The 117304-nt window shown below is 40.4% G+C and overlaps 1 protein-coding gene across 3 annotated transcripts; it reads right to left on the bottom strand.

The window, feature by feature from the left end:
- Positions 1–4886: 4886 nt before the first annotated feature.
- Positions 4887–72703, bottom strand: LOC120566104 (pre-B-cell leukemia transcription factor 1-like). Of its 3 annotated transcripts, none has more exons than XM_039812366.1 (9): positions 72047–72701; positions 70949–71022; positions 24123–24367; positions 16979–17169; positions 14980–15115; positions 13538–13586; positions 11295–11407; positions 10272–10361; positions 4887–7978 (listed from the first exon to the last, which is right to left on the bottom strand). In XM_039812366.1, the coding sequence occupies exons 1-9, from the start codon at positions 72232–72234 to the stop codon at positions 7886–7888; spliced, it is 1179 nt and encodes a 392-aa protein (XP_039668300.1). In that variant the 5' UTR covers positions 72235–72701; the 3' UTR covers positions 4887–7885. The 3 variants fall into 3 exon arrangements, with proteins under 3 accessions (XP_039668300.1, XP_039668299.1, XP_039668301.1); XM_039812365.1 differs by having other exon boundaries at positions 13427–13586; positions 72047–72700; XM_039812367.1 differs by lacking the exon at positions 11295–11407 and having other exon boundaries at positions 13427–13586; positions 72047–72703.
- Positions 72704–117304: the final 44601 nt, after the last annotated feature.

The raw sequence follows: 117304 nt of genomic DNA, 5'->3' as shown, positions 1-117304 counted from the left end.
TGAAATAACTTGAAAGGCTACGATGACGCACACTGATCTGTGAAATCTTTTCCAAATGTCTTCTTTATGAAAGTTGGGATCAGAGGAATTCATTAAGATCTGTGGGTGGCATAAGCAATGCAAGACTTAGGCTTTCCAGTAGCAAGTCTTTGCCAAACTGAACTGTTTCCAAATCTGAAATCTGCAACACTGACTGAAACATCCACAGTCACTAATTACTGGACCAGAACCTGATCAGTAGAGAAGAAGACTTATTTTATCACATTAATGCAGAGGGGTTTCTTGAGACAAAGCCTCTGTATTATATCGTGACCTCAGACCTTGCATTGTCTGCTTCAGTAGTCCTTCCCTCAGGCACGTGTGTAGCCTTGGTTTGTGTGTGTGTGTGTGTGTGTGTGTATATGTGTGTATCATGCTGGCAGGCGTTGACATAATTGACGCACATTAAGCATTGTGTATAAGGCCTTATGAGCCATGTTATTGTCATTGATATAATGTTAGCCCTGAGCCCCACTCCATGTCCCACATGCATTGTGGTCTGGTAGAGTATGACTGATAATAAACTCCAATAATGAGAAGGCTGATATGTACGAAACTAATGAGGATGAGGTCAAAGAAGACAGAAGTGCTTTTTACTTAAACAGTGTTACTACCCACTGCCTTGATTTCTTCCCTCACATCAGAGTGAGAGGTCTGTCTTTTGCTAAAACTGAATATGTATCTCTTTGCCACAATAAAGCATTTTGCACATAGCCTATTTCAGGCATTTTTAAGTTTTGAAATAGAAACTATGACAATGTTCTCTCTCATGATTTCATAAGTCAAACTTTTTCATGTACTGCCATTTTTACATGTACCAATACAGCCTGTTCTGTGTGCTCCGAGTGACAACCAAGGCTGGATTAATCCACTAGGAGGCCCTGTGGCAAAAATTAGCTGTGGTTCTCCATCGCCCACCACCCCGCAATATTGGATTTTTTTTGGAAACAAGTTGAAAACACAACACTGACATATTATCACCTTATGAAGTTGATATGGCAAACAGTTGCAACATTAGCATTAGTTTGGAGTCATGTTTCTGGTTACTTGACCAATGGAAATATTCACTCTCCGTTCATCTCAGATTTGGTTTCCATTAACTCCTGGTGCCAGCTGTAAATCCAGACCAATGAGTTTAAATATATTAAAATGCTCTGTAGCTGTAATAATCTCTGTGGATTCATCACTACGAGCAACCCTTTACACGTTACAGTTAGTCATTTCACCCATTGTTAATATAAAAACATTGATTATAGCAGCTTTAAACTGATATATTTGGAGAGCCAGAGTCATGACCTCATGTCCGGGTTAGCCTCTGTTTCACTACCTTCTGTAACTCAATGCAATCTCTCATTTATTTTATTTTTTATTTAACCAGTCAAACCATTAGGAACAAATTGTTATTTACACTAGTGGCCTGGCAAAAAGAAATTCCTCTTGCTTGGTTTGTATGGGGGTTAAAAGAGAAATGTCAGAAATTAAAAAGACAGCAGCACACACCCAAACATTTCTAACACATCCACCACTTACATACAATCATAACACCATAACATGTGACAACAAACATTACATACAGTAAATTATATACAGTCTTGCACACAAGCATCAGGCACTACAACAACAGAACAAGAATAGCATACACAAGCAGTAACAGGTAAAGCAAAACAAAAATATAATGGGATAACAGTGTGCAGCCAACAGATAAAAGTTAGTGAATATTAGTGGGTCGTTAAACAGCTGCATGTGTCCATAATAGCGTTTTTAAAAGCTGACCTGGAGATACAATTTTCCAACTTCATTGATTTTGCAGGTCTTTGGCTGCAGCAGATTGGAATGACAACAGATCAAATATGGTATTTGTTTTGGGAACTCAACAGGCTGCAGATGCAGTTTACAACAAGTTTGGGGGGGGGGGGTTGAAAGGGGCATTTGCAGCAAACCGAAAAGCAGACTAATAGAAAACATTGAGCTTCTGGAGTGCACTCCATAGTCTAACATTACAAAAAAAACTGAGTTAGTTTAGCAGAGCGAGTGAAAGTGGAGTGCGTTCTATACAAGAAGCCAATTTTAGCTTAGACTTTAGACTGTAACCTACTAATATGATGTGAGAAAGACGTGCTGGCTAGCCAGATACCAAAATATTTGTATTCAGTGACCTGGTCTAGGATAGCCCCGTCAAGGGTGGAGATATCTCAGACTGAAAGGGTCACACAAAGGCAGCTTTGTTTTATTTCAAGATCCCTCACCGTTTTCCAGAACCTTTTTGGGTCCGAGCCACAGGGAGGGAGAATTGTTTTTCTTTTCTTTTATCAGTCTTTCTGAAAAAGTGAAATTAGTTCCAGGGCTTTACTTTCCACCACTGCCTTTGCCATAAGCAATTTAAACCTTCTTGATTTTAACAAATTATTACTTTGTGAGCACAGAAACAAATACATCTTTTGTCGAGCGGTGATGTTAAGCCCACGATCATTTAAGGCTTATGGGAAATGGTGTTTGTTAAAAGCTGCTAAAACATTAATATTACATAAACAATCATTAGTTCTTATAAAGACATATGATGTGAGCCACACGACCTACTGTAGAGAAAGGCTCTATTCCAAAGCTGAAGTTTGAATTATTGACGTAGTTAATCAGCTTTAAAAAGCAGCATGTGAACTATAATAACAGGAACCCGAAAAACTGAAGCAGCTAAATAGAATTCAGTCAACATATATCTGGTAACAAAGGTGCATTTTCACTTTGGTGAAATGAATGAAAGTATGTTATATTTTCTTTAGTGATCAGAAGAGCTAGCACAATTTTTGCAGATTTTTCTTTGACAAATCAGTCTCAAATCTATTTTAAATATTTGAACTACATGTTATCTAACCTATTGCTTTGTTTTAGACATCTAGGATACTGTTGTTCAACTGCATTAACATATTAGTATTTCAACCAAATGTACCCAGTTTAAACCAAGACATCAAGCCCATGATCATTTAAGGCTTATGGGAAATGGTGTTTGTTAAAAGCTGCTAAAACATTAATATTACATAAACAATCATTAGTTCTTATAAAGACATATGATGTGAGCCACACGACCTACTGTAGAGAAAGGCTCTATTCCAAAGCTGAAGTTTGAATTATTGACGTAGTTAATCAGCTTTAAAAAGCAGCATGTGAACTATAATAACAGGAACCCGAAAAAACTGAAGCAGCTAAATAGAATTCAGCCAACATATATCTGGTAACAAAGGTGCATTTTCACTTTGGTGAAATGAATGAAAGTATGTTATATTTTCTTTAGCGATCAAAAGAGCTGGCACAAATTTTTGGCAGATTTTTCATTTAGACAAATCAGTCTCAAATCTATTTTTAAATATTTGAACTACATGTTATCTAACCTATTGCTTTTATTTTTTAGACATCTAGGTTACTGTTGTTTCAACTGCATTAACATATTAGTATTTCAACCAAATGTACCCAGTTTAAATCAAGACATCAAGGCATCTTTTGACTTGCAAATCAACAGATCAGTGATTTCTGGGAATGACTTGCACTTCTTGTATTAGGCTAGATCAAAAATAATAACACTTGCCATCTGATTTTAATTCCTTTTTAAATGGGTTTATACCCATTTGATAACACTTGCCATCTGATTTTAATTCCTTTTAAAATGGGTTTATACCCATTTGATATTGCCTCAACCCCACTCTAGCGCCTCTAACTGTGGCCTGTGGCAAATATTTTCTTAAAAACTTTACCCCACATTTATTGCCAGAGAGGGCAAATTGTACTAATTTCCATGGGCAGTGATATATTAAATGTACGTTAACACTGAATGGGTATTCTTGTGTTTATTGTTATATGTGTACTGTTAGTCCTTTCTAAAACCAAACCTATGGGGGTGGTTTAGTGTTTAATATATTTGGCCTCAGCCTGGCACTCCCCATTTTAATGATCTAGAACCACCACAGTGTAGTTTTCTTAAAAACCTACATTGCATTTGTCACGGTGTATCATGTTATCCAGCCTTTTTGTTAAAGGAATCAGAAATTCAAAAAAACATACACTGATTTTACTCAGAATGGGATTTACACCTTTCCACCATGTAATGACTGAATCAGCCTCACAATGCCTTTTGGTTTTAAGGAACATACGAATAATATAAACACGTCCAGCACTTCTTGCCTTTCATGCCTCAAACAGTGTCCCTTTGATAGAAACAAGGAGGCTTCTCCATGTAATTACACTTGATCATGTTTGCATACAGTATGTCACTCCCACAGTCTCTGTCACGCTCTTTGATTTTGGATGCTCCTGCGAACCTCTTCCTAATCCACAAGTTAATATTTCAACCCCTTTCTTCTTTTTTTTCCCAGGGACGGATGTATTTGAGGAGCAGAAGCAGAAATCCTGTCTGGTTTATCTGGAGGAGAGAGATAAGTGTTTTCAGCCTCTTTCAGGGAACGCACATTAACCATTCCTCGGAGGGAGCTGGATGTGAGGAGGGGGGTGGGTGGTCTGTCTGTCTGGAGCGCACAGCTTTCACTCACTTCGAAAACTGTGAAAATGTCCCCTTCACACCTTTGGCAGCTCCGTCGAGCTCTGGCGCTATGTTAATGGTGATAAAATGCCTGCATGCAGTAGCATAGTTGGAAGTGAGACGTGCAATGTTATCCAGAGGTGTTGGACTGACAAGTCTACAACGTGTAAACTTGTATCCTACAGTGACTCCTGACCCTGACCCTGTTACAAAAGCCTGGAGGAGAAACCATATGCATGTTTGAGATGAAATTCAGCGGTGCATTTGTGGAAAACTTGACAAAAGCACATGGAACATGACATGAAAAATGACAAAACTGCAATTTATGCAACAAAAGAAACTATTTATTTGGGATCCGCATTGCCAGTACAAATTAAGAGACCATAAAACCTACACCTTTCAGCTATTTTTCTCCACAGAAAATGGGTTTTGAATTGGAATTAAAAAGACAATAGTTTTTCATTCGATACCTTTTTACATAGGCAGAGATCTTAAAAGTTAAAACCGGTCAAGAAAAAGGCTCTACGATTTCACTCTGAAATCCTTATAAAAAAGAAGTTAACATTCAAAACACTGCAGTACGTTATTTTATTGAGAAAAAAAGACATGCAACAAATAAAACATTTTATGTTTTACAAATTGTCCATTTTTCTTTTCATGTCTCTTTTTATATTCAAAAACTAAAAAGCATCATTACATGAAGCTTTGATAATATTTGACAGGCAATGTGAAAAGTACAGTTAAGCTGTTTTTTCAAGGGGTGCAAAATCAATCCTTGTGTTTGCCTTGCATGGCCGGTGCTGTCAATTCACTCCAATGACTTCAGAAGACACGACTGAAGTCGAGGTTCTATGTATCACAATGGTTCTCGGCCCCTAGACTGTAATACTGAACAGGTAAGTCGAGGAGGAGCCGCTCTGAATGATCCAAATTAGTTTGTTTGGTGTAATCATGCCGTGGTTGACCTCGAGACAGTAGTTCTGAAACAACCACGATTTCATACATGTGTAATAAATACAAACACACTGACAACTGTTGAAAAATCCTGTGGTTTTCAGGCTGTATTGTGGCTGATTGGTATTTCAGGACTGAATTTTGTTTTCCTAAGGGTTCAGTTAAGCTAAAAACAATGCCAGAAGGCAATGTTCACAACCTTTCACGTCACCTTCATTCAGACAGTAGCCATCTTGGAAACAGGCTTCTTTCGGTGGTCTGAGCACAAAATATAATAAGGACTTCACCTTAAATCCAACAGGAACTCCATCAGGCTGTGTTAAAATGGCTACTGTGTAAATTTCAAAGATGCAAAAAAAGAGTAAAGGTGCATATCTACATACTGTATATAGAGCATTCTTGAGCTAATTCACATATAAGTAGCATAGCATACAAAAGAAACAGCCCTGTAGCAAGGCAAAATAATATCCAGTGAAAACAAAAAAAAAGAGTTATTCACAAAATGGAGACAAAAATATATCCAGATATTATCTGGATTTGTGTGCCATCAGGGTATTCATTTCTGTTTAAATTTAAATTTATATAAACACTACTGTATTCCAACTGCATTTTTTAATACAGAATACAGAGTACTAGAGCATTATTGGATGCTCACTAATACCGTAGATAATAAAATCCTACAAGAAGAGGAAAAAGAAAACGTTAATAAAGCTGATCCCAATGTAGAGGATACAAATTCTGCCTTTTTTTGGTATCAAAATATGTAAATGCTGATATCTCATGAGGACTATTGTAATCATGTATACACGTTGGACCACATACTATACTGTACATACGACAAAGGTCACAAATTTAATTTCCCATTTTGGATTGGTTTGTGTTGATCGATGTGGTGTTTTTATTCATTTTAAAACAAAACGTGATGGGACTCTTGAATACTGAGAATACAAACACTAGTTCTCTTTCAAAGATTATGCCTAATGTTATCAGAGAACAGGGGTTAAGGGATAAGTAACCTCAAGTTTCTTTCAGCACGGACTGTATATAGAATTATATTTATGCCACAATTCCAAGCATTCAATGGGACATTTTGAGCACAGAAAATTATTGTTTTGCCTGCACACCTTTTTTAAAAGAAAAAAAAGAAAAAGTAAAGAAATTCTATCATGTAACGAATTATTTAATTTGAGCATCTAATATAATTTTCTGTAATCTGTGCACAAAATGTCACATCCTGCTTTCAGGATTATCACACACATATAATTTCACGAAAGAAATGGGAATTCAGAGAAAATACATGCAATGTGTTCAATCCCAACAACATGGTACCTTAAAATCTGAATTACAATTTTTGTTTTGGATTTGGTTATCAGCAGTATTTGGCTATATTTATCTCACTGATACACACTGACTATGTCTGATCATGTACACTCTCTTTCTTATATGACTCCTATAGTTAAATCCTAAAATTGTTTTCTCTTCGACATTTACAAATGTTACCTTTTGAGTTCAATCATTAGGTGTTATTGTGCTTTAATACATATTGACGTGCCGTAATTGCTGCTAATGTCGTCATCGAATTAGTGTTTCAGGTCAATTGTTCTGAAGATTAACTCTTGCTTGCGTAGAAATTGTGAATTCTTTGCATTACTGTACTGCATAATAAAATATATAATGCCTTGTATGTCGTTGTAGAAGTTCTGAATTGAAACTTTATATATCAAGGCTGAATAGTCTGGACTGACTGGACTAACATAATAATACTTCACAATGTATGGCATTAAAAATAGAAGGACATTACATAAAAAAAATGTATCAAAATTCACCTCCAGGGTTGAACTTTGGCACAATAGATAAACATAATGTGTGAGCACAGATGTGTTATGACAGGGCATGATGTGTTGTACAATAAAATTCCAATAATTATAAAAATTTGTAAAACCGAAGCATTTGAAATTATGTTTTCTCTGTTGTTATTTTGAATAGAGGTAGTGTGGAAGCATTTCAATTTACAAGACGTGGGGCATTATGCTGCTAACTGTGTGCCTACTGTGTGAATATATAATGTAAGAGAAATACAAAGAGGCAACATGGACATCAAGTGGAAACTGTACAAACTGTGGAAGTGTGAATATGAGTCCCCTATGCAGGCTGCTAACGGTGCTGCAGTAGTCCAGATAGGAAAAGTTAAATATTTGTCCGTAAATGTCATCCCCCATCCCAACTGTGTCCTGCCGTGTGACTACATACAGTACATCACGTGTAGTCCCGACATGGTTTGACCTAAGGTTTTGGGAGATGTGGTTGGGGGTGTAGTAGTGGAAGAAGTTGGAAGCAGAGGATGGCGGAGTGACGGGGGGTCGAGGATCAGTTGGAGGTGTCAGAGTGAACGCTTCCGGGTCCTTCTGTGGGTGAAGTCACTGATGAGGGGGTCGGAGCATCCTGCCAGCCACCGTTTGCCTGAGAGAAAAAAGGAAAGCAACAGTAGGGGGGAGGGGGTGTCTGTTACTTTCATATTCATTACTCAATGCAGCTAGGTCAAACACAGTGAGGTACAACGAATGAAAGTCCTGAGGGCAAGGTAGTGTATGAGCACAGCATGGAATTCTGGGATACTTTCAGCTATTCACCACACAGCCGCACATAGCCTTAAGTCAAATTGTCTCCTGGATTGAAGAAAAAAACTAACCTAGCTTAAATTACAGCTAATATTTCTGAATAAGACTGACATAAACAAATAGAAAATCATGTTTTCACCGAAGCAGAAATAGAGTGAATTACAGTCTCTCTCCCATCATACACTGCACACTCAAATCTATATAATGAAGAAAATACACAGAAATGTATTTGAAGAAAAACTCCTGTACAGTTTTTCTTCTGTCAGAAAACAAGTATAATCAACATCATATTCACTAATTATGCATGACAGGAGAAAGTAACATACAATAAGAGCTATGGAGGGCCTATCTACTACCAGAGACAGGACTGTGAAAGAGCATTTTGGATATTAATAGTAAGTTTAAAGCCATCAGAAAAACTGGAAATGGTCCTCGACAGCCTTTCATTTCAAAGCCTGTTATTTCAGACGGCAGACAGTAGTATGTAATTGTAGAATGTGACTTGGGTGGCTCTCTGCCTGTATCAAAATGGTAGGTTAATTACAGTTGTAATCATCCACAGCATTCAGTCATTATCCAGTCTTTTTTATTTCAGATAAGATATTTCATTTAACTCTCTCATCATTTGTTCCACTCTTCATTCATCTTGAAAAACAGTTTTCCTGGAGGGTATATGTATTTAATAAACAACATATATAACACAGAATTGTGTGAAAAGTGTTGAGACCCAACATGGGGGTTGTAGGAGACTTCTAAGGCGATGTATTGGCGTTTTTTTAGATATATATTTTATGTTGTAAAAACAAAGTAAGAAGAAGTAAGAAATAAACCCGTTTTTTCTTTAGTATAATCTATTTGGATCTCTTCTGTGCTCTAAATTTTGGGACCTAAAACAGGCCAGAAAAGCTTGAGAACACTGATGACATATAGCGTTCACCGTACAACATTAACAACTTTGACAGAAAATACCAATTACAAAAATTATTTTTATCAAACAAAACCGAGGAGCACATATTTTAGTAAACAGGCGAGTGAAGAGCCAAAATTCGTTAACCTGCCTTAGCTACATAAATCACAGGCAAACAGCCTGGCAGACAGATATCCCGCTCTTACATTATGCATTGCAGGGCTTTTTTACAGGGTATAAAAGTGAATAACACAGCATATTGTGGCAGTGTAAGATGTGGTAGAGCAAGCAGGCGTCCAAGGAGAACCATATCTGTGAGGTCAAAGGACTGAGAAAGAACAGGGCCTGAATACATTCGCAGCCTCGCAGGGTTAGCACAGCTGGCTGTGGGATGCACTCAAAGCAGCCAGGAAGCCTATTTGAATAAACATACATATTTTTATACGGGAGACATTTTATCTGATTATCATATGGCCACTGAGGCACGACGACGACAGTGGAGGAACCCAGCCGCGGCTGTGACCGTCCTCGTCCTCTCAGCGCGGCTCGCTGTCAGGGCCATTAGTGTGGCAGGAACATGATCTGAGCAATGCGCTTGGATTGCTGTCCCAAGTCCACACTCTGCTCTCCTTGTGTCTGTCTTATCGATTTTCCCCTTTACAACACAGCTTGTCGCTGTGAATTTCCCTACTCTTTGCAGCCGCCAGCGAGCAAACCCCCAACCCCCCCTTCACAACCCCCACTTCTACCCCGAACTCTGCTGCAAAATAAGACAAACATGAGGGGAACACACCCCTATGGCACATGAGGAGTTGTTTCCAGTGGCGTAGGGTTTTATTTTTAGCAAGACAGCGCCGTTGTCTTGGGAAGATTTTATGGGAGCTTCTGGCCCCGGGGCTGCTTATCACGGGTCAAGTGGTCTAAGGGATTTGAAGTTCAGTGCAGGAGGTGTCACCTGTTTGTGCAGTTCGCTTACGGCTGACTGTACGTGGCTGCAGGTGCTACACCAGACCTGATCCAACATGACAGGCTCAGACGGCGGCTCTGCATGTGTGTGGCTGACCACACGCCTGCGTACGCTGGGCAGTGTGCTGCCCATGGCGTGAGCGATACAAAAGCAATCAACTAGGTGACCATGGAACAGAGACAAGTCCTACTAAGTGGCATTCTGAGCCCTATGGCTTTGAAATAATTGGTAGGGAGAGAAAAAAAAGAAAAAAATCCTTACATTGATGCCCTGCGGACTGTACATCTGGTTGGCTGTGAGTCCTTCACTGTATCCTCCTGTCTGACTGATAACATGGCGAAGGGTATCCACCTGAAACATTCCGAAACAACAAACAAAGCAAGGTCAGAGTCAACTCAAGATAAGCACAATAGAAAAGAGAGAGGGATGACAAGATGATGAAAGAGACAACAGGAGTACACTGCTGCAAGTATATCCTTGGAGATAATAAGGTCCAATCAAACAGAAAGGAAATTGAGGTTAAAAAATGTTTGCTTTTTGTTTGTTTAAATAAAACCTATTCACAATATTCTGTCTTGAGACTGTGAAGAAGCTCTATATTGGAGCCAGTACAAGCCTAGTCCTTTTTCACAACAGAAATTTTAACTTGCCATAGCATGAAAACCAGGTATGAATCACATCATTAATTATGGCTTTGTTCCATTTAGGTCCAAGTAAACTGCTGGGTTAGTTCCCCTTTGGAGATACAATGGGGTATGAATGACCAGGGTAAAACATATATGGAAATAAAGTTGAATCTATCTGTTTCATGTGGGAGCAATACAGAAACAAGAGTGCTTCCATGCATGCAAGGCATACAATATTTAGGTTAGCAAAATATTTTCAGACAGCAAAATGAAATATTAAGTAAAATTCTGCATTCACGCAATGTTGTAATGGGAAAAAACAAGAAAACCTGCCATTATTCCGAATTGGGATTGCTCACGCACTGTTCCAAGATGGTTATCACCATTGCTAGCCTTGCAGTCACACCATATTCAGTAAATAGGCTACATTTGATCAATGTGTTACATTTGTAGCAGTTTGTTAACAAGTAAAACCAAATGCTAAAGAAACGTGTATAGCACCTTTATAACCAGCTATTTCGAGTTAAGTCATGACAATACTTGGATATGACATTAGTCTTATTAATGATAATAGTTACAGCTGTGCCTGACAAGTCAAAATGTCTTTTGGGAAGTGAGGTGGGTCTATCCCTGTCTGCTGCGCAGCTTGTGGCCCTACCTGTGACTGCACGTTGGCTCCCACCTGAGCCCCCTGGTACGAGTCCCCATTGAGAGACTGCACACTCATGAACAAGTCCCCGGAGTTTGACATGTTAAAAGAGCCAGCAGAACCTGAAAGGAGAGAGGGAGCAGTCGCATCACAGAGAGACAGAGTGCAAGCAGGGAAGTTAGCAAGTTAGCCAGTCTAGGCAGCAGCCTGGATGAGCAGCATGCAGAGGTTAGCTAGCAGCCAGTCAGGCTCCGTTAAATGCAAGGAATGGAGCCATAGAGGAAAACTAATGGACACATGAGGACATAAGAGATACAGCTGTAACCCAGAAGTGTTCGTCCAAGTTAGTATAAGCCTTTACCTCCAAACATAGAAATAAGCAAGTCATGTTTATATTAGTGTTCATAAGAGGTTATTCATGGCAAAGTTACAACTAGTACAAAGAATTTAAAAAGCAGTCCACATGACCTTCTTACTGTCTACCCAAGGTCAAATTATCAATATAATTTTATTTCAGAGTACAGAAGTAGGCTCAGGATGCGTTTAGCTTAGCTTAGTGTAAATACTTGAGGTTGCTAGCCTAGCTCTGTCCAATGTGCCAAAATGCACCTTCCAACAAACTTGTGGGACTTTTGAATTTATTTGGTGACTACTTGGTTAAACAGGATACGACAGATTTGGAGTGGTTTAAGAGTATATTTGTTTACTTTTTAAAGACCTAATTTAGTTGTTTGCATCAGCTTCCCATACTTCTATGCTAGGCTAAACATGTTTCCTGATCTGACTCCTGGTAACATGACGAGTTTCTCAAAATGAACTGTAGTTTTAATAGATAAGGCTAGCAATATTCTTTTTTTTATTGTCAACAAGTCTCATAAAAAGACCAACATTTATTTAATAATTAAATTAAGTACATTCCAACTTTGCTGCCCTATCAGTTGTACACAGCACCAATCCCATTTGTTTCTATTGAAGATGAAAATCGTAGGTCATAAATGTTTTTCATAAATATGTTTCAGTTCTTAAAAGATGTAGTAATTTCCTAAAACAGTGGGGCGCTGTAGTTTTTTGCACCCAAACAAAAGAAAACTGTGCATATTTGGGGGACTATTACGGATAATTAGTACTTACAAGTGATTCATGCAAGATTGACTCAATAAAGAATACCGTGGCCATGCTCATGGTAATGCACCCTTGTCTCCTAAAAATTAAGTTCCCAAAGAAATACAACTAAACTGCATTCTTTACGTTTTAAGGGAAACATATTTTTTCTTTCAACAACATGGTTAACGTTGTGAATAGGGCTGGGCAATTTGGCCTATAAATAATATTGCAATATTTTTAGTGAACAAAGATGGGGAAAGAGAGTCGGGCTAAGGGCTAGGCTAAAGCTAACTCTTTATCGGCTATCACACCCAGCATGTTCCTTGTCAATGTACGGTCTCTGAAGAACTAAATGGATTTCAGATCACCACTCATAAATGGCTTATGGACTGCAGCATCATGATTTTCATGGAAACATGGCTCATATACCGTATACCATATCGTAGTAATTTACTTCATCCTACGTAGAAAAAGCTGCGATACATCAAGTATATTTTATATATCACTCACCCCTAGTTGTGAATTTAAACAAAACTACTTGGTCAGGTTCATTATTTAGTTTAATTGTTGGTTTTCTCTTTTTATGTGATTTGTTGACAATAAGAAAGAAGTATAGAATATCACCAGACTAATCCTTTGTATGTCAGTACAGCAGAACATAATAAATGCAAATAAATAGCATGAAGCATATGATTAATTGAGATGAAGACAAAAGGACAGTAAGCATAAGTAGAGGCATGGGGCTCAGGTTGGCTTATCTCTGACACAGCTTTGCTCTAGAGGGGTAGTTGCTCTTGTTAAGGTGAAACATTTAACCTGTTCAATATAATAATGGTGCATTACCATGTGATAGGCACGTCCCTTGTACAAGAACTGCCTTTTTGTTAGTCCTAATTCTTTCATTTCTTACAAATCACCAGCACCAGCATTTAAATAGCCTCAGTCTAATATACTGCAATAGTTGTTTAGTTGTAGTAATGCACAGAGAGGAGGTACATGTCTACTAGCTGAGCAGAGCCAGGGACTTCCTGTCTCACCTGCAGAGTTTGGAGTTGAGGGTGAATTTGCTTGGCTTCCATGTGAGGATGCATTAGCCGCATTCACGGCAGTTCTCGCAGCGTACATGTTGGCTTCTTCTTGGAACTTACCAATGTTTTTCTTGTATCTGATTCTTTTATTCCCAAACCAGTTGGAAACCTGAGCAGACAAACAAGAGAATGTAGTTTAATGCTCATGACATCTTAACATCTAGAGCCTCTCCACATTTGAGGGCAAGCATTCAGAGATATTTGGGTAGTCTTTAGCTTGCATTGCCTTAATGGCATGTGTTACACTGCAGAGAGCCTTTGTCAAAGGTAGGGACTACATAGACTGGTGCTGTGAATCCACATTAGTGCCAGAATGGAATGATTGCCAATAACAGTCTCATTATGTCACCATGACTGCAGTTATCATCAGAACTCACGCAAGCACCAATCAGTCAACATCCACTAACACCCATTACTGCTAATGGACTCCCAGATGAAGCGAGGGGGGTAATCCCAGTGCTAATGATAAACAACATTAAAGTGAAAACCAAATCAATCCTGCAAAGTTTCCAATACACAGAGTAGGTAAACATTCTCCTTTATTATGGCCAAGAAACGGAAACTCTACAAATCATTCAGCTGCTGAGCAGCTTCCACAATCAGGCCCGGATGCATCTTCAAATCATTTGCTAGAAATTAATGAAACCAATTGAGAAAACAATCCATTCCCAAATGATGGATCCAAAACACAAACTGCTGTTTACCTTGGCGTTGCTTTCCTTATTATCAATTCTCACAGGTTGAAACAACTTGAGTGCTAGAATGCAAAGATGAAAAAAACAAGGTGCCTAAATATTTTACTCTTTTTGCTTGTCAGCAGCATTGGCACAAACATTACAAGTGTCTTTAGATGTTTGGCCATTTACTGTAAGATGTATAGTAAATCATCATTGTACTTAACATGCCTCAAATGACTGCAGTGCTAATTTTCAGAGGATAAGGTCTTAAATTAATGAATAAATAGTTTTGTCAAATGTTTTGACTTGGTTTGATGAGTAGCAAAACACATTAATTTTATAATCATATCAAAGAAAGGAAAATAACGTTTTAATATAAATTATTAAAATAAGTTATTAAAATGTCACATCATTGTGTCACAGATCACAGAAGTACTTTTACCCACTCTGGTATATTTTGTCTATTATAAGAAAAATATATGATTATATAATAACTACGACAGCAGTGTTGTCTTTAGCTTGCGATACTTCAATAGCAACAAAGAGTCATTAGTCAAAAATAGCTTTGTCTGGTTTGAATTACAAGACAACAAACTTATGACATGGCATATTTATACTTTAAGTCCTTTGTTGTCTCAATGAAAGGTACTGCTAAAAGATTAGAGGAGCTGTCTGTACTCATGACAGTCAGAAAACGTATTATTAGGTTACTTGGCAAGATGCTCACAGATGCTTCATATTGTAAATCGTGTTTGTCTCACTCTTCTATGTACAGTAGTTTTCCTACAGGTGGTGTGGTTTAGAATGCTCTGATCTGTGGTGTACCTGGGCAACTGTGATGGCACACTTCTTTGCCAGCTCTTCTTTAGCCTCCTCGCTGGGGTAGGGGTTACTGAGGTGTGAGTAAAAATACTCATTCAGGATCTCTGTTGCCTGCTTGTTGAAGTTTCGTCTTTTCCGTCTGCAGAAAGAACATTGGAAGTTAAAACAGAAATATAAACCAGTTTATGTTAATCACAACAGCATATAATCAATCACTGCTTTCAAACACCATTTCTGTCTTTTTTGATACTCCTGCTAGGAGTCCCTAAAGTCTCTAAACTTAACCAGAAATGATAAAAATGCCTTTGCAGAATAGAGTATCATCTACACTCTATTTTTTACTAACTTGAACCTAGCGTTCAAGATGTTAGCTTGATAGGAGTCTGGATCAACGGAAGTACATTGCCAGGATAAGCCTGACTGACAAGCAAAGCTTGTCCTGGCTTGCCTCTCCCCTATGGGAGACAACAAGGACAACCTACGAGCTTGCAAACTAACTTAACACGCCAAAAAAGAGATAGGTCTGGCAATGCGAGACTAGGCAATTCGTGACTAGTTTGATAGTATACTGGTCTTCTAATAATGTGGTCTCTTTAGGTCTCCCAGGTCTTGCGTTGGATAAATATTACTTTTTGAAAACCTTTAGAAACTTTCAATTTAGTTGCAGTTTTGCTCTGACACACTTTGTCAGGACCCAGAAGAACAATTTGGCCCAGAACTGCTTTCCTACAGCTCTGTTTATGAGCAATAATACTCCATAGAGAGCCAGTATAATCTATTCAAAATCTATTAGTTGTTCAAAAAACAATTAATAGTCTTTAGGTCAAATTGAAAAAAAATACTTTAATAGCAATACGTGCCAATTAGATAATCAAATATCATTGCAAAGAATGTACTGAGTAAACATTTAATAAATGATGAAAACAACAAGCTTTTGGTGGTGCTGGGTATACTGAACGAAATGCATCCGGATCACAAAGTACTAAAAAGTGAAGTTCATCAGGTTGGCATCAAATGTCTGGTCAGATTTGTAGTCTTTTTTTCTTATTCTTTCATCAGATAGTTCCAAATTTAATAATACCTAACAATTTAGCTAATTTTAGATTGAGAGATATGTTTTAGGCATTTTGAGTTCTTTTATTGTTCATCAAACATGAAATACAAAAAAAAAATTCAAAGCTTCTATATGAAAATAAAACCCTGTAAAATCTCACCCCCACACACAAAAGCACAGGCTGATGCCCATCAGTTCACTGACCCTCTATCTCCTGCACTTATCAGGTCATGTCTCTATGTGCCACATCTAAAGAGGGCTTTACATAAGCTGCAGGGGAACCCTGTAAAATCTCTATGCATGTATCCACCGGTGAGGAGATTTGTGCTAAAATCTCTGTCCTGTACTCCGAAGCCTGCTTGAGAATATGTAAATGTGCACAGCGTGAGCTCCAGCAGCCAGTAGATTAATCAGCGGCGCCAAGCATGGCAGCGCCTCTCAACCAGTGAAAGCTTTCCTCTTCCTTCCCCTTCCCCTCTGCACCACCACAATCATTTGCAAGAGAATAGATAGGGAGCTTTGTAAGGGAGCACATGCCTCATTTAAATGTTATGCCTCCAACTCAGACTTTGAGTGACATTTATCCTTGGAAAAATGTATGCAAATCCAAAGCACGCATCCAAGGGAACAAGCGATTACATTAAAAAAGGGAAATAGCGTCATGGAGCATGCAGGAAACTCTTATTGGCCGGTGTTGCTGGGTATGCTGGTCCAAATGGCATCCATAGATGCAAACCAGTCCAGTGTGTGTTGTAAGCATCAAAATAGCATGTCTTACAGCATGTTTATTGCATGATAGGCCTCCTACATCAGCTATTCATATGGATATCAGGCTGAGCAAGAAGCACACAATGATTTGCATTGTTGTTAAGTTGGGAGGTTATTTGCAGCATGGAGCGTGGTGTGTATGGAAATGTGCGCACACATATTGTATACAAAGATACACACCTGGCATCGAGGAAGCGGGAGCGCAGGATCATGACAGCCTCGCAGGTGCTCTGCTTAAGCTGCATCTGGATGGAGCTGAACTTGCGGTGGATGATGTTCACCATACGCTCGATCTCTTTGGGCGAAATTGGCCGCGTGCGTGACTGCTCACGCAACAGGTTCATCACGTGGGTGGTGAACTCGTTACATGCCTGTGAGGACACACACACACACACACACACACACACACACACACACACACACACACACACACACACACACACACACACACACACACACACACACACACACAAACTCTGAATAAGACTTTAATTTGTCAGTGGGGCTATATTAAATTCACCACTACAGAAACACACACTTGCACACACACAATGCCATACAGTATTTAAAAGTCACAGATGAAATAAAAAAAATCTACCTCTTTGCTTAATTTAGTTCTGGGGCAAGCTTTTCACAGAGCCAAGGAGGAATATAGGCACTGATATATTTCATATTTAACATAAGTGGTGATGGCAGTGTGTTAAGAGGAACCAATGACAGCTGCTCCCCTCTCAGACACACACTTTCACAGCATAGCCACCCTGAGAGACGAACATGGCACAATGTTTCATTCATCCCCGAGTGACGTGTGAATCTGCCACGATATTACACTCCGACTGTGCGTCTCTTACTGTCTCCTCTTCTTTATTTCTTCTTCTACTGTCGATCTCTCTGGATTTAGCTGTGTCAGGCTTTGTCTGTGTCTCACATTCATTTCAAAGGTATGCTATTGTAATGAATCCATCGGTTATCAAGGCAATGAGAGGAAATCATCCCCCTTCCAGAACAGCTGTTCAAGACTTTACTTGGGATACACACAGAGACCCACAACATACTACATATGTTGGACTATTCTGGGCTGTAAACACAATCTAAAGGGAATTCTTACTGAGAGTGATATTTACTGAGGAACCATTTGACACTACACTACAATGGTTGCCACCCGATATAAGAGTAAAGAGTAAAAGTCTGTATTAAAAAGAGCAAATGAAAAGTGGGAAGATGGACCAGCTCAGAAATGTATGTTTACACAGCCATTAACAGACTTTGTATTTTATGTGTTATGACTGCATCTTTTGGTTGTTTACCAGAGGGTGTACAGATCAAAAAGTATTGGTAAACATTTGCCAAAATGTCAGTGAAAGTTGTGAAAAATGACCATCCCAAAGTGCCAAAGGGACATCATCAAATGTCTTGTTTTGTCCTATTAGTAGACACTTTAAAATACTCACTTTACTATCAAATAAGACAAAGAATAGCTGCAAATCCTCACAAATTAGTAGCTGAAACTAGGGAACTTTCTGAGGTTCAACACTTATTTAATTTTAGATCTCCTGTCCCACATTTTCCCTCTGTAGAAGCTCCCCTATGTCTCCTTTTTAAAAATATAAATTGGTCAAGTGGTTTCCAAATTTTCTCATACACCCCCAATTAGTTTTTTAGTATATACGTTAATCTCTCCATGGACATTGTACATTGTGCCCTATTCTTGCAACTGATGCAATTGGTGAAGAGCACCCCATGGTTTATCTATCAGTGGCGCACTGTTGTTTTACAAGTTTCTTACTTTCTATGTCTTAATGTTGTATTGTTTGTATTGTACTCAGTTAAAGGCTAGTACCTCTTATACCTCTTTCACACCACTGACCAGGGTTGGGCCAGAGTTGTCTGATCAGTGTTCAACCCTTCTTTTGGAAATTCAAACCAAGCCAGTCAACATGGGTATATCCCTGTTCATGACAATTCACTAATCACCTAGGTCACAACCCAGGAGCAATGCATAACAATTACCTTAAGTGCTAGAAATGGGTGGGGCTTTACACGTCATATTCAGTGAACAGCTATCTTGTCACATATTCCAGTCCATCTGTGTGTGTGGTTCTGGAAGTAAAAATCTCATTGATTTTCTCCATAAGGATTTAGATTATCAGCCATAATGTCTAAACCATCCGAGGTAGACTGACCACGAGCTAACCTAAGTTTCTGCTCCTGTAGAAGCTAGAAGTCTGTATGAAATCAACGATTTCTGCGATCTTATGGAGAAAAACTATCCTAGCGTAACAGCAACATGTCTGATTGGTCCAACTCGCTGTTACCATAGAAACGTTTACCGTACCCGCGAAACTGCGAACGGCTAGAGCAAGCTTCTGCCATTAAAGTCTATGATAGTTTCTGTACACGGTCTTGTACCTTTGCCTTTTTGCCGTTTAAAATTTTTTTTTTGCGCAGAATCAAATGTTTTATGCTCACTATTCATCTTGTAGCTGGTTGGCTTGGTTCCAGACTTAAAACTCTCTATATAAGCAATTTTTGAAACGTCCATGAAACAATTGAATGTGGAAAAACACTTCCAGAACCAGAGCTGTTAAAAAGTGGGCTGTTGAGCTCTATACCACAAGAACAAATATGTTTTGTAGCTACTTGAATTTGTCATACAGTAGGAAGAGAGAAATAAAGCTTGTTTTGTGGTTGTTTCGCAGTGAGTAAGTAAATAAATAACCATCAAAACACTTTTCAGATGATTTTGTGCACTGATTTCGCCTTCTTTGCATATTTATTGGAGCAGCTGGACAAGGAAGTAGGTTACTCTAGTATCGATTTAAGACGAGGGGAGGACATTTCTCTTTGTTTGATTTCATTAAAAGTAAAGTTGGGCTTTGCTGTTGGCTTCACGACTCATTTTAAAAAAGACAAAGAGAAAAAAGAGAGAGATTCATGCTACCCAGCAGCAGAACTGAACTGCAGTCTGCAGACGGCTGTCTCGTGCGCAGGACTAAAGGCCTTTTTACAGCCCCCGCAGCCGACCTGTTGTGCGCCAATGTGACGTCAAAATGATGTAGATCTCGCTGGCACGTCAGGATTTTGAGTGCGCGACCAGGGGTCATTTTTTTCAGCGGCGCACCACAAAGCTGGAACCGGATGCCAGGACTCTCAGAGTGACTGCAAGTCTCTCTTGTAAACTTACTGGGTTAAGAGGAGTTATTTTATGGTGAATGAAAGGCTTGATCCAACGAAGTAGGTCATCGAATCAAATCGAAACATTGACGTCAATGCTGCTGCCAGTTCTGCTGTTGTTTACCTTTTTCTTCTTCTTTTAGTCCATAGAAATAGCAAAGTCGGTAGCCTTACTTCATTAGCGCCACCTCTGTTCAGGAGAAGACTGCAACTAGTGTCGCGACCACCACGCACAAGTATAAACACGGTGCTCCCATGACGTCACATTTGCGGCGAGAGAATTTAACTTAACCTTTCATATGTTTATATTTTAACGCGGGGTTTTAAAACGCCTACCTCTCTGCAATAATTGACTTGCAGGCAGACTAGTAAACACCCGGGTACTCACTGTCAGCAGTCTGTTTGGAAATTAATTGAACCGCTCTGCTCTGCTGTTGTTGAAGCTGCCATTGAAAATCGTAGTTTTATACAGTCTATGGTGATAACCCAGCGTTAAGCACAGTGAGACAAAATGTATGTTGTTGTTTTTTCAAAGTGTTCGGCGACCATAGGTGGCGACCCTTTTCAACCAATCACATAATTCGTCCCGTCCCGGCTGGTAGTGACCCAGGTCGTGCGCAATTCACATGGATGTCGACCCTATAGTCTACCCTGATCCAACCCACCTCGCGACCTGGGTCGCGAAGCCGAGTAGATCGAGGAGGGTCAACCATTCAAACACATAGTCGACCTGGGTATAACCCTGATGAGCCATTGGAGCGAAAGGGGTATTAGCCTGTGTTGTAGTTCATCTTTTGAGGCTCCGGAGAAGCTTTGCCAATAATAAGAACGTAACAATAGTAGTGCTCAATTAGTCAGTGGACAGAAAATGAGTCACCAACAATTAAAGCAAAAATGTCAAAACATTTGCTGTTTTTGAGGATTTGCTGCTTTTCTTAATTTTCTTTGTCAATTGCACACTGAATATTTCTGGGTTTTGGACGGACAGACACAACTAGCAGTTTTAGGATGTCACCTTGGGTTCTGGGAAATTGTGATGCGCATTTTATGTTACAACGTCACAAGGGTTAAGGTCTCTTTACAGTCGCCGTTCCCGACGTCAAAATGACGTAGAGCTTGCTGGCGCCGCCAGGATTTAAAGTGCACCAGAGGTCACGCACCACTCTATAATTTTCAGCGACGCATGACAAAGCGGAAACAGGAAGCATGGACAAGTTTGAGGGTAAGCTTTCTGAGCAAGCGTGCCAATAGCAACTGCATTCTGACTGGTACCGGATGCCAGGACTCTGAGTGACTGCAAGTCTCTCTTGTAAACTTACTGGGTTAGGATGAGTTCTTTTATGGTGAATGAAAGGCTTGATCCGATGAAGTAGGTATTCAAAGTGCTTCTCTTCGTCTATCATCCTCATTTGTTTCATGAGGATATTGAACTCACCATATTTATTTCTGGCGTCATTCAAAAGAACGAACCTTCTTTTTCTTTGTTTCTTTGCAAGCAGGCTCAAAAGCAGCTGTTCTTCCTCATCCATTGACTCCAATATCATTTTAGCCACTGTTGACATTAATGTCAATGCTGCTGCCAGTTCTGCAATTGTTTACCTTTTTCTTCTTCTAGTCCGTGGAAATAGCAAAGTCGGTAGCTGAGTTGCAACACCTCTGTTCAGGAGAAGACTGCAACTAGTGTTGCAACCACTACGCGCGAGTATAAATAGTTACGGCGCTCCCATGACGTCACATGTCGCGTGACAGGTCGGGAATTGCAAGTATAATGAACACTTTAGTTGGCTTGAGCTTGGAGAGAAGAAAGACATTTACTTGGCAAGGAGGGTCTAACAAAAAGATGCAGATGGAGAAAAAAAGTCTTAAAGTGCTCATATTATGCTTTTTGGCTTTTTCCCTTTACTTTATTGTGTTATGTATCTTTTTTTGTGTGCACATTATAGGTTTACAAAGTGACAAAGCCCAAAGTCCACCCCAAAGGGACTTACCATCTGCAACAGAAAACACTGTTCACAAACTGCTCCAAACAGCTCTATTGTAGTCCAGCCTTTACTTCTGTGACGAACGCTCGTCACTTTGTAACACACGTTATAATACTTGCCTAGCTGCTAGCATGGCATGCCCTCATACTCTGCAACTGACTAGCAAGCAGTGCTTACCTAGGTACTGCGCATGTGCGACTCTGAACAAAGATGGAACAGAAGTGAGATGCCTCACTCGGTAGCTAAAACAAGAGCTCAACACACAGGGTGAAAAGAGGAGCTGCAGCAATGTGCAGTACAACAAAATATATGGTGTTTTTTGAAAATGAAACCACATAAACCTTCTGGTGCAACATGTACAGTGCCTTGCGAAAGTATTCGGCCCCCTTGAACGTTTCGACCTTTTGCCACATTTCAGGCCTCAAACATAAAGATATAAAACTGTAATTTTTTGTGAAGAATCAACAACAAGTGGGTTCCAATTATGAAGTGGAACGAAATTCATTGGCTATTTCAAACTTTTTTAACAAATAAAAAACTGAAAAAGTGTGCGTGCAAAATTATTCAGCCCCTTTACTTTCAGTGCAGCAAACTCTCTCCAGAAGTTCAGTGAGGATCTCTGAATGATCCAATGTTGACCTAAATGACTAATGATGATAAATAGAATCCAGCTGTGTGTAATCAAGTCTCCGTATAAATGCACCTGCTCTGTGATAGTCTCAGAGGTCCGTGTAAAGCGCAGAGAGCATCATGAAGAACAAGGAACACACCAGGCAGGTCCGAGATACTGTTGTGGAGAAGTTTAAAGCCGGATTTGGATACAAAAAGAATTTCCCAAGCTTTAAACATCCCCCAAGGAGCACTGTGCAAGCGATAATATTGAAATGGAAGGAGTATCAGACCACTACAAATCTACGAAGACCCGGCCGTCCCTCTAAACTTTCAGCTCATACAATGAGAAGACTGATCAGAGATGCAGCCAAGAGGCCCATGATCACTCTGGATGAACGGCAGAGATCTACAGCTGAGGTGGGAGACTCTGTCCATAGGACAACAATCAGTCGTATACTGCACAAATCTGGCCTTTATGGAAGAGTGGCAAGAAGAAAGCCATTTCTTAAAGATATCCATAAAAAGTGTCGTTTAAAGTTTGCCAAAAGCCACCTGGGAGACACACCAAACATGTGGAAGAAGGTGCTGTGGTCAGATGAAACCAAAATCGAACTTTTTGGCAACAATGCAAAACGTTATGTTTGGCGTAAAAGCAACACAGCTCATCACCCTGAACACACCATCCCCACTGTCAAACATGGTGGTGGCAGCATCATGGTTTGGGCCTGCTTTTCTTCAGCAGGGACAGGGAAGATGGTTAAAATTGATGGGAAGATGGATGGAGCCAAATACAGGACCATTCTGGAAGAAAACCTGATGGAGTCTGCAAAAGACCTGAGACTGGGACGGATATTTGTCTTCCAACAAGACAATGATCCAAAACATAAAGCAAAATCTACAATGGAATGGTTCACAAATAAACCTATCCAGGTGTTAGAATGGCCAAGTAAAAGTCCAGACCTGAATCCAATCGAGAATCTGTGGAAAGAACTGAAAACTGCTGTTCACAAACGCTCTCTATCCAACCTCACTGAGCTCGAGCTGTTTTGCAAGGAGGAATGGGCAAAAATGTCAGTCTATCGATGTGCAAAACTGATAGAGACATACCCTAGCGACTTACAGCTGTAATCGCGAGCAAAAGGTGGCGCTACAAAGTATTAACTTAAGGGGGCTGAATAATTTTGCACGCCAATATTTCAGTTTTTTATTTGTTTAAAAGGTTTGAAATATCCAATAAATTTCGTTCCACTTCATGATTGTGTCCGACTTGTTGTTGATTCTTCACAAAAAATTACAGTTTTATATCTTTATGTTTGAGGCCTGAAATGTGGCAAAAGGTCGAAAAGTTCAAGGGGGCCGAATACTTTCGCAAGGCACTGTAAATACAATTATGAACCTGGAAATGAGTATACTATGAACACTTTAAATGGTGAGATAAAATAGGCTGAGACAAACATCAGTAAACAGTGTTACAGATTTCTCTTGCACTTTTAAGTATGGATCTGATGAAACGTCTGGTGTTGATCGATCCAGTCGGTCGGCTCTGCTTTTCTCACCTGTTCGTACTTTTCCAGCTCTGTATGGTAGATCTGTCTGATCTGGGTCAGTTTGGCCCTGTAGTCAGAGTGCTCTGCAGAGTTGTCCGCCCCCACTCCTCCTGAGGCTGCTGCTGCAGCTGCTGCTGCCGCCGAACCTCCGCCTTTTTCCGGACCGGATACGCCCTCTGCCAGCAGCATGTTGTCCAGGCGCATGAGCTGGGGATCCGGAGGCTCCTCCTCCTGTGCGCCGCGGATACTGAGCACTACAATGACAAGGAAAGGTCAGAGGTCAGTCATAAAGGTCACACCTACAGTGGTGTGATGCACCGTAACAAGCTGTCAGCTGGAGAGCCTGACTGCACGGCTGACACCGCTGAGCTGCACCCACACATCCACCAGCTCAGTGTGAGTGATGCAGTATGTTGTAGCAAAGAAAGACACACAAGCAGAGAGTGTTAGTGTTAAGTGTGCAGACAGTGAAGGAGGGGGGTAAATACTTAAGCAACACTGTAGATACTAAAACTGGTAGATTGGTTTATCCTTTGTTAAATTACAATACCTGACATTAAACAGGAATTGAAAAAAAAAAAATCTGTTTCCACAATTTCCTCCAGAGATGAAGCTCGACAAAATTTTTAGAAATGAATGTTAACAACGAAGGAGCTCTCTGTGTGTTAAATAATTAAATAAAAAAGCTTTCTGGTCTCCATGAGGATGCTCCGGCCTCCTCCACTTTATAAGCCAGATGGTTGATTCTCTAAAATTGGAAATCCAGTCATCTACCCCCCATATTAACGGATGGCTGATTTAATTAGAGCTGCAACGATTAGTTAATTCAATCCATTATTTGATTCACAGAAAAATTATCTGCAACTATTTTGACAATCAATTAATCATTTAAGTCATTTTTACACCTATTTCCAGTTTCACGGATTTACTCTGGTTTATATAATTGTAAATTTAATATCTTTGGGTTTTGGACAAAACCAGACCTGAAAATCTGAAGATGTCACCTTGGGCTTTAGAAAGTTTTAGACACCAATCGATTAATTGATTAATCACGAATACAATCGGGAGACTAATTTATAATGAAAATAATAGTTACAGCCCTAGATGTAATGAGTTACAGTATTTAGGGTTGGCAAGTCAGATCATTTTTTATTTGTTCAGGAACTGACTCACTGTGCTGCTGGGATCACTCCCATAATCCATTTTTTGTCTCTTCTTTGTCCTTATTTACATGTCCTTTAGAACTATTACTATTATTATTAAGTTATTACTTTTATTATCTATTCTTTATTGTACTCCTCTAGCTGCCAGAGTTGTCATTTTTGTTTGGATGTAGTCTATGTGATTCTTGTGCATCTTTTGTAGTCAATTTGAAAAGTAAATTTCTCTAAAACCTTCTTTAATTTTATTAGTGGTAAAGTGGACACAATGTACACTATACTTGTTACTTTATGTATATAAAATAATTTTATTGGTTGCACAAAGTGGGAAGAGACAAAACAGACACCTAAAACACGCAGTATACAGTGAGATTAATATGAAGTAAACTGATGTGATCTGATGAAACAAAACGTTCCTCATCCTCATCACACAGCACAATCAATGGTAATCTTGACATTCATCAACAATAACTGGATGGGTACCTCTGCCTTCCACTAGAGGGCTCCCTTGCCATTCTTTAAAAGATTCATGTCCCGTCTTTCATTTTCTGAGTTGTAAAACATACCCAGGCTCTGAGTCTTCCTCCACCATCTGAGAACCATTCATTTCAATATAAAACACCTTCTCTTGTGTGGAGTGTGGTGCTGCATGGTTCCAAATGGATCCCAGAGTGGATATCGAAAGTGCATGGCAGTAGCATTACAATACAGTGCTTTGGCCACCGTGCCAACAGGAGCTGTGACTCTGTGACTTTGCGCCTGCATGTGTCGATAGCCATTTAAAACGTTACCATTTGTCTTGTCACTGAATGAGATGGGATGGGCAGGGATCACTTCATTAGTTCAGAGACAATTGGAGTGCTTGGTGCATTAACCTCTGACTGCTGTCTGGGTTGGTAGGCCTGGTTAAAGGGTCACTGAGATGAGAATGAGGCCTGCTTTACTAGCAGAGGAAGAGGAGGGGGGTCCCTCAGTCCCCCCTATCTTTAAGTGGACTGGAAATGCAAATATGGCAACTGTTGGCCAGTGGAAGAGGTCAGGGATTCAGGCCACAGTCTCAGCGGGAGGTAGATTAAGTGTGGGAGGAGTGTTGGAAGAGGAGGAGGGTAGATGGGGGGGATGGCAGGATGGCAGGACTGTACAAACATCTTGTCTCATTACACAGACTCCTTCGTCACTACTGTAATGTATGGATGGGCTAGAAAGGGAAAATCTTGGATGGCTTCGCACCGCCACGACTGCAGCCACGTTATGACCCTTTCAAACCTGCTCCATCAGAAACTCTAAACCCGCCTGTCCGCTTTAGTTAATGTACATCAGCCTAGGCCCCTGTAGCTCCCCGGCTCCTGAACACTCACCGGTCAGGAGAGGCAGTTTTTCTCTAAAGTTACCGCCTCATAAATACCAGACTAAAGTGGGTGTTAAAATGAGAGCACAACACAATACCCCATGGAGGAAAATGAGCTGCACTTTCGGGAAGTAATTTTTTGTAGTAAAGAAGACGAAAGAATAATGTCAATTTTGACAAAGGCGCACAATGAGAAGCTACATTTAGTATTCCAAATTAGACTGAACATGAATGACGAGATTTAGAACATCCCCAGAATGTTTCTTTTAAAATTTTGACTTTTAAATTTCGCCAATTGCTTTGGACAACTCACCTGACCCTGCAACTTGAATACATAGGTAGATAAAAAAAAATGTCAGGCAGCTCTTGTCAGATGTTTTCACCAAAAACCCAAGACCAGATTTCCTCCCTAACTCATAAAAAGTCTAGACTATCAAATGTAAATGGAAAACAAAAATTCCCTGTGTCCAAAAAAAACAACTTTCGAATCCCGCCAAATTCCAACTTAACATTCATGAAGTGTTTATTTTACTTGGCTGGAAGCACCTCCAACATCAGTCTTATAAGAGCGGCTGTTGCAGAATAAGGTCATTCCTTAGGAGATCTCTTGGAAGGCAAAGAGAAAAGACACTAGTAGGCCAAGTTTTTTTTTAGAAAGATGGACTAAGAAAGGTCATGGAAAACAATTGATTACATTTAACAGCTGAGCATTATGCTTAAAATAAGTAGGTAAACGTGTTTTAAACTGACAATTAACAGAAACTCCGACATGATCCCCAGGCCTTGCTTGTTGACACATGTGTACCGTTGCTAATCAGCCGCATATCAAATCCTCTCCTCATACACAGCCCAGATCCCAGCTTCATTTTTGCTGCTGATCCAGCTGTCTGGGAAAGCATCTGTCAGGAGGGACCCAGGAAGGAACAATGCATTACGCCATGTTGGCTGTGTACTGTCATCCCTCATTGACAGCACGTTGTCACACTTACACAGTGTCCTCTGAGCTGGGAACAAGCTAAGTAGCTGCTGCCTATAATATTAGCTCTTCCTGCCGCCTCTTATGATATAATCTGATGAGAACCTGATCAAAGTGGGGTTAATGTGGATCTCACAAAAAGGCTGCAACAGTGTTCATTTTTAATTTAAGCGACTAATCAGTTCTTATCCTTATAATGATGACAGACATAATGGTAACAATCTCTTGTCTTGCGATGGGTAGTTTCCCTATGTTGAAAACCTGCAGACCTGCAGTGATGGAAGCAAATTATGATTTATTTATTCCACCTTAAACCTAAATGCATGATCAAAACCATGGAGGGATAATCTCAAACAAATAAAATTAATAAAGAAAAGAGAGGGATAATGGGTTTCCATAAAATTGGCTTTGCTGTGGGTCATAATTACATGACTCAGTAAGGGCCACTTTATTGGCTAATGGCAGGCTAATTGATTCATCCTAATGTTTTTCGAGCCTTGGGTCTGCTGGGCACTCCCTGTCCAATTGTACTGGTGAACTTACTTAGCCACCCGCAGACAAACATTGAAGGTTCTCCCAGGGATAAACAATTATCTATGTGTATGTGTGTCTGTGTGATTTGAACCCCCCTCCCCCTCAGTGAACACACATTTTCTGTATGTCTCTAATGGATGCCATTTCCCTTTTGGAGGCATTTCAAAGATGGCTTGTTGTCAGACAATGCCTTATTCATCCCTCCTGTTTTTGACAAGCAATTCTCACGAGGCATGCACCAGGCTTTATTGCTTCACTTTATTATTTGCGTTAATAATTGTGTTAATAATAAAAACGTGTAATTTTTACATTGGCTCTGGTTGCTGATGAATTTACTAAAAGCAGGACTGTTAGTGTAATGTTGGAGGGAAACCTTTACATGTGTTTACAGCAAAAAAGCATCTCTGCAAGGATGGATTAGATCAGGATGGGTGTGCACTGGTCGGTAGTTTACAGCTCTGTTTACACACAGAAAGACAAAATGTCACTGACTGAGAAGACAAGAAAACATAGATAGAACATGACATTTATTTAACCCCACAACATCTGGCCTTTTACAAATCAAATTGATATTAATAAAAATCCAGGGCAATTGGCTTTTGGAGAGGTGGATGTTTTAACTGTCTGGTTGTGTATCTGAGAATATATAATATAAGGGAAAAAGCTTATGATCATCATGCTCAAAAATTATTTGGGAGAAAGCAGCTTGCCTAAGCCCCCTTCTTCTCCCCCCCTCGTTGCTTGTTTTCAGCAAGAACGTTCCCCATATATTAGTCCTTTGAGAAGATTGGCTTACGGCCTCAGATGAAGATGGGTGTGGGTATTAAAATATTAATTGAACTACTAGCAACAGAGATAAATCATTTCAGAGCATCTCTGAGTTTGGGGTGAGTATTAGTTGAAAGAAGAACAGAGAATTAACTCTGTCTTCTCTCTGAAGGGGAATGAACCGTGGCAAAATAAAAGTGGGTTAGCAGCCTGGGGCTAGCATCATAACTAGCCTCTTTGGAGAAATGTTATCACTTGGTAAGGACACCGGTTCGTAATGGATTGTCACATCATCTCGCCATACATGACAGAAGTTCATAAATGTGAGAAATATTAAAATTGACAGCAAATACAAGCAAGATCCAGTTCTAAAAATATGTTTTTAAATCACTGACAATATTTGGTATCGTATGAAAAGCTTGTCAGGGGATTAAGATGTCTTCCAGGACACTGCTTGAATCTTCAAAATGATTCAGTTTTTTATGGCATAACAATATCAGACTGAAAGAGTTACAGCACACCATGCTCTGCAGTCCAGATATCTTATCCTATCAGATTAACGGAGGCAAATGGCAGGCTGTCAAAATCCATTACCATATGTAATCCCCTTCTAGATTTCGAAGGCATGTCGACAGGGACTGTTGGCATGGCAGCCTGTCGTTGCGACCGGGTGATTGGGGGGAAAGCCTGATGTTTAATTAATGATGTTGGGCTGTTCTGTCACAGTTAGCGAGATGGACGGTCAAATATAAAGGCCTCTGACTATTGGGTGCCTTAGTTCAAACTGGCAGACACCTTTGGAGGCCCACCGTTCTGCACCCAGATGCTGAAATGTGATCTGCAGTGTTACATCACAGGTAGCAGCACAGGGAGAGTTGGCCAAAAGTGACACGTGATGCCTGTAAGGTGACAGCATGTCCAGGCAGATCAACAACGTCTGGCTTGACATTTCTAAAAGCACTTTGTGTAGAAAGGCAAAGGGCACGAGACTTTAAAGTGAGAACCTGTGAAGTTTTTCTGTTCTATTGCTGAGCAATATCAGCCAATAGTAACTCTTATTAAAACTTTTGCTGTCAGGTTTGTTTTTCCTGAGAAAAAAATCTGGTGCACAGGAAGTGATGCTTCCTGTGTTTATAGGAGCAGGGAAAGGAGAAGAAGCTGGTTGTTAGCATTAGCAGCAACCACCATAATGCTAAAAACTACTTTTTATTAGACTTTTTTTAAAAAATTTTATTCAAACTACTGTTTAAACATAGGGATTTTGTTTAAATGTAAGGCCCTTTTACCCCAGAGTTAATCTTTATCAAAGGAAAAGACTAGAAAAAGGTGGCACATACACAAACGGTCTGGAAAGTGCACTGTTTAAAGACATTAGCATTAATCAGGCAATAGCCATGTTCGCTAATAATATATTATATTCATCATATCAAAGATATTTACAAAATTGAAACAGTATATGGTACAATACCATCTTCACATTATTGTCAAATATCATTCAATAATAATACCATTACTGAAGCCATTCTGTAGTCAACTTTGTTGGTCCCCCCATAATATTAAGTTGTCGTAATTTCATTGCTACCATCAGCTGGTACTGATCAATGTTGACGCTTACTGATACTACTTATCAGACTTGAATATTATTGCTTTTATGGCTTCTTGTGTATTAAAAAATGCACCAGATATTTAAATGGATACTTTGCCAATTTTAAACCAGCTCTGTGTCATCTTTGTGTGGGCATTGTGTTTAGGTGAACTGTGTTTGGCTTCCCTCAATGATACCTCTGCACTGCGCAGCAGAGGTCTGTTGGAATCCACAGGGATCTCTTTTAAATCATCGCTGAATAATATGTTGTGGAGTTATTAAATAAAATCGGGATACGATTAAATTAATGTGTCTGATCTCAAATGTTTAGAGTGATATTCAGCATGTAGTCATACCTTTTAATAAAGAGAGTGATGTAATCTTGTCTTGAATAATCAGTCTATCCTTAAAAACAGTCCAGTAGGTCTGATGAAAGCCAAATGCTTTTGCATTATTAACCCTTTCTGGTCAGGCCTGTCTGCTTGAATTTACAGTGACAGCCCTGGCCCTATTTGTTTGCATTGGTGCTTCAGTGGGCACACTTCATTGTGGCTTCAGCAGTTAATAAATCACAGTAGAAGCCCCCTCTCTCGACACCAGCCTGTGCTACGGTGGTCCTGTCACAAGGCAGGCACCAGCGCCGAAGCGACAGCTACATGCTAATTCAACATCGGCATAATTCATTATACAGTCGCAAGTGTACTGGAATGGAAAGAGAACCAACATATACCAGGAGGAAGACGACAGGCATCAAACTGTTAAATCCTGCTCCCCTTAAGTCCCCTCTGTTTGCCTTTGTAAAGACTCAAGTCTTCGCACTCCTGCCATCAATAAAACAAAATCCAATTATACATTACTTATTAGATATGCACAAAAAGAGCTATGGGATGTGTAAAGAATAACATTATTTTACCCCATTTACTTTCAAAGTGTAGACACAAAGTCATGTAATTTATTTTAAAGGAAAAAGGGTTAACAGACAATGAAGACCATTACGAAGCAGCTGAGCTCCTTAACAGTGTTGTTAAGAAGAAATCTGCCTTTTTTGTGAAATATGCTAATATATGGAGCCACTTACTTTAAGTCATACAAAAGCCAATGTAAAATGACATATCAAAAGGTAGAACAGGAGCTATTGCACTAAAGGGAAAATTAACAAAAAGATAAAGTCAATTAAACCGATAAGGCCTTGTGCTCTTCAGAGGGTGAAAACCAAGGGGAGTAGAGCTAACAGCCTTCACATTTAATGCTGTGCTGCCTTCTCATCCTCTATGTGGCCCCTCCGCTTTGTAACCACCAGTTCAGATGAGAAAGAAGCAGCATAGTCTTTGTTAAGAAATACTAATCACACACACCAACACACACACACACACACACACACACACACACACACACACACACACACACACGGTCATCTGCAGAAAACACTAATAAAGGTAATTAGAATTAGGTCCACCAAGGCCTTATGGCTAATAATGTACATAAAGTCTTTGGTACAGTGGACATGCACCTCTTATTGAAATGTACATCTGTCACTTGGTTAAATAAAACTGTTTTTCTTTAGAAGGATGGTATGCGCTTGACCTAATCTAACTGTGTTCAGGATGTAACAGTAACAGATGTAACAGTAACACCATCAGCCTTTCATCCAACTCATCTTTTGTCAATGTGTACAAAGCCATAAAGAGTGCAAACAATTTTTCAACAATAACGTTTCACTATTTTTGATTGCACTAAACTTAACCAACAAAAAAGTTACCCTTTAAAATCAATACATTGCCTTCTTGCAACCCCTCATCACAGGTTGCATATGCCTATGAGCTGTGAGAAGTTTGATCATAGAGTGTTTTTCCTTTCTCAGATAAAATGTTTCAATTTCTTGTAAAATAAAGTGCTTATGATTTATGATGTATAAAGGATATAAACAGTGTAACCCTTAAAAAAACTCAAAATTGAATACATGTCATGCAGTCAGACTGAGAGTTGGAATCCAACTAAAATATGGATGAATCTGCCATGTTGTGGACATGTCTGTTGCTGGACCAAGATCATCTGTCAATGTAAAATTGTCTTTCCGATTTTATTGGTTATCATGATATGATGCACTACCAGCAGCCAAACTTTTTCTGACACACTGCTTTGCTATATGACAGGCTCTCTGCTCTGGCTTACGGACAAGGATAACTGGAATACAAAGGAGAAGGTCGGTTGTCTTATGCATAGCTAGTGTCCATGCCATTGACCTACAGTCTGTTTTACAGTATTCTATATATTCTACCATGAATATATTATATTGTACCACTAAGGGTTATGGGGATGCTCTTCAACACAACCAACCCTCTATGTATGGAATCATAAATAATTTGGTGGTTTATTTTCCATTTATGTCAGAAATTAGCTCTTTTGGTTTCTGATTGGCTTTTTGAAAGATACAATTAGGGTAATTTCATACTTGTTGTCAGTATCCACTCTTTGACTCTGAATTCATGAACGCAATGTTGTGAACTTGTAGATGTAGATGACCAAATTTGCAATTTTGTTTATCCTAAATCAGGCGAGATTTTTGTTGTTCTACTTGTGATAAAATGCAGTTTAATGAAGTAAAACCAGTTCATCTCTCAGTGAAACCTGGTTGGGTTTATTCCACTGTTCAAATCCCAGCCCACATAAAGGATGGGTAGCAGTTAAAGAGCATCCAGATGAGTGTCCTGTGTGTCCTACATGAGATAGTGAGCGTCCAGCAGCGTGCACCAGACTGGGGCCATCCATGGCCTCGGGCAGTGTGTTGACTGGGCCTGCCATGTCATTAACAGTTGCCTTGATATGCTCTACCTTATTAAAGCCATTCCTTCAGGAGAGCAGACGAACATGTCACAGTGTAAAACCAGGCCAAGGAGGGAAGGTGACCACACTGCCACCCTCAGCTTCTGCAGGGGGCAGGGGGTGGGTGGGGATACGAGAACAGTGCAGAGGCTTTGTTGTCAGCCTCATCCCGGACCCCCTGATGTCCCTGTGATTCCCTTGTCAGTCTATGTTAATGGAACTCACAGTGGTTATGCTCCTTCACATTCTTATCTCCTGTAGCAGGACAGTCACAGAGCCCAGCAGTGTCTGTTTAGCCTCGGCTGACCAGGAGACAACTGCTGTGTTGAATATTGACAATGTCTTTCCTGTCAGTAAGAAATATGTCCAGGATGAATTACTTAGCAATGCCGAAACTCAACAAATCTACTCATACCTTCAGTGCACATTGGCCTTATATAATTTGACCAGTATTAACTGATGCAGATAATTATTAGAGGTTAATTTAATTTGACTGGTTTGCTCAGTAAAAAAGCCCTGTAAACCCAGAGAAACATCTGATTGTGAAGCCTGGCAGCTTCCACCTCTGTCCCATTCCATCTATTTGACTACACACACTTGTGTGCATTTTTCACAGAGCACAGCTCTCCTACTGCCAACCAGTTTATGTAAAAGTGATTAACAGTAATTAATCCTTAATCACCATGATTAGCCAAGTCGCAGTAAATTAAGCCACATCTGGAGCAGCTGAGGGTTTGAGAGTGGCAGCAGGCATGCTGGGTGTGAATGCTGTTGACTAAGGTCTACCTGAAACATCTGAAGGCAAACAGCACAAGGCTCATCTCAACTGCTTGTTTGGACTTTGTGCTGTTAAGTGGCATGTAAATTCATATAGTAACCCTCTGAAGAGCAAATTTATTTTATGGTGGTTGTGTAACAAATGTCCAAAAACATAAAAACAAATGAAATCATCATAAATGTTTGTGTAGTTGTTCTTGATAATTCTTTATGCAACTAATCATACTGTGCAAAGTTTGGGTGTGCAATTAAACCTACTGGCAACAAACAGAGAATACTCTCAACACAATGTTATAGCTAATGGATTAAAGTTTGAAAAATCTGTCAATCGATATTCATTTAATTACATAAACACTTGCTGTCAAACGATTAAAATATTTAATCGCGATTAATCACATTAATGTCATAGTTAACTTGCAATTAATCGCAATTAATCGCGCATTTTTATCTATTCTAAATGTCCCTTGGTTTCTTTTTGTCCCATTATTTTTTCTCATTCTAATGCTCCTATCAACATGGAAAAGTGGATCGGCTTGCTTTGTGCTTTTGTCGCCTGGCTTTGACGAGGGGGCGGAGAATTCGCATCAGCTGTGTGCTTGGACATCAAGTGGTATTTCAGACTGGACGTGCTGCTCAGTTCACAACGACAAAACACACAGATCACTTTGGTCTTGTCAATGGAACCATTTGGCAACTTTTTAAAAGTAAACTTTCCATTCAGAATCTTACTGGCATCCATTTCGGCGTCTCGCACTCGCCATCCACTCAAAACGTAACGTTAGCCTACTACTCTTTGGCCGGCTCGCAAGCCCAAACAAGTGTGTGTGGCGTGCCTGTTGTTGTTGTTTCTGGTCTAGCTAGATCTGGTGTGGTGTTGCAGTTTTTCTAACGTTACTAGTTGTTGCAACAGCATGTGAAAAAAACTACAAAGTACGATGCCGTGAAAATGGGTTTGCGTTAATGCCGTTAATAACGCGTTTAACTGACAGCACTAATAAAAACATAACATTAACAAACATTTTTGATTAGGATCTTTTTTTAATTAGGTTTTTAAAGAATTGACCAAGAAATGTTAAGAGCAGGATATTTTACAGTTAAAGAATGTTTCAAATATGGAGACACTGTTTCTTAATTCCCTCAAACTTCAGCATTTCTGTACAGCAATTTCTTGTCACTATACTACGATACCAATATATCTGTAAGAAGATAATATTGGCAATATATCGTCCTCGCCAATTTATCAGTCGGGTCTAATCTGTGTGTCATAAGACATCCAAATGTGACCCCAAATATGAGCAAAGGTGGCATTCTACAACATGAAAATATTATTGCATAAGTGTATATAAAGAGTGACAGCGTTATACGATGAACGCTGTTGCATAAATATGGTTATTCTGAATGATGCATGTGAATGACCCAAGAAATATGGGAAATATAAATAAGAGACAGTATATACATATACATACACACACACATATATATATATATATATATATATATATATATATATATATATATATATATATATACACACACACACACACACACACACACACACACACACACACACACACACACACACATATATATATACATACACATATATATATATATATATATATATATACACACATATACACACACATATATATATATATATATATAAGCAGAAAGCATCTTGTAGTAACTGATAGTAAGAATTCATAATTTTTTATTCTTATTATTTAACATGTTCAGAGCAAATTAAGGATATAATATTGAGTGCTGATTTACACTGTATGTCTATTTCCTATATGTTTATGTATAACAATTGTTGATGTGTAATGATTTCACAACAGAAAATTACTATAAAAATGTAGTACCTTGACTATGGCTGACAATATAATACAATAACGACAAGATGAGGTCTATGAATAAATGAGTGATTTCTGAACAATTACATTTCCATAAATACATTTGAACGAAATCTGTGGTGACTAAAACTGCCTTCCAAGAAACCAAGAAACTGACCTTCAATATCTACAGTAAACAGACACCAGAGCAGAATCCCCATATTCACTAGGACACACACACACACACAGCCCCAGTATTGTTGATTGGCTGAGTTGCCTGAAGATGTCTCGTGTGTAGCAGCAGTGGCGGCGACGCCTCTCTGTAGCTTTTTCCTGCCAGATAAATGATGCAGGAGGACTGGTTGTGTGCTGGGGAACTGGTTCCATCACAGCGGGTGTGCTGTTTCTCTTAGCCCAATGTTTCTCTTGTGCCCCCTGGAGAGTTTTCTCTCTACGCCCCAGTCTCTCCCTGTTACACAGCTCCCGATTAATTACACACTTTAATGAGCTGAATTATTAATGGGGCTCTTACTTGGCAGTTTAAGGAAATGCAGAGGAGAAGACAGCGTTGAGCATGGGGGAATCGGGGCTCTCATTAAAACATCACACAACGCCTTTGGGGCCAGTGTTATTTAGCCAAAGAAATAATAGGATTTGGTATTTTATATATCAGGAACAGTGAAGCTGCTTGAGTATGAATCCACAGCGAGAGATAGAGAGAAGAGCCCTACAGAGACTCATGTACATTATGTCATTATGATTTCAGGCCCAAGAAAAATGAAAGGCCATCTAATGCAGCCACGAGAAAAGCTTTCCTTTCTGATTGTTCAGCACAGATGGGAGCAATATTATCTGAAATGAGGTATACTAAAGCAGTAGTGAAATGAATGAGAAGAAAGGCCATTTCTAGGTAAATATGTCTGATTCCCTTCTCCGTCAAAAAGGGACAGTTTTTTACGATGATGTTCAAAATCAAAATTAGGAGTATGGGAAATTGTCATTATAAAAGCTGCCAAAAGCGGCATGAATATGAGATTATTCACATCATATCACAGTTGCTGATAAGAGAACATCCCACAGTGAAGAGACAGGACATGAAACCATGAAACAAGTTCCAGAGTTGTTCCTGCAGGTCTAAATTTATATTTCTGCTGAAGCAAAATTCAATCTTCTCACTCTGACTATGTATGATGTGTGTATTTGCATGTGTGTAATGTATTCAATAAGAATGTTACAATGTTGGGAACATTTCCAAAGCATTGTTAAAGATTACATATATGATCTGACAGTGTTGTAAAAGAACAGAAAAAGGCAATTTGTTCTCTTAATGCACTTTAATGTCTCAGAGAACAGAACTATCTCTTTTCAATTTTTTGACAAAGCATCTTCATCAAGAAGCTCTTTATATTTCCGGTGTGATGATTGTGTTTATCAGACAGGATTCGCTGTGATGGCTGCTGCACTATCACAAGCTACATGTCTTGAGAGCACCAAACGGTTTTCACGCTCGCTTGTGGAATCCACAGTGGGATCCCAGGGGATCTCTCTCTCTCTATTTGTGTACAAGCTGCTGCCAGTGCTGACTGTTCCTGGTGTTTGGTAAGAAACAATATCAGCCTCATTGCACAGTCAGATTACATTACAGCCTGACACTCTGCACGGCTACGACTCTGAATGGATTTTGGCTTTATTGCCATATTTGGGAAGACACTTCAGGAGAACTGATGACATAGTGCCTGACAAATAAGATTGAAATCTGACTGATGAGTTTGCATCTGTGCCTCAGTGATATAGCACATTAATGCACATCGCTGATTAGTAATCACTGTGAAGAGTAATCAGATGACCTAGAATGGCCTGGGTGTCCGTGCAGGCTGGCGTGTGGATGGGACAGTGTCTTTGTGCAGCCCTACAGCTCCAGACACAAAGCCCCGGGGACACTGCTACCACAGCACTGCTAAACAACAAGTTTCTGCTCAAAAAGATGGCCAAGCAGCTCATTATGTGGGTCCTATTTGGGTCAAAGAGCAGATGCAAATATAGGTCAAAAGGAATCCTTATTGTCAATCAAGAAAGAAGAGAGAAAAGGGTTGAATAATGGAGGAGGATGGAGAGAGTGTCTCCCCCGGTGAAAAATCGTGCCTACTGCTCTCAACAGCCCATCCCCTAGACAGAGGGTATAAAATCATAAGCAAAGGAGAGGAGTGGTGCTAAGCTTCAATGAGGAAACTTAATTAGACTCACTCCTTGTGAGGTTAATTTGAGCTAACTGACGCAAGTGAAAAAGCATTCAAATGTTTCTGTAGCAGGACGGATCCAACATCAAGCTCTGTTTTCAGTCTCGTGTCACCTGATATATCACCACCAGACCAATAAAGCCATTTCCCATCTAGCCTATCCTGCATTTTTTGCAGTGGGATGATGAGGTCGGTCTGACCTACATGCTGCAGACCTCCAGAGAGACCAGGATCTAACTCCTCCACCAGCCTAAAAGGGAGTAAACTGTACATTGTCACCATAAAGCAAGATGCGCTGTCACATTTCCTGACTTGTAGTTTCCTTATTTTAAGTACAAGATTGTTAAAGTACATCATCTTTTCTTACTCTTGCACTTTTGGCCAATTCCAGCTCCTCTCTGAAAATCTCAGCAGCAGCAGAAGCTCCTCGAACTCTGTAGCACTTCATTTCACCTCATACTGAGCTTAGATGCAGCACTAACTGCCTAGAGGTTGACACTTGTCTGAATAATGTTATGCTAATGCTCTAGTCTACCTGTATTTACCCCTAAGTGCAGCAAGCAATCTGTTGATTGCGAGAAAGCAATTTTCCTGAAAGAGGGGGAGAGCGGGTCACGAGAAAGACTGAATGAGAGGATAACAAGAGATCTTCTTTAAGCTGCAGCAAAAGCAATTTACAGAGGACGACAATTTTCTCTGGTTGTGAAAAGAGGCGCTCTCTCTAATTGTGCCTACGTAGAACCATCAAGATGGGGATAGAGAAAATAGCAAAGCAGGCTCTCACGTATCCCAGAGCAACTTAGAGGTATAAGCAGGAAAACAGCTATAAAACCTTCCTTTTATTTAGTCAGGGATATTTTTTTGTCAATAAATTCAAATGCCCTTTCATTCTGTAGATAGAATACTTCTGTAGAAGAATAGCTTACACAAACACAGTAATAGCTTGGGTGCATTGTGTTTTCCAGCTGAGACTAATTACCTTTAGGTTCTACATTGTAACAAACAGTACAACCAAACAAAATTACAAAGCTAGATAGATAGATAGATAGATAGATAGATAGATAGATAGATAGATAGATAGATAGATACTTTATTCATCCCGAGGTAAATTTTAGGCATCCAGTAGTTTAGACAACCATAACACAACAAACACACATACTGTATTTCTCACATACATAAAAATCACTCACAGAAATGTAAAGAGTTAAAAGGTGCTATAGGTAGGATTGTGAAGATCCAGGATTTAGCCAAAAACTAATAATAATAATAATAATAATAATAATAATAATAATAATACTTAGCCAAAAAATATGAACATCGACAACTTCTCAGTCCCTCCCCCCTTTCCGCTTAAGCCCAAAACGGTCTCCTAAGCCCCTCCCCCCACAAGGGAGAATGAATGCATGTGCATGAGCAGTGAATAACACGCAGTTAGACACTCCCCTTGGCCCTGATTGGAGCATCTGAACAGGAAGCAGTGGATTTTTACAAATCGCACTATAGGTTGTAGGTGGTGCCAGAGGAGCTGGTTTCTTTTTTTATTACCTGCTTCATGTAGTTCTTCTGGAACATAGTTTTATAAGTCTTACTTACTGCACCTTTAAAGGTGCTATGGTAGACTGTGTGCAATTGTGGTAGTGCAAAAGAGAACAGTGCAGGGATTGAACAGTGCAATAGCTTATTATTAACTATTAACTATGACTTTGAAAAGACAAGAATGTAAACATAATAGAGTTAGAACTGCTTGACAAAAAAAGAAATAATATACGTTAAGAACAATATATAACAGGGAATAAGTTATAAGATGTAGATGTTATGACCAGAGTGCAGATGGTGTATACATACTGTATAATAAAGAATGGCCTCCATCTCCCTGCTCTTGTTTCTTTTCTCATGCACATGCATAAAGCAACTCCAAATCCTATAATTGAATGACAACATTGTCCTTTTAATTTGTTTGTTGGTCCTTGTGTTGCCCGAGAAGGCAGATGTAGAAATTAATTGCTCTTTCTGACAAGGAGTGGGGCTGGTGCTTGTGTAAATGTGTTGTGTGTGTGTGTGTGTTGATGGGGTGACAAGGCTTCTAAAAATAAAGCAGCAGAACCGTGTGTGGTGCCAGATTGGGCTCAGTGCTGTGCTCGTCTCGCTCTGGCTCGACTTCTATCTGCCCGTGTGATAAAGCTGCTAACAGGCCTTTATCAGGGAGCAAGGGGAAATATGCTCCTGCCAGATTAGGCCCCAGACTCTGCCAAGGTTATAAACAGCCTGTTATCTGTGTCCCAAACAGAGTAATCCACGCTCTATCAGCACCCAAACATATGGGCCACACAGAGCAGAGATAGCCTCTGATGGACACTTGGTTTTAATTGCAATGAGAGCCAGCGGAGCATCTCTGGGAGAGAAAAAGGACATAAAAAACTCTGTTATTGTGGACATGTCCCAGCCCCGGTGTAGCTGGCCAACATTCACAAAGACCAACCTCGACCTTTCTGCATTGCTGCACCTGCTCCTTCCTGTGCGCTCAGGCAATAGCATGAATGAGCAGGGCAGCATCAATGTTACATTTCCAGGAATCTATTAAAGCCCTGCTGGATATTTGTTTCCCGCTCAAATTAATATTTTCCCTTTTCATTCGTTGTCATTTGGTGTCTTTGTGCATTCCGCCAGCATGCTTAATTACATCTTGGCAGCAGTATGCATTAATTTGATTAGGCGCTGATGGGCTATTTTCAGTTCTCAACACAACATGGCTATTCTTCTGCTGATGCTTCACAAAACATCAGTCCTCAGATGCACTCTGTCTCCCTAATCAATAACAAACTTAAACTTCCCCAGACATTTTTCTTAGTTAACAAGATCCACTCCAGACGCTAACACACTCAGTAAAATTCTGAGTGAAGTGAGGACAGCAGACAGAGATGTTGGAGGGTGAACTAAGTCTTTCAGCCCTGCAGGAACTGTGTAGTGCCTGTGTTGAAATGACAGCCGTGATTGGGAACAATTATATCTATATTTCAGAGTTACAGCTTAGGCCAAAGAATACCTCTTTGTTCAAACTAGTTTTAATGGATGTTGACTGCAAAATCTGTATGCCTGCATTGATTCATTCTTTGGCCACTTGGGGGCCATGAAACAAATTGTGAACAGTACATAGACATATTGCCATCTTAAAAGTTTGAATTCAGTTGCCAAGTTACACATCTTCAGACAAAAAGCAACATTAACGTTCATTTAGAGTCATATTCGTGTCCACCTGATTAGTATAAGTTCCATATTTACTCTCCTTTTAGCTGTGGTTTGGTCTGCACCACCTCCAGCTTAAGCGGCTAAATACTCCACTTTGTCTGGAAACAGGGTTGATGAGAGAGGTGAGACTGAACCAAAACAATAAAGTTGCAAGCTGTAAAACCAAACCAAAAAGCTGAAAGATGCGAAAACATGCTTTACACAGTACATGTAGTCATTTTATCCAGTGTTAACATAAAATCAAGAAGCAATTGTGCCTTTTTTCAAATTAATATGCAAGGATGTTAAGTGCTTAATTCTACTATTCTTAAATTAGAATTTAAACTGCTAAAAAGGAGTCGAACTGGAACAAGAAGTCAGACATCAGACCATAGACTGTATATTACAGTCTATGCATCAGACTCAGGTTAGCCAAACTTATTTTGAAAATATAAATGACATACTGTTTTAATTTTGACCTACTGTTTGTGCAATGAAGGATTACTGCCGATATTTCGGGTGTGCTAACTTCCAGTTTTACCTCAAAGTTAAGTGGTATAGATAATCTGGCTTGTTTATAATGTGTCTGATTGTCTGACCGCTTAAGTTTTCAGCCCCATCTCACTTAGTTTTAATGATGTCGCCGTGTTCCCATTTGTTAGTACAGTGTTATCTGGATCGATTAGTTGTTTAATCAATTACTCGTCCTGAAAAAAAATTAACAGCAAGTATAATGGATATCAATTTTGTTATATATACATTTTTATAATTTTTTTTTGTCTTGATAGTAAACTGAATGTCTTTTTGGTTTTGGACTGTTGGTTGGAGAAAACAAGCAATTTGAACATGTCACGTATTTCATTGTATTTTTTAAGAACTTTCGTTGTATGTTACAGATCACACGATTAATTGATTAATCAAGAAAGTTAGTTGCAGCCCAAGTGTTATTATAACAATAGAAATGATAGGCAAGTTGTAATTAGGGTTGGGTACCGAAACTCGGTGCCAATAGGGAACCGGTGCCAACGTAAACGGTAGTAACGAGACCGAATAAGAACGAAAGTTTCGGTGCCTCATTTCGGTGCTTGACTTTACACTACACCTGACAGCATGTAACGTTAGCCTACCTTTAGCTAGCAGCTGGATTAAACACCGGTAAAATGCTGACAGCTAACAGTGTAAAGTGTGACTGTATTTCACTGTGGAGGACTTCAACAGCGGGATGTAACAGTCTGCAATGCAGCGCAGCAGCTGCTGCCGTTGTCGCAATTCATAGATATACAGTATGTTTATATGGTCGGAATTAAACAACACAGACGGTGCGCTCACTCGCAGCTGCCGTTGTCGGAATTAAACAACACAGACGGTGCGTTCACTTGCAGCTGCCATTGTCGGAATTAAACAACACAGACGGTGCATTCACTTAAAACAGGTAGCCTCGTGGTGCATTCACAGTAATTGTAAAATACCCTTTTCCCATCTGGGGTTCAACAGCAATATACTGGTGAAATAAGTTATTGTTATTGTTATAGTTATTACATTATTATTACATCTTTAATTTTGACCATGGCCTTAGCAATAAACAAGTCACTGACTGTTGTTTACTACCCTTATTTTTTTTCTTCTTCTTTTTTTTTTTTTTAACTTTATTCAAAAGTACCGGTTCAGGCACCGTTTAGGCACCGGCACCGTTTTAAAAGTATCGATTTAGCACCGGAATCGAAAAAAAACCAAATGATACCCAACCCTAGTTGTAATAAACCAGAATCATTCTTTAAATTGTGTCTGTTCATGACATGTAACTAACCAAAATACAGGAAAATACATTCAGTGCTTAATACTAGGACACTATTTATTGTATTGCATCACCATTTAAGACTGTATATTCACCTCTTTCTCTGTGAGGCATGATCTGTAACGAGCAGCAGTTCCTGCATTAATGAGGATTGAGGTAAATCAGGGCAAGATTGAGACCCTCTACTACTCTCTGTCTCCTCATATAAGCAGCAGGATACTCTTTCTGTCGAAAGAGCTGTGATCTGAATACCTCTGCCTTCATAAAAGATTCAGGCCTTATTGACTTCCTACTTTGGTTTCCCCGCAGAGCCTACTTTCCCAGGCCTTTTAAATTCAGCTTTCGTGGCTGAGGATGCACACCTGCCTTGGAAAAAAAGTCTCCGGCTTAACACAGGGCTTTTATAGCACTCCCTGAACCGCATCTAAAACATATCATTGTCTGTGCAGGAAATGTACACCTTATTTTAGTGCATTATCAGAAGATGACCCTGGAAATAAAAATAAAACCCTGTGTATCTGATAAACTGAAATAATAAACATAAAAGAGCCAGTTTTTAACCATTGTACTGGCAAATTTACTAATCACTCAACTGTTACTGATTTACAGGGTCAGTTGGGGATTATTGGCATTATAAAATACCACATCCCATCTGTTATGCTAAATATTGATATATCGTGTTCCTTTTAGTTCAGCATCTGTTACCTGCTCTTTACTACACATCATTACTAACCGACTGCAGCATTTAAACCACACAGGCTGAGCTCATCTGTGTCTCTATATAATATTTCAAACACAACCTACACAAAAGGCCACAAAGTCTAATAAATTCCTCATTTTATATACTGCCCCCAGATTTCTAAGTCCTGTCCAATAAAGTTTTAAATGTCATGAAGGACCTATAATAAAGAGAGTATAAACCAGAGCCAAGAAAACCATACAGTGCTCTGTCCCTTATCGTTTTATCTGATAAAGTTTTATATATTTTATATCAACTATAAAATGGTTTGGAAACCAAAAAGGGAATAATTGACCAACTTTATTGTTATGGTGATATGTCCCAACAGACTTATTTGTCTTTTCTGACAGTAAATGAGAAAGTCTTTCAGTAAGCCTGTGCAGTCTGAATGAATCATGAATGAATCATATTAACATATATGTATATATGTTTTATATTTTAGGATTTATCTAAAAAGAGAACTTGTGATACATATATAACAAAAATACTCTCAGGTTGACGCTCAAGTAAAATAAGTAAAAAATACCCGTAAAGAAATCAAGCAGCGCAGCGTGTTATTGACCTCTAAAAGCAGCACTGACCTTCTGCCCAGGATTTCCAGGTTGCGACAAACTGAACAAACTAAAGCAGACCAGCATCTCCAAGGCGCAGCATTTCACACTTGGGTAGAGGCAGAGGATCGGCCTTTAATGACACACAGTTTCCCCAGTCACCTAGAATGAACATGCAGCACTGGAAATAGACCGGAAACTCAACCTCCGCACGGGCCAAAAACCTGGTGATGCTTGCTTGCCTGCCAAACAAATCCTACCACTGCAGAGAGAGACTAACCCCCAACCATGTCTCAATCATACAAACCAAACATGATCGAAGTATGTTATTCACTGAGTTATAATGCTGACACTATCACTGAGTGAAGTGTGCAGATACTGCAGCACACTTCAGTCAGCTGATGTGCTGTCCAGTGATGTGTGATAACACTGTAGATGGCACAAAAAGCACAAAGCCCATCCTTGGATTTTCTGTCCGTGTTGTGTGCAGCTACCAACAAAACACTACATTTGCTGTACAACTAAATCCTCATATTTCTGTTGTGAGTGAATGGGATGTGAGGTTTACAGTTCCAGTGAATCAAAGGACCCAGTAAACAATAGGGTTTTGGAACCAAATGACATGCAAACCTAAAAAATATATCATATTATCACAGTAATATCACAGATTGGATATTACTAATCAGCTGATAACCACACAGCTGTGAACAAACCAGTGATTGTGAGGCATGAATGAAACAGATGCCAATCAGCTAATACAAATGTTTAACTTCTAAATACAAGCATTTGTGCAAGAACTCTACCTTAAGTAAAATGGTATAGAATTGAATAAAAAAGAAATATATATAAATAAAAAATAAATAAAAAAACTATTTGATCAAAGAAAGTACAGACATTCAAGGCCAGCTGTTGGTGCTATGGACACATTTTGGTCAGTACCAAAAAAAGTAGCAAGGTTCAATACCAAGCCCTCATAAGCACTTGTTTTTAGGATTTAGTTTTAAATGACTACTGCCTTCAACTTTTCTACACATTTAACATGACTTACAGGTCACTTACATAGTATTAATACTGACTGCTTTCCTATTGATTGTGCTTCCCTGTCAGTGGAAGTGACATGGCTGGTTTGCTGCTTGGAGACAGGCCATTTCATACATAAAGTAACTCACCTGTGCCATGTGCAGTATTGAAGTCCACCTCCCAAAAGGGATTCCCCCCTCCAGCACTAAATTCCCTGGCTTCCACCAGTCTGCTATGACAAAGGGCGTAAAGGCAAGCAGCACTGAGGTTAAGGCTCCAGTCCCCTAACAAGCTTCTCAGTTCTAGTATGTTGCATAAACCCATTACCTCCTACCACATTACCTCATTCATTTCTTATATGTTTATAGCTTCCCCCTCCCAAGAGCATGGCATTTCAGACACGGCTCGTGGTATACTGTATGCACTTATACAGTCTCACAGTAAGAATCTATAATGTTTGTATTTCACATAGCCATTGAGTTGACCCTGAGATATCAGGCTAACTGAGGGAAAGAAAAAAATCTGCTGGCAGGAGATCTATTCACAGAAAAGACAAAGAGACAAAAACAAAAAGAGAGAAGGAAAGAAAATGTCCCCCTCGCAGTAGCATTATCTCAGTATGTGGCAACTATTGCAGCGTAGGATGAAAGACGCAGGTGGTAGTGAGCTCCGCTGTGCCTCAAGCTAATTTGCAGATGCAATCCAGAATGATCGTGTCTCCAGATTCTCTCTCAATTTGCCTGATGGTTGACTACAGTAAATTCTCAAATACATGCAGGGATTCAAATAATGACCAAGTCAGATGTATCGCAATAAAAGCTACCAGCAAAAGAAAATAATTGTGCTCCTTGAGCTGCTGAAAGTCTTTTAATACAAAGTGTTGTTTCATTGACATTATCTTAACTGTAATCAATAAAACAGCAAGGTAGAAGTGCCTGGATTTTCTCTTTTGAACCATAGACTGTTAGACTGTGTGACCATTGGTTTGTGGACCGCTGTCTTGAAGCCTTCAGTTTGGCAATTTGGTCCTCACCATCTTGGTTTTTTTGTAACCGGACTTGACAATTTTTGGACGAGAGGGTGGAGCTGGTTAGGCTGACGCAGCCAAGCCAGTGTTCTTTATGGTTGCAATGGCGCTGCGCTAAGTTAAAGAGGTAAAGTTGCTGATTTTTAACCCTTCGGAAGCGAATCATCCAGTGGAGATTTACCGGCGGGTAAATGCTGACCTCGGGGTATTGCCGCCATTCATCATTGAAAATTTACAAACTTTTCCTTAAGTTCCAAGCTAAGGCTAGCTTGGTTAGCAGATTGCTGAACAAGACAGTTTTAGACGACCAAAATGTTTCAATGTTTCAAAAAACACACAGTGAGTTGAAGTTCTTCGGTTCTTCGTTAATTTTAAAGTTTAAGATGAAACACCCCAAAACAAGTTCACAGCTATTTTAATGTACACAGTGCCATGGATACGCATTGCTAAGCCTCTGTCCTGATTAACAGCTTGGTGTGTAGCCACGCCCTAAACAAATCATCTGCTTTATTGTCAATTTTAAAATAAATGGGACCATAATTTCCAAAATGAATATCATGTTGTATAAAAGAAGACTTGAAACTACAATTGAGACAATAAACCCATTATAGAAATGTTTATTAAGGTAATAAATCAAGTGAGAACTATATACTTCTATAGTAACAGACTTCTTTTTGCAACCAGTGGAGTCCCCCGATGCTGGAAATTAGATAGAATGCAGGTTTAAGGCACTTTTGCATTGGCTTTACTTTTCAGGCCTGAAAAATTTGTGTTTTGAACACAAAAACTCATACTAATAATTGTGGGAGAGCGACAGCATCACGGCTCACAAGCGTTTTTATTTTTCAGGTTGCGACGTCTGTGCCCTGAGATAAACAAAGCTCAAGTTTGGGAACACGCACCGCAAGTCATGCTTGTTCTTGACAGAAGCAGATATTGCCCTCTGTAGTAAAATATATATAATATATAAACACATATTTACCTTTGAACTGCCTGGAACACAAATGAATGTGAACATCATTCAATATCTCTATTCACAAGCATGAGGAGCACACTTTGGCCCACATTTGTGGAAGTCAAAAAATCAAAGATACGACTGGCTTTCATGTAACAAACCACTTCATACAGCGTTGTGTTGATTGATTGTGGATGCTGAATAAATCTTGTCAATTATCAATTAGGCTGTACTAATCCTCTGCCTGAGAACATTTATGCCTGTGGAAGACAGTATTAAATTACTGCAACAGCCGACGCTTCATGTGTGTCGCAAACCGCGGACATGCGTGTTTTCAAATTCATGACACCTTAGTTGGAAAGCGTTTGGGTCTTTATTTCAGCACGGTGTCAGAACATTTTATTTTGTCACCATAAATCAACAGTGAGCCCAGAAACAATAGGCTTATTTCTCAAGCGAGCAGCTCATTCCAAACTGCGGAGGGAGACTGTGACTCTGAATAAAGTACTCAATATGGCACAAGTGTTTACATGGGTATCAATATTTAATCAAAGTTAAAGGCAGCTGCAATTCACAGAGACAATGGATCGAATTTATATGGAGCGCCGTTGCCATCAGCCAAACAATTTGTGGAGTTTGCATGACTTCCTTGGCACTTAAAGGAAAAAATAAACAATGACATCAAATCAAGGCCAATTGGGATTCTGTACCCTGAGCTTGTACGCAATAACTAAATCTTCCATTACAAGTGATGATGAGAATCATAAGATTCTGTATTGTGTTTAGTTGATTCATCACTCAGTTCTCCCACTTCTATGGCAACTAGGGCCGAGGACACTGATGTCTACTGTCAATGTTATTGTTTGTCAGGCTGAGTCAATAAGTGACGTTTCAATCCAAGCCATTTGGACTTTGTTAAAGCTCTGACCACAGCCCTCACACATCAATCAAAGTAAACATTATGAGCAAATGTGTCCCCTGTTATAATTGGATGCAGCCCTTTTTTCAATCACACAGTGACAGTGTATGATGTACTGGAAAACTGTTATGCAACCTGCAGCGAATCATTCTGTTTGAAGAGGGAATGTCTGCACTATGAAATCCATATGAATGTTTGAAAACCTCTTCCAAGTTACCATAAAAAAAGAAAGAATCTTCAAATAAATTGCTATAGAAAATTGTCACCATCTTTCTCTTCCTTCGGGGGAGGGATGTGAGGCTTGGCTAGGCTACTGTCTTCTGCATGGGGCTCCCTTCTCTCCTCTTCTCTTCCAAGACTAAGTTAAAACAGAGCATCAAAATCCCAGCTTTAATAATTGAGCAAGAGACTGCAGGGTACTCTGCTCAGGCCTTCTTGATGTGAAGAGTCCTTAAAAGATGCATGGATGCCTCCCCAGAGGGAGATGGAAGGGTTTCATGGAGCTGAGGCTCTGTACACTTAAAGATTATGTATGCATCTGCTAAAGCAAGATGACCAGAAAAATGCTCAGAGGACCATTATTCTCCACAGAGTGGTTTGAGGGATGGGAACCAAGCTGATAAGATACTATCAATATTCATGCCTCTAAATCAATTATATCCCCATGTACTTCAAATGCAAATCATTTGGCAAGCAAATTCAGAGTGACTCTGCAGACTACAATAATTGAATGCAGGATATACAAAGCTAGGTAAACAAGCACTTAGACACAGACTTAGCTTTAGAGGAAGAGCGATAAGAATTCCAGTAAACATAAATGTGTCAGCTTTTTACAGCAAACACATTCAGGGGTTTCTAGTTAACTCCAGCAACCCGGCTGGAGCTTGGGCTGTGCCTTTAAAATGTTATCTCTGACTCAGATGTATCGCTTTCTCCTCACTCCACCATTAAGGCTAGAGCCTAAATTATTGATCCCATGCCTTCATCAGCATAGCAGTCACGTCTGAGCGCAAGGGATCTAACTCTGGCTGTGTCCCCACGCTCCAGCCACTGAACTAATTAGGAGGAGTTCTCATTAAGGGAGAATGAAAGGTTGAGAAACAGAGGAGGGGAGAGCAGCCTGAGGGGCATTCTGGGTGTTTAATGTCTTCCCGTGGGCCTCAAGATCATTCTGATCAAATCCTGAGGCTGTGTCTAAAGACGACAGGTTGTGCTGCAGAAAAATATACACGTTGTGTGGACACAAAAAATACATCAAGACAGAAGAGCGATGCATAAATAAAGATGCTGCACTGGGCAAACAAATTAATAATAAATTGTTGGGATTGGGATCAATAGCATCAGTGCATAACCTCAGCTATATAAATAAGGCAAAAAAGACTACCATGCAGTATGTTTAGCAAATGTAGTAGTGCGAATGAAGTGGAGCAATCCCTGCTCAGCTTGTTTTATTTTAGCTCCTGAGGGAATCCATGGGGCTTTGGGGCCCCAAGGTAGTTTCCTTCTTAACGCTTAGTGAATCATACAGCCAAAAACTACACTGTGTCAGTATGTGTGCATGTATGTGTGTTTGTTTGTGATTATGCTGTAAATGGAATGCAGAATGTTGACTTTGAACAGAAAGGTTGAAAGTTAAATGAATAAATTGTACATTGGCAACATGATGAATATTTGATTTGTAACTATTTATGGAAGCCGAAGACATTTTAGAATGTATCTGCTAGAAATAACAATGTGCTATATGTGCCAACACTACACAGGAGCAACAAAACACCTTTGATTTGACTCAGCCCAAGATACATGACTAAATTAGACCTAAGAGGCAGCAATATGGAGATTTCCTCATTCATTTTTCAACATAAGAGCGCTCTGCAAAGAAATTGCATTGTCATGTTTCATGTGGAAGGAAACACTGAGCAAAGCCTGTAAACTGAGTTTGCAAATACACCAACTGAGGAATTTGCATGCTACAGTTAAATTCATGCCAAAATGGCTTTTGCAACGGCTAGTGAAGTCCATGAATCTTTTTGTCACTTTGTGCTTTCACTGTCGGCTTGCCTCACGCTGCGACTCTTGAGCTTTCTAAGTAGCTCAGTGTCGAGGCCACACCCCTCGTTAGTGGGGAGGGTTCATTATGCAAATGATCCTGCTGGAGCGGTATCAACGAGGCGCACGCTCCGTTATCATTTTCTGCCGCCGGGGTTCTTCTTCTCCCCGATCGCTCATACGGAATCATGGCCTAATAGCATCCCATTAACATAATTGCCAACACAACTAGTGTTCCGTGTCTCAGAGCCACTCTGCTGCTCTGCCAGCCGAAAAAGAGAGAAGAGGATGGCTGAGGATGAAGATGGGGGTGGAGGAATTTTTTTTAATTAAGCCAACGCATTGGCCACTCCCTCCCAAAGTAAATGTCTGTATTCTTTTCTTTTTTTCTAAAGAGGAGAGGGCAGATCTTTTGTTTTCAAGAGACCTTGAGAGTCTCCCTGTGCTCCTGAGAAGCAGGCGAGGTGCTCGATATTCCACTGATGAGCTCACAGCAGACACCAGAATCATGTCCAAATCCAGTCTGCCAGGCAAAATAAAATCCCCATTATTTTTTAATTAATCCTTTAATTTTTTCCTTAATTAAAATATATTACAGAGATGATTCCGCAAATCTTTCCTAATGTGAAGATGCGGTCAATTCAAGCATTACACATCTTTAATTAACACAGCACATTCTTTCAGTCAAACAAGCCGTGGACTTTGAGTGCCATGTGGTCCAAAACACAGCAGAGACTGTGGAGCATATAGAGATGCTGGGGAGGAGGCCCTTCAGGCACTCCAACAAAACAACAGATTGCCATTGTGGTCACTAAGGACGCTCCACAGGAATCTTTTGTAGCTGTGGACTGATGGGTGTACAGTCAGTCAGTCCATTAAGGCACTGCAGCATCAGCTACAGTGGTGAGGGGAAATAGTTGCAGCAGGAAGCCATAATCATGTGCAGCGCTCCTCCTGCATGCTGCCATTACCACGCCCCCAGCTCTCCTCTCTGCACAGCCACCCGTGTTGCTCTGATGAATTGATTGACACCATTTTCCATCTTCCGGTGCTGTCAGAGAAAGAGAGAAAGCCTCACAGGGATGCCTGCTCCTCTGACACTCAGGCAGCAGTAGCACTGTGGTCACTTCTGAAGGGTCTCCAATGGTAAATGGAAATATACTGTATAACACAGCACTGACCTCAATATGCATCCTGTATAATCATAGTAGCTGATATTTTAACAAAAGCATGCTTGCTATACAGATGCTAATGTAAAAATGATTCAGATTCAGATCAATAAAAATGTTGTTCACATTCCACGTTTCCCAGAAACATAAATGCTCATCACAAAGGCTCCATCAAAGTGGGGTAAATGTAAGAAATCTGCTTCCCTATTGCAGACTCACAGCTCAATAACACGTCTGGCCTCGTTACGCTTATCACAATGACAACTAAATAAGCACAATTAGCAGTCACCCAGGCATCCTCACCGCTGCTGATTTCATTTCCCAAATTATCGCGGAGGTCCCACATCTTAAATGCAACAATTCTTCATCAAGTAATGAATAATAATCACACCAAACATAAACCAAAAGGAGGGTTAAAGCAGCATGTCGACATCAGAGACAGCTCTAGATCAAACTCATTTTTACAGCAGAGAGGTGCATTTGTCTGTTGTTGTTGACTCATTATCTAATTATAAGATTAAAAGTTAATTATGCTCATTTGATCTTGATGGTCTGGGGCAAAAGCAACACTCTCTCAATCCTAACTGCTTAAAACAAATTGCTGCCCTAAACAAACTAAATAATCCAACAGAGGGACATGCATGCAATAAAAAACCTACAAACAAGAGCAAGTTCCTCTCTTTTCCCAGGCTGTTTTAATTTGACACCTTGAGCTGGGGTAAGTAGGTGGGGAGTGAGGAGCCGCAGAGGAATTCATTAGGCGCACCACTGCAGGGTCCTGGCTCCGAGCGTTAATGACATTGGAGGATAGGGAAACGAGACAGCCCAGACGCAAAATGAAATAAACATGAGGACTGTCAGTTCTGACAGCACCAGTAAAGGGGACAGAGTCATTTGGGCCAGAGACCTTCAGCCTGTAAGATCAGACCAAACGGCTTATGGACCAAAACAATATTAGAGTGGGAGCACAATCATCCTCACTAGGCCTTTTCACATTGACAGACACTATGTGTGTGTGTGTGTGTGTGTGTGTGTGTGTGTGTGTGCGTGCGTGTGTGTGTGTGTGTGTGTGTGTGTGTGTGTGTGTGTGCCAGCATTGATCTTTTTGTGCTTCATTCTTCATATCATTAAAAATATCCATCACTTGGCACTCCTGCAGCATTCAGATACACGACTGCAATTTAATTATTAATGTCACAGCACCCCCCCACCCTTCCCCCCAACAACTCATCCCATTCAAACTGCACTCTTAATGTGGCTGCTGAAAAATATTAAATTTACAGCAATCTTAGTCTGGCTTCACCGTAGATCAATTTAGATGACTACAAAAATAACACCCAGAGAGAAAAAAGGGATGCTAGCCACAGAGTATAAAGACACAGGGATGAGAGAGAGAAAAGAGTACATTAGTCATTTGGCTCTCACTATTTTTTGTGTTATTTCTTTAAATAAAAATGTCATGCACTGGCAGGTAGAGCAGCAGCTAAATATGGACAAATTTGCTTAGAAAATGACATACCTTTAGCATCTGTCTCTGTGTCCTCTCTTTTTGTCTCTCCATATACAAGCCAGTTATAAAGTGGAGTTGCAAAAAAAATGTAACACGTAATGTGAAAATTAGTGACTTGAATTTGAAATATCCAAAAGCCATTTTTTAGTTTTGAAGCATTTACATGGTGTTACATTGGCTCAACACGTGTACTAGCTACAAGAGACAAGGCATAATTTTTAAATGCTTTCTCATGGTGCTGTCAGTACTTTTGTAATTTGTAACCAGATCTCAACCAGATTTTTCCACTACATGTATGTTTCTGTACAGTATACGTATATCTAACAGACATTGGCCTTACTGATTCTTTCCTGCAGTCATATCTGAGCTGTATTTGCTGTGTTACATTACGACTAATGCAAACTTTACGCTACTTGCTGCTTTACATTTAAAGACTTAAAGACTAAAGTAAAGTAAAGAAAAGAAGAAATAACACATTCTTCCTCTTAGATATGAAAAGTAAATTATTCAGCAATAAAACAGAGCTGTGCTTATATTAATACACTCTGGGGTTTTTCCTACTACAGCGTTACTTAGTCTGGTATGACCAGTAGCTTACGGTTGCTAATGTTGGCTAATGTGAACATTGCTTTGTAACTGGCATTAATGCTCAGGTCACTTAACTTAAGGATTCTTCTCTACTTGTGTTAATGTTACACTACCTGTATGTTGATCCTGTAGTTGTTCAGCAAAGGCTACAAAGGCTCTTTTAAAGCTTTCCATGAAATGCAATTTATTTGTATCTGAGATTAGCAGTGCTTTGTTAGCAGTGCAATTGCTCAACAAAATAGGTCTACAAAACAAGATATTTTTGGTGCGATTTTCTCAGTGGATCCGTTTTACAAATGGTTGCTACAACCATAGCTTGGCTCAGCGCTTGTGTCTGCAAACTCCAACTGTACTGCCATTACACTGCTTTTATTTTGAATTAGATAAGCAAATAAGAATTCCTCATGAAATTCCTGATTCCTGAGTCCTTGGGGCTGAAGCTTTGCAGTCAGAATATAACATGTTAGATTCCACCATGGTTGCTTTTGTACAGTTAGAAAAAGAGTGTTGTCAGCTAAAAGACATGGAGTCTATACAAAGAAACAACAATGCATATAAAGGAACAAGTAATTCTCCTCAAACACGGCTGAGTATGGTCTGTGTTTGTGAGGCCTCTTCATGAGAGCCTTTCATCCCTATTCCTCAAAGGACACAATAAAGCTGTCAGTCAGTGTGTCAGTCAGTCAGGACGCAGCCCCTGTCTGTAATGCTCTTGGACTGGGACAGTCTCCTCTGGTGGAAGCTCCATATCTGACATGAGCGCTCTCACACGCTGATGAAGCTGGGGTCTCTTGCGATATGGCAACTGTGAATGGGTGGCAGAGATGACCCTTCTTTCTAAGTTGCTGAGCTTCAAATATGTGGCTCCATCACAGCAGGCATCTGCCTGGATGAGCTTGAGGAGGGGGGTGGTGGGTTGCTGACACCTGTCTCTCCTAGGACGAGCCCGCCTTTGTGACGTGGGAGTCCGGGTTGGCTGTCGGGACAGGCCCGAGACAGATATGACAGGGCCGCTGACAAGGGCCAGGCTGCACGCTGGGAGCAACACTGCAGTCCAACACAAACAAGACTTCTGCTCTCTTCACTTGGCCTGCAGTGAGACCCACAGCTGGCAGCTGAGAAGCCTCAGGCAGTGTGTACTGAAAGCAACACTGTGAGACACTGGCTTCTCAACAATGCTAATCACTGTTGCATGGTTGGGCCTCCAAAACACAAACACAGAAAATCAAATGCAGCTATAACTGTATGTTAGTGGAAAAAGGCTCCGTGCTTCTCTAAGTCTTTAAACTCAGCAGACACAAGAAGCGCTATCCTCAGATGCCACCTAATTGTTATCAGGTCTGTGTTGAGACATTCTGAACAGAAGGACGCCCCCGGAGCTGATGAGATGTCTCATAAATAGCTGCAGAACCCAAAATGTTATGGATGTCTAGGTACAGTGAAGGGTGTGGAGGCATTGGCAGCACAACTAGCCTTGCTCACTGACCACAGTTAGAACAATATGAGTAATTGGCCTAGTTTCCCTTTTAATTAATCAAGCCTCGCTGACAGCTACCTGTGCCACACATCATCATTAGTCAAGATGAGAGCAAGTCCCAGCTACATATGATAAGAGAAGAAGACAAAACAAAAAAAAATATTTTCCCCTTTTTTTTTTTAAAAAAAAAAAAAAAAAAAAAAAAAAAAAAAAAAAACCCCGCGAAAAAAAAATTTTAAAAAAAAAAATATTTGCCTTTGTTTTAAAACAGAACTCTCTCAGGACAATATCATTTTGTCAACCGTTAGAGATTTTGTTATATACCCTTCATGCCATTGTAGAAATACCTTATTATCTTTGTATTTGACCATTGCTCAACCTATTTTGGCTTGTGGCCCTTACAGCCTAGCCAGTCGACTGGTTGAAGTTGTCAAAGATTGATGTTCTTTGCTAACATGATTGTCTGACTGGTTGTGTTTCTTGTCTTGTCAGGCTTTGTGGTAGCGATGCAGTTACTTTAGTAAGTATAATATTACCATAACAGACATAAATGAAGGGCAAAACCATTAAAATAAGACCCTAGTTGTAATAAACTGAAATTATCCTTTACAAAAAGCATTCAACCCAAATCACAGGATCTTAATGACCTCTTTCAGCATCACTATATTCAATCCTTTCAATTATTTGGACAACCATCTGTGCGCCTCCCTTAAGCTTCATTCAGAACAAAAGGATGAATTTAATTAAAAGGTAACACACTGTCCACGGAATGCTCAACAGAAACGCACATGGGTGACAACAAAAGTCATTGTTCTAGTCCTTTTCGGAGAACTGATTCTCAGGATTTAAGCCTGCAGATGATTGACAGCTTCATCGTTATAGGGGCCACCCAACAAAAAGGCAGAAAGAGAGAGGCCATTGAGCTGAATGCATTTGGAGACCAGCAGTGAAAAAAAATTAAAGACAAATGAGAAGAAAAAAAATAATTTTCCTCAAACGCACAGATATATGTTGAGAATAACTGCTCCTAGGTAACTTCTAATTGGACTCATTATTTATCACAGTCAGTTCAGGTTTTTACCTTCCATGCAGGCATTTTAACAACTATCCATATGTTGTTTAATGCAATGTATTTGGTCTTATCTTACTCATAAAAGGATAATTACTACTTTTTATAAGGCAATAAATTCAGGATATTCTATACAGAGATCATGTATATGAGGTAAGCACAATTAAACATACTGTAATATTGTCTCGCTTCCATTTGCAGAGGCAGGATATTTGAAGTGAGACAGACTACATGCATGTTGAAAGAGGGCTGATGGATATCAAACATGAAAAAGGTGAAAAAAGGTAGCCTGAACTCACACAAATAAATGTTCCACAGCCTGTGCCAACATAGTTAAAAAAAGAAGAGAAATTTAGCAATGTAAAATTCTCTACAAGCTGTTAATATTTCACAAGCCATTCTGACACTGTCTATATATAAGTAATTTGTATGGCATGCACAGAGGAAGGAAAAGGGGAATAAATGGAGAAGTAGAATAAATGTAAGAAGATATAGGTTACAGGTGGAAAAGTGTCTCCAAAAAAAACTCTGAGCTGGCAGACAGTGACTTTTTTGGAAGTCAGCATAGTACAAAGAACATTTGAAATGGCCCATTTAACAGCACTGTACTCCACTCCCAGCCGATGCCACCATTTGAATACTTCATATCAGATGAAGATGGATGGTGAAAATCAATGTCACTGAGATGAGCATTTTATCAAGGTTATGCTATCCTCCAAACTTCTAAAACCTCTTTATCTCATCTCTTTTGTCGGCATATTAACTTATCAACACAATCTCTTTACACCAGAGGTAGTAGCAACGTGCATTTATCGGCAGGGATAGCAATGACAGGGTGGCCAGCTGGCTTTTAGAACGGCAACTAATGATTACTTTAACGATCAATTAATCTCCCAATTATTTAGTTTTGATTGATTCATAATCGTTTAGTGCATACAATGTGCCCATCACAATGGTGATGCTTTTAAATTGCTTATTTTGTGCGACCAAAAACACAAACATTTGCATTGCTTAAATGTTCCAGCACTGCTGGTATTTAAGGATTTGACCATTGCAACAATGATCCCTCAAAACATAAAGTTTCCCATTACTACAACCTACCTCTGCCCATGTCCTCCATACAATCAATGCTGTTATGCTGCATTCACGCATTTACAGCAGAATGAGAAGAACAGGAAAAACTCTATTCTGACTTGAGAGTGTTGACACATTATTCCAACCCCACTGCTAACCTTGTAGCCACACCATATAAATAGCTTAATTTGTTGTGTTACATATTTGTAGTGTTTCATTACCATGTTAAACCAGTTAAAAACAAACACTGTATAGCTCCTTTCAATTAACCGCATCTAATGTATTAGTGTTAATATTGGATTTCATTTTAATGTTGTTGGGGATTTCCTCCTCTGTGTCCCCCCTTTTGGGACAATGTGTCTGACTCCAAATAAAAGACCTATATGTCCCCGCGCATTCGTTAAATTGGAATTACACTGATCCTAAGCAAGATCCAAATAAGATGATGAGATAAAGTCAAATACATTTGTTTAATCCTTCTCTAGGAACCATCACCTTATCGTAGTGGAGTGGTTTGTGTGTCCCTATGAACCTGAGGGCTGTGTTGTCTGGAACTTGATGCTCCTGGTAGGGTCTCCCATGGCAAAGTGGTCTCAGGTGAGGGGCCAGACAAAGAATGCTTCAACTACCCCTATGAGTCATCGAGGAAGAGGTGAAGTTACTTTGCCCGGTGGAATTCCAGATGGGCACAACCCGAAAAAGCAACGTGGTACCTCCCTCTCCATCCCATGGGCCCAACACCTGTGAGAGGAACTACTGGGAGCGGGTGCGCTGCCACACGGGTGGCAGTGAAGGTCAGGGGCCTTGACGGACCAGACCCGTGCGGCAGAGGCTGGCTCTGGGGACGTGGAATGTCACCTCTCTGTGGGGGAAAGAGCCGGAACTTGTGCGGGAGTTGGAGCGCTACCAATTAGATCTGGTGATCTGGTCTCGGTTCTGGAACCATACCGCTGGATAGGGGTTGGACTCTTTTCTTCTCCGGAGTTGCCCAGGGAGTGAGGTGCTGGGCAGGTGTGGGGATACTCACAAGCTCCCGGCTGAGCGCCGCTCCATTGGAGTTTACCCTGGCGGACGACTACAGGTTGTGGGGGGGGGGGGAAACTCTGACTGTTGTTTGTGCATATTCACCAAACAAGGGCTCGGAGTATTCAACCTTCTTGGAGACCTTGAATGGAGTCCTGCATGGGGATCCAGTGGGGGACTCCATAGTTCTGCTGGCTGACTTCAACGCGCACTTGGGCAATGATGGAGACACATGGAGAGACGTGACTGGGAGGAACGGCCTCCCTGATCTGAACCCGAGTGGTTGTTTGTTGTTGGACTTCTGTGCTAGTCATGGATTGTCTATAACGAACACCATGTTCGAACATAGGGATACTCATGAGTGTACTTGGTACCAGAGCACCCTAAGCCAAAGGTCAATGATCAATTTTATAATCGTTTCATCTGATCGGAGGCCTTTTGTTTTGGACACTCGGGTGAAGAGAGGGGCTGTCTTTTATACTCCGCCACAGGAAGTGGAAGGAACCAACTCTTGGCAGTGGGCAGGGGGATTCTGAACTACAAAATACTTAACAACACAGCAGCATGTGGATAATTTGTTTGGATTAGATTAATATTGCATTTTGGTAGTGTTTGTTTCTTTAGTAATTTATTATGGTTGGTTGTGGGGTTTAATTTGGGTCTTGGTAATTGTAGAAGTTACATTTTCTTCCCTGTGTTTGGGGTAGGCTAGCCTTGGTGTGTATATATAGCCCTCTCTCCAGTCTCTCTGGAGAGAAAGACCCACTTTTAAGTACTTTTGTTTGAAACTTTAATGGATATTGGTGAGTTGGGTCAGGGGGTGGGGGAAGACTCTGGACAGACCTGGTAAGCCCAAACGGGTAGTGCGGGTAAATTGGGAACTTCTGGAGGAGGCCCCTGTCCGACGGACTTTCAACTCACACCTCCGGAGGAGCTTTTTGTGCATCCCTGTGGAGGCTGTGGGCATTGAACCCACGTGGACAATGTTCAAAGTTTCCATTGCTGAAGCTGCAGCAGGGAGCTGTGGTCTTAGGTGCCTCAAGGGGCGGTAACCCACGAACACCGTAGTGGACACTAGGGCTGTTGGAACAAATACCGAAATTCGAATATAATTCGAATAGTAAAAAAATCAATACTATTCAAATGCTGAAATTACTATTCGAATGTGACTTTTTTTATAAATATGTTGGCAAACGTTAGCTAATCTCCCACTTCTCGCATTGGCCTACCCGCATGTGTCACTCATGTCACGTCTTATGAACAATAACTTAGCGGGAGTGAGAAACACAAGGCACTGTGAGGTCCAAGCTAACGTTATGTACCATATGTTAGTACAACATTACGGAGCTAACATTATGTACCGAGTTAACTTAGTACAAGGGGCAGTGACAGGCTGTGGCTGGAAATCGTAACGAAGGATGGGAAATAGTTTGACTGACTTTAAATCGACATCAAAGTGCTTATGTTTACATTAGTTAGCTCGTTACATTGCGAGGTATAGTAACGTTAGAGTAATTGGGAGCTTCATGGAAACAGCTAAAGGTAATGTTAGCTGCCCTCACAGCGTCAGAGTTAGCTTCAACTTCATATATTACCTTCTAATAGCTGTATTCTCAGTAACGTGGCAATCTGCAACAAACAGGTTGCTTTTAAATCACTAAAATAGTAGTGACAGCACGGTTTGGCTTGGTTATTACTGCAGTTAGCATCGTTTGTTACTTACATAGCTGATGACAAATAGTTTCAGCTGTACTTTCTAACATGATGTAATTGTGACCGAGCACCGTAAGCCTTTACAACAATGCCGCTTCACTACACTTGTTAGATAATGTTTCATTACAGAGTTCTCTGTTGATTTGTGTTTGTCGCTGTGTGCTTGTTGTGGAAAATGAATGTAAACAAAGTTGCGTGCAGGTCCCCTCAAGGCCAGGGTGATCTTAGAAGTCACTCTAGTGGACAGAACATGTAACAACAACCACATGCTTATAGTACATAGTGGCATTTACACTGCATAAGCCTAGTAGTGTAGTACATATTATTTAACAGGCTGCAATTGAGCATTAAATATTCGAATATTATTTGAATATAAAAAAACAAATGAATGGTATTATTGAGGAAGATTGACAGGGGAGCCGTCCAACTGAAGAAGGAGTCTTTTATAAGTTATCCCAGAGGACTCCGGAGGCAGTTGCAGGGTACCGAAGGGCTGCAGCCTCTGCCGTGAAAGAGGCAAAGCTGCGGGTGTGAGAGGATTTCTGAGAAGACATGGAGAAGGACTTTGGGTCGGCACCAAGGTGCTTTTGGAAAACCGTTCGCCACCTCAGGAGGGGGAAGCGGGGAACCATCCAAGCTGTGTACAGTAAGGATGGGACGCAGTTGACCTCAACTGAAGAGGTAATAGGGCGGTAGAAGGAACACTTTGAGGAATTCCTAAATCCAACTAACTATGTTAGAGGCAGAGCTGGAGGATGATGGGGGATTGTCCTCAATTTCCCGGTTGGAAGTCACTGAGATCCGTCCAGAAATGCTGAAAGCTCTGGGTGTGGAGGGGCTGTCTTGGATGACACGCCTCTTCAACATTGCGTGGAGGTCTGGGACAGTGCCAAAGGAGGGGCGGACCGGGGTGGTGGTTCCCCTGTTCAAAAAGGGGGACCAGAGGGTGTGTGCCAATTATAGGGGTATCACACTTCTCAGCCTCCCTGCTAAAGTCTACTCCAAGGTGCCGATAGTTGAACCTCGGGTTGAAGAAGAACAATGCGGATTCCGTCCTGGTCGTGGAACAACGGACCAGATCTTCACTCTCGCAAGGATCCTGGAGGGAGCCTGGGAGTATGCCCATCCGGTCTACATGTGTTTTGTGGATCTGGAGAAGGCGTATGACCGGGTGCCCCGGGAGATACTGTGGGAGGTGCTGCGGGAGTATGGGGTGAGGGGTCCCTTCTCAGGGCCATCCAATCTCTATATGACCAAAGCGAGAGCTGTGTCTGGGTTCTCGGCAGTAAGTCAGACTCGTTTCAGGTGAGGGTTGGCCTCCGCCAGGGCTGCGCTTTGTCACCAATCCTGTTTGTAATATTTATGGACAGCATATCAAGGCGTAGTCAGGGTGGGAAGGGGTTGCAGTTCGGTGGGCTGGGGATCTCATCGCTGCTCTTTGCAGATGATGTGGCCTGTGACCTCTCACTGGATCAGTTCGCAGCCAAGTGTGAAGCGGCTGGGATGAGGATCAGCACCTCTAAATCTGAGGCCATGGTTCTCAGCAGGAAACCGATGGAGTGCCTACTCCGGGTAGGGAATTAATCCTTACCCCAAGTGAAGGAGTTAAAATACCATGGGTTCTTGTTCGCAAGTGAGGGGACAATAGAGCAGGAGATTGGTCGGAGAATCGGCGGAGCGGGGGCAGTATTACATTCAATTTATTTCACCGTCAATTTATTGACCTATGGTTATGAAGGCTGGGTCACCAAAAGAACGAGATCCAGGGTACAAGCGGCCAGAATGGGTTTTTCTCAGGAGGGTGGCTGGCATCTCCCTTAGAGATAGGGTAAGAAGCTCAGTCATCCGTGAGGAGCTCGGAGTAGCTGCTCCTTTGCGTCAAAAGGAGCCAGTTGAGGTGGTTCGGGCATCTGGTAAGGATGTCCCCTGGGTGCCTCCCTAGGGAGGTGTTCCAGGCACGTCCAGCTGGGAGGAGGCCTCGGGGAAGACCCAGAACTAGGTGGAGGGATTATATCTCCAACCTGGCCTGGGAACGCCTGGGGATCCCCCAGTAGGAGCTGGTTAATGTGGCTCGGGGGCAAAGTTTGGGGTCCCCTGCTGGAGCTGCTGCCCCTGCGACCCGACTTTACAAGCTGTAATTGTGGTTTAAACGATAAGACGTGAACACAGCATTAGCCAAACTACAAAATATACCATTAAAATGTTAGTAAAAAATTATGTCTGTTTGCTTTCCTTAATTGTTGAATTAAAGAAAATAAACTAGTTATATATCTCTAATATATTAGCTAATGTCAGTTCTTATATAATTTTAGCTATGATTTTGTAACACTTAGTGGGTTTAAACGGCATTGCTTATTTTCCCGCTTGGATGGAGCAGTAACCCCCGAGAAGCTAGTAGCAATGGGCCCATTTCAACCCCACCTACTGTAGGTCCTGCCTCAAACACTGTTCAAATCACAATCTATCCAGCTTGGCAGTCCATGTTTAGTCATTATCATCATTATACCTCTCTCACTATCAGGCTACAGAATCCTTCCTTTTGTCTGCATGATTAGCTACTGGTTCCTCATTATGTAGGTGAGGACTGAACTTCCATTTCAAGCCTTTGTGACTCCCACCTTTACTCCAGTCCACTAGTCATAAAAATGTAATGGCAGCTTTAGAGTACATAGGCCACACTGTGATCTAACGGGAATCACACGCTCAGGGCCTAATCCAACAGGGCAGAAACGGCCAGTGGTTACAGTTTGGAGGTCGCTAAGGAATCTCTGCATGTGACTTTCCACATGCTTACCCTTTCCAACCTCCTCACATCAGCCTGAAAGTGACTTCAACCAAGTGCGCATCCTGTCTTGGTGTAATGTTGCACCGCACAGAGAAAATGTCAGACCATTTATAAAACAGGAAGAGGAGCTAACTACAGTAAGCATTAGCTATTTCTAGAGGAAGATGTTTGCAAATAACAAAGAGCTGTCAAACTAACAGGTTCACAATAAAAGGCTTCCTTAATGCAGAGAAACACCAAGTTTTGTGTCTGTGATCCCTGCTGATGCTGCAGACGATCACACGCAACGCTTTAAGTTCCCCACCATGTAGCTGGTGTCGGCACTGGAAAGGCGTCCAAAACCACAATACATTTCTGCAATGGAACATTTGTTTGCTTTCAGGGGGGGCGCAGGGCCCCAACATGCTCCTACATTTTTCTGTCCTGCCACATTGCATGACAGTTTATTTTGGGAAGTGCAGGTTGGCACCTGAGACAAAGCTGACAAAGCACTCTGTGTCACTTCAATGAGGCCAGTTGGTGCCATGACAATGCCTCTGGCCATGCAATGCTACAAGATGGACAACACTGCACTGAATATCTTGGCAAAGTAGAAAAAGACGCATCAGCTGTTTGCACAATTTCATCTTCAGAGGGGTATAAAGCAACATGCAATCTCTAAATTTTAGACTACTACAGGAGGTATTTCACCTTAGATTACTGGTCATTAATAACAACTGAACTGTTCAGGGTGTTTCCCTGGCTCACACCCAAACATGCTGGGAATAGATCCAGCGCATCTAGCTCCCATATTAAGAACAAGTGGGTAAGACAAAAAGTTGGATAAATGAAAACCTGAAAGTAAAACTGAATTGTAGAATTCATGATCTATTTTCTTACTCAGAAATTAAGGGATGAATATCAAATCATGCTTTTAAAAAATAATTGATTTCAAACGAATATAAATTTATTTTTAAACAATGTAGAATTTACTTTATTCGCGGTCACTATGTCACTTCAGTGACAAGCCAATGTTACTGTAGGAAGTTGCATTTTACACAGCCTCACGTTTATACACAATTTTTCCTCTATAAATCAAAAATGTGTCCTCAAGTTATTTGTCAGATGGTTTAGTGTTATATTTATCTGTTCCACACGGCTTGTGCTCCATTTTTGCGTCAGCATTTTACACCCCCCACTGGAGTGCAAGGCTCCACCTGTTGAATTCATGCACTGTGAATTTTGAACAAATTATTACAGATTGAATATTTAATGTACATCCATATTTGGACAGTAGTTAAAATTAAAACTTAACTGCATTCTCAATTATGTTTAGAAACGTAATTGAGAATGCAGTTTAGTTGTATGGGAACGACATTTTTAGAAGACAGGGCTGGAATAGTGTAAACTACATTTACATTTAGTAAAATAGACATTGCTAAATTTTAGGCATGTTTCTAATCGTCCCTCTGAGTGTTGTTTCACAGCCTGTGGAATGACAAAGAGATGAGAAGCAGCAGTTGAATTGCGGCCTGCATTAGCTCGGTCAATAATGAGCCTTTGCGGGATGCTTAATGTTGGTCTGTGAGGAGGGCTGCTGGTGAGAGTCAGCAGATCTGTGGATGCCACTAATGCCAGTCATAGAAATCAAAAGAATATGTATGATACACTGATTTGGACAGGGATTGAACATTGCATACTTTCAGGATAAAATAAATAGATAAAACCCATGTGATAACAGTTTCCTAGTAGTGGGTATTTAAAATGCTACTTTCCAGAAAAGAAAGTGTTGTATAAATACACTACCTTACACACACACACACACACACACACCCACATACACACAAATGAACACACACGCATGCATGCACGCACACACACACACACACACACACACACACACACACACACACACACACACACACACACACACACACACACACACACACACACTTGTACTGTAAAGTGACAGAGCAACTGCTTTGCTGTGTTAAGTATCAGATGCAAATGAAAAGAGAAAATCTATCATGACTCTAATGTGGCCTGATAGGAGGGGGCGCACTCTCCTCTGAGGAGCTGAGCGGTGTGAGGAGGGTGATGTATGGAGGAGCTGGATGAGAGGTGAAAAGCGTAGCGAGACGGACGAAGGGAGGGGTGGATTGCTGGGAGGGAAGAGGGGGGGGGGGCGCAGTCCCATCAGACTCCTGAGAGCCCAGGGCAAAAGTGGAATAAATGTTGATTAGTGTTGATTTTGTCCAACGAGCACCCGGCAACTGACAGTGGGACTAAGCAGCAGCGAAAGGGAACCATTAATCTTGGTCTGGTTTAAGTAGTGTATATTAATTTGTGTCATTTCCACTACGTGGAGAGAGGCCTCTCTCTTCCTCTCTTTTCTTTCTTCCTCCCTCCAGTGTTTGAAAGCTGTGGCAGCCGAGTCACTTTCATAGTGAACATACAGTGCGAGCCTGGAGGTGGCGTCTGCAAGTAGCAGCGGGGGAAAGTGGAGGAAATGAGATTCCAAACACTACATTATGGAAAATGAACTCCTGGGGGGTTGGTATGGCAACCACATCCAAATGTGCCATTGCATGTTCAATTTAACGTGCATAACAAATTCACAGACTTGATTAAATTCGTAACATATTAAGAAGGCCTGTATAAAAAAAGGTAGGCCAAACCTGCAGGGACTGAGATTGCAAAAGGAGCCTTTAACAAGGTAAATGGCAGAACAGTGATATTTAAGCAATGCGTTGAGCACTGGAGTCGACACTCAGGTAAAAGATTGAGGCCCGTGCTCTTTTACGAGTCTACTTGGATCTTGCCTTCATTCTGTAATCTCCACACTGGCAGGGCTGCTCAGAGCTAAATGTAATTTTTCTACAAACTGCATTCCAGTGGCCTTCAGCCAAGAGGGAAAAAATCATTCATCAGTACAGGAAATTCTGAAAATATACCAGTTAAAAATATAAAAACAATATTGTGCTGGAAGATGAGAGGAGGCTTTCACAGTAGAGAAAAAAAATACATCACATTCCTTGTACATGTGATGTCAGTGTTAATTAACAAATGGCAGCACAGTAAGATTCCTATAATTAAGCTCCTTAATATGATTAACATGTATCAATTAGGCGAATGACAATTTGCATAATGTATAATGTAACCACATTGTTCTATACTGTAATGGTATTAACACACCATTTACAATGCTGTCACTCACTGATGATTCTGTGATTATGATTCTGCATCAAATACAGTAAAACGTCAGAACATGCCTTATCCTGGTTAATCAAAACACATTTCTCCCTAGTTGTCTATATCTTCGGAGCAGAATTAGCCTTCAGATCTTCTCTCTCTCAGTGGATAATTTAGCAAAGAGATTGGAGAAGCAGCTATGGCAGCGAGCTTGCCATTTCCCTCCCCCTGAATGCTGCTGTATCAGCATCGAGGAGGAAGGATAAGAGGGAGACAAAAGCTGTATGTATCAGAGTCGTCTCTCTGTCCATCGAGAGACGGGCACGAGAGGGGAGGCACAGCCCTGTGACAGAACGCTTGCTATCAGAGCCGACATATACATTGCCTTGTAATACAGACAAGCTAACATACACTTTTGCTACCTGCTGGTTTACATTTACAAGGAGTCCCAACAAGCCATAAAACCTTAATACAGATACTCCTTAAGATAGATTTTTGATAGGAATGTCAGCTAGAGATGCACACGTTAGCCCAAAATGAATTCCTTTTGTCGTCACATTACACAATAATTGACAAATTAATGGGTAATGAAAATAATAGTTAGTTGCTGCCCTTTTTAATGCTTATTTTTAATAATATTAATTAAGTTTATGATAATTTTTCGATTAGTTGATCAATCACTTGGTCTATAAAATGTGAATGTCAGTCACAAATTTCCAGAGCCCAAGTCTTCAAATGTCTTGTTTTGCATAGAGCTGATAAGTCAATTAACTGAATTAAGAAAATTAATTGGCAACTATTTAAAAAATTGACTAATCTTTTATGTCATTTTAAAAGCAAAAATGCCAAAAATGTGATGGTTCCAGGTTGTTAAATGTAAGAATTTGCTGTTTTTCTTGGTCTTACCCAGTACATTGAATAATATTGGCTTTTTGGACTGTTGGTCAGACAAACAAAACAAAGTTACCGTGGGCTCTAGGATAATGTGCTAGCCATTTTTCACAGTTTTGTAATGCTTTATAGACCGAACTGAATTGATTAATCGAGAAAATATTTGGCAGATTATTCGATAATAAAAATATTTTTCGGTTGCAGCCCTAGTTTTGCCCTGTTAACATTCTAAATCCCAAAGATATCCAGTTTACAATGATATAAAACAAAGAACAGCAGAAAATCCTCACATTGGAGAAGCCAGAACCACAGAATGTTTGCCATGTTCATTTAATCATGACTTAAATGATGAATTACTTATCAAAACTGTTGGAGATTCATTTTCTATCAATAGACTTATCAGTTAATAGACTAATTGTTTCAGCACAACACCAGATTGTACTACTTTTGAAATCCTACCTGATCACCATGAAGGCTGAAGTGTTTACGCAGTGACATGCAGGGCTGAGCTGCGTTCAGCCTCTGTAATACAAATTGACATATGCCAAGCATCTGAATGGACTGACAAGTCAATATAGTGTAGGCTTCCATGCACCTTCCATAATCAGACCTCTGGCTCATTTCATCCTGTCAAACATTACTCCACTGCTCTCTGTAAAACACCCTATTTTCACCCTTCAAAAAATAACATTACATCACTTGGCTAGTCATTTTTATAAATGGAGGATCCCCTAGGCTTGAAACCTTACACTACACAAACATGGGCCACAAGAAAGCTTGCCTTTTGTCGAGGTTGAGAGGAAAAAAATTAAATAGCAAGTCAGAGCAGCACATTTACTGAGCAGCTCAGTCAAGGAGTGGTTTTGTTTGACACTGCCAGAGATTTATGATGTTGGTGAAGTGTTTACAGAGGTCAAGGCGGCTCATTTTCCAAATCAGTTTGTCAAGCATTTGCTTATCTAAAGAGGCCTTTTCATCAATTATAAAAACTGATGGTGAAGACCAAGAGAAAACAGTCCACCTTAAAAATATCTTTTTTCATAGATAGAAAGATTACATATAGAAAGTGAAAACTTAAGTTGTGTCATATTGTTTGATATCCCTCTCTTCACCAGCCTGTTTACTTACATTCAGTTAGTGGAAGGATAAGGTTTCATGGGCCAATAGCAGTGGAGTCAAATTGTTTGGAAATATTTTTGGAAAGTCTCTGTGATAAACTCTCCTAACACAGACAATGTTATTTATTATTTTTTTAAATCTTTGTTCAACATTTTAAAACACATGAAGTACTATAATATGCTTTATATATTTTATGCTTGGTCTCTTCTTAAGAATGTACTATGCCACACACACGCACAATCATGCACAGTGTCTGAAAAATAGTTTTCCTTTGAAGTAAAAAAGACAACCCAAATATGCCTGGAATGAAAGTGAGTAAAGACGAAGCGGATGTCTGTCAAAAAAAGAAAAAAAAGAGGCACTGGTTTAAATAAAGTGTTCCTTCCTTGTCCTTTCCTCTCTGGTGTTGCTGCACCATTGTGCTTGTTTATACTGCACAATATTTCTGTGGGCCATCCCTTACTTCAGCCCAGTAAAAATACACAGAATAGGTCAGAAGTTCAGGCCCTAGATCAACACTGGCATTGTGTCCTGCAGGTGCTGTCAGCCGCTCCAGGGACAGCCAGGGATGGAAAATACACACAAGCAAACAGCAGCTCTGTGGATACACACTGTCTCTGCACTCACATGGTACATGGGACAAAGAAGTTGCAGCGGCTCAACTGCAGCTCTGAGGAGTAGCCAAAGCTGTTGGACTCGGCTGGTCTACATTCACACTAAAATATTTAAAAGGTGGAACTGGGAAAGTTCCGCTGCTGGTACAAAAGGAGGAGACAGAAAGTTTGTTTCCTTGCATCAGTTTTATCACTAGAATACTGAAATAATGACAATAACATAAAAACAACAAAGTTGCATGATTAAGCCTCACGCCTTAATGTAATGTTGGTATTGAGAAAGAAAACCTGTAAGCTCAATAATGTCTTTCACTTATACAGTGCCAACTTCAAAACTACAAATTCCCAACATTAGAAAAGTAAAATAGCCCATGACCATCAAGCTATAATTTAATTTCTATAAATTAAGAAAACTCAAACCTAAACTGAAGTGAAAAGTACAATAAGAAATGTAAAAGGTCAAAAACATTTTTAAACCTTGTCAGTCACTTTAATAGATGTTTAAATAAAATGTCCAAAGGAATCCAAATCACTAGAGGGAGCAACAAACTGCGACTTATTATTTATCAAGCCCATCATTAATGGACTAAACGTAGCAAGAGTAAAGCAAAACATTTATATCATTACTTTTTTTCCCCAATGTGAGTAAAAGGACATTTTTTGACAGAGTTGGAGTGTGAAAATGGATCTTTATAACACTGTGTTTTATTTACACTAAAACTGACAGCACTGCCGAGATGTTGAGACCGACGGAAGTTAAAAAGTTTTAGAAGCACAATTACTCCTAACTCACAATGATTTTTATATACCGTGGAATCAAGCCACAATAGCAAACAAACCTAGGATTAACGGAAGGCTTATTCAGAATATACGTTTTGTGTAGTGTAATTATCAAGTGATATAATAAAATAAAAACAATCAATCTTAAAATCAAACCAGAATTAGAGAAACAGTTTGAACTGTAGTAAATGGGAAATGTTTCTCACTTTCTACACAAACTAGACAAGCACCACATCTCCTGTGTAAAGCTCCGTAAGCTGCACCTTGAATGTATAGGTTGCCAGCTGAAAGAGAAAAGAATGGGTGTGCAAGCAGGAAGAGGTCCAAGTTACTTTGTACTCTCAGCAGAGCCGAACTTTGGATGAACTCAGAAGCGCCAGGGAGTAAAACACTATGCATAACTGTGTCACTCCCCCTCCAAAAAACCTACCGAGACAACAAAAAAGAGGAGCGAGCCAGCAGGCTTCAAAAGGCCCCCTGCTCTCTCCTGAGGCAGTGGCCGATTTAAGATAAATTGCCGGGCTTGGGGGTAGGCAGTGAGGTGAACTTCAATAAAATCCTCAATGAAAACATCCATGATAGCACCAGGCGAGGGTGGGATCACACATGAGGAACAATATAAACAGCACCAGTCAACACCGCTACAAAGGTCAAGTATGAGCAAGTGCAACTTTGGAGACAATAAAAACAATATCTGCTTCATCCTCCATCCATTCCACTGGATTTCATGCACTAATGAGTGTGAAACAAAAAGCACTGCCTCTCGTAGAAAACCGGCATGCTGGCAACTCAATATCTCAGCAGTGTAAGTTTTGAAGAGTCCTATAGCACATCAATCTAAAGACAGGAAAGTAAAAGATGAGATGCACGCTATCAGTCTGAAGTGCACTGAATTCTGTGCCAATTTCAAAAATGTCACAAGGAAAATGATTTGGAAACATGACTTACGCCTATGTTACGTTATTTGTCTCCTAGCAATTATTCTGCTGACATGCTCTTTCACAACTGCTTTAATAGAGAGACACAATACAAAATAGAAAGAGACATATTCACCAGACTTGACAGTTAACTCACAAGGGGAGACATCAACATGCTTGTGAAACCTCATTCATATTTTGACACAATAATTGATAAGGACCGCTTAAAGTAATTGTCCACAATTCCTATTGTGAAATAGTTAAAACATGCAGACTTTATAGCTACATATGTCAATGAAATTTATATGGTGAATTGTGTTGTGACTATCCAACATCAGGTTCTCATGTATGAATTTGAGTCTGAATAGCAAAGAGAGAAAGAGCTGCATCTGGATTTTTGCGATGCTCCATTAGAATATTCTGTGCAGCATTTAATTAATTTAACCTGGTTAAGAGAGTTTATAGAGTGTGGTCTAGACCTACTCTATCTGTAAAGTGTCTCGAGATAACTTATGTTATGATTTGATACTATAAATAAAATTGAATTGAAATTGAATTGAATTAAGAAGAGTGGTACAGTGGTTCTCTTATAATAGTGCAGAATTAATGTGAACATACCTGTTTTTTCTTTGATTTCACACAAGACATTGAAAAGAGCTGGCTTCATTCTATGGCAGTTCAGTGCATGTTTCCTGAAACAGAAAAGTGGCTTCATAATTAAACTACAGAAACATTATATCTAAAACTTATTCAATCTCGACATTGCTGGATAACAAGGCTGCCTACCACCATTTCTATTTTTTTTAGATAAGTGCTACAGTACAATTACAGGCACAGATAATACAACTTTTTCGAATAGATGAATAACAATTATATATGTAGCCAATACATGTGCTCCAGCAATATTACATTTACCTACATACAAAGTAAAACATTGTATTTAGCTTTATATTTTGTCCTGTCAAATTATACAATTCATATATATATATACACATAAAATTCAGTAAAGCTCATTGACAAAAGTTATACATTTCAAATGTTTTGTTTCATTGATTACGTTGGTAAAAAAGTTATATATATAAATACATTTACATATAAATGTATATATATATGTAATCAATGAAAAAAAACATTTGAAATGTATAACTTTTGTCAACGAGCTTTACTGAATTTGAAGTGGATTACACAAGATGGATGCAATCTTGAATTGTGTATCACAAGTAATAAAGTTGCATTGTATTTGCTCACCGCGCTGTTAACAAGCTGTGAGCCACTTTAAACTGTTACTCACCATTACATTTCCTTATTTAGAAAATAAAATATCAGCTATAATTTTTTGGATCTCGTGTATGCATCTTGACTGTTAAGGTGTAGGCTAAGTGCGTTTAAAATATCCTCCGTGGGCGACATGTCACAGTAACATTCACACACTTTTATTTTCTCTTTCAGCGGCGACTTATTTAAATGTGAAGCAAAGTAGTAATTTGTATGCCATCGTTGTTTTCCACTGTTTTATCGGCTTTTGCACAAGCCTGCCCCTGCCATCTACACGGCATAGTATTGTAAATTTAGAAATTTCCAATATATATATATATATATATATATATATATTTTTTTTTATTTTTATTTTTTTTTCTTTCCCCTTCTTTTTTAAATGAGTATTTAGTTTGCCGCCGCCTCCTCCTGACAGTGGACTGAATCGGAGCAAATCGTTACCTGGCTTGGGCTTCGTCCAGACTTTGATCCGTGATGGTCATAATTTGCTGTAAAATGTCTCCAATGTCCTGTTTTCTTCCGTCGCCGTCCGTTCCTCCGGTGCCTTCCTGCATATGCTGCGGCAGGCCGGGGTGCCCTGCCATGCCTACCCCCGTGTGAGAGTGCATCAGCCTCGTCTGCTCGTCCATCTCTTCTGCTTCTCTATCTACTTCTCTGTGGTGGTCTCGCTGCTGAAATCCTGCAAAAATACATAAAATAAAAAAGAGGGGAAAATTCCCGGATGTGTAATATTTTCGTCGCGCAAACGGTTGTTCCTCGCAGCGGCTTTTTGTAGCGGGGGTATCAGAGGGGAAAGCGGAGATACAAGCCCTCCTGCTCTCTGGCTGTCTCTCTCAGCTGGTCGGCGCTGAATGTGAAATCTGATCTGAACTGCCGTTGCCTTCACTGGAGTAGGGTGTGCGTAAAAAGAGATAGGCAGCTGGTTTCTAATAGCACTAACATTAACCAGGACACGTTTTCTTGTAATGTTGCGCAGTGATCCAAAACCCCCTCGTTCTACCAAATTACAAAAAAGTGTCTGTGAGAAATAATAAGTGTGGATTTATTTTATTCACTCCATCCCCTTGCTTTTTTCATACAGGCTACAGTAGAGGCTGGGTAAGCAACAGCATAGCAAAGAGCATGAGAGTCAGACTCCGCCTACGCCACATGATTGGGAATATAAGACTATTTAGCCCCACCTTGAGGTGCCTCTCATGAAACGTCGATCATTGGACTGTAAAGGTGGGATGCAGTGGAAATGCTTGGAAAGATGACTGCTGCCTTCCAAGCAGGGAGACCGTATGGAGTGGCAACAGGGTGATGAATAGAGCCTGAACTCCAAATAAATAACAGTGGCTGACACAGAAGGTCTGCTTTAGTCTCCCCTTCTGACCTCAGCAAGAGAACCCACGGGCTACCCAGGAGACCATTTCATTCCCACACTGTGCCAAGATATAAGGTACACTAATCAAAACTACTGGCCAGCCCTTTCATTTGTTATTATTAGAAATATAACATGACTGAAGATTTATGGCTACAAAAAAGCCATCTACTAATTAGAATCCGTATGAAAAGCACCTTTGTTAAATTAATATTCATTTTGATGTCACATGATATTCTAAACAGTCTTACAATCAAACATGCTAGTTTTGTTGCAATAGGCAGTGGAACATGGACTTTGTTCATTTATTTTCAGGTATGTTGCTGGGCTCCGCTTGGCTGACTTTGGCAGGGTCCTCCTAATGTAAGGCGGTGACCCATGTTGCGCAGCCAAGCAGCAAGGCCTGAGTGTGTCTGGCCAGGCTGAAAAGTGCCCTTCAGGCCCAGTGCTGCCTCACTGCTGCTGTTCCCCTCCACCACTGAGAGTCATTCAGAGGGACGAGAAGAGGAGGTGGAAGAAGAGGAGGGGCATAAAAAAATGCTTCAGTGTGGAACTAAAGTATTAATTCAGTTCAATTCAATTCAATTTTATTTATAGTATCAAATCATAACAAGAGTTATCTTGAGACACTTTACAGAAAGAGTAGGTAAAGACCACACTCTATAATTTACAAAGCCCCAACAATTCTAATAATTCCCCCAAGAGCAAGCAGTGCGACAGTGGCGAGGAAAAACTCCCTATTAGGAAGAAACCTCGGACAGAACCAGGCTCTTGGTAGGCGGTGTCTGACAGTGCCGGTTGGGGATGTGATGAACATTAGCAATAATAGTCACATTAAAGATAATAAAACAGTGACTTCAAATCGTAGTCGTAGTAGTTCATGTCATATCAGGGCGCTGCAGGGCGTTACAGGATGTAGCGTGGCACAGCAGAGTATGGATGGACGTAGCAGGGAGCAGCAGGGTTCAGCAGGACGCAGCAGACATTGCAGGGCACCGCGGAGCTTAGCAGGGAGTGCAGCAGGACCATGGCGACAGCTGCAACCAAGATCTTGGTGCCAACGTACTCCAAGGAAATATGCTGGGTGAAAAAACTCCTCAGAGCTAGGTTAGTAACAAGCATTTCTGGGACGGGATGCACACAAAGGACGGGATGCACACAAAACTGAGAGAGATGATGTAAATGTGACGTGAGCAACCTGTCTGAAAGTTGGAAGTCTTCTGGTAGCTGTGCCAAGAGAAATTTCAATAATTCCCAATCTTGCAGAGACGGAGGGCATAGGTATATGTAAGGAGATAACATAGGCACAGGTTAATTATTGCTAACTAAAATTATAGTTAACATTAGTAATTAAACCTAAACAGCTAACGTAAGTCGAAACTGCCTGCGAGCTTCTCCTATACTATACGGTAATTGCTCTACTATGCGACAGTAAGTCGCTTGGTGACGTCAAAATGAATGGCAGTCAATTGAATGCTAACGGGAGGTGATCGCTTTGTAGCATCAAAATGGCGCCATAAGAGGTTCGAGTTCTGAAGCGAAGCTTACCCCCTTGATTGACCATTGGGAGTACTGGACGAGTTCCCGTTGGGCTGGTCTATTTGTGTGGGCTGCATGTGCTGCACACCGGTCGATAGCTTCTTTTTTCTTTTCTTTTTATCGGCCCATAGAAAAGAGAGATCATATGATTGGTCCAGTTGTGTGTCTTTCATCTGAACACTGGCTAATCACATCCTACTATGATCCACCTCCATCCTACCATAGAGACAAAGTGCGTTTAAGTCCCGCCCCCACCATTAAAAAAAACAACTCAAGTGCCTGTTAGCTAAAAACACGAGATTTAAGCATGTCAAATGATTATTTTAGCACCCTTTGTTCACCAAAGAGGACATCTTAGCTGTTAGTAAGCTAATGTTAGCTATGTGTTAGCAAGCTAAGGCACTTGCAAATATAATACTTTTCTGATTTATCCACATTCCACTATAACACAAGTTGCAAAGATAGTCAAACTTTGACTAATAATAATAATAATAATAATAATAATAATAATAATAATAATAATAATAATAATAGTATTAGCAGCAGTGGCCATCGAGCAGGACCATGTCAGCAGCCACAGCCACAATCCAGGTGCCACCACAAACCAAGGAAATCTGCGAGGCAAGAAAGCACAAGGATTCCGGGGAAGAAGCTAAGTTAGTAACATGCATTTATGGGACATGAATGCATACAGATGGAGAATGAGAGGAGGAGAGAGGAGTCATAGGAAGTACGGTAATGTTATAAGGTTAGAACGTTCAACATGCTCAAAAAGTAATTTTTGGTATGACTGCGTTAACCACGTTTAACAGCCCTGGGCTAGCCCACGATTACATTTTGCCACGTTAGCTAATGCTAAGTTAGCCAGCAACCCAGTCTGTTTGCCTCACTCTAAGTAAGAGTCTATGTTGGGATGAGAGCGGACAACAGCCCTAGGGACACAGCCGCAGCTATCCCCCAGCCAGCGAATACAGCAACATGAAGCCAGCCAGCACAAACCCCAGGACCGGAAACAGACCATATCAGACCCCATGCGCTGACACCCGCGTCTGGCCAAAATTGAGTAGTAAGCTAATGTTAGCTATGTGTTAGCAAGCTAAGGCACTTGCAGATATAATACTTTTCTGATTTATCTACATTCCACTATAACACAAGTTGCATAACATTACTGTGTACAAAATGTAGCTTTAGTTTAATTTACAGACTTGTCTCTTGTTTACTATACATTCCTTATGACACTACGCTCCACCCTCAACCTTTAGCCATCATGCCATCAAGAGCCAGGCAGCCTTTTTGACTCAGAGAGTACACTATCATACTCTCTTATCTTACTTACGATTTAGCTAAGTGGCAGTATTAGGGGCTGGTATGCAGGGTTCAAAATTAACTTTTTCTCTACCAACAAAATGGCTAGTGAATGTTCAAATTTTACCAGCCACTCAATAGATTACTTTTTTGGCTGGTGAGTGAAGCAAATCTTCCAGCATTTGGCAGGTAAATGGTGCTACTTTTGAACCCTGCTGGTATAAATCTGTTGAAGGGGAGTGCAAGGACGGGTGGTGTCCGGCTAATTGTGGTGGTCTGGTCTGGTTCTCAGGGCTGATTTTTTACCCCAGTCCAGCCCTGCACTCACCCTGCAACATGTTGGAAGTAAATACTTCTTCTTACTGGCTTACAGTAAAATGATACCTTTTCATACGAAAAGATGAATAAATAACCGCTCAGTTGTGGATTTATCGTTCTGGAATTATTGTGCAAAGGATCCAAAAAGAAACTGCAGGTCCAGGCTGGATAACAGTGCTTCTTCAGATTACAGCATTGAAAAACTGCATAGAAATATAGGAAATATTGGATAGAATAGTACAACACAATGTAATTCTGCTAAATAAAACACATAGCATTTATTATTAATTTCATTTTGAAAAAATTGTATATCTGAATACAATACACATTTGATATAGGCTCAGTCTCCTCCACTCACGCTTATCTTTATAATGGAGTAAACTGGAGCAAACCGGAGCTAACAGCTAACCGGAGCTACTCACTGCTAACCGAGCCTTTAGTTTGTCTCCCTGCCCGTATCCACGAACTGTATTCGTGGACCTCGAGCCCAAATAAAACTCAAGATTTTAGTACTTTGGCTGTAAAGGTTTTAAACTACAATTCAGAGTTGTTTGAATGGCAGAAATCTGTTCAGATGAGATTTTAATGCATGCAACTGTAGGATACCCGTAGGGTACAGATTTGATCATTGGCAAATTATCAAAAGATGTTTTATCAATATTAATGAAGTTATGAATATGGTTATTAATAACTTTATCAAATCGACAAACAATCAAAACGGGGCACCACCCTGCTTGTCAGGGACCAATAATCAAACTGTGGAACAGTCTCATTTCTGTAGTAATCCTTTAAAAGGAAACAAAGGAAGGTGTGAATTTGAGTGCGGACCTGTTCGACCAGCAATTATCACATTGTCTCATCCTAGACTCTGAAGAGAATAACCGTGATGGTTATGAAACTACCTGCGATGAAATACTCCAGGAACTATTGGCTTACAGGGCACAGCCGTCTTGGATGCTAAAAGCTAGCATACAAGGCTTGCTTGGCCAATTGGTGCTCATCTATCAGAGCCGAACCCATCGGCAACGCGCTGTCCTCCAAGCACCGCTCGCGCTGCTGCAAGACAGCTATGAAGCTGAGCAGCGCAAAACAGCCTGGCTTAGACAGAGAGTCCAAGCCAGGCGTGATGAGGTCTCCCGGTTAGAGGAGAGCCGTGAGGACCTCTCGGCACAGCTCCGGCGTGCCAAGCAAAGAACAGCGTTCTATTCTCCTCCTCCTTGGTCTCCTCACAATCAGAGACACCATTTCTCTCTGCCACCTCGGCGAAAAACCCACTTGTCTTCTTCCCAGAGAAGAGACCGTTCTTCATCTTCTTCTCGTCCTCCTCCTCGGAGAGACCGATCTTGTTCATCTCCGCCACCTCGGCGGAGAAAACCCTCTTCCTCACCTTCCCGGAGGAGGGACCCTTCTTCCTCATCTCCTCCCCCTCGGAGGAGAGATCACCACTCCCCTGCCAAAAGGGGAAGGAAGGTCTTGCAACATCAGAGGAACACAGGTAGAAAAATGGTGCGAGCCACAAAGCTCGCCATCGCGCTTTGATCAGACTCCATCCCCACTGCCAAAGGGGAGGAGCCGTCCTCAACTGAGTGACTATGATTCTCCTGTTCTGAACGACCCCCCCCAGCTCCAGAGACATTATCTGATTGAGCCTTGGCTGCATGATACTCTCCAACTACGACAGAGTGACCGGTGTGACCCAACGGAACGGGTAAGTATGCTGACACCTTCACACGTCCAAGAATCACGTGATGCTGTTGACCCTGAGCCTGACCCTCCTACCACATCCAACGGTCCAGCCGACCTGGATGAACCTACTTGAAAACCTCCAAACCCTGTGCGGTAAAAGTGGATCAAAACTTTCACCCACTGCAATGGATACTTTGTGTAGCTCAAAGCCACACTCTGCCTGGACTCCACCCCCACGAAAGGGGGAGGGAGCTCCCGATGACTCGGACAACACGTGTCCATCCCCAAAACAAGGTCTGTATCCAGCAGAACTGTCAGACTCCTCAAAGGGGTCTGACACTGGTTCCTCATCAGCAGAAGCAGACCAGGGAGGGGTCCTAAAAGAGCCCAGAGTGCTCCCCGAAACCACGACGCCTAGCGCCTCACAAACTCCTCCCCTGACGTCCTGGGGAGACCCTGCCCACAAGGGCAACGCCGACGGTACAGATACCGCAGCAGGGGAAAAAGGGGGTGTGAGCACCCTAGCTGTGCTGGACTGCGTCTCCAGAATAAGTCAGACACATTCTAACGCTTCTGCAGAAGTCGTTAAAACAATGCTTCCCCTCAGTACACCAGTATTAGGCATAGCATGCAGTGGTAGCATTCCCAGCTACCTGCCTGATAAACCGCCCATCACAAAACCTGTTTTGGTCGATATCACACCCCAGAGGATGACTCTGGTGCATCCTAGTCTCATCTGTGTGAGTGACACAGAAGACTTGGGCAGCGGTCACAACCAACTGAGGCCGGGCCCACTCGCTGACAGCCACCGGGGACACATTCAGGCTCAGGTCGACACCCTGAGGCCACTTGATCCTGCAGGCAATATGCCAGCCCCAGACGGACAAGTCACCGTCATTCATGAGCAAATGGCCATGATTCTTCCAGAGCCTGATCCTGGCTCTGATTTTTCCTTGCCGCTGGCGAGCACACAGCCGCCGCAGTCTGGCAGCCTCGACTTTTCCAACCCTCACAGGTCTTTCCTTTGCTCGCTGAACAACAGCGGTGCACCGTGCCACACCTGTATGGTTAAAGGTGCACCCTTTTATGGCGCCACGCCCACAGACGTGCCCATATCACTTTGGCCAAAGAATCCTGCCGTCAGGCCAGACTTGCACCATCACTTGCGCCCACCTGACCCGCCTCCAGCTTTTGCACAGCAAAACCACTGCCTTTCTTCAGAGTCCCCGCAGACTCTCCTCAAGGTGGCTGGAGCAGGCGCCTTCTCTGTACTCCAGGGAAAGGGGGTCATACAGTTATGGCCCCACCTCCAGGTAAACTTGATTGGCCCAGTTACCAGAACTGGGCGAGGTACCCAGTACCTCCTCATCATCACGGCCAGCCTCACCATGTGGGTTGAATGCCTTTCAGCACCCAACTGCACAGCCATGACAACCACGGTCCTGCTCCTGAACCACACGTTCAGTCAGACCAACTCCACATGCGATCCTCACTCCCAGGAGAAGAGCAGCTTCTGCACCTGGAAAGGGGGAGGGAGACTTTCCCCCCCCAAGAGGATAAGACTCAAACCAGTTGAGTCATAGGGATAGCTGCATGCCTCACCTCACTCTGTTGACATGCACTTCCATCCTAAAACTTTTCAAACAGTAGTCAACCTACCTCAAAGCTTCGGTAGTAAAATTCTTTTCAGGATACCATTTACTGTTAGTTCCATTCTGTTCCTCAAGAACCCAGTGCATGCTTTAGATTGTCAGGTGTCACAGAAAACACAACCAGGTGTTAGTAGCGAGAGATTTAATGCAAAGCATCGGTAGAGAAGGAATCTCTTCGGTCAACAAACTCGAGCCTTGTTGTAGACCCATAAATCTGCTACTAACCGTACTGTGCGATCTTCACAGGTACATCTGACGTATAGTCTTGGCAGTGCAATTCCAAATTTATGCAGCTCATAAGAATGAGAGATAGGACTCAATTTTATTTACCTACGCATCAGAAGACAGAATGTATACAGACTAGAGTCTGCATTGAATATTTGTTTTGACTTTAAAACATAACTTGCACCAGTCCACAGGTACATGCACACAGTCACATGTACATACACTGGTGAACCCCAATTCTTTTCGGGAGTGAACCCTAACTACTTCACTTTCCTTTCCTATCTTCCTTCATTTTTCTTTTGTTTTTGTTTCGCTATATTTTGGGTTGATGTCATATTGAAACAGCTACAATGATTGTACAAAATTCTAATTCATAAGCTTACCTATTATGTTAAGGATTGTTTTTTGTTTAAACATTTGGTGTTTAGCTATAGTTAGAATTTTGTCTGCCCAGACACTGCCTCATTTGTCTGCCCAGACACTGTAGCCTCAGTCAACATATGAACTATGTTGATATCAGTTTAACCTTTTCTCCCATGAACTGTATGGTCCTTGGTTTGCTCCAAAGACCGGGGACCAACCACTCTTCAGAGCAAAAAGGGGGACTGTTGGGGACCAAGAAGCTGGTTAAACAGTGATTTGGCTCAGACTGAGCTGAAGGCAAGACAAAGGATCTTGGCCTACATGTGAATCCCAAAGCCAGTTTCACCAAACTCCTACAGGCAGAGTCGCCAAGATGGAGATTCTACCTTCACCACATGCTAGGCAAGGCAGACTGGTGGTGAGACAAAGAACTGCTTCACTCCTGTGACAAAGTTGCAGCTTTCCCATTGGCCGTCGGGCCTTTGAATGCACCACCCCGCCACTAGGAGGTGGAGATAGGATAAAAGCTGTCGGTACCGTGTGTTTCTTCGCTTTCACGGTAACCCCCGGTTGCTGACAGGAAGCACTTGTCCTGACTAGCTAGCCAGCATCACCTCGCTGGTCGAGTTGAGCTGGGACAATTTTATATCGGTCTGATATACAAAGGGGATCCGAGGAAATACTGGCAGAGTATTCCCTCTATCTGCAGCGGGTTTAATCAGCCTGGATTCAAGAAAAGGACAGCGTTCTGTTTCTTGTTTTGTCGACCTGGATCATGTATCGCCCCCTGCTCTGGACGAAACGGATCATTAACCTCTGGCGAGAGAGTTAACTGACAAACAACGCACAGTAAGGAGGCTTTTACACAGTTCTGGGCAGATGTTAGAACTAGTGCGTTTTGGTTTGTTATTAATGAGCAAAGGGTTCGCTACCGCTTGTGCCATTAATGTGATCTGATTGTAATCATGTATTGGCCATATCTGGTTATTAATCTGTTTCTGTGAATGTATAAATTGATCACTATACGGTTTGATTTTGTTGTGTTAAGTAGCTGGGTTAAAACCGTAAGCGCTACCTGCTAAACCACTCCTTTGACGGAGTTTTAGTTACTGTCTGCGAGACAATCGCGGAAATCAGCTGTTAGCCACTGAGCTGGCCGTTATCGATAACTAAGATCAGAGTGTTTCTTTTCTTTTCCTCCTTTATTCTGTTCCTTTTACTAACCCACACACGGACATATAAGCTAGCCACGTAGCTCCCGAGCTAACGCTGCTAACTTAACCACGTGGGGTTTGTATAGAGCTAATAGGTGATTTAGCATATGGTATAAACGTGCGCGTTGCCTAGCAACCCCCACCTCGGCTTCTTCAGCCCCCTCTCCGTGCAGCCAGCACCACTACCACCCTCTTGAGGCTAAATGGTTTTGTGCAGCTCACAGGAGTAGCCATTTTTGGAGTTGTTTTTGTATTAGAACTACATTTCGACACTGCTCCTCCTCTTTCACTCACTCTCTCTCACACACACTCACACACACGCACACACACACACACACACACACACACACACACACACACACACACACACACACAGACACAGACGTGTCCACAAGACATGCTGCTTTTGTTTGGTTGTGATATTGTAAAATGTATATACGTTTTATTATTGAAGGATTATTGATTGGCTACTGATAATTGTGACGTTAATAAATTTGATTATACTTAATTAGCAGTTGCTGGTGATTATTTGTGTATTTGTTGTGATAATTGCTGGTCGAACGGGTCGTGCTCGAAATCACCCCTTCCTTTAATTCCTTTTAAAGGATTTTTACAGAAATGAGACTGTTCCACAGTTTGATTATTGGTCCCTGACAAGCAGGGTGGTGCCCCGTTTTGATTGTTTGTCGATTTGATAAAGTTATTAATAACCATATTCATAACTTCATTAATATTGATAAAACATCTTTTGATAATTTGCCAATGATCAAATCTGTACCCTACGGGTATCCTACAGTTGCATGCATTAATATCTCATCTGAACAGATTTCTGCCATTCAAACAACTCTGAATTGTAGTTTAAAACCTTTACAGCTAAAGTACTAAAATCTTGAGTTTTATTTGGGCTCGAGGTCCACGAATACAGTTCGTGGATACGGGCAGGGAGACAAACTAAAGGCTCGGTTAGCAGTGAGTAGCTCCGGTTAGCTGTTAGCTCCGGTTTGCTCCAGTTTACTCCATTATAAAGATAAGCGTGAGTGGAGGAGACTGAGCCTATATCAAATGTGTATTGTATTCAGATATACAATTTTTTCAAAATGAAATTAATAATAAATGCTATGTGTTTTATTTAGCAGAATTACATTGTGTTGTACTATTCTATCCAATATTTCCTATATTTCTATGCAGTTTTTCAATGCTGTAATCTGATAAAATGCTCGTACCCCCTAACATCTGGGCCTTTCCAAAGATGAGACTGTTCCACAGTTTGATTATTGGTCCCTGACAAGCAGGGTGGTGCCCCGTTTTGATTGTTTGTCGATTTGATAAAGTTATTAATAACCATATTCATAACTTTATTAATATTGATAAAACATATTTGATAATTTGCCAATGATCAAATCTGTACCCTACGTGAATCCTACAATCAGAAAGATATACAAATGTCCCAGCTCAATCTCGACCAGCGAGGTGATGCTGGCTAGTTAGTCCAAACTAGTGCACCTCCTGTCAGTAAACTGGGTTACCGTGGAAAGCAAAGAGACACAAACGCAGACAGCTTTTATCCTTCCTCCACCTCCTAGTGGCGGGGTGGTGCATTCAAAGGCCCGACAGCCAATGGGAAAAGCGCAACCTTGTCACAGGTGTGAAGCAGTTCTTTGTCTCACCACCAGTCTGCCTTGCCCTCCATGTGTTGGAGGTAGAATCTCCATTTTGGCGACTCTGCTTCCAAGTGGTAGCCTGTAGGAGTTTGGTGAAACTGGCTTTGGGATTCACATGTAGGCCAAGATCCTTTGTCTTGCCTTCCCTGTGTCCCTTGTCTCTGCAGTCAGCTCAATCTGAGCCATTTTTGGTTAAAATCAATGTTTAACCCCTTGCTTGGTCCCAACACAACATAGACTTGTATAGTACAAAACAGCCTGTTTAATGTTATTAGGATCCCCCAAAACACGGATTAAAACACTTTAAAAAACAAACAATGATCCATAACAAACAAAATTAACAAAAAATAACTTTAAATAGTATTAGTCTAATGTGATTTAACAGGAGTTAGAAGGAGACAGTGTTGAGTAACTTTCTGTATGGATCATAATTTTAAGATTAAGTTGTTAGTACATATAACATTTTGGCTTTGGGTAATCTGGTATTTTATCTGCTGAGCCATAAGAGTTATTGGAAAAAACATCCAGATTTAATTGACAAAGCACACCAAAGGCTACACTTCATCTGTATCTGTATCATCTAGTCTGGTTTGTTTAATATGTACATAATTATTTCTTTCTAAATGATCTGTAAATGTTATGTAGTCATTGTTTTCAATGACTACATAACATATCAGATATCAGATATCAGATTGTTGTCCTTTGTGTGCCATCACACACCGCACTGTCACATCCTGCGCACCCACCACCACAAGTAAATTCTCAACCTGCATGTGGGAAACACTGCTATAATAAATATAGAAATGTGACTCAAAATAATTATAGCAGTGTGTATAATTGAATGACATGGTGAACAGTGGCAATTATATTAACAGTAAAGATTGTAATAATAGTATTAGCAGTGGCCATCGAGCAGGACCATGCCAGCAGCCACAGCCACAATCCAGGTGCCACCACAAACCAAGGAAATCTGCGAGGCAAGAAAGCACAAGGATTCCGGGGAAGAAGCTAAGTTAGTAACATGCATTTATGGGACATGAATGCCCTAGGCTAGCCCACGATTACATTTTGCCACGTTAGCTAATGCTAAGTTAGCCAGCAACCCAGTCTGTTTGCCTCACTCTAAGTAAGAGTCTACGTCGGGATGAGAGCGGACAACAGCCCTAGGGACACAGCCGCAGTTAGCCCCCAGCCAGCGAATACAGCAACATGAAGCCAGCCAGCACAAACCCCAGGACCGGAAACAGACCATATCAGACCCCACGCGCTGACACCCGCGTCTGGCCAAAATCGAGCCACAACAGCGTCCAACTGAAGCCCTGGAGCTGCTGCCCCCCCTCCCCCAGCCTGCTTGCTCGCCAGTCGGTCAGCTACCACCACAATAATTACGTGGAAAACACTGTGGCTATTTCATTAGAATGACAAGACATAACATGAAATAATGTTACTCAACGTAACGTGAATAAAACTTTAATACAACATTGATACAAATAACTTGTCCGTGAACACATACATTTTAATCAACAATGGTGTTTGTTGCAACTACACAATGTCATCAAAAAGTCTGTGTTTCAAATAAAAGACAACTATGGAGAAAATTACAACTTGTACATTTAAATCTATTCAATGTGAAATATGTTAGAAATTTCACTTTGTAAACAATGCCCATCTGAAAGAAATACAATGAAATGAAATTGTCAAAATGAATTCATAGCAGGGAAAATGAGGTCACTGGTAGCAGTCATTAACATCTCATTTAACTCTGGTTTGATTTTAAGCTGCTCACAATAAAACACTGTGCCACTCTTAAGCATTTAAATATGTTTCTTATTATCTGTGACACTCATACATTCAGGCTGATGCTTGGCATAGCACTGTTGTCGCTTTGGAGGATGTGACGAGTGCTGACGTTTACGGTAATCGCGTTGTGTCACTTCCGGCGTTCCCGTGTTACAGACGCTATTTTGCTGCTCCAGCAAAAACTTACTCAACTCTGCTTTATTGTTTAATTAGCGGCTATTTGCCTGGATTGCATTTGAATTACACTTGAATTACACTTGTTCTACTCAAGGACTTATACTTCGCTTCTCTTACAGCGACTGCCTCGCTGATCTCACAATTGTTAAAACGCTGTTAGCTACTTTAGCTTATCCATTAGCATAGCCAACATTGGAATTTCCCCTTGCGGGATTAATAAAGTATAAATTATTATTATTATTATTATTATTATTATTATTATTATTATTATTAACAATGGCTAATTCCTCTCCCTCTCCTGCTCTCTCTTGGTCTGTGTGTCAAATGTTTAGCTATTCCTCTGCTTCTGCCTCCTCTGATAAATGTAGTATATTCGCTGCTCTGGAGGCAAGGCTTAGTGAGTTTGAGGCAAGGCTCCACACCATGGAATCAGAATCGTATGCTTCCGTAGCTAGCCAGCGCCACGTAGCTGGTGCGGGCCAACATACTGTAGCTTCTGCTAGCAGTCCCCCAGCAGAGTGGGTTACTGTCCGAGGGAAGCCTAGCGTTAGATCTAAACAAGCGAGTGCACATGACGGCGGTTGCTCTAAACCGGAGCATCTTCGCCTCTCTAACAGTTTCTCCCTACTCAGTGATACACCCGCTGAGAAGCCAATTCTGGTTATTGGGAGCTCTATACTGCGATATGTGAAGCCGGCGGCCCCAGCGGCTGCGGTCAGATGTGTCCCCGGGGCCAGAGCGGGCGATATAGAATCCCATCTAAAGCTGCTGGCTAAAAAGAACCGTAAATACAGTAAGATTATATTTCACGTAGGTGGTAATGATACCCGATTATGTAAATTGGAGATCACTAAAATTAATGTTGAGTCACTTTGTGCATATCCAAAGACAATGTCGGACTCAGTAGTTTTCTCTGGACCCCTGCCAAATCTGATCAGTGATTAAATGTACAGCCGCATGTCATCCTTCAACCGCTGGTTGTCGGAATGGTGCCCAGCTAATGATGTGGGCTATGTGAATAACTGGGGGGCGTTCTGGGGAAAGCCTGGTCTGATTGAGAGAGACGGTATTCATCCCACCTGGGACGGAGCCGCTCTCATATAAAAAAATCTGACCGAGTCTATTATCGGCCATAAACCATGACATCCCAAGTTTGATATTAGTAATCAGAGGTGCAGTGCTACGCGCCCCTCTGTGCTTCCGTTGGAGCAGTCGATCACTCATAGTCTAATAACCACGGTGTCTTTCCCCCGACTCAGATCGGTTAAATCAAAGGTAAACAAAAGAGGGGCTATACTTAACAACCTAATTGGAATTAAAACAACCACTGCAATGATAGAACAAAATAGGAAAATTAGATGTGGACTATTAAATATTAGATCTCTGTCTTCTAAAGCAGTATTGGTAAACAAATTGATATCAGATAATCAAATTGATTTATTCTGTCTTACTGAAACCTGGCTGGGCCATGAAGAATATGTTAGTCTAAATGAAGCCACTCCTCCCAGTCATATTAATACTCAAATTCCTCGAGGCTCAGGACAAGGAGGGGGAGTTGCAGCCATCTTTGATTCAAGCCTGTTAATTAATCCTAAACCTAAACTAAATTATAACTCGTTTGAAAGTCTTGTTCTTAATCTTCAACATCCAAAATGGAAAACATTACAGCCAATTATATTCGTTGTTATTTACCGAGCTCCAGGTCCGTATTCTGAATTTTTATCGGAATTCTCAGAGTTTTTATCAGTGTAGTCCTAAAAGGCAAAGTACTTATTGTAGGTGATTTTAATATCCATGTTGATGTTGACAATGATAGCATTAGTACTGCTTTCAACTCACAATTAGATTCAATCGGTTTCAGTCAGTGTGCATAAGGCGACACACTGTTTTAACCACACCCTCGACCTTGTGCTGGCATATGGTATTGAAATTGAGGATTTAATAATATTTCCGCAGAATCCGGTTTTATCAGACCATTCTTTAATTACTTTCGAATTCTTACTACCTGACTATACTAAATTAGATAAAAGCTTCTACACTAGATGCCTATCTGACAGTGCTATAGCTAAATTTAAGGAAGATATTCCAACAGCATTTAACTCAATGTCATTCTTTAATATAACAGAGGACCTTTATGTTAAAGGCCTAGGTCCCTAGTCCCTCCCAAATTGATACATTTGTAGACGGTGCTACGACCTGCTTATGGACGACTTTAGACTCTGTTGCTCCCCTCAAAAAGAAGATGATGAAGAAAAGAAAACTAGCACCTTGGTATAACTCCCAAACTCCCAAATTAAAACAAATCTCGCGAAAACTTGAAAGTAAATGGCGTTCCACCAAACTGGAAGAATCTCATTTGGATTTGCAAGACAGTCTCAAAACCGATAGGAAGGCCCTCAGAAATGCCAGATCAGACTTTTACTCATCATTAATAGAAGAAAATAAGAACAACCCAAGGTTTCTTTTCAGCACTGTAGCCAGGCTGACAGAGAGTCACAGCTCTAATGAGCCATCTAGTCCTAAAGCTCTGAGTAGTGACGACTTCATGAGCTTCTTTAATGATAAAATTATAACAATTAGAGATAAAATCCATCACCTTTTGCCCTCAACTTCTAACGGTTCACCTTTAAACACAGGACTGCTAGAAAGAACGACTAGACCTGACTTAGACTGCTTTTATCCTATAGACCTTCAACAATTAATGTTAAAGGTATCTTCAGCTAAGCCATCTACCTGTCTCTTAGACCCCATCCCAACGAGGTTACTCAAAGAAGCGTTACCCGTGGTTAACACTTCATTACTAGATATGATCAATATGTCTTTATTAACAGGTTATGTACTGCAGTCATTTAAAGTAGCTGTGATAAAACCTCTTCTGAAAAAACCCACCCTCGATCCTGAGGTCTTAGCAAACTATATACCTATATCTAACCTTCCCTTTCGCTCCAAGATCCTTGAGACGGTAGTTGCTAATCAGTTATGTGATTTTCTACATAGCAATAGTTTATTTCATGACTTTCAATCAGGATTTAGAAAGCATCATAGCACAGAGATGGCACTGGTGAAAATTACTAACGACCTTCTAATCGTTGCATACGAGGGACTTGTCTCCATAATTGTTTTACTAGATCTTAGTGCTGCATTTGACACTATTGACCATACAATCCCGTTACAGAGATTGGAAGACTTAGTTGGCATTAAAGGAATCGCACTAAGCTGGCTTAAGTCCTGTTTCTCTAATCAATCTCAATTTGTTAATGTTAATGATAAATCCTCCAAGTAAGCTAAAGTTAGCCATGGTGTTCCACAAGGCTCAGTGCTTGGACCAATTCTATTCTCCATATATATTAGGGGTGGTACGGTTCACAAAACCCACGGTTCGGTTCGTATCACGGTTTTAGGGTCACGGTTTTCGGTTCAGTACGGTTCTTATTTTTTCTTTATCACTCCAGAATATACTTCAGTATATAGCTAAAATTAGCATATTGAATGCATGTTGCACAAAACGTGCACACAGTGGCAGTTCTATATTGTTATATTTCATCATAGGTAACATGAAATCCAAAATGTTCCCACACACCAGACTATAAACGACGCTGGCGCATCCTCCAGCTCTGGCCAGCCTCTCTCCCACTTGACATTTCTGCAGGTGACGTGACGTGACCTGCAGCGGCACCCCACTCCACTTGAGGAGCGGTCGGCTCGGTGTCTCTCAAAATCTGATGAAAATCTTTTAAACTGACCTTTGTCGATCTGAAATGAAGACAGATTCAGCAACTGCATGGCCTATTTCTCGCTTAAAATGTTTTCAGAAACACGTTTCGGTAAACTATTTTAGTACAATATGAGATCGTATTCTGAACGAGCCGCCATGACAGTCTGGCTTTGAAATTTGGGACCAGCCAGACCCATGTGACGCAATCGTCCAATCAGCTGCCATGGGTTGCGTTTGTCACGCCCATCCCGCTCGTCATTTCCCGTAAGTGTTTTAACATAGGTGTCGAAAGTGGGCACTACGGCAGTAAGAGGTTAGTGCACATTAACAGTGTACTGACGAACCGTGCGGTACACACATGCTCCGAACCGAGACTAGCGAACCGAGCGGTTCGGGTGTTTTTTCATGAACCGTACCACCCCTAATATATATATGCTTCCTCTTGGTAGTATTATTAGGAAACACTCAATTAACTTTCACTGTTATGCGGATGACACCCAATTATATTTATCAATCAAACCAGACGAAACCAGTCAGTTAGCTAAACTTCAAGCATGCATTAAAGATATAAAATCCTGGATGACCTACAATTTTCTGATGTTAAACTCTAACAAAACTGAAGTTATTGTGCTGGGCCCTAAACACCTCCGAACCTCATTATCTAAAGATATAGCTACTCTGGATTGTATTGCCCTGGCCTCCAGCACTACTGTCAGAAATCTAGGAGTTATTTTTGATCAGGACATATCCTTTATTGCCCTTCTAAAACAAACCTCAAGAACAGCCTTTTTTATCTTTGTAACATTGCCAAAATTAGGAATATCCTGTCTCAAAATGATGCTGAAAAACTAGTCCATGCATTTCTTACTTCCAGGCTGGACTATTGTAATTCCCTACTGCCAGGTTGCTCAAATAAGTCCCTTAAGACTGTCCAGCTGATCCAGAATGCTGCAGCGCGTGTTCTGACAAGAACTAAGAAAAGAGATCATATTTCACTTGTATTAGCTTCTCTGCATTGGCTTCCTGTAAAATTCAGGATTGAATTTAAAATCCTTCTCCTGACCTACAAAGCTCTAAATGGTCAAGCACCATCATATCTAGAAGAGCTCTTAGTACCTTATTGTCCCACTAGAGCACTGTGCTCCCAGAATGCAGAGTTACTTGTGGTACCTAGAGTCTCTAAAAGTAGAATGGGAGCCAGAGCCTTAAGCTACCAGGCTCCTCTCCTGAAAAAGGCAGATCGCTCAGCCAATAGATAACCCTAACTTGTTACAAGCAGAAGGGCCTTGTATGTAGCTTGTGAGCGTATGTAGCAGAGCTGCAGATCATTCAGGCAGCCCTGGATGTGTGAATGAGTGTGATTTGGTCTCCTGAAGTCTTTTAGTACACAGGAACTAACTCTTTGGATAAAAGCGTATCGAAAAAATCTAAGTAGTTTTTTGTTTGTGTTTGTTACAGTATTTATTTCTGTTTCCGCTGCTTGCCAAGACTTGGGAGAAAAATTTGAGTTCAATTTCTGTTTAGTATTTTGTCTTTATAGTCATATAACAATTTATACATTCATGTGACATCCTTGCAGCATAAATATCTCAATAGCCCAGGTTGTCCTGAAAAGAAATTATGTCTATAACTTGATTGTGCATTATTGGGTTGAGGTTATACAAGCATTATTACAAAAGGAAACCAGTCGACCCAAATATTGGAAAAATGGCTTAGACCCCAGAGGGTTAAATGACAAAATTAGTTTACTAATTTGAGGTTGAATGGCTCGTTCATTTTGCAGCAATTTTGAAATGCTAGCAATTCTGAAACTTGAGGTACTGATGAGTGACAGGCTATATATGCAACCACTCCAAGTAAAATAAAAGCCACTATTTTACCATCTTATTAAGGCTGTTTTCATAGCAAAACATTTTTGGATTGATATTAAACTATTTAAAAATCATCAAGCTGCAGGTTTTCTTCCTTAATTCAAAATATACAACTGGGATGCACCCATTGGAATTCCTCTGTACAACTATTAGCATATTTGAGTTTGAGGTGTAGTGGCAGTGACATCTCAGACTGTCTTCCTAAACCTCAAGTAGAGCTGCAGTGCAATCCTGCATCTAGCTACTCTCCCTGTAGAAACTCCTGTGATGCACCGGCTATGTAAATTGGGAGCAGAATATGTATGATGGATAATGGTGTGGTGTGGTAAGTTTCCCTGCCATCTGCCTGGTAGTAGAATAATGAGAATACCTAAGGGGGTCTCTGTTACACCAACATCCATATGACTCCCCAACATCTGTTAAGTCACATAGCAGGGCATTTAGAAATCTAAATATATGCTGATACGTTCAGGCAACATGGCAAGGCAAACTAATCCCAGAGCTGGCAGTGATCTTCATCCATTCATTACCAGGCTGATGCATGATCAGTGCACTCACTAGTGATAAAACAGCAAATGCTCATAGAGGTCCTGTGAAATGCTTAATTTTCAGTGAAGACGTAAGCAATATATTATGGAGCATGGTGCTGAATACATGAATTTCTCATGCCAGAGTAGAGTAGACATTGGTTGGATTATGTGATACAGTCACAGTTATTAAAAGTAACAAAGGCAGACTCGAACAGCAGTGGCAAATATAACGTCCAGGTGTAGGACAGAACAGCAGCTTTGGCCCTCACACCTCTGCACTGTAGATCCTCCAGGACACTGGTACTGGGCAGTGGACAAAACCTGACTGGAAATTAGCTGACTAAAGAAAATCTACAAAGAAATGAATGAATTGTGTAATTAGTTAATTCAAAATTATATTATTTGTTACATCTATTTAGGATTTATTTGTTTACTTTAGGGGCCTAATCTGTTTTACCTTAAATATGCAGCCATACCTTTTTATAGGTTATCCCAACTTTATTATTGTCTGATCTTAGTCACAGCAGGAAAAATAATGTTTCTGAAGGAGAGTAAAGCCTGGGTTGTGGTAAAGAGGGGTTCATTTATTTCTAGATTTACAGATTTCTTACTTTTTTGTGGTTGTTTTTGTTTCATTAAAAAAAGATTTCACATATTTTTATTAATATATTTATTTATTTGTGTATGTCTATTCTATTTTCTGAACAACATATCATTTGCAGGTTTTGCAGGGTTAGGCCTGGGGCCCTGTGGACTTGTTGCCAGTCTATCACAGGACAGTTAGGCCCCATTTGTACTTGTCATTTTAAGTGTCTTATATCTGGCTAAAATCCAGATGTGATTTAATAAACTTTTGTTCACACTTAGACACATAAATGGTCTCTGTTAGCCACATCATAACATCATAAATCTGATTGCATCTGTCTTTGTTTTCCAACACTGCATGCAAATCAAGTTCAGCCCTACTCCAGTCTTATAGTAATGTACTTGAAGCCGTCTGCTAACAGCTGAAGGACTTTTGCATTTCAGCGACAGTTTAGCTAGGTAGCCTAGCTAGTAACTTATATAATATGTAATAATATATTTTTTAATTGCTATGAATTACATGTTTTCTTGTTTGTAATCTTCAGAATGACAAAAAATTATAAAGTGAAGGTTAGCTCAAATTACATTATAACATTCATAATTATCTCATATTCAAATTGTCATATTATTCATCAAACTGTCAGTTATTTTACTATCTCACTCCAAACTTAATTGAAAAGTTGGCAGCCGTGTTGCTGGTTAACTGAAATATCATATAAAATATATTAACTCCAGTAATATAATAAACAATTTATGAGAAGAGTATGCTGCTGAATGCAGTGCATTCTTACAATTTAATTAAATGGGCTTTTAACTACTTTTAACCAAAACATGCCATAAGACTTAGCTTGTTTTTTTATTTGTATTTCACCCCGAAATAAGTTCACTATTAAATGGTCCAATTTCTTTATTGAAATTGTGCAAACAATTTCCAAGCTTAACTTCCCTTGGACATTTTAGGGAGATTTTCCCACCCTTTGCAAACCTTTCCATGGCCCACCGGTTAAGAATAACTAAGAGTGCTAAGATACATGTGGAGACATGGAAGAGACAATAATTTCTGTACTTTCATTCATTCTTCCATACAAACCATTTAAGAAAGGGTTGGTAACTATTTTCAATATACACTTTTTTATACATTTCTTGAAATGGTCTTTACACCCCAACAGCAAATAACTTATTAAATAACTATGGGCGCTGAAAAAGGAGCGAAAAAGATCCGTCATCTGTAGCTTCTGTAATCCTTTAAAAATGGCCACCAATCACTGCCTCGCGGTACGGCTGGGAGAGAGCCAATGAAATGCCTCTTTGCCCCACTGTGCGTACTCTACCCCTCCTGTGCGCGTCGTCGCTGTATTGCTAACAATAGTAGTAGTTCAGTAGTGAAACAGCTACGCAGCAGGGCTTGTCTATGTCTGTGTGTGGGTCGGAGCCCCGAGGGCAGGGGGAGTGGTTAGACAGAGATGATACTTTCAAATCTTGCTAGCTTTTCAACATTACCAACCCTGACATTAAGTCTTTCAAGAATGCAGATGACATAACAGACAGTAAAAATTACTTTAAAGTGGACAGTACTATAACATGTACAGGATTTAACGTGTACAGAATGGCTCATTAAGTCATTACAGCTGAGTAGAAAATAAAGTCTTTAAAGGCTGGGTTTGTGGCAGCTCTGTTTCTTGCTGCTGTGTGTGACCGATCCATGGTACAAGCTGGTTTGAGCAGAGCAAGCACCAATGGAGTACATTCGGGAGGAGGTCTGAATGGATCAATACATCACAGAACAAAGAGGAAGTGTGCTTCACCAGGGGCCCCAGAACAAGACAGGCCCATTGCTCAACCACTGTCACAGCAGTGTATCCCAGGCCTCTCACATGCATCTCACAGAACGAGGATGAAGACAAATGTAAGGATGGGTGGATAAATTGAGGAAACTTGGGACACAACCAGCAGATAAACAGATACACTACTCCTGCGACAAAGGCCAAGGGTTTTTTCACTTTATATATGCATTAAACAAATGAAATATGTTTTAGAAGTGCTGGTAGTCAGATTTTGTAACCCTTGGACAGAGCCAGGCTAGCTGTTTCCCCCTGCTTCCAGTGTTTGTGATAAGCTAAGCTGCTGGTGGTAGCTTCATATTTACCACACAGACATGAGAGCGGTATTGATCTTCTCATCTTCAGCCCTTTTCGCGCAGGACTAGTTACCTGAGGACCTCTACTAATTTGCAATAATTGCCAAGGTGATCTGTGATCTTAATCTTAATTGTCAAGTAAAAATGTCACCGCAAATTACCTACCATGTTTTGCCAAACAGAGGTCATGTTATAATATCAGAGCTTATAGTTATGCACCAATTTTGTGGATCTACACCAGTGGTTTTATTTACTTACATAAAAGTACTAATACCACACTGTAAAAATGATGTTGCAAGTAAAGGTTCTGCATTAAAAATGTTACTTAAGTAAAAGTATATAAGTATCATCAGGAAAATCTACTTAAAGTACTAAAAGTATTAATGCAGAAAAATCCTCACATTTTAGAAACTGGAAACAATCAGAATAGTTCTGTCAATCAGTCTTTATGTCTAATCATTTCAACTGTACTTGTAGGTCTATTTATTGTTCGGTAGTTTAATTTATAATAAAACATAGTATTTTATAAAGTACATGTGTTTTGTGTGCAAAAATCTTAATTTGTAAAGTAACTAGTAACTAAAAATGTCAGATTAATGTAGTAGAGTAAAAAGTACAATATTTCTCTCTGAAATGTAGTGTAGTAGAAGTAGAACGGGGCATGTAAAAAAAGACTCAATTAAAGTATAAGTACTTTAAATTTGTACTTAAGTACAGTACTTGAGTAAATGTACTTAGTGATCCACTGATCTACACAAGAGGAAGACTAAAGGTCTCAGTATGCTTCAAACTAACTTGTTTGTATAATCATACCTGCAAACTCAGAAGGGTTGAAAAAGGTGACACATTAAGGTTGCCTCTAACGTCTGTTTTCGGAGCATCGGAGAGAAGAGCAGGCATTTCAGTGGCACCAAAATCCGCATTGCAATTCAGTCTGGTAGATAACAGTCGTTAAGGCACCGGTGCCATGCGTTTAATTTGTAACTCGTATTTCTTCATTTGTAAATGAACTCAGTATTTTTCAATGTAAATATATTTGTTGTTTTTCTGCGCCGTTTTTGTCACCGATTAAACTTGCCGTTTTTTGCACAAACATTTAGTCCTGAATAAAGGAGCAGCATGTATTTAACCCGGTGTGTGGCAATTACTGTACTAATAAACATGGTTACAATATGTCGAGAAAATGTTAAATTTAAATTCTTTATAGTTTAACTTGCAACATCATCAATTGATTCCTTAGATCATCTAGTTTCATATGATACCAAATATATTCATTAGCTTTACAACTGGGCCCACTAACAGTTTCAGCAGCGCTTAATAATATATCAGACTGCCAATTCCATACAAAGACCAGGCAAAGCCCATGTTACAGGGCTAACTTTAACAAGCTAAGTTAGCATCGCTGTTCAAGCTGTACAAGAACGTGAACGTTAACACGCTCCAAAAAGTAGCACACTGTCACTGTGGAGTTTAACTCCGAAAAGACAGTTAACCACAGGTTCCCGTTAATCATATAATGGACACGTGTTGTGATATTTAAACAAACGAACCGTCAACGGTGAAATAAAATTTTCGCAAGACTGCTTATATTTGAAAGCTAAACAGTTAATTTCTCGCTTAAAACATTGTCAGAAGTGAATTTAGTGATGAATAAGATGGCGAAATTTTTTTAAATTGTCCCGGTGTTGCTCTGTCTGTACCGGAAACCAGACCCTCGTTGACCTAGGTTCCTATGCTGAAAGGGGAGCAGCGAAAAGACCCTGCCCTGAAGTAGGAGCTGAAAGAGTTACACGAACTGTGGCCAGAGGAACGTAAAAATCCCCAAATTGGTCCAGTCGGAACACGAGAAAAAAAGGGTTCTAGGCATTTTATGTTCTAGGAACTGCAAAAATCCCTCCGGTTGGAAAGCGGCTATAGAACTCATGTAGTTTAACAGCGGTCGGCATCCATAAGTGTTGCATTACCGCCATCTACTGGAGAGTGCTGGGATCGGCACTTGAGACATGAATTGTTTGTGACAACAACGGCGTGCACAAACAGTCTCAAAAGTACCCACATAAGATAGAAGGAGATTTACAAAATATAATTACATTGAAAAATACTAAGTTAATTTACAAATGATGAAATATGAGTTACAAATTAGACACACGGACACAGATACGCATTTGCGGATACAAATTACTCTGCATTCATTTGTGAATTGTGTTTGCAGATACAAATCGCTCTATATTCATTTGTGAATTGTGCTTGTGGATACAAATCGCTCTGCATTCATTTCTGCATTGAGTTTCACAAGTCACAAATTAGAGGCACAGATACAAAACAGATGTACGGATATGAGTCACTTGTGCATTGTGTTTTACAAGTTGCAAATACTCATGAGACTGTTTTAGCCCCATAAAGGGTCAGCATCTGAGCAGAACAGACCAAAACAAGCAAAAAACAATCAAAAAAACAACAACCCCAAAAACAAAACAACAATTCTATTTTAATTAGGAAAATTTATTTGCATATCATAGCATTGTTATGCATTTTACTCTGATCCTAAGATTGGGAAAGAGGGTTTAACATGCTGATAGACAATCTGACAAGCACTTCCTTTGAAGCATGTTAAAAAGGCTTTAAACTGTCTCAAACTGTATAATTAGAAATCCAGTGCAGTGACTCACACAAAATGAACTACCTCAGGTCAAAATGAATTACTGAAATAGAATTCCTCCTTTTAGAGCAAGACATTAAGCTGTGCATTATCAGTGTTTTCCACCTGACCAATCCTTAATGTGATAGATACAATGTCAGCCCATCACATAAAGGTTACTGACAGTCTAGTTACCCTTCACACACCAGTAGCTGCATGCCCTTTCTCTCATTCACTTTTTTCATTCACTTTTGTTTAGCCACCTGTCATATTACTTTTTGTTTACCTCATGTCAGTGCAGGTCTGGCATGCTTTCACAATACCTTATACTCTAACCAGTGAGGTATAATAAAAGGGAAAAGATCTCTTAACTGAACTTTGAAGAGATCCCGCCTTTCTTTTACATCCAACCTGTTTAATGTTTGAGCTGGTGCGCTGCTAGTGGGCTGCTGGAGACTTGAAATTAAGCTATAATCAAACCCCAAGATAAATTAGGAGGCAAGCATTGACTCAGCATTTTGTTGCCCTAGCGATCCATTGACCCTGAGGGCCGGCAGCAAGAAAATTGAGAAATGCTTGTTTTAATGCCTATCCAATATATACTGCATCTACCTCGAGATGGGGCTGTGCAATCAACCACTAATCCATTAGACAGAGATGTTTTTCAAAGATTGACGCGTTATTGTGCTGCTGTCTGCGCTGGCTCACGATCAAGGTTAACCTTTTAGAGACGCCTGATTGTTGCTAGAAGGTTAAACAACACATTAACATGCATTAAAATATTAAATTATGGCTCCATTTACTATATGAGAGAAAAACAACAACATAAAAAAGGCTTTTAAAATTATGAAGGCAATTGATAAGTGAAGTGGGTGGCTAGCACAGGCATTTACTCTGGGGAAGATGGGATTGTGGAAGTGAGATAGTTTTCAAATGGGCAGACCGGGTGCAGTTCCGGCAGAATAAGGGCTTCTTTTATTGCCAGGTTAATGAACTGATGTGAGGTCAAGCATTGAAGCCAATTGCAATGCAGGTGACTTTTCCCTTAAGAGCTGGCCAATGCACAGGATCAAAACAAATTAAAACAGCTACTTCTCTCACTGACATTTTTTTTCAAATTTTTGCAGCAGCAGCCTCTCAGAAATAGCTACAGTCTGGGGTGGTTACATATGGTCTACATCTATCTTCTAGAAAAAGTAAACCCACACTGCAAGAGGCCGAAGAGAAGCCCTTCTCTATTACAGTATATTGACAGTGGGAGGACTCTGAATAAGTGATGCCTGCTGTCTGCTTGAGTGAAATACAACCTCTACCTTGTTCCAGATGATAAGCAGTTAACTAATCTGAGCACTAGCGTAGAGCTTAAGTGGCAGCACGCGCTCCTTCCGTATCTCGTCCATTTAAGTAGATTGGAAAGGCCGTCCCATTTTAAACATTATAAGGGAGCACCTTTGCCGCCCCATCTTGTGCTGGCTCCCGTCAAATGTTTCTGACTGACAGCATTTCCTTTTTAAAGGTCCCACAGCACACCAGCTTCAATTTTATGTGTAGTGCCAACAGTGGCCAGGGTTAGGATGCACATATCCGAAGCTGCAGCGAGGTCTGAAGGAGAAAGAAATACGAGCTTAGAGGGGGATGGAAGAAGAGACGGAGGAAGGGGGAGAAAGGACAGACAGAAAGACAGAGAAGGAAGAGAAAGAAGAGACCCTGTCAGTTGGAATTACAGTCATGGAGCAGGTGAAGAGAGATAAATGTCAAAGGACTCTCGGCGAAATAAAAAAACAACTCGCCTGCATTCATTCAGGCAAGCACAAGTCAGGCACAGTTCGTGAGATTCCTGGCCTCTGGTCTAAATAGACACACAGAGACCAAAAAAGAAATAAATCCAAATGCAAAGTACAATCTAAAATAGAGGGCAGTGTGTTTAAATAACATGGACTCATTACGAAATTCAAAAGGTTAACCCTAATTAATGCTTGTGTGCATGCTGTGAGTAAATATAAAAGTCATTGGGAATTTAATCTTCTGGTTCTGGTATTTAAGAAAAGTACAAAATGTAAGAAATACCCATTGTTGTGACGCAAGATATTATACCTGAAGAGGACACCTAACATTGCAGAAAAAGCTCAAAAATTTGGTCTAGGTCCCATGTGTGTGGAGAGTGTCACAGCTGCGGTGTGACAGGTCCTCCTGAAGGCCCTATTCTCACAAACACTCCAAGACTGCTTTTATTAAACCCCCCCAAAAAAAAGAAAGAGAGAATAGAGCCAGGGCTCTGGAGCCAAGTAGCTGTTGCTGGAATTTTTCTGTCCTAATTTGCATTAATAAAGAGGCTGTTCCTTGTCGGAATGTGTTTTATCCAACTCAAAAAATCCCTGGGCGATCCCTCTCCGTAGAGCACTGGGAGAATCCGACTGTCAGAGCCGACAAGACAAATGAATCCCGGTGTCAGCGCCGAGTGGCTCCGCGTTGACAGATTGAGAAGAACTGTCCCTCTGTCGACAGGCATGCTTCATTTTCAAATTAATAAATCTGAATAAAATATTTTACCCTTCATTATGAGTGCTGCCGCTGTGACAGCTTTGCTGAACAGGGCTGGGATGGGGATGTGGGGGGACTGGGGAGGGGGAGGATGCTGCCAGTGAAAACAGCTTGCACCAAATCCACCTGGGCTTATTCTGCGTATTTATAATGTTAGCTGCGTGTGTGTGCTTATGATGTGAAGGTGTGTGTGTGTGTGTGTTTTGTTTGCAGATTGTCTTCTTTTACGCACATGCACATTTTATGCATTTTTCCATTGATCCTCCGCTCACACATTTTCCGCTCAGTGCGCTCCCTGAGCCCCCTGTGTTCCACCAAAGAGGACGGGACAAACAAAAATAACTAGCGCCGCTGCAGTACAGTAGTGATAGATTCCTCACATATTCTCCCCTCACACCTGTACAGCCATATGGAGACCTGTCAACATGGAAAAAAATAACTCTTCAATGAGACTGTTGAGCATGATGTAAATGCTGAATGTAGCTTTTGGCTAATAGCAACAAAGGAAGTATGTTTCTTCACCTTTTCAGCAATGTCAGTTCAATCAGTCAGTTTTATTTGTGCAATCCCATCAGCTCCTTTAACTTGCTTGAATGCAATGCCTATTCAAATCAAATGCGAAGCCTACTACATGTGATTTGATTTTACCTACTTACACCTAACAATCCTCTCTTCATTCTTCAAACCACAGCTGATCATGTGAAGAAAAGTAAATGAGGATTGATCAAAATGTCAAGTGTTTAGCACAGAACAGACAAGTCTCCCGGCAAAACAGTGTGATGGGTATAAGTAGATGTTGAGTGACAGATTGATGGGGGTGAAAGACATAATTGCTTGAGATAAAAATGGAGTAGAAAGAGGGGGATGTATAAATATAACACACAGGACTCATAATCCTGCAATATTACCCCTCCAGGGTATGAGAAGAAGGCATAAAGCAGCATGGTGGATTGTATCCAGTCAGTCATTCTGAATGCTAAATTAATATGCAACAGCAAACACTAATATGCCCTTTGAGGAGGCCTGGCATACTGTGCAAGAATTTAAGCTTGTGAAGTTGGCTGAGGGCAAAATACAATATCATGATCTGTAAATTGTGGAAATTTCTGATGGTGCTGTGTATCCTGTAACATTTACTAAATTCAATAAATTGATTGTGTAATGTAATGCTAGTGGTCAATATTTGGTGGTATGAGACCTTAAATGCTCATAATTTAGCCCAAAACAATGACAATGATGAGTCACAAAATCTATATATTTTCAAATGATGCAAATTTAGATAACTCATAAGCATTATATCCATGCAAATACTGTAGGCTACACTACATAAAACCACTGCAATATAAAGCAGTGCACATAAGGACATAGTGATCTGTTTAATATCAGTATCTTTTTGGGAAACCGCTACACAGGTGCTATTTCTGAAAGGTAACCCATTTCCTGCCAATTAATTTACACCAGCCAACATGTGTATAATAATGACACGCAGCACAAAGGACTCCCTGTTACTCTTTATGTAAGTCTTCAATATTTAAAGAAGACTACATGTTGTTGGCAAGGCTATGGCAATGCGTGTCAGACGTCAGCCTTCCCTGTGAACATCACATCATCAAAGATGACATTTCATCAACTAACTCAATAAATAATAGAACACAGTGCCTGCCATTTGAACCTTGGGTGACAGCATCTGAGGAAATTGTCATCCAGTAATTTGTTTTCTTATGTCTTCTGTCATCTTTTATTAGAGTTATCACCTGTATGTGCAATGTTCCAAGTACAGTCTGTGTTACTGTAAAACTCGTATATACATTTAATCCTGTTACTTGTGGTATTTAAATTCTATCTGTGAAGACTGGAAAGGAAGCATCCCTCCTTAAAATTTTCAATAAAGTTATCCTACTTTATGATGAATATTTAAAAGACATCCATAGAGACTGACTTGATTTGACATCCTTGCTTTGACCATAGATAGATAGAAATCAAGTAAACAAAGTGGACAGAGAGTGACAGCACTGTATTTGTGATCTCTTTCCAGTGGATGGGGATTGTTAGGGAGGGGAGCTGGAGAAATGTGCCAGCCCTAATGCCTTATGGCAACTCAGCCCAGCTGATAAGACAATATTTCATGTAGGGTCAGGGCCAATAAGGAGCCTTTTCAACACCGCTGAGATGAATAGGGCCTGACTGCAATGATCAAAATGCCAGCTACACATGCACACTCAGGCACACACACACACACTCCTCACACACACCTCTTTGTTGGCACTCTGCCTCAGATTAATTTTATGATGTTGTTTTATAGAATTGTTTGAGTAATGTATCATTTATTTTATCCCTGTCTCATAAAAAACGTAGGTTCCCATTCAACTAAACTGCATTCTCAATTACGTTTCAAGGGAAACATTTTCATGTTTGTTTTTGACATATCCGAAATAAGTTTCTAATTTAAGTCTGCGACTTTCACCAAGAAGACCACTGTTCATATCAAGTGTGAAACCAAAAGTCAATGTTGACTTATTTTAACTTACGTATGTAACTTAACGTACGTAACGTACTTAACTTACATATGTAACTTAAAGGCCGTATTATTCCAAGAAGTACGACTTCGTCCGTGAATGTTCCTTCCAGTGTAATAATAGTTTTACGTTATTTTGGTACCATTTCATTGCTAACATCAGCTATCAGGTTCCCAAACATATGCAAGCTAATGTTAGTAAAGTATCAGTGCTATTGTTATTCTGTATATTGTACGAGATTAATAGTACACTATTAATCTATAGGCAATATTTACAGCGTAGGAGAGAAGCAACGGAGGTTTGTGTTTTTAATATATTTCTCTGTGGCCAGGCTGCTCAGTGGGTAGAGCAGGCGCACATATACTTAGAGGTTTATGCCTTGACGCAGAGGTCCAGGGTTCGAATCTGACCTGTATTGTATATGACGATTTCCTGCATGTCTTCCCCCTCTCTCTCCCCTTTCTCACCTAGCTGTCCTGTCAACATTAAAGGTGGAAAAGCCTTTAATGTAATCTTTAAAAAAATAAAAAATTAAAATAATATATATATATATAAATATATAGATTTCTCTGAGCAGTATGAACAATCATGTTGTGGGCGTCATTCGAGCGAGTCGCTCGTATGTATTCTGAATTATTCTGAATGGCAGATTCTACGCGTACGAGAATACTTTGATTAGTTGGTGGAAGTAATTACACATGAATGAGCACATATTTGTGAAAGAACAAAGGGGTTTTTGCTAAGAATCAACTAAAAAAATTACACAATGGAGCTTTAAACTACGTTAGTTATTTTATCCCAAGCCATGATCTTTTCCTTAACCCTGCAAGTAGTTATGTTGCCTAAACCTAACCAATTGGTTTTGTTGCCTCAACATTGACTTTTGATTTAACATGGGACACGAACAGTGGCCTTCTCGGTGAAAGTCATGTTATGTGGACTTGGATTAGAAATGTATGATTTGTCAAAAACAAACATAATCTGGGAGAAAATAAGTTTCCCTCAAGACATAATTGAGAATGAAGTTTAGTTTTATGGGAACGTCATTTTTTGAAGAAAGGCTGTTTATTTAAGCCTACTGTTTAGATTAAGATAAATATAGTTCATGGCTTAGGTATAAAGTCATCTTATATTAACGAATATATATTTTCCAAATCAATTGAATGACATGGAGCCTTTTTAAAAGATTTCCATGCAATATCACATGAATCCAAGATTTACACATCCACTAGCTTATTCAGTGATTAAATTGTCTATAAAGTTATAATTAAAGAGTGACTTAATACCACACTGAAAATAATTCTTTTGATGACCTCTTATTGATAAAGGTTTACAGTCTGTTTCACCTCTGACCAAACCCAACAGTGACGTCTTGATACCCTGTCGCACCCCGGAGTGCACTTCCACATCATTGCAGGAGGCTGAGAACATCAACCACTGGAGTTCACAGATTTTCAGCTTTTGTTAACTTTCTTTTTAAACAGTGCATATAGGAAATTATCTAAAATGTATTCATTAGATGTGCAACTAGGTTCTCCTCAGAGCAGACATCTGACAGATAAGATAAGATTAGATAAAATAAACTATAACTATAACTCACTATAACTGAGCCCTTTCACATAATATATTTGAGTTGTTGTTGAAGTGCTCATATTATGCTCTTTGGCTTTTTCTCTTTCCTTTATTGTGTTATATATCTTGTTGTGCATGTTATAGGTTTACAAAGTGAAGAAGCCCAAAGTCCACCCCAAAGGGACTTACCACCTTCCAGAGAAAACACTGTTCCAAACAGCTCTACTGTTGTCCGTACCTGTACTTCCGTGACAAGCGTGTGTCACTTTCAGTGTTGTAATGTAACGGAGTACAAATACTTCGTTACTGTACTTAAGTAGAAATTTCACGTATCTGTACTTTACTTCGCTATTTAAATTTATGTCAACTTTCACTTTTACTCCACTACATTTCCTAGATAAAATGTATACTTTTACTCCGTTATATTTCCACTAAGCATCTTCGTTACTCGTTACTAAAGAATAAAATTAGAAGAAATGTGTGCGACAGCAATAATTGAGGTTTGGCGAATCACTGCTCCTAGATTGCATTACGCACACTCCGCACGCCGCGCGCTCTATTTCAGCGCTTGTTTGTTGCTAAAGGAGGAGGAGGACGCACAACTGAAACCGCCATGGAAGCACGAGCACCTACTGGAGGACCTCCCATTATTGTAGACGACCAGCCAGGGCTCGACATAAGCAATGGCCCGATGGCCCGGGGCCAGCAGTGTAGCAGATGAACTAACGCTACACTCGTTACTGTAAGTAGCCTACAATAAAACCTCCATGATTAAAGAGTCAATACTTATCAATAACCCACCTACCTGTTCTACAGGCAGAAACATGTAGAAACCGATATTTCAGTCTGCGCTGTCCACTCTTGTCCACCGTGCTGTGAAAACCCAGCTCTACTCTGCAAACAGCGACTTTACAAACGAGCTAAAATGAAAGATGTCAGTTTGTATAGTAACTGTTTATCTTAATTTGCAACCAATCTTGAACTTTGGACAAACTCTTGTAAACGTAGCTGCTGTCTAAACGAGCCATCCTCTCTGCTGGAGCGGTAAACCTATGGATGTATTATAAGACCAAAACAAATACATGTGGCTACTTAATATGCACGTGAATGACGCGTTCGTCAATCTTGATGATGTTGCGGGTTGTATTATTTAGGAACAGAATTGTCTTATTTCAAATTAGGCATACAGGACTAATCTGAGATCATTTTCTAGTTAAGTAGCCTATCTAGTAATCATTATGGATTTTCCATGTTTTTAGGGGTTTGCTTACACTAATACATGTAAAAAATATAGCATTAATTTAGTAAGAAAGTGAAAATATCAAACAAGAAGATGCTATTAGGTATACTTTTATTTTCTTTATTTGAAAGTCCGGCCCTGGAGTGTCTGCTTAAAAAAATTCTGGCCCTTGGAAAAATGTAGTTGATGACCCCTGGTCTAGCTTTACTGCTAATGGCACAACATCCAGTGGCTAGCTGGGTTAGAACCATTTTCTAAAGATTCATAGTAGGTGCGGCATATATTTTCCTGCTATTTTGTCCTTTTCCAATCACACCTATGATATTTCTTTCAGGGCCAGTAAAAATGTAGAAGGGGCCAGCAAAACTCTGATTTAACGGTCCCCGGGGCCAGTGGGAATATTTTTATGTTGAGCCCGGCGACCACCCCGACGATAGTGGTGAACTCGGTGAACAGGGTAGTGATGAAGATAACGTCATACACCCGTGGCCGTATTTGCAAGAAATGTTTCTGTACATAGATGTCAGCTCTAAAAATATGCTGTTTGTTCTTTGAACTTAAGATAATTGTGCCTGAAAAGTCCTAGAAAATAATGCGATTTTGATTTGATGAGTGAGATTAAGAAGATATGGGAACCCTAAATATGCTTTATGCTTTACTATAAGAAAGCCACAATATAGTTCACAATAAAAGTTCTAACCGCTTACCGTTATCTTCACCACTACCCTGTTCACCGAGTTCACCACTATTGTTGGGGTGGTCGCAGGGCTCAACATAAAAAAAAATCCCCACTGGCCCCCGGGGCCAGTAGATCAGAGTTTTGCTGGCCCCTTCTACATTTTTACTGGCCCTGAAAGAAATATCATAGGTGATATTGGAAAAGGACAAAAAAGCAGGACAAAAGCTAGCCACTGCCACTGGATGTTGTGCCATTAGCAGCAAAGCTAGACCAGGGGTCATCAACTACATTCAAATAAAGAAAATAAAATTATACCTAATACGCATCATCTTGTCATCTTGATATTTTCACTTTCTTACTAAATTAATGCTATATTTTTTACATTAGTAAGCAAACCCCTAAAAACATGGAAAATCCATAATGATAACTAGATAGGCTACTTAACTAGAAAATGATCTCAGATTAGTCCTGTATGCCTAATTTGAAATAAGACGATTCTGTTGCTAAATAATACAACTGGCAACATCGTCAACAATGAAGAACGCGTCATTCACGTGAATATTAAGTAGCCACGTGTATTTGTTTTGGTCTTAAAATACATCCATAGGTTTACCGCTCCAGCGAGAGGATGGCTCGTTTAGAAATCAGCTACGTTTACAAGAGTTTGTCCAAAGTTCAAGATTGGTTGCAAATTAAGACATACAGTTAGACTACAAACGGACATCTTTCATTTTAGCTCGTTTGTAAAGTCGCTGTTTGCAGAGTAGAGCTGTGTTTGCACAGCGCGGTGGACGAGAGTGGGCAGCGCAGACTGAGATATGGGTTTCTACGTGTTTCTGCCTGTAGAACAGGTAGGTGCGTTATTGATAAGTATTGACACTTTAATCATGGAGGTTTTATTGTAGGCTACCTACTTACAGTAACGAGTGTAGCGTTAGTTCATCTGCGCCATCGGCGGTAAATAATCCTCGGTAACGTTTCCAGTCAGTAGGCTACATGTGCTGCGTGTAACGCACACACCAGTGACTGTGGCTGCAACCAGCCCGACATACGTTTTTACTGGCCCCGGGCCATCGGGCCATTGCTTATGTCGAGCCTGGTGGTCTACGATAACGGGAGGTCCTCCAGTAGGTGCTCATGCTTCCATGGCGGTTTGCAACAAACAAGCGCTGAAATAGAGCGCGCGGCGTGCGGAGCGTGCGTAATGCAATCTAGGAGCAGTGATTCGCCAAACCTCCCCTTATTGCAGTCGCACACATTTCTTCTAATTTTATTTTTTAGTAACGAGTAACGAAGATGCTTAGTGGAAATATAACGGAGTAAAAGTATACATTTTATCTAGGAAATGTAGTGGAGTAAAAGTGAAAGTTGACATAAATTTAAATAGCGAAGTAAAGTACAGATACGTGAAATTTCTACTTAAGTACAGTAACGAAGTATTTGTACTCCGTTACATTACAACACTGCCTCATACTCTGCAACTGACTAGCTAGCAGTGCTTACCTAGGTACTGCGCATGTGCGACTCCCAACAAAGATGGAAAAGAAGTGAGATGCCTCACTCTGTAGCTAAAACAGAGAGCTCAATACACAGGGTGAAAAGAGGAGCTGCAGCAATGTGCAGTACAACAAAAATATGTTTTTTGAAAATGAAACCATATAAACCTATTCTGGTACAACCTCTAAATACAATTATGAACCTGAAAATGAGCATAATATGAGTGCTTTAATATAAAAATCGATTAGTGCAGCTTTAATGTTAATATATTTCAATATTATTCTTAAAAATGCCTACATGTATAGTTAAACATACAATATGTAACTTTCTGCCGCTAGGTGTCTCTCAACCAAAACAATGGAACACAGACGTTTGATGACGTTAGGAAGTTAGTGGAATTATGCTAATGTTAGCAGGTTTTAGCTGCTGGCTAATGATTAGCCAGCAGCTAAAACCACACTATCACAGTATATTTCACATGCCAATGTCACCTTTTGGATTTTACCGGACGGACGGGGTTTGTTGTAACGCTAGCTAGCTACTCAACGAGGCTGAGAGACGGGTGTGGATGGGGATTGCAGAGGGAATCTCCAGGATGGCTAGGATGTTTGTTTGCCGTTGTCAGCAGCAAGAGAACATCTCCCAGCTGCCCGATCTCCCCCTTCGCTTTTCTGTAATCTTAGCTATTTGTTTTGGTGCTTAACCCACCTTTTGTTGGGTTAATTTAGCTAGCTAACTGTAAAGATAGCTATACGTGAAGGGGGGAGAAATTCGGCAGGGACGAGATTTTAGGTACAAACACCGGTAGCGTTTACAGAGACGTAGCTAGCTAGCTAACATTATGGATGGCCGATGTTGTGACTAGGATGCCTGGGTCTGATATTCTCTGTTTCCCGACGCTTCATTAAACTGCCGTTAGCGTCGTAAGCACCCGGCACCGGCTGGGGCTAATGGTAACTAGCTATTGCTACAGGTCCCGGCTGTGTTGTCAGCTATCATCCCGAATGAAGTCTCTTTGTGCCGAGGGAGTGAGGCAGGCAGACCGGAGTGTGCTAGCTGGCTAAATTAGCATTAGATTAATCGTCTATCTATACAGCTAACGTTAACTAGTTACTAGTGAACTTATTCGTGGGTTAGCGCAGTGCTGCTTTTAGCTATGGTCAATACAATCATACTAATAATAACTTTATGAGCGTGTTGACTGATGTTGTAACCCTATAATGTTATCCACCGAGCATTAGCTAGCATTAACGTTAGCTACTTGTCAACCAGCACATACATTGTAGCTAGTAACATTAAGCTGGATTAATATTGATATGTATCAATAAATAGCCTAAGGTTTCTGCTGTAGTACTGTGTTGCAAAGTGGCATGTAATTAATCACAAAATGATGCCTTTTGGCAGAAAAAGCAGTGTTACCAGTATTTTTTTCTGTAACATTGTATGATTTACAATTACTCTCGAACGTAGCATCTGGGTGCCCGTGTTTTGACGGAAGTTACGAGTAACTAAATGGTGAAAGGTTATACGCCACTGACTGGCGACTAAATGAAATGTGACGTGTCTGAAAATAAAATAACAGATTTCTCTGGGTTTGCCATTTGATGGAAACATTTGGGATAGTGTAACTACACAACTCAAAAAAATATATAACATAGGTATGGTTGTTTTTAGACATTTTAATGCAGAAAAGTTACATATTGTACATTTAAATTACCTGATTTGTAAAATTTATTTTTTATATTCACAGTTGAAACATGTAAAAAATTATATGACGGTGATGCAATACTTCTGTGTTGCATAGAAAATTAGGAACATTGGAGACACTTGATATGATGAGTCACAGAATTATCATAGATACTAATATTAAACAGTATTTTTAAATACTTGTATACTAATATTTCCCTCTCAAGCTGGCAACGCCAAAACGACACTGAAACTACATTACTTTTATTAGTTTTTTTAGAAGCAGAGATATGCACTGTTTGAGGTCAACAAGAGGCCATCCAGAAGCTTTCAAATCCATCATGGAATTACAGAGTCTTTGTAAAATAGATAAATAATTATGAATCCAAAAATCAACTCACCTAATCTCTCTTTTGCTTCGTGAGCTTTAAACCCAGGCTCTAGCTGTGTTTTGAGCTTTGTAGCTAACAGCTGGAGCTTCACAACAAGCCCTACAAACTAAGTTATGCAGCTTGGAATGTCACTGACTTTTCCGAGACTTTGCACGACTAATTCGAGCGATAAATCTACGATTGAATGGCTATTTACCGTATTTAGTCATCTTTTTGTACCAAAAAACGATGTTAGCCAGTGCTATCTTGGATTGTGACGCCTTCACCGACAGCTGTGTCGACCAATCACATAAAGTCATTTGGGGATCGAGTTTGCTCAGCGTATAGAGAGCCCATACAGGAAGGCCTTATTTACTGTGTCTGTGTATTGGAAGGTCCTGGCAGAGTCTTGACAGATAGATAAAGAGATGCCAGAATGAAGGTTGAAATGAGTGTGATTTAACCTACTGATGTAAAAAAAAAAGGACTTTTATAGGAAAAAATTAAAATAGTTTCATATTTTTGTTAGTTACAGAGTTTATATTTTTTCTCCCCTGATTGCCAAGACATGGGATAACAATTCAAAAGCCAAAATTTTGTTTTTATTGTTCTCTGTGTGAATTTAATACATTTTTGTGAGATTCCATATTCGTTTAGTTTTATACTTTTCTTTTTATAGTCATATAACAATTTATACATTCATGTGACATCCCTGCAGCATACATATCCTGATAGCCCATGATCTCCTGAAAGAAATGATAGCATAACATAACAGGGTTGAGGTTATACAAGCATTATTACACAAGGAGACCCTGCGAACCAAAGACAGGAAAAAAAAAATGGTTCAGACCTGAGAGGATTTTAAGGTTCTCCATAAATTGATCTCAAATTCATATGACAACCATTATTACTGGTGTCATGAGAATTTTAAATGCCGTCATGAAAAGGTCCAGTGACCCTTAAAATATTAGATACCAGCGAGATTATATTATATTTGCAATGTGACTCAGAGCCTCCTTTAGTACATAAATGGCTGCTATATTCATTAGCGATAATAAAATGTAGATAATTGTGGTCAAAATTTCTGGCCCTACGCTGTTTCTGTGTACTGATAATTGGATTACAGGCCAAGAAAGGGTTGAACCTATAATGAGATATACGTACCTCAGATGTGACCCTTTGCTCTCCAAGGTATCTCCCCTGTGCAGGATTCTTATTCAACTTCAAACTGACAGTGTTTTTAATCTTTTCTTTGCTTCTCTCCTGGAGATTGGGGAAACAAAAATCAATACACTGTGGCAGGCGATCTAGAAGCCTGTGAATTACAAGGCCTGGATCTGGCTGCACCGCCTGCTCGGCAGCCTTGAGCAGGGGACCATGGGAGTATCATAAGAGACCAAGGGCAGGTCACAGGTTCAGGTCAGGAGCACGGGAGGAAAAGCAAGGTATTAACTGTCCGTGCACGAAAATGTGAAATAAGTTCCAGCGGCACCAGGGGAGCCTCACATCTTTTTCTTCATTTATTTCCTTTTTTCCTGAGAACAGTTGTGGCATCCGTACCTCTCTCCCACCACACTTCTCTTCTGACTCCCTTTGGATGATATACTGGGCCTGAACCAGTGATAATGCCCACACTACAAATCTGAGCACAGGACATATCGACACCTGGGTCTGTCATTATCAGTTAATAACGCTGCTGACGCTTCTTGGCAGCCCACCAAGCTACATAAATGACATCAGATAAATCCACAGGGCCACAGAGCACATACCTTTAACTCTAGACACTAACCAAACTTACACACTAAAACATCAGGACAGATGCACAAATTATAACACTGACCGTTAACTATGTGAAATGTGAATAAATTTAATTTAACAGTCCCCTAAGGAGAAATTAAGTTCTGTTTTCAGCTGTTAAACAAATTGTCATATTGTACTTCTGATGTAATGTTGCATGACTGTAATTTTTGCATCCAAACAATGTGACGCATTGCGGGATTGTTGGCAATAGTAGTGCACAGTACATGGACACTAGCATTTTTGTTGTTGAATTGTGGGTTTGTTAAGGACACTAGCACTAGTATAGTGCATACATATCATACTCAGTGGTTTGGACACTAACAACTTAACCTAAATAGGTGATTTAGGACACAGCCTTGCTTTTACGTAACTTTGCATTTGGTTCGTACCTCCGTGTATCCTGCGTTCCTGCAGAATGTTAGCTGTGATGCTGACAAAAAAAAAATCAGTTAATTTGCTTGGTCATTAGATTAGATTACATATTTTTGTGAAACATGATAACAAAAAAATGAAATAAAACTTTCATGATAAGATATGTATCCGTCCTGTGTATTCTCTATACATTTTACACAGGATGAGGAGAAATAATATGGTAGTAGACTATAAAAATTGTTCTATGTCTATGAAGCTGAGTCAGAACAAAAGCCTCACCCCTTTCTTGGTGTCTAAGGAGATGTAATCAGGTTTGAAGAGTTGTCACAATATGACCCCTCTGACAACGGGTTGGCTTTTTCTTTATACCCAGAATGCATCTGACCGACAGGATGAAGGAATATCCACTGCATTAAATGTTTTTGAAGGTATCTCAAAATATGTGAATTATTTTGTTAAAATCACAATATAATTGAATCTGTTTTCAAATACACTTTGCGTGTCCAACAAACAGTGATTGTGGCTAAAATATGAACTGGCTCCATGGTAATCAGTGGCAGTAGTAGTAGACCCAGTTATTAGATATATCCAGACATCTGTGACGTTTTGACTTTACTGACTGGACTGTGATTAAAACGACTTCTACCCTACGTGCCTCTGCATCATTACCAGCTGCGACAGTGACGCTTGTGAGTCTCTGTATGTGTCATCATGGAAAATGTGGTCCTGGAGACACCTACTGTGCGGAAACTACCACAGAAGCGGATATGATGTGTGCCTGTGCAACAACCATGCAAGATGCAGTCACAAAACTTTACAAGTGTGTTGTTGTGATCATAATAAAGACAGAGTACTAAGACGTGTGTGGTCCGAGCGAGAGTGCCAAAAGTAAGTGGGTAGGAAGTAGGGAAGGGACCATTGGCAATTTTCTCAGCAAAAAAATAATGCCTGATTAATTTCTGCTTGAGAGTCCAGCCTTAACCACTTTGATCAATATGTGTGCAACTACCTGCCAATGCTGGACTGACTGAGTAATTAGTGTTTGGCGAGCCTGACGGGGGTAATGAAGTCACTCAGGCTAAGAGCTGCCAGGAAGAAAATCTGCCCGTTATTCCAATCCAAATAAAGACGGTTCCCTTCAAAGCCTTGAATGTATGGATACATTGAGAGAACGCCATAAGATGCTTGGATACATCAACACAAATCATCTGTGTCCCCACATACACTGTCAGAAGTAGAGAGCCCATTCATTTGCACAAATATAATTTGATCCAAGATTCAGGAAGAGTGCTATAAATATCTGTCAGGCGCTTGCCTGATTGCTCTGGGAAGATCAAACAGAGACAAACAATGTACTTTCTAAACAGTTTGTTTTGAAAGAATTATGACAGAAATAACTGACGGCTCTTGATGAACAGGAACATCCAAAGATCAGACAAGTTTTTATTGCATCAGAAATTAATTCTAAAAATGAATCCTCACTCAATAGCATATTAAAAACATTCAGCTACCGCTTGAAGACATTTTGATTTCCCTGACAACGGAGTCTAATTAGACCAAACACATCTCTGTTTGTCTGACTGAAATAACTCAATTATAGAAACTCCAAACATCTGGCTGCACACTCGCAGAATTGATTAGAACAAATTTTTCCTGAAATGATTAAATAAGACAGTAATCACTTTAAAGCCAGTTCCATCTACATTAGAAGTATGAAGAAGTCAAAAGATGCGGAACCTCAACTAATCCAATCACTGCTGAACCCACACTCCTCATTATGTGCCGTTACATGTGAGGGTGACAAATAATCAAATGTGCACAAATAGGATAGAATTGCAGCCACAACATATCTTAACTTGTTATTTTTTACTTGCTTGTTCTTTTGCAATGCCATGAGTTCCTATTGCTTTTATTTTTAGGTTGTTTTGTTAGTGACAGATTACACAGAGCTGGTCTCTAATTATGATTATGTGCAAATTACTGTTAGCTACATGCTTCTCTGATGAATGCCATGAATGCTGTGAAAAGGTTTGAACACCATAGCTATTCTGGCATGTTTTCTTTAAAAGGCTTTGGCCTGTTGGCTTGTTAGCAGTTAGTTTGCTACTCTTCTTCATCCTGTGTAGCCTTTGCATATCACCTTACCCCATGACAGGATGGAGCAGAGGAGGACAGAGCAGAATCCACTATAGCCTTTAATTTTAGGAGAAAAAAACAAAAAAAAACCTGAAACTTTCTCACAATGATGCTACTTGATTTGATGCTGGACTTTCCCATTGTCACAAAATCGATAGAGGCAAGACAGGCAGGGCCTAACTGGAGAGGGCTTTTGGCTTTTCATGCCAAGCAAAGGCGAGTAAGAGCGCCAGGGTTAAGTGATGTGTTTCTGATGCTGAGTGGGTCTGGGACACCCCATTCACTCAGCCACCCTCTGGAACTTGTGGGCCTAATGGCAGGCCAAATCACTGGGGGGAAGGGGACTGACTCGCTGTGATGTGCGTGTAAGTGTGCATTAATGTGTGTGTGCTTATCTATTGTTGATGTGTGGCTGTTTGTTTGTGTGTGTGTGTGTGTGTGTGTGTGTGTGTTGTGTGTGTGTGTGTGTGTGTGTGTGTGTGTGTGTGTGTGTGTGTGTGTGTAGAGGAGAAAGTCTCTAGGGCATTGGATTGTTCATGAAACCAAGCGAGGGCTGCAACATAATGACTTCACTCACCTCCCAAAATCAAAATTAAAAAGTGGGACAACACAATGGACACTATTACCAATTTAATGGGGTAGCCACAATCAGCCAGCTGCTGTGTGTGCGAGTGCATGTTTTGTGTGTGTGTGTGTGTGTGTGTGTGCATCTTTGTCTCTTCCCTCGTGTCACCTTTTATCTAATGAATAAATACAAATACAAGACTGTCAGGCGAAAATCTCCAAAATGTCAACTTGAAAGGGTTAATAATCCTTAAGATTTTCATAACATCAGATAAAAAAAATTATGCTGGAAGAATACAAACAGGGAGACAAAGAAGGGTCATTCACAAGAAAATGGTAATACAATTTTTTTTGCTGGAGAGACAACAAGATTCAGGAACGTTTGTCGGTAAGGGCTGATGCTGAGACTCAATTGTTGAACAAATTATGAACTGGCTATGTGACCACAGTATAATCTGCATCATGTCCTGCGTAATGCATGCTCTACCCAGACGCCACATCTTGCCTAAACCAAACGGAGCATTTCCAGGAGGTGAAAATGCATATGACATTGATAATCTCCTGTTGTGCTACATGTGAAAGGGCAACTATGTCCAGAACTCCGAACTCCATTGTCCGAGGTTCATGTGACAAAATGTCTTGAGTCTATGTTTGGTTCTTTTGGCTATGACCAAAAGCCAAACCATGAACCCTAACCAAGTCATTTTTGTGCCTGCACTTAACCAAATCTTAACTATAGCAGTGTCGGATCAGAAAACGTTCATGTGAACGAGTACAAAATATTTAGTTATTTAGTATTTAGTCATTTAGTAACTTAAAGAAGTGGCAAATAGTCAGCACTGTCAACATTAATTTAGGCACTAATTCTTGCTGCCACCTTGTCTCTCCTCCTCTGACTGTGTTTTTTGAGCTCTGCCTGTATTGTACTATTGTATAGTTAGGCAAATAGTATGTTGCTTGTTAATGTCCCAGCAATGTTGTTTTTGTGCATGTCCACCAAAATGTATGTATTTTACTCTTACTGAGTCCACTTTTCCCATGAAGGATTCAAATTGGATGCCAACACACAAGGAATACACAGGAAACGATGCATGCACGCACTGGATGTGATACGAAAGACAAGCTGGTGCATGTGTGCATTTTGAACAATGCAGGAGAAAATATATGCTCATGGGTTCAGTATTACAATGTTAGAGGATGTTGTTTGTCTCTTGTTCAGTCTTACAATGTTAGAGGATGTTTATGTCTTGTTCAGTCATCTTCATTAAAACAAGAGTAAAATGAATCCTTTTGTCCTGTTCTTTGTTTGGATGTGCTCTTCGAGAGTAACCACTCAAGGTGTATTTTCTGCCCCCAGTGGTTGATACACATCTTTTCAAATGGAACTCTGGACCTGTATTATTAAAACGGACTTGTCGTTACCATCAGTAACCACAGGTGTTGCAAAATCTACCAGGACTGAAATCGTAAAGGAAAACTACAGTACAGCTTGGATTTTTATTGTTGTAGCTCTTAGTGTTGATCATATTGTTTATGATAACATTTTACTCACCAACTTAATTGCGGAGCTTTGACCAACGTACTGTACTTGCTGTAGCTGTACATAACTAATGGTTGTAATAAACCGTAGTTTTCCCTTAGGGATTATAATTTTGAGGGATTGAAAGATTGTATAAACAGTCGTGTAGAAGTCTCTTAATAGAGTACATGGTAATCCTTCAAGGTAAAACTTGAAAATTTCAAGGTTTTCTCTCAACAGTCACATTATGCACAACAACACATTTAGGTTGACATATCAATGAATGATAGTAATGGAGCAACTGACGCTATGTTCGGCATAAAGAACTAGTCAAAGAGGTTTGAACCAGGAGCATGAATTCCTGAGAAGCCTGAGTAAATGCTCTTAGGCAGATAGAGAAGGCCATAGCCATTTGGGTAAGTAGGGAGCAATTACACATGAGGATGATTTAGGGGGATGCTGTCACTGTGGTGAGGAGCCAGGACCTCTGCAGATGAAATGAAAATGGCCCGTATAATGGCAGAAGCGACAACGCAGCCACTTTGGATGGACTGACTATTACGGCATGTCAACACAGGCAAGAAAAAGAGCAAAACTATGAGGACGGCAATTAGAGAACATGAGAGAAAATGGATCACAGTGGCATCAGTGCTGAGGAGAATGTTACAGCAGAGGACCTTGAGCAGGAGTTAATGCTGTGATTTATAGAATTTGTCATCACAGACATGTATGTTATAAATTTCCTGACTGCAGTAATAGCGATAATGAGGTCAGCAACTGTACAGTGTCATCTCAGCACTTTGGGGTTCAGACACAGTATTGAGAGAGGTTACCCGACCTGGCATTCTGAATCATAAGAAGACGGCATCAGTCACCAAACATTACATTAATGCAAATGTCAGCCTGACTTTGGACATCTCTATCTCGTGATAGCTCAGCGCTCTGAGACTCTCAGATTAGAAGAACAGCTAGTGATCAGTTAGGGAAGGTCATCATTCAAAATCTAAAATAAATACAGCCCAGATATGAATGCTCATCTGCATCATCAGCATCATCATTATCCACACGACCATCATCATCATAATCATTATGTAAATATGCTCTCAACATTTTGCAGTTTGGATCCTGGATGGCACAGCAGGCCCTGTCTTGCATTTGCATGTGCATATTTCAGTGTTTTCCGAGAATGCGCCACAACAATTAACACAGGATTAATTGGCATCTTTATCTCATTAGGGCCAATCTGATCAGAGTATGATGAGGTTTCTGCGCGCTCCCATTTGTTTAAGCGGCTTGTGGTAATTGCTGTCATTATTATGAGCTCTTTAGCGTCATCCGTGGGCCTCCTTTCCCTGCCTGGACCCCATAAAGCCTAGCCATGTGTCACGGCTCAGTTTAGTTAACCCCTGAAATGAGCCCAGTGGTGCCGGCGTGTGGTTAACGGCCGAGCGGTGATTAGCTCTCCACACATCAACCCATTAACATGTCGCCCCCCCTCTCAAACTGCCTTTGTATTCACTCCTAATTACAGCCCTACCTTCCCAAATAAAAACTTTACAAGCCCCCCAGGTTGAGTATCTCATAAGGTGTTTTACAAAGTCCCAGGGCTTCATTTATCAATCCTTCAATGATGTAGCCTACTTCCCGCCTGTGGCACATAAATGCCATAAAATACGATAGATATCACTTTATAGACAATGAGAGGGAATTATGGTTATTTCATACACTGATATTAAGGTTTTGAGTAGGGCTGATTTTAGAAACAAGGAAGAGGTCTTCCCTACTCCCACAATTTATGTTTTACAGCATCCTCACAATAATAAATATACCTTGGAACTAAAGCATGAAGCATCAAAAGACAGTATTTCTAAGAGAGGGAGCTATTACTTCAGCATGAACTCAGATCTACAACCCACCAGAGAGAAGTAACAGACGGATATTGAGATATAGTGTACAATAGAAAAAGGGAGCCATTGATCCCACAGAGTCCAAACTTTACACTTGCTGCTAAGTTCTCTAAAGGGGGCAATCAAATTTTATATGCTCGTAACTATTTCACCCCCTTTAAATGTTAACAACCATGCACTTGTGCTATATGGCCTATCCCCTTTGTTGATCCACCACAGCGAAGAGCCCCATCGTCATGGATTTGCAATATTATAACAATCTGAGCCTGTACGATGTAATGAGGTGTGCGAGTTTCACCTCAACGAGTGTCTTAAAGTAAATTAATACAGCCAATATACTGCCCTCGCAAGTCAATCAAGTCCCTTGGGCACACTAAAAACACATCCAAGAGGATCTATCTGTCAAAATCTTTGAACAGTGTTGAGACGCGAGGTGCTCTGTTGTATCGTCTATGCTGTTCCTCAGCAACTTGTGAAGGCTGACAATTGGCGAAGTAGACAAAGTAGTAGTAGGAAGCTG

Source organism: Perca fluviatilis, chromosome 9 (genome assembly GCF_010015445.1).
Source record: "Perca fluviatilis chromosome 9, GENO_Pfluv_1.0, whole genome shotgun sequence".
Taxonomy (NCBI): Eukaryota; Metazoa; Chordata; class Actinopteri; order Perciformes; family Percidae; genus Perca; species Perca fluviatilis.
This window is presented reverse-complemented; position numbering and strand designations above follow the sequence as displayed.

Coding starts and splice junctions, on each gene's coding strand:
- LOC120566104 (XM_039812365.1), bottom strand. CDS start 72,234: ATGGACGAGCAGACGAGGCTGATGCACTCTCACACGGGGGTAGGCATG. Junction 17,170..24,122: donor AGCTGGAAAAGTACGAACAG/GTGAGAAAAGCA, acceptor GTGTCCTCACAG/GCATGTAACGAGTTCACCAC. Junction 7,979..10,271: donor ACAGTCCGCAGGGCATCAAT/GTAAGGATTTTT, acceptor TTTTTCTCTCAG/GCAAACGGTGGCTGGCAGGA.